Source organism: Leptodactylus fuscus, chromosome 10 (genome assembly GCF_031893055.1).
Source record: "Leptodactylus fuscus isolate aLepFus1 chromosome 10, aLepFus1.hap2, whole genome shotgun sequence".
Taxonomy (NCBI): domain Eukaryota; kingdom Metazoa; phylum Chordata; class Amphibia; order Anura; family Leptodactylidae; genus Leptodactylus; species Leptodactylus fuscus.
In genome coordinates this window covers 17,267,019-17,397,744 of record NC_134274.1, presented here as the reverse complement: position 1 = coordinate 17,397,744, position 130,726 = coordinate 17,267,019, and the positions used below count along the sequence as shown (strand labels likewise).

The following is a 130,726-nucleotide window of genomic DNA, read 5'->3' as shown; positions in this document are numbered from 1 at the left end:
TCCGTACTCTGGCCAATCAGCACTGGCCAATGCATTTCTATGGGGAAAAGTTAGCTTGCGAAAATCGCAAACTGACAGGGATTTCCATGAAATAAAGTGACTTTTATGCCCCCAGACATGCTTCCCCTGCTGTCCCAGTGTCATTCCAGGGTGTTGGTATCATTTCCTGGGGTGTCATAGTGGACTTGGTGACCCTCCAGACACGAATTTGGGTTTCCCCCTTAACGAGTTTATGTTCCCCATAGACTATAATGGGGTTCGAAACCCATTCGAACACTCGAACAGTGAGCGGCTGTTCGAATCGAATTTCGAACCTCGAACATTTTAGTGTTCGCTCATCTCTAGTTATGAAGACTTCCAGGATTGCCATAGGAATATTACTATTGAGACTGGTCACTTTGTAGTGAAAGTTTCCAATCCTCTATCACCCATATGTGCTATTTTCTCTCCTTCTTTCCCCATTCTTCTTTATTGCTACCAACATAGATCACAAGAAGACAAATCTTTAGTGTCCTTTATTATCTAGAAAGTGACCTTGTGCAAAGTATTCAGCTCTTGTATGGACTTCTGACCATTGTGATGTCTATTTGGATGTTAAAACTTTCCAATAAACTGGTAAAAACTGTGATTTAGGATCAACACATGGGTTATTAAGGGTTAATGTCTAATAATTAAATAAAATAAACAAATAAAAGATAAGCTTACAGTGTGCAGATGTGACACAAGTAACGTGCTAATATGTACCTGACATTACGAGAAGCTTACTATAGATCAATAGTACAGTATGTGTTTGTGAGAATTATGGCTAGTCTGGCTGGTGGGTGAGAATAAAGGTTTTTATATTTAATGTGGGCACAGAATGTATTATAACAGGGCTATTTGAGACACTAAACGCTGGTCCATAAGGACTTGTGGTTGGTTTAGTGGCCCAAATCATCCTGACAAGTTCCCTTTAAAAAATCTAAACTAATAAATTGGACTTGTGATAGCACATTCACTTCAGCCTGCAATAGCTTAGCTCTTAAGGGTTAATATGGATTCATTAAACATTGTGTTTATGTATAATTACATCCTGAATCTTGGCACAAAATGTGTATTGGGAAATCCAAGGAAAACTTGATCTGACTGGTTTGTGTTTGACAAACATTTGTGTCCACATTGAGTTGCTGTGCAATCTTCATATAGTTCGTACAGGAACATCTAAGATACAATACTCGTAGCTGTCTTGTTCACCTACACAGTCATGTCCTGGATCGGAACCTTTTGTGTGGGGTTGATCTTACTGCAGATCTTGGGGGCATCAGAAGCAAAACTGTAAGTAAAGTAGTTTCATGTGTTTTCTGTAAGAGTGATCTAGAAGACGATCCATCAGTTGTCATCTATAAGACCAACAAACGCCATCACAGTTGCAGGTCTGTTCTTGTATTTTTATGCCTCGATCACAGCTGTCAATAGACATTTTCGGGCTTCCTATCTGTTGTACTACTGCACTCTATCAGTGCATCATAATAGAATAGTAGAAGTCCTAGGATGACCCAACGCTGGCCATAATGTTTTGCTTTATCTTCATGAAATTTGTCCAGAGCCTTCAGCCAATCGGTCATGCTTAACAAATAGTTATAACGCCAGATTGACATGCTATGTCCATGTGAGGCTACGAATACAAAACAGTCCAGGAACATAAAATATTGCAAAGCCCAGACATAGAAGTCACTGTCCTGTCTACTAGCACAATGGGGCACTGGAGGGTCTGTGCGGGGCTGCTTATAGTGCAGATTTTGGGGGCTTTAGAAGCAAAACTGTAAGTACAATAGTTTACATTTTACTTTTATTCTATTTTATAGAATTTTATTTTTCTTCTATAATTTTATTATATTATAAATTGTTCATGCGGCTGCTGATACTGTAATACGTTTATTAATAGAGATCTTTTAATGAATTTTTCCAGTTTGACTAACAAGACTCCATAACCCAACAAAAAATTATTAGATTTTCATTGTTTTTTTTCTTTCTGTGCAATTGTAGTTGATGCACCTTAGTACTAAGAGATGAGAGAGATTATGGAATCAAAGACTTTTAAAGGGGTGCCCCAACTTTAGTATATTTGTAAGTGGTAATACTGCTGCTGAGTTGGACAAAAACATACAAAAATCTTCGCCCTAAGTCGAGACATTTGTACTTTAGCTGCCATTAGGACCTGGAACTGTTTAAAGTGGTCGCCTGGCACAAACGGGAAATCAACGCAGACGTAAGCCTGGGTCATGTAAGGAGAGCGGACCTGCAGCCGGATCCCGTTGGCTCGGCATTAGGCCAGTAGCCTTGGGCTAGGCAGGCTCCGAGAAGCTTTTTGCAGTTCTATAAACTAAGCAATTGTTTATCCTGGCAGAGCGTTTATGAGGCATGCTTTTATTCAGGGAGATACGTTACTAGTGTGCGCAGGAGCATTAAATTGCTGCCATATATGTGGATGTAAAAGCATACACACCCTAATCCTTGAGTTGTCTTGATACATTAGAATTTTGATCTGGTATATACTTGATTTATTCATTAAGATATCAGTCCATTGTTATGAGAGTTACGAGTTTGATACCAAGTGACGAATAGCAGTGATTCAGTTTTTATATTCACACAATTTTTCTTCATTATTTTAAAATTACTTAATAAAAGTGAAGTTTTATATATCTTTTTCTCTTCTAGAAAGTTTGTCCGTGAATCTTATAATAAAATTACATTTATGGGCAACTATATAATAATAATAATAATAATAAATTTTATTTATATAGCGCCAACATTTTCCGCAGCGCTGTACAATTTGTAGGGTTCAAATACAGACAGAAAGATACATTACAAAGAAAGTCGTTTCACACAATGGGACTGAGGGCCCTGCTCGCAAGAGCTTACAATCTATGAGGTAGAGGGGGTGACACAAGAGGTAGCAGGGGCGGTATTGCTTATACAGAGGTCAGACACTTTTGTAATAGAGGCGACTGTCATTACACAAACATAAAACTTTATGAGCCGTCGACAGTCGTGTCCTTTAACATGTGGATGGAGCTTGGACCTATAAAATTAGCCTGAAATGGCATCATATCATGTGGGGAAATGTGGGAGCGGGGACAGAGGAAGGTTAAAGGTTTACGTTAGACATTGTGATAGGCTTGTCTGAAAAGATGCATCTTTAGTTTGCGTTTGAAGCTGTAAAAATTGCGAGTTAATCTGATTGTCCGGGGTAGAGCATTCCAGAGAAGTGGTGCAGCTCGGGAGAAGTCTTGTATACGAGCGTGGGAGGTTCTGATAATAGAGGATGTAAGTGTTAGGTCATTGAGTGAACGGAGAACACGGGTTGGGCGGTAGACAGAGATGAGGGAGGAAATGTAGGGAGGGGCGGCATTATGGAGAGCCTTGTGGATGAGGGTGATAACTTTATATTTTATTCTATAATGAATAGGCAGCCAATGTAGCGACTGGCACAGACCAGAGGCATTGCTGTAGCGTCTAGCCTGATAGATGAGCCTGGCCGCTGCATTCAGAATAGATTGTAGAGGGGAGAGTTTAGTGAGAGGAAGACCGATTAGTAAGGAGTTACAGTAGTCAAGGCGAGAATGAATCAGAGAGACAATAAGTGTCTTTAGTGTATCTCTGGTAAGGAAAGGGCATATTCAGGAGATGTTTTTGAGGTGGCGGTTACATGAATGTGCGAGTGATTCAACATGAGGGGTGAAGGAAAGGTCTGCGTCAAACATAACCCCAAGGCAGTGGGCCTACTGCCTAGGAGTTATAGTAAGGCCTGAGACTGCAATGGATATATCAGGGACAGATCTTTTAGATGGTGGAAACAGTAGTAGTTCAGTCTTAGAGAGATTTAGTTTCAGATACAGTGAGGACATGATATTTGAGACAGCAGAGAGACAGTCACTGGTGTTCTGTATGAGTGCATGGGTGATGACACGGGCAGATGTGTATAATTGGGTGTCATCAGCATAAAGTTGGTACCTGAAGCCAAATCTGGCAATGGTTTGTCCAATGGGGGCTGTGTAGAGAGAAAAGAGCAGGGGGCCTAGGACCGAGCCCTGAGCAACCCCAACAGCAAGGGAATGAGGGGAGGAAACAGAGCCAGCAAATGATACACTGAAAGTGCGGTCTGAGAGATAAGAGGAGAACCAGGAGAGCGCAGTGTCATTGAGGCCAACTGAGCGGAGCATAGTGAGGAGGAGTTGATGGTCAACAGTGTGAAAAGCTGCAGAGAGGTCCAGAAGAATAAGAAGAGAGAAGTCACTATTGGATTTAGCCATTAGGAGATCATTGGAGACTTTTGTGAGAGCCGTTTCAGTAGAGTGCAGATCGCGGAAGCCAGATTGTAAGGGGTCAAGCAAAGAGATAGCGGATTAAACGAGAATAGACCAGGCGTTCCAAGAGTTTAGAAATGAAGGGGAGGTTAGAGACAGGTAGATAGTTAGCAGCACAGGATGGGTCCAGGGAGGGTTTTTTCAATAGCGGGGTTATAACAGCATGCTTGAAGGAGGATGGGAAGATTCCAGAAGAGAGAGAGGTTAAATATTTTAGTAAGGTAAGCAGTGACAGCAGGGGACAGAGATTGGAGTAGATGTGAGGGGAAGGGGTCACTACTGCAGGTTGTAGGGCGAGATGAAGAAAATAGTTGGGAGACTGCCTCTTCTGTAACAGGTTCAAAAGATGAGAATAGACAGTCTGAAGTGCGGTTGGTGAGGGGATCATTACTATGGTAGGTGATGGGATCAATGCCACCTGGGGCTTGGGCAGTAATTTCCTGAAGGATCTTATCAATTTTATCATGGAAATAAGTGGCCAGGTCATCAGCACTAAGGTCTGTGAATGGCATCTGCACCTTGAGTGTGAGTAAGGAGTGAAAAGTTTCAAAAAGCCTTTTAGGGTTGCTGGAGAGAGAAGAGATGAGGGCGGTGAAATAGTCTTGTTTGGCGTGGTAAAGGCCAGAACTATATGTTTTAAGCATAAATTTGAAGTGGAGGAAATCTGCAGGTGACGCTAGGTCTGCATGCCAGAAGACGGAAAGCACAGACCGGGTCCGGCCGTGAGCGGCGGTGAGCGTTTTATGCTCTCCGCCGCGAAACCGGATTTTTTTTTATCCGGACACAGAGTACTGCATGTCCGACTCTGTGTCCGGATTATAAAACCCGGTTTCGCGGCGGAGAGCATAAAACGCTCACCGCCGCTCACGGCCGGACATCTCTCTCATCCATTCAAATGAATGGGTGAGAGAGACTCCTGCAGGTTTCCGTCTCCTGCCTCTGTTTTAGGCAGGAAACGGAAACCTGCAGAACGGAGTTCACAACGCTGATGTGAACAAGCCCTGAACATGATTTTCTCCATAGACGTTCAGCACACCTAGAGCACCGCTGAAGAAATCGTGTCTGTGGCGTGTGCCAGGGTTGCTGCCTCCTATGTGGGACTTTACAAGTGGAGGGGGAGCCACCTCATCCAATGCATTTTTAAGGGTTTCATTATAGTGACTGGTGGCCAGGTTGGGACAGGAGATTGAGGAGATGGGGGACAGAGAGGACTGTAGAGTATCTGAGAGGTGCTGGGTGTCGATAGCACGCAAATTCCTATATGTGTGATGGGTAGGGGTATCTTGTGAAGGGGAGAAGGCACTGATGGTGAGAGACAGAAGATTATGATCAGAGAGTGGCAGAGAAGAGTTAGTAAATTTAGAAACTGTGAGGAGTCGATGGAAGACAAGATCAATCGTGTTTCCACCTACATGTGTGGCAGAAGAAGAACACTGTGAAAGACCAAGAGAAGAGGTTAATGAGAGAAACTGTGAGGCAGCTGGGGACAACTATATTTTTAATATCCCAACTTTTAATATCTTTAATAAAAAATAATCAGCCATGACAGAAAGGAATACTATAGGAATTACATTGTGTTCTGCCATATCTGCCTCATTGCCTTGAAGATGTCCAGTAATTTTCTTGCCATAAGTCTCCTCATACTCCTTTATAGTGATATACTCTCTTTGATGTCATTCTTGCCAGGCACTATGCCGCCATCTTCCCATCAGAGTTACGCGCCGATCATCCTGAAAACTTATGTGTACAAGTGGAGGGAGCTCAAGGAGAAACCAGTGTGAAAGTGACTCTAAAACTGGACACCAAGGACACCTCACTTATAGATGAAAAATTCCATAAAGACTCCATATTCACCTGCCGCAGTGTCCAGGTAAGTGGCCTTAGGTTACTATAGGAAACAAGGACAAGTCTTCTCGAGGGAAATTCTATTATGTTAGAAAGACACACTGCTGTATAAAACATATTTACTTTTGTGTCCTTTCTTACCGTTTCCTCCTGGATAGACATTCAGATATCCTATATGTGTATCGTATATGCTGCTAAATTCAGGTGCTATCACCCCCCCCCCCCCCTTAAAAAGTCTGTACAGTTGTCTATTAGGCCATTAGCTATTGGATTTTTTCCAAAAATAACAATGGACTCCATCCTCATGCAACATCATCTGCATCCTTAGGAATTTTTTTTTTTTTTGTCTGTTGATAAACATTATTTGGTGCCCCAAGCAATTTCTAAACATTAAAGTAAAATTTAGTTATTGTTTTTTTTTTTTTCCCATATTCATTTTATTTCCGTAGGTTCCCATTCCTGAAGAAAATGAGGCAGTTGGCACAATAACTCTGTCCATTGAAAATTCAGGGGAATCGGTAACTAACACCAGTAAAGTTCTTGTAAAGAAGCCAAAATCTAAAATTCTAGTCCAGACGGACAAAGCCGTGTACAATCCAGGACAAACCGGTAAGAAAACATAGAGACTCCATAGTCCAAAACAGACAAAATACTTACAATTTTTTTTTTTTTTATACACATACTCCTGTCCTCACTTACCAGTTGACATCCAATTTACATTTTTGCAAAAAAAAAAAAATTATAGAAATGTTTAACTACGTGATGCTTAAAAGAATCTTTCATTGATTTTTTTTATTTTTTTTTTTCACAGTAAAATTCAGAATTCTGTTCCTTAATGAAGATTTCAAACCAGAAAATACATTGGTAAGTCTAAAATAAAACAATGAGCGGTGGAAAAGTGAAAAATTGTGATTTGATGGCAGTTGACCTTAGACACACTGCTGTCAAAAATCTTAGAATTTTCTATTTCAATTTTGTATTTTCTATTTTAACATAAACAAACATTTTTATTATTTCTGAATAACTTTGGAAAATTAAAAGAAAAAAAATGTTTCCCTTTGTTTAGATTCCAGTGGTGGAATTACAGGTAAGAAAAATAATAATTAATAATAATAATAATAATAATACTATTATATTGGATGTGTAGTTCATATATTTTAAAAAAAAAAATTGTGATTGCAAAAATTTAGTTAATAATGTTATTATTTATTTATTTATTTATTTATTTATTTTTAACCTTTTAAGAAATTGCAAGTTTTCATTGTGAAGTTGTTACTTTTAGGACCCAGATAACAACAGGATAAGTCAATGGTCAAATGTGAAGCTCGACCAGGGCATTGCTGAGATGTCCTTTGATCTTCTCCCTGAGCCTACATTTGGAGAGTATTCCATCAAACTGAAGGACACATCCCATACCTTTACTGTGGAGGAATCTGGTGAGGAGTCCCGTTATGCCCAATATATAATATGTTTGCTTAATCCTTTCTAACTTTTGTCTACTATGTCTTTTAAGAACTTCCAAAATTTGAGGTCGACATCCATTTTCCTAAATACATTCTTACCAACAACCGTCAGTTTCCACTTAAAGTTTGTGGCAAGTGAGTTCCAAAATTTGTTAGACTTTTCTTATAATTTTACTTGATTTATTTTTGATACAAGTATCTGGTTCCTGGTTGATCCATAGTGGACATTATTAATGTATAAAAATAAAAACATTTCCATTTTTGTTGACTAAGATTTTGGTATTTGCTCCACCAAGAACAACAATATGAAAGCAAATTGGTTATATTTGTCATCAAAAAAGAAATATTGAAATCAATGAGAACATTAATGGAACAATTTCGTTATGAGCCAGAGTTCTCGTGAACCCAATAAGTCCATGTGTTACCAGATCATCCATTCATTTACATTACCCACTTATAATACCTACTGAGGCCCTGTCACCCAAGGGCCAACAGAAACCTGGAACCAGCCCTGTCAACATCAGAAACTGTGGAAATATAGCACAAATCTATGATCAATTAATTTTTTTCCCATTTATAATGCAACATTATCATTTTTTTCTCTCTTAGATACACATATGGGAAACCAGTGCAAGGGGATGTTGAAGTGTCTATTTGTCAAGAACCGTACCAGAAATATAGTAATGGGACACTTTGGGCCACCCTTTGTGTCAATTCGGAAGGAGAGGTGAGATCTTATTTGTCATATTTATTTATTGTGCTAAGGTTTTAAGTTAGAGGGATTTTACATCTTACCCAGTATTCACTATGCAGGCTTAAGTCAAACAAGTTGGTTGTCCCATTTGACAGGCTTGGTCCATGAACATTGGTCATATGGATATCTTAGACATTGGAGATCTCCCACTAGAGAAATCTGCGTGATCATGTATCATCATATCATTCCATATTTCTTTAAATGGTACCATAAATAGGAAAAATTAATGTAGAAAAAAATCCTGCAATGTTTGGATACTTTTGGGTCAACAAAGGCAAAAGTATTGTATGTATGATACCTCTTTTGGCTAAACAGAAGTATCCAGAGCACTTTAGTTTCCTTCTTTAGGCAATTACAAATGAATGACTGAGAACCTAGCACAACACTTGGAAGATGCTACACAAAGACCATAATTCATGAGGTTATACATTACTAAGATAAGGCAATAAAACTAAGCCCTGACAGTGATCTACACTATGTATTATAGGTAGGTTCCTGGGAGTCCTGACAGTGTCATACACTATGTTTTATAGATAGGTTCCTAGGAGCCCTGACAGTGTCATACACTATGTTTTATAGATAGGTTCCTAGGAGCCCTGACAGTGTCATACACTATGTTTTATAGATAGGTTCCTAGTAGCCCTGACAGTGTTCTACACTATGTATTATAGATAGGTTCCTAGTAGCCCTGACAGTGTTCTACACTATGTATTATAGATAGGTTCCTAGTAGCCCTGACAGTGTTCTACACTATGTATTATAGATAGGTTCCTAGGAGCTCTGACAGTATTCTACACTATGTTTTATAGATAGGTTCCTAGGAGCTCTGACAGTGTTCTACACTATGTATTATAGATAGGTTCCTAGTAGCCCTGACAGTGTTATACACTATGTTTTATAGATAGCTTCCTAGGAACCCTGACCGTGTCATACCCTATATTTTATAGATCGGTTCCTAGGAGCCCTGACAGTGTCATACACTATGTTTTATAGATAAGTTCCTAGGAGTCCTGACAGTGTTCTACACTATGTATTATAGATAGGTTCCTAGGAGTCCTGACAGTGTTCTACACTATGTATTATAGATAGGTTCCTAGGAGCTCTGACAGTATTCTACACTATGTTTTATAGATAGGTTCCTAGGAGTCCTGACAGTGTTATACACTATGTTTTATAGATAGGTTCCTAGGAGCTCTGACAGTGTTCTACACTATGTATTATAGATAGGTTCCTAGGAGCCCTGACAGTGTTATACACTATGTATTATAGATAGGTTCCTAGGAACCCTGACAGTGTTATACACTATGTATTATAGATAAGTTCCTAGGAGTCCTGACAGTGTTCTACACTATGTATTATAGATAGGTTCCTAGGAGCTCTGACAGTATTCTACACTATGTTTTATAGATAGGTTCCTAGGAGTCCTGACAGTGTTATACACTATGTTTTATAGATAGGTTCCTAGGAGCTCTGACAGTGTTCTACACTATGTATTATAGATAGCTTTCTAATCGCCCTGACAGTGTCATACACTATGTATTATAGATAGGTTCCTAGGAGCTCTGACAGTGTCATACCCTATATTTTATAGATCGGTTCCTAGGAACCCTGACCGTGTCATACCCTATATTTTATAGATCGGTTCCTAGGAGCCCTGACAGTGTCATACACTATGTTTTATAGATAAGTTCCTAGGAGACCTAAGAGTATTCTAACTATTCAAATTAAGCCAATTCGAGGTGTGGTTGATACTGAATTTGTTTGACGTAGAATAAATCTGGACACAAGCCACCAAATCTCTAAAACAATATGAATCATGAGAGGTTCAGCCATCTTTAGTGATAATTTAAGACCTTATTAAATAGGGCATTGTAACAGCTGATTGTCATTAACAAAAGCTCAGTGTTTACGCGTAACAACTAGCCTTATAAGACTGACAATCAGCCCATGAATGTGTTTTCTGATGGCTGATTTTAGTAGGATGTCGCCTTATCAAATATGGACTCTGTACGTCTAACTGGAATTGGTTGAGGTGGTGAAAGGTCCTCCTTAAATATGGATACATCTGTAATAAAATAAATAAATAAATCACCCTTAGATCCCTGTACATTGCAGTTGACTAGTCTTTCCTTCTGTTAATTGTGATATTGCGTACAGATATTGTTATCTAATGGTTCTTGAATATATGTTGATTCTTTCACACAGTTGGACAGATCTGGGTGTTATTCCAAAAACGCCTACTTTGCGTTCCTTTCCCTAGATGATACTAAAATGAGAAGAGAACTGATAATTAAAGCTTCTGTTACAGAGGAAGGGACTGGTAAGTCTGATCTATTCTAGACTGCCTTACAACAATACAAATAGATTATACTTGTATGTTGCAATAATGGCACCCAAATGGAAATGTGATCTTCTATAATCGGCGTCTGCACATTAAGCTGCATGATAGCCATTGTAGTAGCTGTTACAGATTTGCAGATGTTGCATTTGCACTTGGTCCTTGTGTCCAATAGAGCCCACATGCCTTTCTATCACATAAGAGAACACTTGTATAATGAATGGCACATTTGACCACTGATGGCCCAATCACAAGCCTCCGTGGTGACTCCGGGTGCATGACATCACATAAGTGGGTGAGATGCCACAAAGAGGCCCAAAAGAGGTTACAGAAGGTGAATATGAATGTGTTTTTTTTATTATTTTTGTCCTCTGGGCTTCCACCTAATTATACTCTAGAGTATGAAGAGGCACCAGAGTATAAGTTGGTGGCCATTTTTGTTCATCTGAAGCAAATAACCATTTGTTCAATTTGTTAAAAACCAAGCAGTTTGGAATATTCGGCTCATGATTAATTCTAAGATTTTTTTCTGATTATTCAGGGTCAGAGGTAACATCAACTACTCAATCCAGTATAACCACGGTCATCAATAAATTGTCTTTCAATGATGCTGCTGATAACTACAAGGCTGGAATCCCATACAGTGGTGGGGTGAGTCCCCTTTGATAAAGTAGATTATCATGTAGCTGATCATCTAACGATACTTATACCCTTAGTCCATGAATGGCAATACATAGTTTCTTTGTAAGCTTAAAATGTGCTATATGTGGCATTCTTTATGTTTAATGGATGCATGCATCATATGTTATGCAATTCTGATTGGAAGTGATGCCACAGTAGGCACCATTCTCATTGGACGAAACTAAGTTTGCATTGTAAGGCCTAATACTATAATATTAGTGGGACTATTAAAGGATTATCTTGTCTTATCTTAAACAATTTACTATAGGAGTCACTCATGATAGTCTTAATTGTGTTTTCTTGTCCCGTGAACTGTTTTTTATTTCCTTTTGTCCCACCGTAAAGGAACTTACGAATTGAAAGCTCACAGGCAATAAGATAAAATCCCTGGTTGGGATCGTGATAAAATTTTACCATTACACTTTCCTTATATATCAAGTTCTTTATGTCATATTCAGTTTCATATATTTTAATTACTTATTCCAGATTAGAGTGGAGGATGCTGGAGGTGTTCCTAAACCAAACATTACAGTTTATATGAAATGTACCGATGACTCGGTGTACCAGACCTTACTGACCGATGAGAGTGGCCAGGCATCATTTACTCTGAATACAACGGACTGGAAAGGCTCCAAGACATTGTCGGTATGAGTATGTTTATCTGAATGTTAAAATACAAAGCACAAGATAAAGAAAAGCCTGCTGTCTGTAGATAGGAACCTCTTCCTTCTGGAGGAGATATACTGACTTGGCTTTTATTTCTTTTAAAGCCAGGCATTGATCTATAGGGAGCTACCTTCCAATAGGTGGCGCTAGGGGCAAATGACCTATTTGTAACTTCCTTACCCAGAATTCTTAGCAGGAGATGCATGATCTAAAAATTCCCTGTACCAATCTCTCCCTAATGAGAAACATTACTTCTTCTAACAGAAACAAAACATATGGAGAAGTCTTACCAAGTCTTAAGAACATACAGTATACAGTAGCATTCAGTAACATAAACAATAGAGATGAGCGAACACTAAAATGTTCGAGGTTCGAAATTCGATTCGAACAGCCGCTCACTGTTCGAGTGTTCGAATGGGTTTCGAACCCCATTATAGTCTATGGGGAACATAAACTCGTTAAGGGGGAAACCCAAATTCGTGTCTGGAGGGTCACCAAGTCCACTATGACACCCCAGGAAATGATACCAACACCCTGGAATGACACTGGGACAGCAGGGGAAGCATGTCTGGGGGCATAAAAGTCACTTTATTTCATGGAAATCCCTGTCAGTTTGCGATTTTCGCAAGCTAACTTTTCCCCATAGAAATGCATTGGCCAGTGCTGATTGGCCAGAGTACGGAACTCGACCAATCAGCGCTGGCTCTGCTGGAGGAGGCGGAGTCTAAGATAGCTCCACACCAGTCTCCATTCAGGTCCGACCTTAGACTCCGCCTCCTCCGGCAGAGCCAGCGCTGATTGGCCGAAGGCTGGCCAATGCATTCCTATGCGAATGCAGACTTAGCAGTGCTGAGTCAGTTTTGCTCAACTACACATCTGATGCACACTCGGCACTGCTACATCAGATGTAGCAATCTGATGTAGCAGAGCCGAGGGTGCACTAGAACCCCTGTGCAAACTCAGTTCACGCTAATAGAATGCATTGGCCAGCGCTGATTGGCCAATGCATTCTATTAGCCCGATGAAGTAGAGCTGAATGTGTGTGCTAAGCACACACATTCAGCACTGCTTCATCAAGCCAATACAATGCATTAGCCAGTGCTGATTGGCCAGAGTACGGAATTCGGCCAATCAGCGCTGGCCAATGCATTCTATTAGCCCGATGAAGTAGAGCTGAATGTGTGTGCTAAGCACACACATTCAGCACTGCTTCATCAAGCCAATACAATGCATTAGCCAGTGCTGATTGGCCAGAGTACGGAATTCGGCCAATCAGCGCTGGCTCTGCTGGAGGAGGCGGAGTCTAAGGTCGCTCCACACCAGTCTCCATTCAGGTCCGACCTTAGACTCCGCCTCCTCCGGCAGAGCCAGCGCTGATTGGCCGAAGGCTGGCCAATGCATTCCTATGCGAATGCAGACTTAGCAGTGCTGAGTCAGTTTTGCTCAACTACACATCTGATGCACACTCGGCACTGCTACATCAGATGTAGCAATCTGATGTAGCAGAGCCGAGGGTGCACTAGAACCCCTGTGCAAACTCAGTTCACGCTAATAGAATGCATTGGCCAGCGCTGATTGGCCAATGCATTCTATTAGCCCGATGAAGTAGAGCTGAATGTGTGTGCTAAGCACACACATTCAGCACTGCTTCATCAAGCCAATACAATGCATTAGCCAGTGCTGATTGGCCAGAGTACGGAATTCGGCCAATCAGCGCTGGCTCTGCTGGAGGAGGCGGAGTCTAAGGTCGCTCCACACCAGTCTCCATTCAGGTCCGACCTTAGACTCCGCCTCCTCCGGCAGAGCCAGCGCTGATTGGCCGAAGGCTGGCCAATGCATTCCTATGCGAATGCAGACTTAGCAGTGCTGAGTCAGTTTTGCTCAACTACACATCTGATGCACACTCGGCACTGCTACATCAGATGTAGCAATCTGATGTAGCAGAGCCGAGGGTGCACTAGAACCCCTGTGCAAACTCAGTTCACGCTAATAGAATGCATTGGCCAGCGCTGATTGGCCAATGCATTCTATTAGCCCGATGAAGTAGAGCTGAATGTGTGTGCTAAGCACACACATTCAGCACTGCTTCATCAAGCCAATACAATGCATTAGCCAGTGCTGATTGGCCAGAGTATGGAATTCGGCCAATCAGCGCTGGCTCTGCTGGAGGAGGCGGAGTCTAAGGTCGGACCTGAATGGAGACTGGTGTGGAGCGATCTTAGACTCCGCCTCCTCCAGCAGAGCCAGCGCTGATTGGTCGAGTTCCGTACTCTGGCCAATCAGCGCTGGCCAATGCATTCTATTAGCCCGATGAAGTAGAGCTGAATGTGTGTGCTTAGCACACACATTCAGCTCTACTTCATCAGGCTAATAGAATACATTGGCCAATCAGCGCTGGCCAATGCATTCTATTAGCTTGATGAAGCAGAGTGTGCACAAGGGTTCAAGCGCACCCTCGGCTCTGATGTAGCAGAGCTGAGGGTGCACAAGGGTTCAAGTGCACCCTCGGCTCTCCTACATCAGAGCCGAGGGTGCGCTTGAACCCTTGTGCAGCCTCGGCTCTGCTACATCAGAGCCGAGGGTGCGCTTGAACCCTTGTGCACACTCTGCTTCATCAAGCTAATAGAATGCATTGGCCAGCACTGATTGGCCAGAGTACGGAATTCGGCCAATCAGCGCTGGCCAATGCATCCCTATGGGAAAAAGTTTATCTCACAAAAATCACAATTACACACCCGATAGAGCCCCAAAAAGTTATTTTTAATAACATTCCCCCCTAAATAAAGGTTATCCCTAGCTATCCCTGCCTGTACAGCTATCCCTGTCTCATAGTCACAAAGTTCACATTCTCATATGACCCGGATTTGAAATCCACTATTCGTCTAAAATGGAGGTCACCTGATTTCGGCAGCCAATGACTTTTTCCAATTTTTTTCAATGCCCCCAGTGTCGTAGTTCCTGTCCCACCTCCCCTGCGCTGTTATTGGTGCAAAAAAGGCGCCAGGGAAGGTGGGAGGGGAATCGAATTTTGGCGCACTTTACCACGTGGTGTTCGATTCGATTCGAACATGGCGAACACCCTGATATCCGATCGAACATGTGTTCGATAGAACACTGTTCGCTCATCTCTAATAAACAAGCCTCTTCCCTTTTATAACATTACTTGACTGTATCCCTAACCTCTCTACATTTATCATGAATGGAAGGAATATATGAAATGTGAACAGAACTTTTTCTGCATTCGGTTTCCGTTTGGGGATTCTGTTTCCCATTCTGTGCAAGCAGGACTTTTTTCCCCTGCATTCTTCGGGTGGAAAACCAGCAAACTTCATTAGAGTCTACCAATTTTTAAGCGGACTAGGTTTCTTTTTTTTCAGGTCCTGAAGAATGGAAACCTGAACTCAGGTGTGAGCCTAGCAATAGAGGAAATAGTTACAACACTTTGCAAAATTAATTACTTGAATTTGTAAAAATGCTTAACTAAAAATTGTCTAGAAATTTAAATATGGATATGTTCATGGGAATATCCCTTTAACATTTTTTATTCAGCTGTAGAGAGTGTTGAGGGCAAGGATGCTGATATAGCCAGATGTCTTATAGGAGGTGACAGGACTGTGAAGAGGAGGAGATTGTGAAGGATCGGGGATATGTTTGAATTTAGTGTTCCTAAAGAAGGATCAGTTGATGTTTGACATTAAATATTGAACTGAATAGTATATAACACATTGAAGCCTTCTTCTAGACCTTGAAATATATGTCTGCATTTACTTTTTTAAAGGCACAAATAAATCTAAGTCCTGAACCGTATGTTAAGGGTAAACTTCCGCTTGATTATGGCCAAGCCACGCAACATGTCGTCCCCTTCCACTCTCCGAGCAAAAGTTTCTTGAAGCTGAATTCTCTGGATAAAGTTCTCTCGTGTGAGGGCCATCAAGAGGTCCATGTAAACTATGTCATTAGTCGCACTCAGCTGAAAGAGGCCAAGACATTATCCTTGCATTATCTGGTAAGACATGATAAATATATGGATTATATTATTCCTTTAGTTATGTGATTTTTCTTAAACAACAAGAAAGAGGCAAAAACATGTTGGCACCATTGTGAATCCGAAATATGCGGACTACCACAGATAAGCATGGAGAATGGATGAAGCTGACAAACACTGGGGTCATAAATTGGGAGCGCTGCCATAACAGTATCATCCATTAAACCCATATATGGAGAAAAAAGACATAAAAGATAAAGCAAACTCCTTTATTTCACAAAAAAATGTAAGCGGTACAAGGGGAGCGGGATGCCAACATGTGTAGCCAATGGATTGTTACACACTAAGTTATACTTCTTCTGGCCTTCCAATGCAAGTGAAATAAGGACCCAGACTTATTCTTCCTTACCCCATTAGCATATTTTTACTATTTTTTTTATAAATCTATCACCATTGTCCTATGACTATTTCATTTTTTTCACAGTCGGTTTCCAAAGGTTCTATCAAAGAATCAGGAACCGTGGAAATTACACCTGGAAATACTAATGAAGGTAAGACATGGACTTATGAAGAAATCTGTTATTCTTAAGAAATTAAAGTCTACAGAGATGGGCAATAGGATGGTGTGACTGCTCTTTTCCATTATGTAAGTGTTTTTCACCATCTAATGTTCTATTATTTTGCAGAAATCCATGGAGAAGTTACTATGAACCTCCCTTTAAGTCTGGGCACTTCTAAGATCCTTCATGTCCTTGTTTACAGCATCTTACCTAATGGAGGAGTAATAGCAGATTCCAAAAAATACAATGTACAGAAATGTTTCAAGAATAAAGTAAGTTGTATTTACTTTCTAAATTGTAGCAGAATAGAACATTCTATCATTGACCACAATATGTTACCGACTTCATGACAAGTAAAGTGACCATTCTAAGTCTGTGTTACAATGATGATGAAATGGGATTTTACGTGATGGCTAGTAAAACGAGTCTGTTACTAGAACCCTGGTTGGCAGTGGGTAGACAGATGGGACTAGAGGATAGCAAATTTCAGAATTGGAGCTGAGACAGATAAGCAATACACTGTTATATTGTATTCAGCTGCATCTTACACTAAATGACACAGTTAGCAATAGGAAAAGAGGTGTCAGATGTGAAACTTGCCAAGAGGGTTTATGACATCCAAATCCACGAGGTGCCATTTTTTTCTATAAGATTGCACTGGTGGTCAAAAGTTGCTGGCGCAACTTTTCCCATGGGCCATAAGTAGACAGTGTACCCCAACATGTCCCTCTTGAATGTTCTAGCACCTACTCTGAGAAATCTTCTTATGAAGTATAACGCATAAACTGACTAAATCACTTATGAGAGTGACCATTCCACTCAATAATATCAAACAATGTAACTTTTTCCAGGTATCAGCTGAGTTTTCCACAAATGAGGTTCCTGCAGGATCAGACGTATCTCTCCAGGTTGGGGCTGCCCCTGGGTCTCTCTGTGGTCTTCGGGTGGTGGATAAGAGCGTAGTACTGATGAAACCGGAGGAAGAGATGAGGGCTGACAAAGTAAGTGATAATGTCATGTATATATTCATCATATTCTGGAAGATGAATAACAAAAGTGCTAACAGATTACTGATAAGAGCTCCTCGAGTCTTCAGACATTGTTGAAAATGGGCTTTGGGAGAAGAACATAACTCCTAAATATAGTGATCTCATAAATATTGTTCCTCTGTATTTTTCTTCTTGTCTATTAACCAAATTGTCCAACCCTTTTTGTTGTTTGGGTTTGTAACGTGGGTGGATCTGCTTTAGTGTCTCCTGTACACATGTGCATTATGGATCACTTTTCTAATGCCAAAGTGCCTGAAGAAACCTATATAAAGTAGACCATATCTATACAGACATATGACCAATGGTCACTAACAAATCAAACTTTCTTGACTCAGAACAAATCTTTGGACCAAACTACCCAGATCTGAAATCTTCAGAAGTTCACCCACCTTTAGTTGTATATGGGATTGTAATATAAGCCCACACAAGTGGATGGGTTTATGGGTAAATTAAACTATACCCTCCACTACTATGTTTCGTGCTCATCTAGGATTAATTTACAATAGATAGAGAGTAATGTAGGGACTGGTAGACAGACATACACGGATATTGTTAAAATTACTTTCAGTATTCAGACTTCTTAAGTTTTCCTATATTTTTACAAGGTGTTTGATCTCTTCCCCTCCAATGAGTTTGGATGGTATGATCATCGTATCCAGGATGATGGCGATACATGTGGATTTAGACCTTTTCCGCTACCTCCTTTTTCTCCTGGTGCCTTCATTGGACGACCACTACGGCCATGGTTCCCTAGAGATGAGAGTATGGATGTATACAGCTTGTTTAAGGTAAACCACCCATTATAGATTTCACATTTTGGAGCCCAGGAGCTTCAAGTTACATCTCTGGTTGTGATCAGTGCAATAAAGACCATAATTTTTAGTTGGTGGACTAAAGCCATATGGTTTTGAAATTGTCTCAAGGATTGTGTAGGCTAAAACAAAATGCCCTACTTTCTTATATGGCAAAAATCAGCATCATTATAGAATCATGATCTTTTTTATGGAGTCTTCTATCTCCTACATATAAACGCTCTAAATACATATCCTATATTGCACTTCCTCATAGGGCCTGGGCTTAAAGATAGTAACAAGTGCACTTGTTAAGAAGTCATGTCCTAAATTTTCACTGGATGACATTTCTATTGTGCATCTTGCGGGTAAGTTAGTTATAGTATTCATTTTATATAAAATTTATATAGTGAGATGGAAGGACCAATGACTAATTAATTTTATGTTACTATTTACTGCACTGGGACAAGGGTATAGAAGTAAGTCCCCCTTGAGGAAAAACTTTCTCTAGCACCACCTTTTGGAAAGTAGCTCCCTGTAAATCAATGCCTGGTTTTCTTGAAACCTAGTGGCATAATCTGAGAATAAAGTCAAGCCAGAATAATTGAAAATAATTGACCTAGCTGCTTTCACATGTACAATTTATAGAACTATATGGACATGGGGTCCAACAGGGGTATGCCTGAGTTATGAGGGGGCATGTGTCTTGTCATATAAAGGCATTGAAATGGCCAGTCTTGATAGCTCTGTCCTATTGAAAATTAACATTTTAGTTGCAGTGGCAGTGAAATTAGACACGCAGTCAAGAGTTTAGGAGCGTTGGTCACAACTTTCCTATAGGAAGAAGGTGTGGGCGGCAATTCAGGGGGTCTGGGAGATAAGTTCCTTTATTTGTAGAACCATCTTCCCATTATAGTGGCACTTCTACTTAATTTAATTTATAGAAGACTAGTCAAGACCTTAAAGTAGCTTTCCCGCAAGCCTTATTATTCTTTGGCCAATTAAAAAGGTATATAATGTAAATTGTTAAGGTAATCTTAGTTGTGAGTTTTCCACTTTGCTCTGGTCCTTAGCTCTGTCATGTGAGCAACCATCAGACTTTTAAGACTAAAGTTTTGTCTTGTGGTCTTGATAATCCCTACCACATTGGAGGATAATGCATAGGTTTTAGGCAAGGTATACGGTCATCCAATTTACAGATAGTATAAATTACAATCATACTGACCAACTCTCCAAGAATGTCCCAGAGGCTCCAAAAAACTGGAGAAACGTCTACAAAGAGTGGGCAAATCTCTTGGGCCAGCAGAGTTCTCCTATATCCACTGGGCTATCTCTTGTTTCACGTGTGACATGGACACTTTATGTGATAGTCACATTACTTGCCCATGTCACAAAAAGGGATGTGACGGTACAAAAATGGGGCATGTCACATCCCAAAAGAGGAGACTTGACAATAGGAGTAAGACTTCAAAATTTCATGTATCTTTCAGCTCTTTATCTATATATTGTTCCATAAACTCTAATAAATGGTTGTTTTTATTTTATTCTAACTCTTTGTACTTATGTCAAATGGCCAGCCCTTCCTGGACCACCCATGGCCTTACCTGGAGAAGTAGAGAAAACATCAGGCGCAGGAGAAGAATCAAAGCCACGGTTGAAAGAAAGTGAAAAACCAAGAACCTATTTCCCCAAGACCTGGATTTGGGAACTTACTGCTCTTGGGTAAGTTGTATACTGAAGACCTGATGGAAATCTACTTTAGTAACATAACCAGATTGATACAAAATAATGACATCACAGAGATGTTCATTGTTTTGCACCTTTCTTATTAATTTCGTTATTGCTATTAGAGATGAGCGAACACTAAAATGTTCGAGGTTCGAAATTCGATTCGAACAGCCGCTCACTGTTCGAGTGTTCGAATGGGTTTCGAACCCCATTATAGTCTATGGGGAACATAAACTCGTTAAGGGGGAAACCCAAATTCGTGTCTGGAGGGTCACCAAGTCCACTATGACACCCCAGGAAATGATACCAACACCCTGGAATGACACTGGGACAGCAGGGGAAGCATGTCTGGGGGCATAAAAGTCACTTTATTTCATGGAAATCCCTGTCAGTTTGCGATTTTCGCAAGCTAACTTTTCCCCATAGAAATGCATTGGCCAGTGCTGATTGGCCAGAGTACGGAACTCGACCAATCAGCGCTGGCTCTGCTGGAGGAGGCGGAGTCTAAGATAGCTCCACACCAGTCTCCATTCAGGTCCGACCTTAGACTCCGCCTCCTCCGGCAGAGCCAGCGCTGATTGGCCGAAGGCTGGCCAATGCATTCCTATGCGAATGCAGACTTAGCAGTGCTGAGTCAGTTTTGCTCAACTACACATCTGATGCACACTCGGCACTGCTACATCAGATGTAGCAATCTGATGTAGCAGAGCCGAGGGTGCACTAGAACCCCTGTGCAAACTCAGTTCACGCTAATAGAATGCATTGGCCAGCGCTGATTGGCCAATGCATTCTATTAGCCCGATGAAGTAGAGCTGAATGTGTGTGCTAAGCACACACATTCAGCACTGCTTCATCAAGCCAATACAATGCATTAGCCAGTGCTGATTGGCCAGAGTACGGAATTCGGCCAATCAGCGCTGGCTCTGCTGGAGGAGGCGGAGTCTAAGATCGCTCCACACCAGTCTCCATTCAGGTCCGACCTTAGACTCCGCCTCCTCCGGCAGAGCCAGCGCTGATTGGCCGAATTCCGTACTCTGGCCAATCAGCACTGGCTAATGCATTGTATTGGCGTGATGAAGCAGTGCTGAATGTGTGTGCTTAGCACACACATTCAGCTCTACTTCATCGGGCTAATAGAATGCATTGGCCAATCAGCGCTGGCCAATGCATTCTATTAGCGTGAACTGAGTTTGCACAGGGGTTCTAGTGCACCCTCGGCTCTGCTACATCAGATTGCTACATCTGATGTAGCAGTGCCGAGTGTGCATCAGATGTGTAGTTGAGCAAAACTGACTCAGCACTGCTAAGTCTCTGCATTCGCATAGGAATGCATTGGCCAGCCTTCGGCCAATCAGCGCTGGCTCTGCCGGAGGAGGCGGAGTCTAAGGTCGGACCTGAATGGAGACTGGTGTGGAGCGATCTTAGACTCCGCCTCCTCCAGCAGAGCCAGCGCTGATTGGTCGAGTTCCGTACTCTGGCCAATGCATTCTATTAGCCCGATGAAGTAGAGCTGAATGTGTGTGCTTAGCACACACATTCAGCTCTACTTCATCAGGCTAATAGAATACATTGGCCAATCAGCGCTGGCCAATGCATTCTATTAGCTTGATGAAGCAGAGTGTGCACAAGGGTTCAAGCGCACCCTCGGCTCTGATGTAGCAGAGCTGAGGGTGCACAAGGGTTCAAGTGCACCCTCGGCTCTCCTACATCAGAGCCGAGGGTGCGCTTGAACCCTTGTGCAGCCTCGGCTCTGCTACATCAGAGCCGAGGGTGCGCTTGAACCCTTGTGCACACTCTGCTTCATCAAGCTAATAGAATGCATTGGCCAGCACTGATTGGCCAGAGTACGGAATTCGGCCAATCAGCGCTGGCCAATGCATCCCTATGGGAAAAAGTTTATCTCACAAAAATCACAATTACACACCCGATAGAGCCCCAAAAAGTTATTTTTAATAACATTCCCCCCTAAATAAAGGTTATCCCTAGCTATCCCTGCCTGTACAGCTATCCCTGTCTCATAGTCACAAAGTTCACATTCTCATATGACCCGGATTTGAAATCCACTATTCGTCTAAAATGGAGGTCACCTGATTTCGGCAGCCAATGACTTTTTCCAATTTTTTTCAATGCCCCCAGTGTCGTAGTTCCTGTCCCACCTCCCCTGCGCTGTTATTGGTGCAAAAAAGGCGCCAGGGAAGGTGGGAGGGGAATCGAATTTTGGCGCACTTTACCACGTGGTGTTCGATTCGATTCGAACATGGCGAACACCCTGATATCCGATCGAACATGTGTTCGATAGAACACTGTTCGCTCATCTCTAATTGCTATCATTGCCAGGATTGTGTAGGGCTGGAGATGTTTTGCTGTTTTCTTTCAGAAGGATCACCATGCCTAACCAAAGGTTGAATATGATATGTAATCTCAGTTGCCTTCCCCTTGACCACTGTATGTCAGTGTCTTCTCTTGTCTATGACCCCTTCCCTGCCAGTACTGAGCCTAATTAGCACATTAGGTGCCAAAGTTACCCGCACTGATTGTTTCGGAATGGTGAAGATTAGAGAAAAAAATTACAACTGCTCCGGAATCGGTGGATTGTTGTCTATTAAAGGATGCAAAGAGCTCGATCTCATAGACATGGTGAAAGGTTGCTAAATTATTGCTCAAAACTAATTTTAAGTAATATTTTCCTATTTTCCTTTTTCTCTAGAGAATCTGGCAGAGCTGAAATCCATTCTAAGGCTCCGGACACCATCACTGACTGGAATGCAGGGGCCATATGTATGGGACCCAGTGGATTTGGTATGTCTCCTACATCATCCCTACGGGTTTTCCAGCCATTCTTCGTAGACCTTACCCTCCCATATTCTGTTCTCAGAGGAGAAACATTTACCTCCAAAGCTTCAGTCTTCAACAACCTGAAACACTGTATAAAGGTAAACAGCACGACAATGTATAAAGTACAGAGATGAGAAAATTCCCCAAAATATGTTTCTAGTCGGTTTTGCTTAAATTGTCATATTCAATTCAGTCTAATACTTTTGGTCCACATTGAAAGTGTTCCAATTGACCTGAAAAGTTGTAAGTTGGACTTTAATGATCATGTGTCCAAAACTGTCCAATAGTAACTCATGGTTATTGACCTAGGTTCACTGGCCAAGACCACATATCTAAAATAGCCAATGACCAATAGTAATGACCTTAAAGCTGTCTTTTGACTGGCTTAGATTATGTGGTCATGGAGGGTATCCTGGTCACTGACACTAGGTCATTGAGGTTTCAGTGAATTTGGTGAATTATCATGCTGCAATGTTTTATGCTTAAACCTTTATTTGCCAGGTACAAACCACCATGAAGACCACCGATGAGTTAGAAGAGACAAAGTGCGATGACTGTCAATATAGCAGTTGTATCTGTCCAGATGAGAGCAAAACCTTCCACTGGAACCTGAAAGCCAAGAAACTGGGTATGATGGGACCAGGGAAAGAATGCATGATAAGTTGTAATACAGTTGTATTTTAGTATCTGTCTTGTGACCACAACACCTAGAGCCCGAGTGACTGCTATATCAATATAGGGTTACAATTTGGCCAGCTGCATTACATGCAGGTGGGCATTTATTTTACCATTGAGTAGACACCTGAAAGCCCTCTCCATTATACAGCATTTTTTCATAGTTGTGAGGACAGTGCAAAACATTAACTTTATTTGCATAAGAATTTTCAACTTTTTCTTGGCTTGTACAAATTCTTGACCTTAGTTTGTGTTTTGTTTGCATACAGATGTATCTGACCATAACTTAGCTCAGATTTGTTTAAGGATGTCAATAAATAATGAAACTATTTCAATACAATATTGTACCACCATAGCAAAATTCTTTATGGGCCACAATTCACAAACCAACCACTGGACGGCCACACATAGATACATATAGCTTATCACTTTGTGACATAATATTACAAAATCAGGATATCATAAAGTTAGTTATCTCATAGCACATATATCTGAACTTGATGAACCAAGGGAAAAGGAAAGGATGGACACATCTGTGAATCTTATTTTTACTATGATATAACTTACCATCTGGATCCCTTTTCAGGAGAAGTAAATATTACCGTAACGACTGAAGCTGTAGATACCAAAGAATTTTGTGGAAATGAGATTCCTGTAGTTCCTAACCAAGGCAAAACCAACACCATTGTAAAGAAAGTGCTAGTTCAGGTGAGTGTACAATGATACCCCAAAAATGCTTCACAAGTAATTCTATGTCCATTGTGCATCAAACCTTCTATAGGTTTTCCTCCACCTGTCTGAAGTCACCATCCTTGTATCTATGTAACTGAGCCAGAGTAGAGAGACTTGTTAGCATCCCCTGATACCCAACACCCAGGGCTCAGGCCCTGCAGCCCCCTCTAGCTTTATACTATTAATATGCAAAATTTTATAAAATATCCAGTACTCAAACGTCATTTTTTATCTGTATTCTCAGCCTGGAGGTGTCCTGGTGGAGAAGTCACACAGCTCTATGATCTGCGGCAACAAGGGTGGTAAGAGGACATTACATTACCTAGGAAGAATATGCAAATCTGTCTCCCAAGATGTAAACAGGGAGACAGTGCCTCTGTTATGCTGCCCTCTATAGCAAGCACCCTGAACAACATGCCCGACTTCCCAGAAGCCTTTACTGCATGATGCGAGGTTATAACCAAATCAATTTCTCAGCTATGGATGGCACCGTTTCTGTCTCTTTGGACGTCATCAGCGCAGCCTAGAGAGAATTGATTTGGTTTAAGTGAGAGGCTGAGAGACCAGATTGTGGGGATAACGTCTATCCTTAGGGAGAGACCACCTTCTCAGGTGTGTGGAGACTTATACAGCCATAGTTGCTCCATTACATTACCTAGTTATACAAGTGTGATACAAAGGTAAGATTAAGATTAACTGAAGAGAAGTCATCAGGATTCTGGAGGAATTTTGCCAAAAAAGGAGAAAAAAAGTATACATTTTTTTACTCTTCCCTTTTGAAAGTGATACACCTCTGGGAGCACATGCTGTCGGTTCCAAATTAAAAACATAATGGTTGCCCGTATGGGGAGAACACAAAGCCACGCATACTCAGATGTATATGTAAATGTTCTGACATTTATTACATGTTACTTAGCTTTTATAGAGGAATAATGGCTGTATGCTAATCTAGGCATAACAATCTACATCACATAGAAATATGAATTTTCATTGGTAAGAGTACAAAATGAACTTTTACAAATGATAAATACGTGCATAAGCAATACATGAGTTAACACATGGTTGTCCGTGTCATCCATTTTAGTTCTAATCATGCTAGCGATTAGAATAGAATAGTCTAGTTTAGACTATTCTCATATCTAATGGACATTCTGTGTCTTGTTACAGAACATGAGAATTAGTACGGAACTAAGTAATAGTTATGAGAAACTCAGAAACATTCCAACCTTTTCCTAAATATGATAAGAAATCACAATTTCATAGTAGCTGCGTGAGAGAGACAAGAAGCTAGTAAAAGCAATATGGAATATACGCAGACAAGATGGCGGAATGCTAATATCTTTACACAGATATTTGTCCCCTTGCACTAGTTCCTTGGCAACACTATACCGTATGGTATAGTGTTATGGTATTGCAGCTATATACTTGTCCATAAGTGCTATAAGGGTAACTTTATACTTCTTGAAATGAAGAGGAAATTTAGGAGGACATTAGCTTCCCAACAGCTTCCCCCTTTCCCAACAGAGTTTCAGCGTTCTACTGTGGCCTTCCCCTGCTCATGAGGTCCAGACTAATGGGCGTACTCAGCGCGTCATCTAGTGGCACAGTCCTGAATCCATCTCAGAAGCCATGGCACGATAGACACTTATTTTTTTTCTATATCCTGCTCTGATCTCTACCTACCACGGAGAAAATGGGAGGCAGATTCGGCCATGGGAGTGGGCCCTAATAGTATATTATGATGATGGTGCATGCACTGAAGTTAACCCCAGGCATCACTAGAGGGTGTGAGCTGTCATGGCAGCCATAGGCTAATAAAGGACTCAGGTCTGCCATCATAGTGTTCCTATTAGGGTCTGCCGGAGTTGACGCTACAGAAATGATGTGCCTGTCATGTTATTACGACGTCGTCTTCATATGGAACACATATTAAGATTTGTAAATGTAATGTTTAGTTAATACTATAATACTCCCTTTGGTTATTATATTTTAGAAGATCCTAAAGTGGAAGAGATATCTCTAAAGATCCCTGATAATATTCTGGAGAATTCAGCAAGAGCTCATATAACAGTGTTGGGTAAGATCTACAATGAATGGATTTTCTCTAGGCCATCTAAGGACTCCATAATCCACAGCATGGCCACAATTGTAATACACAACTGGGTTCCTGCTGTGACTGCCAAATCAGAGATGTCTCTGGCCCCAATAGTTTAGCTCTGTAGATGTCAAACCCAATAGCAATTGTGAAATCTTAACTGTATGGCAGAGGGAGGGAGGGGAATCCCTGTGTCTGATCATTGGCATCCTTCTTAGTATATACAATTCACAGTCACACAACAAAGGTACAGTATATTCCCTATCCTATTAATATCACCATATTAGCATTTCTGAACCTATTTTCTGATGATATTACAAATTCCCTTTAATTCCATTTTTATTATGAATTTATAGTCACATTGAAATCCTGTTATTCCCCTGCAGGAGATATCATGGGCACAGCCCTGGAGAACCCTGATCGCCTCCTGGCCATGCCATATGGATGTGGAGAACATAACATGGCTCTCTTTGCTCCCAATATCTTCATCTTGAAGTATCTGGAGAAGACTCATCAACTGACCGATGAAATCCTGAACAAAGCCAAGAAGTTCCTGGAGAGCGGCGAGAAATTCTACACTGAATATTATAGTATCTTATTTAGCCAGTGATGGGTCCTGGTACTCAAGGACTGAATTGGTTTAGGTATAAATCCTAATCCTAAATCTTGCATATCATTTTTCAAACTTCTCACAGGGTATCAGCGTCAGCTTCAATATAAACATGATGATGGATCGTACAGCACTTTTGGAAAGAGAGACAGAAAAGGAAATACATGGTTGGTGGACTGCCTATATTTGTATTATATTGTAAGATATTATTAATATAGTTGCACTTTTTCTTTTAGAATTTCAGTTCACGCACCAATAATCTTGGCATAAGTGGTAGAGTGAGGTTATTTAGATCATGTATTTCCTTATTGGTTCATGTTTTATGATATCGATCTATTTCCAGTAAAAAAATTATTAAGATTAAGAGAAAATTCCTTCTATGATTTATAAATATTAAATTAGAACAATATACTACTTTCTTTTACTTCCATGTCTATAGGTTGTATATAATAAGTCATATCCAGTGTTTGAGTTGTGTCTATCGGTGGTCTTTATGAAAAAAAAATTGACTTATTTCGCTATTGGTGAGAAATTTCCCATTTCAACATCTCTGTTGTGTTTCTACAGGTTGACTGGATTTGTAGTGAAGTCCTTTAGCAACGCCCGACCTTATATCTTGATGGATGAAAGTCACCTAAACCGTTCCTTGTCCTGGTTGAAGAGCAATCAGGAAGATAGTGGAAGTTTCCGCAGTGTCGGGAGACTTTTCAATAATGCCATGCAGGTAGAATGTGATAGAGGTGATGTCATGGTCCAATGTGTATCCTAAAGACCAGCGCCGGACCTCCCATGAGGCGACCTGAAGCGACCGCTTCAGGCGGCACTATGCCAGGGCCCCAGGGAGGGCGGCATTTTTGCTTACCTAAGCCAGTCCAGGACAGGCTGTCCTGGACTGGCTTAGCACCGAGCGGTGGATTGGGGAGGCTGCTGGAGCAGCGCTGCTCCAGTGGCCTCTCCTCACGATCAGGCAGAGAGCAGGTCCTTTCCGTGCCTGCTCTCTGCCTGCGAACACCGCTAAGCCCCGTCTTACCATTTTACTTGCCAGGGTCAGGGGATAATTGTACACATCAGGGAGAGTGTTTGCCTACATAGGCAGTACGGAGACTTACAAGTCATTCCTGCTCCGCTAGGGATTTTGGGTAAAAAATATGCAAATCTATTCTCCAGGATGTAATTAGGAGAACAGTGCACTCTGTACGCCGCCCTCTAGAGGGTAGCATCCTTAACATCATGCATGACTCAGTTAAAAAGTCTACTATCATGATGTGGATTTAATTGCCAAATTAGTACTTCTGTTCCAAAAGGAACAGATTCCCAGCTATGGACAGCGGGTGCACTGTTCTCCTAATTACATCCTGGAGAATAGATTTGCATATTTGTTACCCAAAATCCCTAGCGGAACAGGAATGACTTGTAAGTCTCTGTACTGCCTATGTAGGCAAACACTCTCCCTGATATGTACGATTATCCCCTGACCCTGGTCTATAGTCTCTCACTCTGCCAAATCAGTATCCCTACACTGTGCTGAGGATGACCCAATAGGCCGAAACAGCGCTGTCCATAGCTGGGAATCTGTTCCTTTTGGGATAGAAATACTAATTTGGCAATTAAATCCACATCATGATTAAATAGACTTTTTAACTGAGTCATGCATGATGTTAAGGATGCTGCCCTCTAGAGGACTGCGTACAGAATGCACTGTTCTCCTATTTACATCCTGGAGAATAGATTTGAACCATTTTACTTGCCAACATTCAGTCCAGACCAATATAAAGACTTCTCTTGACAACTGCACAATTTGGTCTTAGGCCAGATCTAGATCCCCTAAAATATTACAGATCTTTTATCAGACCCCCTTAGTAAATACAAACCCCAAATCAGACCCTTTTATTATAGATTTCAAACCAAGCCCCTAAATATATTCACATCCATGACTCCCTAAATATAGACCAAAACTTATAAAGTCAGACCTCATACACTTATACAACACTCTCTTCGTCTACAGAGCCTTTTTGTTCTTTTACCTACTGGTTTCTTGACCTGCATAGATATGGTGAATATAAAAATCTAGTATAATAACATTTTAAAAAATTGGAAAAAAATATTCTGGTGAAGATTTATTATCTTACTACCACTATCTACTGTCTGTGAATTTTGTAGATTCTATTGGGGCAACATTTTTACGCCATTGGTGTTTTTATGCCAGTCTCACCATAAATTAAGTGCATCCTCCAGCATGGGATATGTAGACTACAGTAGTATCTGACAGTCTTCATAAATTTCCCCCATGTTTCAGTATTTTTCTAATTAGTAATCAATAGAGATGAGCGAGTAGTACTCGATCGAGTAAGTTTTCGATCAAATACTATGGTATTCGAAATACTCGTACTCGATCGAGTACCACTCGCTATTCGAATGGAAAAGTTCGATGCAGAACCAGCATTGATTGGCCGAATGCTATACAGTCGGCCAATCAACGCTGGTTCTTCTCCTACCTTTAGAAGTCTTCTCCGTGCAGCGTCCCCGTGGCGTCTTCCGGCTCTGAATTCACTCTGCAAGGCATCAGGCCTGGGCAGAGCCGACTGCGCATGTCCACTTGTAGTGCGGACATGCGCAGTCGGCTCTGCCCAGGCCCGATGCCTGGCAGAGTGAATTCAGAGCCGGAAGACGCCACGGGGACGCTGCACGGAGAAGACTTCTCAGAGGATCCAGCCCGACCCTCACTCGTGGACTTGGTAAGTATAATTTGATCGAATGTTGCCTACCCCTGAAACGAGCATTTTCCCCCCATAGACTATAATAGGGTTCGATATTCGATTCGAGTAGTCGAATATTGAGGGGCTACTCAAAACAAATATCGAATCTCGAACATTTTACTGTTCGCTCATCTCTAGTAATCAATTAATCAATAAGGGAATAAAACGTGAAACGGGTTATTTTGTGTTTCAGAGAGAAGAAGATGAAAGTTCTCTCTCTCTGCCTATGCAACTATTGCTCTTTTGGAGGCCGGGGTATCTCTAGAGGGAAGTTATTATACAAAGCAATTGATTTTTCTATGAGTCAAATCTAATCTTTAGACTAGTAAATTTGCTCTTGATAACAATCTTAGCTGTTTAATTGTCCTAATGTGGTCCATGGAGTTGGGTGAGGGGAAAGAGATGGTGGCCTCTGGCCAGATCCAGATCCCCTAAAATAATACAGGTCCCCAATCAGACCCCCTTTAATAAATACAAACCCGAAATCAGACTCTTTCATTATAGATTCCCAAACCAAGCGCCTAAATATATTCATATAGAACATAGACCAGAACTTATCAAGTCAGACCTCATACACTTACACAACACTCTCTTTGACTGTGACTTTATAGATGCCATTGGACCAACAAGTTTACGCCATTGGTGATTTTACGCCAGTCTCGCCATAGACTAAGTGCGTCCTCCAGCAGGGGATGTGTAGACTATATTAGTAGCTCCCGGTGTTCATACATTTCTATGTTTCAGTATTTTTCTAATTAGTAGTAAATGAATTAATAAGGAGGTAAATGTTATTTTGTGTTTCAGGGTGAAATAAATGATAGAATTTCGCTCTCTGCTTCTATAGTCATTGGCCTTTTGGAGGCCGGGGTATCTCAGCAGGTAAGTTAATGTATAGAGTTTTGGCAAAACAATGAAATTATATGATATTATTATATAATATTATCTTTAGACTAGTAAATTTGCTCTTAATAAAAATCTTAGCTGATTCATTGTCCTAATGTGGTCCAAGGAGTTTGGGTGAGGGGAAAGAGAAGGCGAAGTGGAGGTTGTTCACAGTGGTGCATGTACTGTACTTTGGAGACAACCTTTTAGCCATCCTATATAGTAGCTCTTTGTCAACATGACATATATTGTTGGCTTTGCTGGGAGCTGGTTGACTCTCTTTGCAGTAGTCCGATCTCTCGATTGACAATTTCATGCAGACACTATTACTTGGTAAAGAAATTCAGAGCAACGTTTCCGACTCAACTACCAAAAGCAACCATTTCATACATAGTAGTGACTTATATTATAACTACTAGACCTCCAGACATCATAAACTTTGAACCATGACCACCATGGATAATACATTTTGACTCAAACATCACCATAGGTCACCAGAAATGGTATTAACCATTAACTTACTGTAGACTGTCAGTATAAAACACATTGTATAAGTGAGATGTACATGGAAATCCCCTTAAATGGAGTGTGTCAGTATATCACCCCAGCCCTGCAGGTAGATAGGTTAGTGTCACCAGAACCAGCATATCCAGCATATCACCCCAGCCCTGTAAATAGATAGATAGATAGATAGATAGGTGTCACCAAACCCCAGAAAATCAACCCAGCCCTGCAGATAGATAGGTTAGTGTCACCAAACCCCAGCATATCACCCCAGCCCTGCAGATAGATAGGTTAGTGTCACCAAACCCCAGCATATCGACCCAGCCTGCAGATAGATAGGTTACTGTCACCAGAACCAGCATATCACCCCAGCCCTGTAGATAGATAGATAGATAGATAGATAGATAGATAGATAGATAGGTGTCACCAAACCCCAGCATATCACCCCAGCCCTGCAGATAGATGGGTTAGTGTCACAAAACCCCAGCATATCACCCCAGCCCTGCAGATAGATAGGTTAGTGTCACAAAACCCCAGCATATCACCCCAGCCCTGCAGATAGGTTATGGTTACCCCTGTTGCCAAGATATCACCTTTTTTGGCAGTATGGAAATAAGCCCTTTAATAAGACATTCTTTATTCTTATTTCCTCACAGGAGCCCTTCCTTAGCAAAGCTATATCCTACCTGAAGAAATCCTCTGCGGGTGTCAGAAATATATACACTCAGGCTATGATGGCCTACACCTTCTCACTGTGTGGAGAGAATGAACTCAGGGAAACTTTGTTGAACAAATTGGAGCGAAAAGCAGTGCGGGGAAGTAAGAAAATAAGAATTTAGCATTTTCAAAAAGCCCTTATATTTACAAGATTGTGGTGGATTATTCCTTACTATTTGCCTCACAGATGCACAAGTTTGAAGAGTAAGGGGGGTGGGGATCTGGTTCGCAGCATCTAAGATAAATACACATACAGTCTAGTGAAGGAGATGTTCTACTCATTACCTAAGATTCATAAGGTTTTTTTTTCCCCATTGGAGGGTTGAATAACATTTCTGATTATCAGATGAAACAGGGTACACTGAGGGGGTTTTAAAGAAAACATATCATGCTCTATGGGTGGCGAGAAGTCAGCTTCTCAATCCATATATCATATATCGGTGGAATTTGGTTAGTCATTTCCACCTTTGATAAGAATCATGAGAAGGCCTGGGAAATCCATTGTCAATAATGGGGTGTATATAAGGCTGGTCTGGATATTGATCCTTTAGTAGGGGAAGACCCGACAATTACTCAAAACAGGGGACCAAACTGAGAGGCAAGTTAGTCCATAGTCATTCGTTGACCTGTAGGAATCCTGTTAGGGTTACATTAGATGTAATGTTAGACAAAAACTATTCATAGACATGTCAATGAGAAATTTCCATTTTTTCACCAATTTATGGACTGGGATTCTGAAGCAACTTGCAGTATATGATTCCATTATATATCATATCAAGTCATTGTTTAAAGAATTTCTACATATTGTTTAATTAAATGACAGATGGACAACTGCATTGGAAGAAGGACTCCACTCCTCAACCTAAGGTCTCCTACTGGCACAGAGCTCCATCGGCAGAGGTGGAGATAGCCTCCTACATGCTTCTGGCTCTTCTGTCTGGTCCATCTCCAGATATAGGCAAAGCTTCAATGATTATGAACTGGATGACCAAGCAGCAGAACCCACATGGAGGATTCTCTTCTGCACAGGTAAAGAAAGGAGTTTACACACAACACACAAAACACACCAAAAAAAGTACAAAACTAACAGTGACCAACTATAAAGTGGGATAGTGTGCCTGACTCGAAAAGGTGGATGGAGATAGTAGGGGAGGGTAGAAGCTTTTCACATGGTGGTGTGGATGCAGAAGAATTCTTTGAGTTTGTAACCTTTCTTGAAGATATGAGTCTTCATGGTCCTCTTGAACTTGTGAAAATCGGAGTTCTCGGTGGAGAGATGGATTTAGAGAGTGATATGATTAAGAGTTGACTGCACAGGAGCAACAGCAGTTGCTGAGAAGGGCGTTGCAGTAGTCTAAGCAGGACATGATGAGGGTGTGGACTAGCACGTTTGTAGTTTCAGAACTGAGGACTAAGTGGAAGTGATGAATATATTTAATTTTGAGGTGTCAGGAGGTATTGAGGGCTTGGACGTGAGATAAGAAAGATAAGGCATGATCAAAGGTTACCCCAAGGCAACAATTACATTTTCTGACAATTCATATAGAGTATATTAAATGTTATCCACTCTTAAAATATCTTGTATCTGTTGTAAATTTTCTACTTTTTCCTATTGAAGGCCACAGTGTTGGCTCTTCAGGCTCTGGCCAAGTATGCAGAGGCGACATATTCTGATAAAGGAGATGTTACTATGACAGTCCGTTCCAAATCAGGATTCCTTGAGCAGTTCCATGTGGATAAACCTAACCGACTCCTAGTTCAAAGGACAGCACTACCTAAAATCCCCGAAGACTATACTGTGACAACAAAAGGGGCTGGTTGTGTTTTTGTTCAGGTGAGGAGAAAGTCTTATTCTAAAACTTTCTATATTGTGTGAAGATTATTTAAAATTTTTAGATAAGAAAACACCTTCTAAATACATTGTATAACAATATACAAATAGGTTTTTTTAAATATTTTTATACATTTTTTTGCTGTTAACTTTTTGAATAGCACTTTGACTCATAAGTGTGACACGATGTAAACTCATTTTTAGGTCTCTCCCAGAGTTCTGATGAAGCCACAGGCCAATCAGTGGCTTCAGCAGGCCTCAGGAAGAGGACCTGTGATGTCACAGGTAGTGACATTGTAGCTCCTTCGCTGATTGGCCAATCAGTGGCTTCAGCAGGCCTCAGGAAGAGGACCCGTGATGTCACAGGTAGTGACATTGTAGCTCCTTCGCTGATTGGCCAATCAGCAATCTCAGCAGGCCTCAGGAAGAGGACCCGTGATGTCACAGGTAGTGACATTGTAGCTCCTTCGCTGATTGGCCAATCAGTGGCTTCAGCAGGCCTCAGGAAGCGGACCCGTGATGTCACAGGTAGTGACATTGTAGCTCCTTCGCTGATTGGCCAATCAGTGGCTTCAGCAGGCCTCAGGAAGCGGACCCGTGATGTCACAGGTAGTGACATTGTAGCTCCTTCTCTGATTGGCCAATCAGCAATCTCAGCAGGCCTCAGGAAGCGGACCCGTGATGTGACAGGTAGTGACATTGTAGGTCCTTCTCTGATTGGCCAATCAGCAATCTCAGCAGGCCTCAGGAAGCGGACCCGTGATGTGACAGGTAGTGACATTGTAGGTCCTTCGCTAATTGGCTTCAGCAGAACTCCGGAAGAGACTCAGGAGAAACTACCGGGGCAGAAGAACTGGGACCACAAGAGAATGTGGAGCATTGGGGACGGATGACTATTAGTGTTGAGCGAGTAGTATTCGATCGAATACCTCAGCGGCATAGGAATGCGTGTAATCGGCCAAACACCAAGGGGTTAAACGCATTGAATATCCGAAGCATTTAACCCCTTGGTGTTCGACAGATTACACGCACTCCTATGCCGGCGAGGTATTCGATCGAATACTACTCGCTCATCACTAATGACCATGCATTTTTAATTTTTTTTCTCAATGCCCCTGGTTGAATTTAAAGTTAAAAGGGTTGTCCATTTTTTCCTTGACATCCCCTTTAAGTACCATGACATGTTTTTATATGATTTGTACCATACACCTATTCCCTTTTTCATGGTTATTGACTTCTTTAATTCACAGGCGGTGATGAGATACAATGCCCCCCCTCCCAAAGAGAAGGCCACTTTTTCACTGAGCGTAAAGTCTGCAAAAAAAGACTGTGTGAAGGGTTCTGCGACAAAGTTTGAAATTCTTACAAGTGCCGCGTAAGTATTTTTTAAAATTTCCTCCTGAACTATTTCAAGATCATTTCTAATCGTGACTGAAGTCCTTGTAATGTGGAATATGTGTTATAGCTGTAAGAGTGAGTATGGATGGGGAGCGGCACAAGAGTAAATGGGGAGCACCAAATGTAAACTTTAGTCGACCTTGTTGTCAAACTCAACTCATAAGATCATCTGAGCTCAGTGGTCCGACATTACTGCATACACCAGAAAGCCTTGTAAGCCAAATACCAGAATTAGATATCCAGAGACATGGTGCATGGAGGCAGGACAGGAGACCCCCCATATATATGGCCGCCCATATACAACCCCAACAAGGGAAAACCACAATGCAATGGCACAGTGACAGTAACATATAAATAAATTAACGTCCACACCCCGAGCAATATAATGTTTAACTGAAAAACAGCCAACATCCCATGATTTGACCCCTGGGTATTCCATCATAGTACAAGTAATATGTGATCTATTATCAATATGTCACTTTTATTTTTCCAGTTACACCGGTTCTCGAGGGGATTCTAACATGGTCATTATAGAACTCAAGATGTTGTCTGGCTATATCCCAATAAAGAGCACGGTAAAGAAGGTAAGTTCTGGAAATGAAGGACCTTGTATTGTAAATGTTACATAGTCGCTGAGGGGCCCATTTACAGATTTGGTATTGGGTTCCTGAGCTTCCAATGACACCTCTGGTAAGAGCTTTCAATCTACAAAACAAAAGGTTAATGTGTCCATGGGCTGTATCTGGTATAGCCACATGACGTGGTGGCGTCTGGTTATGAGACTTGGTCCACTTGCCATATTTGAGGCAGGGAAGGATTTTCTTTTTAAAATTCTTATGGGGGAGGGGGGTTGTCTTCCATTAGATAAACTTGGTAGGTTTATGGGTTTATCCAACCTTATCTACTATGTTAAAACAATATGTCCTCTTACAATAAAAAATCCTTGCTAAACATCTGCACTTCTAGTAGGACAAGCACCTCTCGTGTACTAATAATATTTTATCTGAAGCCTAAATGTATTATTTCTATTGAAATATCGGTTCTAACCCCAATTTTTCTTCACAGTTGGAGTCTTTCGGGTTAATACAGCGAAGTGAGATCCAGCCTGACATGGTGACTTTGTACCGAAACGATGTGTGTATTAGTCTTATTGTAACTTTGCTATTGTTGTCATTTCATGGTTCCTTCTAAGTTAGAGCCCCTGAGATTTCTTTGTGTAAACCATCCACATCTACTGATCTTTAGCTAATATTAGGTAGTTTATGTTCAAGCAAATTGGATATCTGCGTCTCTGAAAAGTTCTCTGATAGCTTTCATAACTATTGAGGTTTTACTCATGATGATCTCCTCTCACCATAGATTGGTAGCTCTCCAGTGAAGCTCTCCTTCATGGTGGAACAGCAGAGTGTGGTGAAGGACCTAAAACCGGCCACAGCAAAAATATATGATTACTATGTGACAGGTAAATCTATTTTTCCTAGATGTTAAATTGCTGGGCCATTCCCTTTTTTAGCCCTGTTTTTCTATAAAGCTCAGTATTACAGTATAGGGATTAAGGCGGCCATTTTTGTCTTCCAGATGATCATACCTCTGTAGAATACAAGCACCCTTGCAGTGATGGTAAGTGAATTCTCAATTGCTTATATATATATATATATATATATATATATATATATATATATATATATATATATATAGTCCTACTGGGGACACTACAAATGTTTATGACTGTATCTTCCTGTATACAAAGCATTGATATCACTGTATGTTTATAACAAATTTCTGTGTCTGCAACGGAGCGAACCATTGGAGTTGGAGAATGAGCCCTTGGTACATCCCTAACCTATTAAGACTGAGTAGGACAGGAGAAAAGACAGCCGGTCTCTTCCTCCATGTTCTAGGACAGGGGTAGGGAACCTTTGGCTCTCCAGCTGCTGTGAAACTACAACTCCCATCATGCTCCATTCACTTCCATGGGAGTTCCAAGAACAGTAGAGCAAGCATGCATGCTGGGAGTTGTAGTTTTGCAACAGCTGGAGAGCCGTACGTTCCCTACCCCTGTTCTAGGAGGAGAAATTGGTTAACTCTTCTCATCAAGGAGAGCGTGGAGGAGAGAAGTATGGAGACCGAGTCAGAGTCCCTGGCTAGATTGGTCTACAAGACAGCTCAAGGGGGAGCTCTAGTTCCACAGTGATGTGATGGGGATTATTTTTGGATATTCCTCTCAGTCCGAACATTGCAGACTCAGTTGTAGAGGAAGTCTGCCCTAGCAAGGGAGACACAGACTACCATATGGAAAGTGCTATCTAAAAGGTCAGTTCCAGTCTGGGGGAAAGCTCCTAAAGACCTGTACCTCCAGTATCTGGAAGCTGTTTGGATATACCTTGATGTCCTTGATGTCAGATGACCAGGGCCTACGACCTTATGTGTTGTGACGCAGACCCATAGACGTCCCGTACGTTGTTGAAGATGGCCGACATCAGCGAGGAGTGCAGCGGAGCCAGGGAGAGGTAAGTAACAGTGTCTTTTATGTTTGTATTCCCCATGAGTCTTCAATTATTATACTCAGAGGTCTGAAAAGACACCAGAATATAATAATTGTTCATGGGTGTCTACAATGGGGCATAATACTGTGTGCAGGGGCCACTATGGGGCATAATACTGTGTGCAGGGGAAACTATGAGGCATCATACTGTGTGTGTAGGGGCCACTATGGGACATCATACTGTGTGTGCAGGGGCCACTATGGGACATCAAACTGTGTGTGTAGGGGCCACTATGGGACATCATACTGTGTGTGCAGGGGCCACTATGGGGCATCATACTGTGTTCAGGGGCCACTATGGAGCATAATGCTATGTGTGCACGGGCCACTAAGGGGCATAATATCATGGGCAGGGGCCACTATGGGGCATCATAATGTGTGCATGGGCCACTATGGGGCACAATACTGTGTAGAGGGGCCACTATGTGGCATAATACTGTGTGCAGGAGCCACTTCGGGGCATAACGGTGCATGCAGGAATACGGTGGGTTGGGGTTAGTTGGTCAGGGTCTTCAGTGTCAGCCACGGGGCCCTGCTATTCCATTGCCTGTTCAGTAAAAATCTGATTACTTTGTTGCCAACCTGTCTCCTGAGTCTCATCTCTGCACCTACCGTCACAGGCCCTCCATCCAGGAGCCTTATCATCAGGACATGCGTCAGATTGAGACATCAATAGAAAACTTACAGTCAGCCATGTGATAGTAACTCAGAGCCCAATATAATGTAATGTTCAGTCTTAGTGTGTTACTATTCTCTATATAACCCGACTCCTGTTATTTGTTTTACTGCAGATTAGTCTAGAAGTTCCTGCTCAGACCTGGCTGTTGTGTATACCGCACAAGTCCCTGCAACTCAACACCGGGGACTACGTCTGACATCTGTAACAGCAACAAAAAGAGCAAATAAAATATCAAACCTGTGTCTGACACTTAGTAGTAATGTGGTTATTTCCCAAAGAGAAGGAAACTGTTTCTGTCCAAAAATACACTCTGACCTATGTGAGAAATTGTTTCTAAAGATTGGCTAAAAATTAAACTTGTATTTAATTTGAAGTTATGAGTATCAGTACAAACCAAGAAATATATTTTATGCAAAATGTAGGAGTTTTCTTTAAATGTAACCTTAGTACCGACCCAGACTACAGGGTTTGGCTGTCCAGTGAAAGCCGTAAAAACAAAGCCCATAAGAAATTCGCGCAACTGCAATTTTTCCCTCCAATTTCCACCATCTTGAATTTTTTTCCCAGCTTTCCAATACATCATACGGAATATTATATGGTGACAGAAGAAAGTACAATTGAACGTGAAAAACTCTACAAAGTCACTGCATGTTCAAAACTGGTAAAAACTGTGATTTAGGATCAACGCACTTGTTCTTAAGGGTTAATGAACTAATGTCTAATAATTAACCCCGTAACAAATAAGCGACAAGCCTTATAGTGTGCGGATGTGACATAAATAGCATGCGCTAATATTTACCGAACATTACCAGAAGTTTGGCATAAATCCTTAGTAGACTATGTGTCTGTGTCTTGGCCATTAAATGACCCAAATTCTATATTTGTTGCTGTCTCCCCTCTGTGGGCAGAGACTGGCTACTATGATGTCTCCTAACCATTGTAGACGATATAGAAGGGTCTCCTTGTCTACCGTTCTTTCTTAGGAAGAAGCATCAACTGGATCATGTAGAGCATCACAAAGCCACCTCAATAAAGTAAGAAATGGTGCTCATGATGGCTCAGTCACTTCAGCCAGCAATATCTCAGTCCTTAAGGGGTTAACATGGACCTTGAGCTGCCCGGTTAGTTTTGGGCAAATATTTGTTGTACTGACTTACTTTGTAATCTTCCTATTTGTTCATGCAATTGTGAAAACCAATCACGAGTTTACAGACAATACATGTAAATATTGAGGCAGACACATTTAAGAAGATACACATGTAAGATAACATATAAGAAGTTACACATGTAAGATAACATATAAGAGGATACACATGTAAGATAACATATAAGAAGATACACAAATAAGATAGAAATATAATATACATATAAGAAGTGTGAGAAGGTGACAGGCAGAGTGCTGGAGCTCAGGTATATCAGCCCCAGGGTTCTGACATTTGTCTGGTCCAGGGCGGATCTGGAGTAGGCCTCAGCCTAGGTGTAGATCCTGGGCTCATTACCGGACCAGAAAAAGGTTGCAGATCTGTTAAATATCTTGTATTTGCCGGTGCGACTTGTATCCACTGTTAAATATCCGTACCTGGCCTTGAAATTGTGGGATAGACTTGTGTCACGTGTTGTAGGCCTTATCCACGATAGGAAGAAGTCAGCTTGTTATAAAACAGTGTAGAGGTTTATTAATATCTTGAAGGAAAACACAGGAACAGGGAAAATGTCCAAATAACACAAATATCAGTCAATTGTCAATAGCTTACATCTTCAGAGAAGTTAAATCATCTGGATATCTTGTAGTTACAGCTTGGTTCATGCTTGTCATCTGGTTGGTGGACTTGGGCTGGTTACGACGTCCATGGATGTCCATCTGCCTGGACCACCCACCCTGGTGTTCCCAAAGACAGACCCAGACATGTGTATTTCTTACTCATTTATATTCATGAGAGTGGGTGTTACCTTCCATCTTGTAGCTATGTAAGGAGATTTCTAAAATGGTCTACTCTAACCGCACCCATGTCCCCAGAATATAAGACTATGATGTCAGTAGAGTGTTAACCCCATGTCTGCTAGAGAATATTGTAAATATATAATATTTAACATTTCCCCCTTTTGAGAGTGAAATATCTGTTTGAACTCTCAAGATATACCATACGACAATATTCATACAATTAGATTATATCTTCTTTCTTCTTTGCTGAATACTGGAACTTAATTTTCATTGATTGTCCATGTAACAATAATTTCATCAATTTGCAATAAATTTTGTCATTAATAAATGTTATGGTATGTTATGGTAAACTGTGATCAAAGATGGAAACAATTTGATCCACTATCTACCCTACACCTGATGAAGGCTCTTCTTTCATCGTCTGGTCTTCTGGTCATCTCTTCTTCCGTCATAATAGAAGGCTTATTACCACAAATGTAGTTCTTGACTTAAAGTCCTTTAGATTTCCTCCGTGTTGTGCAGAAATTATAACATTGTCCATTAAAGTTCATATTATGAAGATATTGATATAACAACAAAGTCCATATGTTATGTTTCACTTCACCAAGACATAGACTGTAGAGGAGTTTCCTTTGGTAATTCCCTTGACCACCTGTCACTGTAAAATCATGTGACACTTCTGGAGCAATACTGCAAAAGCAAGGCAAGTGTGAATTCTGACATCATCCCTGCTGCTTGTCAGTAAGGTTCAGTCCTGGAATCTCAGTCTCTTGGATACACAATATCTGTATTCGGGTTTTATCATTCACAACCCTTTTGCTCACCAAACAACTTGAAGTCTTGAAATAGAAAGGATTCCACCAAACATTGATGAGGACGTCTTTATATCTGTCCAATCATCAGCTGATCAAAGGTTCCAACCTCCAGTAATAATTTTTAAACACAGTCCTTGGCATAAGCTTAAGCATATAGCATCATACCTTCAGGTTATCTTTTCCCGCACATCTTCTTCTTGTAACTGTCAAAGTCTTTTTATTAACATTTGATATCAAACTTTATCATAATCTTGGACTTGATTGAAGATAAGTTTTCTTTCCCTAATAACTAAGCCAAACTAGGCAATTAACTAAACTATAATATCACAGTGTACCATACCACTCATTTATATATCATACTTCTCTTTATATTGTATCAATATTTATATTTGACTTATAAAATATTGATATTCAATACATTTATCAAACTATCTGATAATAGTACTTTGGATACAATAATCTATATAAACATCATATATCAACATATATCTTTATATCTATATGTATGAATATATATGTGTACTTTACTTGTGATGACAAATTGCAACATGACTTTGAAATATGTGATTTCATTATTAATTACCATTAATTGTCTATAGACAATCACAATATTTATTCTTTAGTTAGAACTTTTCACCAATTATACTAAACATATGTTCCTATATAAATGTGTTATCATACTTATCATACATTTTCTAAAGTTTAATCACTTTATTATCCTTTTTAATAAGAATTAATTTTATTTTGAACATTCCTTTATTAAATATCATTGTGTTCTTTATCTGAGACACAATATTAACCCTTTATTCATAAAAACTTATGTGACTAAAGTTTCCTCTTAACACCTCGTCTCTTCACAGACTCCTGTGACCTTTTTCACCTTTCAGATACCTCCAATACCAAGAATAGAGACAAGACTTAAGACACTTGACTCTGTCTTACACTTAACTGTATATATTCTTGTGTACTGGCTGTATGTGAATACCATATATATGAAATAAGTATATAAAACATAAACATTTCAAAATATGTCACATCCTATAATCAGAAGTTTAAAGAATAAACCAGAGACTATCTCTCTTGATATCCCATATCCTTTGATGATATTATACTTCTCCTTTCATGAAGATGATTAGCTTATCTCATTTGCATATAAGACACTTATGTTTTCCCAATGTTTGTTTTCCCAATGTTTGTAGATGTTGATGTGTGTAAGTGTATGCAAGTGTGTGTGTACATGTAAGAATACATAATCAATAATAATACAATAAAACAATAATACAATACTGGCTATAGCTAACTAGATTTTCCCACCATAACTAATATATTTATTATCCCATGATCCAATTACCACAATAAACCTTTATTCTTTGTTAGGTTTGAACAAATATATTGAAGAGCTATCTGTATCTTAGTTAAAAGCTTCTTCTTTTGCTACAAAATATTCACAAACTAAAATAACCTTCACCCTACTGCATCTGTCACCTTTCCTCAGCTCATGTGACTTAAACACTTGGTTTTCCTGTAGGTATAAACATATGAGGTTCCTTTTGATGGATTTCAAATATATTTGCTGATTTCCCAATTTAATATAGAGGATCACATAAGATAAAAAATAGAAAATAGAAATAGACGTCTTTGCTGGATAGATGTCTCTTTTTCCTTGTTGGATGCATCCTGATTTTCTTAGGCCTATTTGTGATGTCACAGATCTGTTGTATACACCAGTCGACACATAACACTTAGCACTTATACTGACCAGCCCATCAGGGTCACAGGTCACAATGTGTTGCTGTCAATCAACTGACCACATGAACGGACACTTAATTCACAATAAGTAAGAGCTCCATGCCTAGTTGCATGCCTTCATACACAATGGATTATAACTTGAAAATCCTAAAAACATGGACTTTACATGAAACTATTGAAAAACATGCTTAAGGTAAGTTATAACTTCAATCACTTTACCATGCATTGTTATTAGTCACACCATGTTAATTTGTTTACTCATTAATCGTTAGACACTCCATGCATTCTTTTAGCTAGAAGAAAGAATGATGAATGGACATCACTGATTGAACTGCTGCATTTTTCCATATATCTATATCTGAAGAGAAAAATGGATAAACTTTAGCAAAAACCAAATTAATACAATAATGATTTTAACCAATGGACAGTTTAATAACTTTATGGATTCCTAGTACTATTTGATCATATTCATATATTGTACATAACATGTTCCTCCTCTCCCTGCTTCCAGAGAGTGGGCTATGACAAAAAGTCTTCACCACACATCAGGCTCTCCTCCTGTGTGTAAATATATATTATGATTATGATCCAAAGTATTATTCACAATAGCATAATTAGGATTATTTATAAACATCATCACATAATCATGTGGATTATACCTGATCATTGGACTTCTCCTCATATAAAAGGGATTTCTCTTTATATAGCCAAATAGTACGTAAGTAAAACTCAGTAGACAGTCATTCCTTCAGAGATACTTTTAAATTCGACCCCTGACCTCCTTTCAGATATATATTTTTAAGTTAAACCCATGAACTTCCAGTCAACACGTCCATCCATAATAGCCTCGCCAGGTCATGAGAGAATGCCAAGCTTGCCCTTTTCCTAAGAATATAAGACAGGTCAGATGCCATTGGGTTACTGAAAAGATCTGACATTTTGGAGACAACTGGTACATTCCCAGATACAATCTTTTGACTATCAATAGATTTGGTTGGCTGCAATTCTTTAATTTCAGTTAATACTGGAATTTCAATTTGTGGATTTTCCTGCATGGCATATGGTTTATATGCAACATGTAATTTCCTACGTTTCTCATAGATTTTGTCACTTTCCCTCCTATAGATAGGGGACACTACAACCTGATTTGACAGATGTCTCTTAATAGGCTTTGCTTTTTGCTTTGGACATACTCGGTTTACATTTGACATATGTTTCTGATGTCTTCTGGCCATGTCCAATAAACTAGCAGATTCAAATAGTCTTCTTATCTGAGGCACTGGCAAGGGTGACTGCATCCAAAAAATTGAACTTTTTAACAAAACTTTTCACCATAGATGAAGAGTTCACTTTTTCAATGACAGTTTTGTATGTCCTCTCAAATTTAGACATGAACGCAAAAGTACATTCTTTTTTGCCAATCTTTATCTCATTCAGTATGTCAGATGTTGGCATGCTGTCACCTCTAGTGCACCAGATTAGTTTCTTTAATCTCTCCACATCACTGTCTTTTAACCATTCATTTGACTCATTATCATAAGACATTTTTGCAGACAAACGTTCTGTAAAATCAATAGGAAGCCATAATTTAAACAGTTTATATCTCTGTTCAATATTTAGATCAAATTTCTCTGCATGGCTTTCAAAAATTTCTGAGTTCCTACACACATCGATCTTTACATCATATGTGGGAATGGCTTTACTCAGACTGATCAAATATTCCTGAGATTTTAATTTCAATTTAGTTTCTTGTATCTGTAATTGCTTTTCATTTGCTGACATATCTATGTCTGTGCCGTTAGTAAGGTCACCTTGACTATTGGGACTGATGGAGATGACCTCTGCTACAGACTCTATCTGTTCCTCACCATCTATGGCCATTAATGCCACATGGTGCTCTTTGTCAACATATTGAGATTTCTCATTATCTGTCTGAACAGATTTATGCATACTATTACTTAATTTCTTCTCTGTTACCACGTCATTAAAAATCTTTACCAAAGAAGCTATATTCCTAAATACCTGCTTCTCTTTTGTAGAACAAATTCTATTTTCAATCTTAGAATTTGCCTGCTCACATTGTGTATACAAATCTTGCCATATACTCACTAAATTGTCACTAGCCACAACTTTAAACTCAACGTTACATTTCTTAGACAATGACTCTAATTTTTCCATACTTTAAAAGTAAAATCTTTACTCACCACTGTAGAAAGCTTCACCTTTAGCTTGTCCTTGGAACAGCTGGTCCCTGTCATCAGAACGTCTCAGTACGTCTGGTACTTGTGGTCCTTCTGTATTTCCTCACAGGCTTTCCTCACACAGGCTTCCGTATCATATAACACGTGCAACAATCAACTGTATCTCACCAATATAGGTTCTTTTTCGAAGTCTTCCTGAATCTTGCAATTCAAACAACTTGCAAAATACTCCTCTCTTCCCCCTTAATTGCAAGTGAACAGAACGAGAAAAACAGGAAAAAACGACCGTGCTGGCTCGCCACTGTTAAATATCTTGTATTTGCCGGTGAGACTTGTATCCACTGTTAAATATCCGTACCTAGCCTTGAAATTGTGGGATAGACTTGTGTCACGTGTTGTAGGCCTTATCCACGATAGGAAGAAGTCAGCTTGTTATAAAACAGTGTAGAGGTTTATTAATATCTTGAAGGAAAACACAGGAACAGGGAAAATGTCCAAATAACACAAATATCAGTCAATTGTCAATAGCTTACATCTTCAGAGAAGTTAAATCATCTGGATATCTTGTAGTTACAGCTTGGTTCATGCTTGTCATCTGGTTGGTGGACTTGGGCTGGTTACGACGTCCATGGATGTCCATCTGCCTGGACCACCCACCCTGGTGTTCCCAAAGACAGACCTCCTGGTCTTCCCCTGGTCTTCCCAAAGACAGACCCAGACATGTGTATTTCTTACTCATTTATATTCATGAGAGTGGGTGTTACCTTCCATCTTGTAGCTATGTAAGGAGATTTCTAAAATGGTCTACTCTAACCGCACCCATGTCCCCAGAATATAAGACTATGATGTCAGTAGAGTGTTAACCCCATGTCTGCTAGAGAATATTGTAAATATATAATATTTAACAAGATCCCTTATTCCAGTGCAGTTCCATGAGGTGAGAGGAGGTGGATGGTTCTGTCCTGCAACCCAGAGTCCGGTGAGACAATATTGCACTTGTCTTGTTTATGTGGCTGGCAGTAAGCCACATGTATAGTTAGGTTAATGTTAGTTGCTCAGACGAGCAGGTTTTTATTTAGTTTTTTTGCCCGAAGTTAAGGCTGTATTTTGTTTTGCTCATTTTGTGTCTGGAGTTAAGGTTTATTTATTTTCCAGTTTTTTTTTCTAACTAAACCTGTTTGCTGCATATTTTGTGTCCCTGTTATGAGTGTTTGGGTCCACACCACTGCTTCTACCAAGCTACATTCCCCACATATGGTGCTTCAGATGTGGGTAACCCAAGTTAAACAGTCTTAAACAGATATACACAATTTCTTTTTCTCTCCTATGCCCTGGGTGAACACTGCAGGAGAGATTAAAAATGAGACCGCCAGCATGGAGGACTTTGTAGAACAGTTTGGGAAGGTCATCCTAAAGCAGCAGAAGGCTCAGGCACAATAGCAAAAAGCCTTGTTGGAAGCTGAGAGGTGACAGAAGCAAGCACAAGCCCAGCAGCAGGAGGTGACTGTGTAGCTTATTGAGATGCTGACACAACTCAGCAAGTCTCTAGTCGACCAGGAGATGGCTGGAGAGTGTGCTGGTGCAAGAGAGACCCAGGGGCTACAGACCACTGCCCAAACTGCCGTGCAGAGTTCCCTGCAAAAGATGACATCCACAGATGACATGGAGGCATATCTTCGGTTTTTTGAGCAAGTGGCTGAGCAGGAGAAGTTGCCAAGGGATCAGTGGTCTGATGTAGTGGCACCCTTCCTCACCGGGGAACCTCAAAAGGTCTACCTTTACCTATGTGAAGAGGAGGCTAAGGACTACTCTAAATTGAGAGGTGAGTTCTTGGCACATCTTGGTGTGAACATGCACATATATTCTGGGAGAGTGCATCACTGGACTTTCTCTGAGAGACTTCCACTCCGATCCCCAATGAATGACCTAGTGTATCTGGTCAACCACCTTGGCACAGATGGTGGAGAGCGTGGTACTGGATAAGTATACCAGATCGCTTCTGCCTAAAGTTCAGGGCTGGGTTGAACAAGCGAGACCTATAATGACTGACCAGCTTGTGTGTTTTGTGTACCGAGCTACCGAGGAGCTTCTGCAGACATCTCCCAGACTAGTTACCCCTAAGACTGGTAAGATTGCACCAACTACTGTAGGGGGAAGGAAGGTTGTGGTGGGAGAACGCTCAGAGGGAGAACAAGCAAAGGGGACTGTGAACTTTAAACTCAGGTCTCAGAATGGAGACCCATACCATCTCAGATGTTGGTGGTTCCATGAACTGGGTCATGTTACTGCATACTGTCCCCTGATGACTGCGCCAATGGACTGCAGCAGTTCTAGGTGGGTTTCCCTGTTTGCTCAACCCGCTTGTCCAGCAGAAACTGCCTCTGAACCACAAATGTGTACTGTGACTATAGCAGGGGGTGCGGTACTCGATTTCCTTGACTCTGGGAGCCTAGTAATTATGGTGCACCATGATCTAGTCAACCCCGCACTGTACAGTGGACAAACTATTGGGGTCTTGTGCATACATGGTGAAACTAGAGAATATGCTATTACAGAGGTCTTCATAACAACTACCTCTGGCACCGCCTCTCACAAGGTGGGCGTGGTTAAGTCTCTGTTCCATAGTGTGATTATAGGGAGGGATTTTCCTCTGTTCTGGGATATGTGGAAAAAAACAGAAGCTACCATGTCCTGAAAATGCTAATGTTGATGATGTCTTACCTAGGGTTAACCCTGATCTTTTTGATCCTAAAAGAGAAATATCAGCTGTAGGGGTGACCCAAGATGGAAAATAATGACTCTATCATTTTAGACAAAACAAAAAAATGTGGAAAAGACTGAGAACCGCCAAAAGGGCCTAAGTTACAAATATTGTTATTCTTCTAATCTCATTTAAATATTCCCGGTAGCCATATGAACTAGTGTGATCTGCTGAAAAGACTTTGACAGAATGTCATATGTATAATACTCCTAAGATAGGAATTAGGAGTAAACAGAGTGGGTGTCTTTAATGGGAAATGGTCATTAGTTGTTCAGACCACATAACCAACTTGCCCTCCCTCTCTAAACATGACAATCTGAAAGATCATCAGGCGGATTAAAGATCTCATTTGCCCCTAACTGCAACTAATATCCCTGCAGTACTATATCCCCTGAGTTATCAGCAGCTATGAGACTGCCTCGATACATCTTCTCAAGGTCTCACTAAAGCATAACTTGTAAAAGTCTCATATGGTAAGACAATGCCGATGTACATACTATAGGAGGCCAGAATAAACTGTCAGCTAACGCGTTTCTAAGCCGCTATTAACGCGGCTATTCATCACAGGTATAGTTTCAGATATTTAGATCAAGAGCTATATAGTCCCACTCCCCATCCCGGCATTAGTTTGCAGCCTTCCTCTTCTGTAACAGGTTCAAAAGATGAGAATGGACAGTCTGAAGTGCGGTTGGTGGTGGGATCAGTACTATGGTAGGTGAGGGGATCAGTGCCACCTGGGGATTGGGCAGTGATTTCCTGACAAATCTTAATAATTTTGTCATGGAAATAAGTGGCCAGGTCATCAGAAGTAAGGTCTGTGAATGGCGTCTGCACCTTGGCTCTGAGTAAGGAGTGAAAAGTTTCAAAAAGCCTTTTAGGGATACAAGAGAGAGAAGAGATGAGGGCGGTGAAATAGTCGTTTGGCGAGTAAAGGGCAGAACTAGATATTTTAAGCATAAATTTGAAGTGGAGGAAATCTGCAGGTGAATGTGATTTTCTCCAGAGACGTTCGGCACACCTAGAGCATCGCTGAAGAAATCCACCTCATCCAATGCACTTTTAAGGGTTTCATTATAGTGACTGGTGACCAGATTGGGACAGGAGATTGAGGAGATGGGGGACAAAGAGGACTGTAAAGTATCTGAGAGGTGCTGGGTGTCGATAGCACGCAAATTCCTATATGTGTGATGGGTAGGGGTATCTTGTGAAGGGGAGAGAGCACTGATGGTGAGACATATAAGGTTATGATCAGAGAGTGGCAGAGAAGAGTTAGTAAATTTGGAAACTGTAAGGAGTCGTTGGAAGACAGATCTTGTCATCTACATGTGTGGCAGAATAAGAACATTGTGAAAGACCAAGAGAAGTGGTTATTGAGAGAAACTGTGAGGCAGCTGGGGAGTGAGGGGTGTCAATAGGGATTTTAAAGTCACCCATGATGAGGGTAGGAATTTCGCTGTATAAAAAGAGGGGAAGCCAAGAAGCGAAATGATCCAGGAATTGGTAGGGTGAGCCAAGTGGATGGTAAATCACGGCTACACATAAGGAGATGGGTGGAAAAGTCTGATAGCATGGACTTCAAATGAGGGGAATGTGAGTGAAGGTACCAGTGGAATGGACTGAAAAATGCACTGTGGTGACAGAAGTAAACCTACCCCCCACCCTGCCTATTATCAGACACAGTAGCAGGGAAGGCCGTATCTGACTGCTGGATCCAAATTTCAGTAAGAGCGAGCATGTTGGGAGATTTTGTAAGGAATAAGTCATTAATATATTCTAGTTTGTTGCACACTGAGCGGGCGTTCCAGAGAGAGCAGTTAAAAGAGACAGGGGAGAGATGAGGATAAGGAACATGGTAAATATTGATGAGGTTTGTAGGCCTTCTATGTGTGCAGGAAGAAGAGTTAGTGAAGGAAGGAGGGCCGGGGTTAGGAGAGATGTCCCCAGCAGCTAGGAGGAGTCAAATGGACAGAGACCGAAGGTGGTTCAGTGATTTATGTGGGTGCTTATGTTTGGTTTCACTGCTAAAAGAAGTAAAGGGGTGATTAAAGAGACTGAAAAGTGTGTGAGAGTTCTACATTGGAGAAGGAAGAAGAGAGGGACTGATGTGTGCACTAGTGGTAAAGATGGAGGGAACGTCTGCAGGAAGACAATTGCTAAGATAGTAAGCGACAGTGCAGCTCCATGATACCATGTGTTAAAGCTTGTTGTTTTAGGTTTACACTTGCCTGGTGTTCTTCCATTGTTTGCCTGTTTCATGCCCTGTGCCATGTGTAAGTGCACTTTGGTTAAAGGGATTCAATCATTAAAATGGATTTTTTTTCTCCCTAACATGTAGGAATAGCCTTAAGAAAAGCTATTCTTCTCCTACATTTAGAAGTCTTCTCAGTGCCGCCATTCCATAGATATCCTGCAGTCCCCAATGCTCAAACAGCACTGGGGGCATCCTCAGTGCTGCGAGAAAACTCTCCAGTGACGGCCTCTGTCTTCTTCTGGCACAACCTCTCTGTGACATGTTCTTCTGATGGCTTCTGGCTTTATATGGCATGCATGCGCAATCGGCTCTGTCATCGGGCAGAACCGACTACGCATGCCTGCGGCCATTTTCTTGTGACCGCTTACACAGTACGCTTGTGTAAGCGACCACAAGAAAATGGCCGCAGGCATGCACAGTTGGCTCTACTGTTTGAGCGCTGGGACCGCCCCCCCAGTGCTGCGAGAAAACTTATTAGCATAATGAAGAAATCGGGGATATCTACAGAACGGCAGAGAAGACTTCTAAAGGTAGGAGAAGAATGGGCCTTTTTAAAGGCTATTCCTACGTGTAAGGGTCCATTCACATGGAGTAACGTGCCGCGTGACCTGGCATGTATATGGCATGTGAGATTTTGAGCGCCATAAAAGCTCCCATTGATTTCAATGGGAGCCTGGATTGTATACGCCGCGTTATTTTGCAGCCGTGATTTTGCGGCTGCAAAATAACGCGGCGTATACGATCCAGGCTCCCATTAAAATCAATGGGAGCTTTTATAACGCTCAAAATCTCACACGCCGTATACGTGCCAGGTCAAGCAGCACGTTACTCCGTGTGAATGGACCCTATCAGTGCATCCTAATAGGATAGCAGAGGTCCTAGGATATTTCCGATGCGTTCACAATCCCTAACAACTCAACGCTGGCCAAAATGTTTTATCTGTATGAAATTTGTCCAAAGCCTTTAACCAACCGTTCATGCTTAACAAATATTTTTAATGCCAGACTGATGTACAATGTCCATAGTGAGGCTACGAATGCCAGACAGTCCGGGGTGGGGGGATGGTAAAGACCATATAAAATATTGCAAGGACCACACATAGAAGTCACTGTCCTGTCTACTTCCACGATGGGGCACTGGAGGGTCTGTGCGGGGCTGCTTATAGTGCAGATCTTGGGGGCTTTAGATGCAAAGCTGTAAGTACAATACTTGTGTTACTTTTATTGTATTTTATTATTCTTTATTATAGCATGCTGTATTTTCTTTAGTTACTATAACTGTTAAAGGAAAACAGTTCATGCTACTTGGAAATTGTATTTGATGTGTATTAACATTACGTTCTATACAAACACAGTTGACTTCGTGGAATTGGTAGAACTCTGTAATATAATATATGTCCTTAAGTTACTCAGTTTAATTACTATTTGTTTAATCTTTTATGTGTTTGCTCTACAGTTGAAGACGATGAACCTCAGGGAAACTGTGCAAACTTTACCTTTAATTACACATACATAGTGTGCATACACAAGAATGTTATAGTTACTTACCGTAGGTTAATATAAGTAATGAAAGATTTTTTAATGAAAGTTTTAAAGATTTTCTCTAAATATCTTGTGGTCACAAGTTGTTGTCTTGATCGGTTGGATACGACCATGAATGCAGGAACTTTCTAAAGTCAGAACATCCGTCCTGATTTCCTTATTGTGTCCAGGCTATTTCCTGATACATGTATTGTCCCTGCTGATATCCCAGCTACAATAAGGAAATCATGTCCGGGTTCCTGACGAGTCCTAAACCATAGAAAGTTTCTGCATTTGTGGTTGTCTCCATTGGCCACCGATCAAGACAACAGACTATCACCACTAAGAAAGTTAGAGGAAATCTTTAAAACTTTGCAGAATTTTTAACTACTTATGTTTGCAAAAATTCGTAACTTTTAATTATCTACAAATATAGATATGATAATATTCATGGGAATAGCCCTTTAAGCCATCTAGACCTCAACGCGTTTCCACCTTCATGTTCTGTAAGAGGATACATGAAGATTCATTAGGAGGAACTAAAATGTGAAAGAGTCCATAAATAGGTGAATTTCAGATAAAACTGCATTTCTCGTCTCCTTGATGGTGGATGGCGGTATTACAGTATTGGCTTCCATCATACGGGGGTGTATTTGGACTAGATGTGTATGATATAAATTAGATTTTTCAAGAAGACATTTAATAAAATGAGTTCACAGAATCGGCTTCACTATTTTTATTTGCACAAGTTTTAATATATTTAATTAAAATTTCCAATGTTTCCAATTAGATCTAACTCAATAACGTATAGATGTCCAGTAGTTTTCTTGTTGCCATATGTTTCCTCATACTCCTTTATAGTGATATACTCTCTTTGATGTCATTCTTGCCAGTCACTATGCCGCCATCTTCCCATCAGAGTTACGCGCCGATCATCCCGAAAACTTTTGTGTGCAAGTGGAAGGATGTAAAGGAGAAACCCATGTGAAAGTTTCTGTAAACCTGGACACCAAGGACACCTCACTTATAGATGAAAAATTCCATGAAAGCTCCAAATTCACCTGCCGCAGTGTCCAGGTAAGTGGACTGAAGTTATTTTCTTGGAAAATTCTGTATAAGAATGTTTCACCTTATACGGTTGTGACATTTCTTGATTTTTCTCCTGGGTAGACACAGCCAGATGGCGGTCTCATGAGATGATTAGGTTTTCAAGAACATATTGTTTTGTGTTATTGTGATACAAAGTAGTATCTTAGGTATATCCTCCATCCAGCTAATTGCAGGTGCAAATTTAGTGGTGGTGGTGGTGGTGGTGGTGGGGGGAGTCATCAGTCTCGCACCCCTAGACAACTGCACAGACTTTTATAATGGGATGTTAGCTATTGAATTTCTTCAACAACCGACTCCATGCTCAAGCCTCAAGTAGAGTGTGGTACAATGGTGGAGCAGAGAGCAGCCAGTTCACTACTGCGCCATTCACCCGAGATATGATGATGTGATCATGTCTGCCATTCCAAACCATAGACTCCACAGCCAGAACGAGAATCGATCCATGTAAATGGACTTAGTTAAGTATTATGTTTCCTTTTTTGTTGTTTTTGTTACATTTATTAGCTTGGCTTAAGTGTGGAGACACATTGGAGATCGTTATAATTTAGGGAGAAATATACTGGGTCATTAGGGGGCACTCTACTGCATCCAGACTCTTTAACCACTTCACTTCAGCCAATTTGTGGTCCAGGTCCAGACACATTTTAGGTTTATTATGTATGTGCGGTTTTGAGGTCTGTAAAATTTTTCTCGTATGTCTTAGTCAACTAATTTTTGCGTCTTTTTTCGGGGACACATAGGCCTTTATTTTTATGTCATTTTTATTTTCAAATGTGTTTTAATTTTTTTTTATATCCAGGAAAATATAAACAAAATAGGAGGGAAATTGTGTCTGGTTTTCAATTTATAATTTTTTTTAAAATTAATAACACAAAGTGTCACTGAAAAACTTTACAAAATAGTTTTTCCTCTCCATTACGGTAATTTGTATTTTGTATGGTGTCATCGGGGATGGGGCTATAACCTTTAATAACGGCGTTTTATTAGCGTATTATTTATTTATTTTTTATTATTATTTTATTTACATTTTTTTTTAAACTTTTTTATTATATTTTTATTTTATTTTTTTTCCAGATTGTGTCCCCATAAGGTGATAAGAGACCTTTGGGGACATCTGATCACTTTTTTTTTTTTGCACTTGAGGCTGATTTCTCCTATAACTGAGGCTGGTACATTTAACCTCAGTTACAGGAGGAATACAGACTCCTGCACACTGTATACACAGTATACAGAGCTGATCTGGGGTCCTGTAGGACCCAGCAGCTCTGGCAGGACACTGAGCCCGGGCAGATCACGTGTCTGCTGGGTCAGAGGGCAGCTGATTTATGGCTGGGTCCATAACCGTGTATACAGCGCTCATTGAGCGCTGTATACACAGTGATCGAGGAGGCAGGGGAGGTAATAAATCTGCCCTGTCTTCTCTCTGGGAGCTCCGGCTGAAGTTACAGCCGGCTCCTATTGAAAGCAGCTGCACGATCTCTGTGCAGCTGCTGTGTTCTGATGGACGTACAGGTACGTCCTGGCAGAACTAGTCAACCACTTCCCGGACGTATATAGTCTATGGGCGGTCCGGAAGTGGTTAAGAAGCATTATACTATGTGAGGGGTATTTATACTGTGAGGGGGGCACTAAGGGGTTAATATACTTTTGGGGCCACTTAGGGGCATCATACTTTTTGGAGAAACTGACGAGGCATTACCATTATGTGTTACACAAAGAGGAGCCCTAATACTTTGTGGCAGTGGGTGATGCTGTGAAGTATTAGGGACATGTTTTTTTGTGAAATTTTTTTTAATCAGTTTTTCTATTTTTGAAGTAACGTAAAAATAAACATAGACCACACAATATCGAGATCTTCAAAAGTTTCCATGCAAGGTGCTCAATGATAGCAACAGGATCCATAGTTTGTTGACCTGTAAAGAGGTCACAGAACAAGGACACAGAAAGCTAAATTTTCCATCACCTCCAATAGAATGAAAATCTTGGATCTACCACTGGCTAGGTTAAAGGGGCTCTATCATTAGAATAATGTGATTTGTGATATTCAAATGCCTGAATATCCTTTAAAAAGGCTATCCGAGTGTTGCTACTTGTTTTTTTAAACACACCTCACCGTTTTTATTACTTACATTACAAAGCCTATATGTAAATGAGCCTCTCCATGCACCCTGGGCGTTCCCCCAAGCCTCCGTGTACCTGCGTCATACCTTGAAACCTCCCCCTCTTTCGCTTGTGCTCCAAAAATTCCTCCTCCCCTGTCTGTGTAACTGCCTCCATCATCTATAATCTTGCTCCTGCTCATTGAAATCTTGTGCATGAGCAGCATCGCTCCCTTCTGAGCGCTACTGTACATGTCCGAGCGCCATTTTCTTGTGGACAATGGAAGAAAGCGCACAAGAAAATAGCACTCAGGCATGTGCAGTAGCGCTCAGAAAGGGAGCATTGCTGCGCATGCCCGATATTTCAAAGCGCAGGATTACATTGACGCCTGCGCTGTGTATTAGCCCAGAATCTTCATACTTGTTAGAGCAGCGCTTTCTGCATTCCACGGACGCTTCTGTGTCTAGCCGCCGGCTGCCTACAATACATGCGCAGCTATTTAGACATTGAAGCACGGCTTTCACATCCCTAGCCGCTTGCTTCTTGCCTACTGCGCATGCGCAGCTGCTAGGTTCCTGGCACACATGGCTAATTTTGAGCCATTAATCTAAGCAACTATTAATTTTCTTTGTGTAGGTTCCTATTCCTGAGGAAAAAGAGGCGGTCGGCACAATAACTCTATCAATTGAAAATTCAGAGGAATCAGTAAACAAAACTACTAAAGTTCTTGTAAAGAAGCCAGTAACTAAAATTGTAGTCTAAACCGACAAACCTATGTACAAACCGGGAAAAACGGGTAAGAACCTCTGAGAGGGGTTTACAGGTTCTGTAACTCTGAACAGGTAAAGTAATTCCAGTGGAATAGAATTATAGCTTTTACAGTTATCAGTAGTTATTCAATATTTTTAAAAAAAAAGTTGCAAAAAATTACATTGGAATTTTTAACTTTGCAGTCCTCAATGTCTACACATTTACATGTGATAGTTTATAATTTATTCTATGATCTACTTACTTATTTCCCTTCTTTGCATAAATTCTACATTTTAAAATCTTCCATTGCTTTTGTTTTTTTATTTTTTTGTCACAGTAAAATTCAGAATTCTGTCTCTTAATGAAGATTTCAAACCGGAAAATACATTGGTAAGTTTGAAATAAAAAATTTAATATGACCTTATGTACACTGCTGTAAAAAAAAATAAAAAATCACCGCATTCTAAACCAAATTACATTCGTATATACTCAAGTATAAGCTGAATTTTTCAGCACAGTTTTTTGTGCTGAAAAAGCCTCCCTCGGCTTATACTCGAGTCAAGCAAAAAAAAAAAAAAAAAGATTTTTTTTTTTTTTTTTTTTTTTTTTTTTTTTTTGGGGGGGGGAATCTATGACCAGCCGCAATAGTAATGTATACAAAAAAAAAATGATAATAAGAAAATAAAGTAAATAAAAGTTCTAAATCCCTCCTTTCCCTAGAATACATATAAAAGTAGAGAATGACTGTGACACACATACACATTAGGTATCCCTGTGTCTGACAGTGCCCGGCCTACTGAATATAGGGGATCTGCAGTGCTCCTGTTCTGTCAGGAAGGGGTTAATAGGAGCACTGCAGATCCCCTATATTCAGCCAGGCTGAGTTCCAAGTGGGGGAAAAAAAACCCAGTCCTCAAGCTCAGGGAAGGGGCAGACAGACAACCAAAACACCCCCTCCCCTTCCCCAGCACCTCCTGCACCCAAGAACTCCGATCATTTTCATTTTTGAAATTTTCCAGTAGCTGCTGTATTTCCCCCCCTCGGCTTATACTCGAGTCAATAAGTTTTCCCAGTTTTTTGTGGTAAAATTAGGGGCCTCGGCTTATATTTGGGTCGGCGTAAACTCGAATATACAGTCCTATGAAAAAGTTTGGGCACCCCTATTAATCTTAATCATTTTTAGTTCTAAATATTTTGGTGTTTATAACAGCCATTTCAGTTTGATATATCTAATAACTGATGGACACAGTAATATTTCAGGATTGAAATGAGGTTTATTGTACTAACAGAAAATGTGTAATATGCATTAAACCAAAATTTGACCAGTGCAAAAGTATGGGCACCTCAACAGAAAAGTGACATTAATATTTAGTAGATCCTCCTTTTGCAAAGATAACAGCCTCTAGTCGCTTCCTGTAGCTTTTAATCAGTTCCTGGATGAAGGGATTTTGGACAAACAATTCAAGTTCAGTTAAGTTAGATGGTCGCCGAGCATGGACAGCCCGCTTCAAATCATCCCACAGATGTTCAATGATATTCAGGTCTGGGGACTGGGATGGCCATTCCAGAACATTGTAATTGTTCCTCTGCATGAATGCCTGAGGATTTGGAGCGGTGTTTTGGATCATTGTCTTGCTGAAATATCCATCCCCGGCGTAACTTCAACTTCGTCACTGATTCTTGAACATTATTCTCAAGAATCTGCTGATACTGAGTGGAATCCATGCGACCCTCAACTTTAACAAGATTCCCGATGCCGGCATTGACCACACAGCCCCAAAGCATGATGGAACCTCCACCAAATTTTACAGTGGGTAGCATGTGTTTTTCTTGGAATGCTGTTTCTTTTTGGACGCCATGCATAACGCCTTTTTTTATAACCAAACAACTCAATTTTTGTTTCCAAAATGAAGCTGCCTTGTCCAAATGTGCTTTTTCATACCTCAGGCAACTCTATTTGTGGCGTACGTGCAGAAACGGCTTCTTTCTCATCACTCTCCCATACAGCTTCTATTTGTGCAAAGTGCGCTGTATAGTTGACCGATGCACAGTGACACCATCTGCAGCAAGATGATGCTGCAGCTCTTTGGAGGTGGTCTGTGGATTGTCCTTGACTGTTCTCACCATTCTTCTTCTCTGCCTTTCTGATATTTTTCTTGGCCTGCCACTTCTGGGCTTAACAAGAACTGTCCCTGTGGTCTTCCATTTCCTTACTATGTTCCTCACAGTGGAAACTGACAGGTTAAATCTCTGAGACAGCTTTTTGTATCCTTCCGCTGAACAACTATGTTGAACAATCTTTGTTTTCAGATCATTTGAGAGTTGTTTTGAGTAGCCCATGATGCCACTCTTCAGAGGAGATTCAAATAGTAGAACAACTTGCAATTGGCCACCTTAAATACCTTTTCTCATGATTGGATACACCTGGCTATGAAGTTCAAAGCTCACTGAGGTTACAAAACCAATTTTGTGCTTCAGTAAGTCAGTAAAAAGTAGTTAGGGGAATTCAAATCAATAAAATTATAAGGGTGCCCATACTTTTGCACCGGTCAAATTTTGGTTTAATGCATATTGCGCATTTTCTGTTAGTACAATAAACCTCATTTCAATCCTGAAATATTACTGTGTCCATCAGTTATTAGATATATCAAACTGAAATGGCTGCTGCAAACACCAAAATATTTAGAACTAAAAATGATTAAGATTAATAGGGGTGCCCAAACTTTTTCATAGGACTGTATATGGTATTGTCCCCGAAAACTGTAAATGACTGTGTATTTGTGTTACCAGATCAAAGACCCAAATTCAGCAGAGTTCCTATTTAAACATAAGCAAAAAAAAAAAAAACTTACTTTTTTAAGAACTTGGGGAAATTATTGAAAATAAAATGTGTGTTTTTCCCCTTAGATTCCAATGGTGGAAGTGCGGGTAAGAAATATGCAATATATAATAATAATAATAATAATAATAATAATGTAATTTATTATAATTTATAAGGTATTAGATATTTAAATATGAAAACATTAAAGGGATCCTATAATTGAGAATTATTTTTTTTGTCCCTAACACGTTGGAATAGCCTTAAGAAAGGCTATTCGTCTCCTACCTTTAGATGTCTTCTCCTCACCACCATTCCGTAGAAATACCAGTTTTCGGCAGTATGCAAATGAATTCTCTTACAGCACTGGGGGTGGACCCCAGCGCTCAAACAGCACTGGGGTGTCTCCAATTCTGCCAGAGTACTCTCCAGCACCGCCACCATCTTCTTCAGGAACGTCATCTTCCTGTGTCTTCTTCCGGAACAGGCTTTGAAACTTGTAGGCCTCAGGCCGAGCCTACTGCGCATGCCCGCGGTCACAAGGAAAATGGTCGCTTACACAGTAAGTAAGTGGCCATTTTCTTGTGGCCTGTGGGCATGCGCAGTTGATTCTGCCCGAGGCCTAGAAGTTTGAACCCAGCTCCTGAAGAAGACGCGCAGAGAGGCTGTTCCTGAAGAAGATGGAGGTGGTGCTGGAGAGTTCTCTCACAGCATTGGGGACACCCCCAGTGCTGTGAGAGAACTCATTTGCATACTGATGAAAAATGGTATTTCTTCAGAACGGCGGCGCAGAGAAGCCATCTAAAGGTAGGAGATGAATAGCCTTTCTTAAGGCTATTCCTACGTGTTAGGGACAAAAAATTACCTCTCAATGATAGGATCCCTTTAATACTTTTCAGTTTGTAATAATTAAATTTTTTTATATTGTAAGAAATTCTAACGAACAATTGTTACGTTTAGGACCCAGATCTAAAAAGGATAAGACAATGGTTAAATGTGAAGCCCGACCAGGGCATTGCTGAGCTGTCCTTTCCTCTTGACCCTGAGCCTACATTAGGAGAGTATTCCATCAAACTGAAGGACACATCCCATACCTTTACTGTGGAGAAATATGGTGAGGAGTCCCGTTATGCCCAATAGCTAATATTTGTTTGCTTTATCATTTCCAACATGTGTCTATTATGTCTTTTCAGTACTTCCAAAATTCGAGGTCACCATGCATTTTCCTAAGCATATTCCAATTGACATTCATCAGTTTCCAGCTAAAGTTTGTGCAAAGTGAGTCTCAAGAAATAGAACTTTTTTATTATAATTTTACTAGTTTTATGTTTGACTTAAGGCGCATTCACATTGGGCTGAGATTCAGCCATGAGACTTGGTTCATGTGTTGGCCGGATTTACCAGTCTCTACCTAATGCCGTGATCGGGTCTTCTAGTAGTATAGTTATCTATTTTACTAGGCGTCCGTGACTCTCAGTGACATACTGTCCTGTGCCGATTACAGTACTGGGCAGTATAGTATATTGCCATGAGGCAGGGACTCCTAGCGTTATGGATAACTAAGGTGCAGGCCGGTAAATCTGGTCAACACACAAAGGATGCAAAATATATATAGAGAGGTGCTTAAAGGGATTTTGTGTGATTTATATATTGATAATATATTCATGGGATCGGTCATCAATAGATGATTCATGGTGGTCTGACATCCGGAACCCCTGCTGAACAGAGATTTGAAAAGAAAATGGCCCTCATAAGTATTGTGGCCTCTTCCATCTATTGATGATGTCATCTTGATTGGTCACATGCTACAGCAGAAGCTCCATCCCCTCCAACTTAAAGAGGACCTTTCATCAGATTGGGCACAGGCAGTTCTATATACTGCTGGAAAGCCGACATTGCGCTGAATTCAGCGCACTGTCAGCTTTCCTGATCTGTGCCCCAGGTAAAGCGCTATCGGTCCCGGTATTGTATCGCTTTACAGTCAGAAGGGCGTTTCTGACACTTAGCCAGGGATGCCCTTCTGCCCAGCAGCACCTATCGCGCTGTAGAGTGTGAGTGGGGAGCAACGTCCCCTCCCCTCCTGATAATACTCGTCTATGGACGAGCTGTGTGAGCAGAGGGAGGGGGTGTTCCTCCCCGCTCACACAGCAAAGCGCGATAGGCGCTGCTGGGCAGAAGGGCATCCCTGGCTAAGTGTCAGAAATGCCCTTCTGACTGTAAAGCGATACAATACCGGGACCGATAGCGCTTTACCCGGGGCACAGATCAGGAAAGCCGACAGTGCGCTGAATTCAGCGCAATGTCGGTTTTCCAGCAGTATATAGAACTTCCTGTGCCCAATCTGATGAAAGGTCCTCTTTAATCGGGCTTAGCTGTAATACCAAGCACTGCCCCAACAGGTAGAATGCTGTGCTTAGTATTTCACTGCAGCCTCTTCAACCAGCTGATATGTGAGGATCCTTGGTTTCAGAATCATTGATATATTGATGAACTACCTTAAGGATTCGATGTATAAGTCATGGAAAAACATTTGAAGAATATTTTTTTTGGCAATTGTTATGGTATGTTCACATGGCGGAAAATGGATTCCGTGTGTGAAGATACCACGTGGCTAGCTGTGACGGAATGCCAATGTAGTGCACCAGAATGCCGATGTAGTGCACCGGCATCCCGACGCAGCATTCCGCTCCAGATTAGGCCATAATGAATAGGCCTAACAGGGAGGGAGTCTTCCGCAGGGAGGAGGGACATGTCGCTTCTTTTTTCCGCTAATAGCTAGTGGAACAAAGAAGCGAGCAGCTCCCAATGAAGGCAATGAGAGCTGTTTTTGGCAATGGATTTTGAGACTTATTCATCATCAAAAAACTAGCCCTTAGAGTGAAGAACTGAGCAGCACATATTCAAAGTGTATCTGTCCGTAAGTAGTAGTGTTCTTGGGAATTGGCCCAACCTAACCAAGCTTACCCTGAAATTTAAAGGTATGCCATCTGTGATAGTTAAGACGTACCTGGTCTGCTGTACTGAATGGAGGAATCTGAGTGTAGTTGTAGACTATGTCCCATTCTGTGTTGGTCAAAGTGGCATACCAGCCAAGTAGTAACCTAGGCTTGTTAGGTAGTGGCGTACACCCAGGGCGGGCATCGGCACATGACCAATCACTTGAGTGTCATTAACACTCATTGCCATGATGGGTGCATATTAACGGGGCCATTTTACTGTATGGATGAATAAGGGGACCATTGCAGAAAAAATAATCCAATATTGGATGGGTTGCGCCGCAAACTGGTCTACTGAGTCTCTGTCACCCAAGGTCCCACGGAAACCTGGATCCAACCCCGCCTACACCAGTAGCTTTATAGCACAAATCCATAACAGTTGATAATATCTTTCCATTTTTTTTTTACAATATATCCTTATCATTTTCTTCTAAACTCTTAGATACACCTATGGGAAACCAGTGCACGGGGATGTTGAAGTCATTATTTGTCGTCAGAGGTATTACAGATATGTAAATCCGGATTATGATGCCAACTTTTGCAGAATATTGAAAGGAAAGGTGAGATATTATTTACCATTCCTTCTTATTGGGATAATGTTTCCTCTTATCTTCTGTTACCTATGCAGACTTCAGTCAACGTATTTGGTTGTCCATACTTGACAGGTCTCTGCTGTAGATGGGCAGTGACAGTGTAGCTTTTGCCTTAGCAGTTGTTACTTCTACATGTCCTCTACGTCGGCCCATGTAAGAATGCCGGGGTAGAACGAGCTCTGGTCCGCACATTTTGTAGCCAATCGGTGCTTGTTAGTAAAGATATAATACCAACTCTAAGAGACAGGGATAAGGAGTCAGTCTGAGGTGGTGTGTGTGTGTGTGTGTGTGTGTGTGTGTGTGTGTGTGGGGGGGGGGTTGTATGTCCATGTAAGAACCTATCAATTTAAGTGTTAGATTGAGTCCTATTGTCAGTGACTGGAGATTTATATTCAGATTGAATTCCAACATTTTCCTCTCTTCATCATTCTGGAAAGATCAAACTATTGTCTGGTCCAGAGCAGTGTTTTCCCATGAGGGTATCCAGTTGCCTTCATAGTCCTGTTGTGTGTGATATGAGTGTTTGATGATAAGATGTGCCCACAGGTCTTGTATTTTTTTGGTGTTGCAAGGAAATGTGCCGGTCTCTGATGGTGATGACTGAGCCCTTCTGACCTGGAGATTCCTTATGTTTAGTGACTCTGTATATACAAGGAGAGGCAAATCTAGGAATGCATTTTAGTAGATTGTCCCATTCTAATGTCACATTAAAGGACCTAGATAATATTTTGTCATAAAGCTATGATCTTGTGGTGAAATGGTTTCATGAGAAACTGGAGTCCTTAGAGCAGTGGTTCTTAACCTTGTTTGAGGTACCGAACCCACCAGTTTCATATTCACATTCACCGAACCCTCCTTTGGGGATACATCAAATATGATTTTTTTCCAAATTCAAGACATAGGTATATGATTTTTAATGGTACACAAAATGAACCGTGCATATGGCCTAGGGTTCGATCGACCCTGGTTAAGAACCACTGCCTTAGAGATATTAGAGATCAGTTAAAGGGGTTGTGCCCCCATAGTAAGATATGACCAGTCCATAGAGTAGGTTATATAACTTGCTGATAGTTGGGGGTCTGATTGCTGAGATAATAGGGATTTCTACTCCCCATGAGAATGGAATGGCAATGTGGGCACAGGAGCTTCCAATCCATTCAATGGAACTGCCAGAGTATTGTATTCAACAATCTTCCATCATCCAATAGAGAATGTATGATGTGGAAGCCTGCATGTGTAACTTGCCACTAAATTTACATGGGAAAATAGGACTATATTTTGGGTATCAGTGGGGGGTCCCAATGGTAAGACCCCATCAATCTGCAAGTAGTCACCTATCCTGAGGATAGGTCAGAACTTCATGTATTTGTTCAATGCCATTGCCACCAGAACAGACACATCAACCCAGCCCCACAGATAGATACAACAAGATCACTGGAATCAAAGGATGTTTTCCCCTTGTGCATTGTTGCTGAGTTGTCACCATTGCTCCGATCTCTCTGTTGTTAAGATATCGATATTTCTATAAACATGTAAATGAGATCTTTGGAACAATGAGGACGTTGTCATCACTCCAAAGGAGTAAGTGGCGCTAAACATATGGATAAAAACATTGATCGTAACCCATCTATCTGCGGACTGGGGTCATGTGATGGATTCTGGTGAAAGACCCCATTTGAGTGTGGACACATCTGTAACAAAAAAAAAAAAGGCCTTAGCTCGCTATACATTGCAGTTCTCTGGTCTTTCTTTCTGTTCATTCTGGTAATTCATATAGGTACAATGTAACAATTTAATGGCTCTTGAATCCAAGTTGTTTCTTTCACACAGTTGGACAGATCTGGGTGTTATACCGATATCGTCCACTTTAGCTTCTTTCATCCATATGATCCTAAGAGGAGAAAGGAAATGACTTTTAAAGCTTCTGTTACAGAGGAAGGGACTGGTAAGTCTCATCTATTATAGACTCTTGGTAGTAGGTCAAAAGGAAAAATGATCTTCCATAATCAGCAACAACAAATGAAGCACTAGTATTATAAATGGCACCTGGTAGGTAGGTGGCCCTGTTACAGATTTTGCATGGGGCCCAGGAGATTCATGTTATACCTCTTTCTGTAGCTAGTGATAATATATGTAACACCTTCCTGATTCCATCACATTTTCTGTCTATAACAATGTTTAGAGGTTATTTTTCTCTTTATTTCCTCTTCATTCAGGGGTGGAGATAAAATCATCCGATAAAGCTGTCGTAACAAATGTCATCAATAAATTGTCTTTTGTTAATGCTGATGATAATTACAAGGCTGGCATCCCTTACAGTGGTGTGGTGAGTCACTTTTGATAAAGCAATTAATCATGTAGATGATCATTTAAGGGTTAAAACAGTAGGCAATAAGCATTGTCTAATATGTTCCAGATGTCCTCCTTCTTTCCCGTTTCTTAAAATGTGCTACATGTGGCATTCTATATAGTTAATGGATTCACACATCATATCGTATGCAATTGTGATTGGAAGTGATGCCACAATAGGCACTATTCCCATTGGATTAAATTGCAACACCTGATGCTATAAATAAACGGTTACCTGCGTGGTGTAGTAAAAATCTACAGTAGCTTCTTTCTACATGATGACTTGGCCTAACAACCCATCTAGGTGCACCTATCTCTGTGAATCTTGAGTGCGACACCATTAATTATCTTTTTACCCTCTGACAAAGATCCCAGACATTCTACAAGTCCTTTGTGTTTTCTTGCTTGGTCAGCTTGTATTTATTTCACTTTGTTCCCCCATAAGGGAACTTAAGAATTGAAAACTCACAGAAATATGGTGAGATCCCTACCACAGCATATTCTCCTTATATACCACTTTCTTAAGGTCAAACTCCGTTTTTATATATTATAATCTCTTATTCCAGATTAAAGTGGAGGATGTTGAAGGTGTTCCTAAGCCAAACACTACAGTTTATATGAAATGTAAGGATTACACGGAGTACCAGACCTTAGTGACCGATGAGAGTGGCCAAGCATCGTTTACCCTGAATACAACTGACTGGAAAGGTGCCATGACATTGTCGGTATGAATATGCCAAAAATGCTTTTGTCATCAAGACCTAAACGGGGTCAAACAAAAAGGGTTAAGGGAGATTCAGTTGAAGTTGACAAACTAGAAATTTAACTGAAACATATACTGTATAAAGTATCAAAAGTCAAGTTAAAAATGGGATGTGCGTTCTTCTAACCTTGAAATATATGTATGCGTTTTCTTAAAGGCACAAATAAACTTAACTTCTGAACCAAGCGTTAAGGGTAAGGTTCAGCCTGATTATGGCCAAGCCACACAACATGCCGTCCCCTTCCTCTCCCAAAGCAAGAGTTTCTTAAAACTGAATTCTCTGAATAAAGTTCTCCCGTGTGAGGGCCATCAAGAGGTCCGTGCAGAATACATCATTAGTCACACCGAGCTGAAAGAGGCCAAGGCATTATCCCTGCATTACATGGTAAGACATGATAAATATATGGATTTTATTATTACTTTAGTCAATACAATGTGTTTTTTCTCATACGATAAGAAAGGCAAAAAGATATTGCTAAGGCTGGGGTAACTCCAGTGTTCGAAGTCCTTTTGGGGTTTCCATCCCAGAATCCGCTTGAAAAACAAAAAATTTTAAATCTGCTTGAAAAAATTTTCTACATATTTTTGGGCAGAAACCTGTAGAAACTGGGCGGACCCCATTAAAATTCATGAGGACTGAGGGATTCCGCAGGTAACCGCCTTTTAGGCCAGGGCCTCACTGAACAGAAATGCTGCGGGAAAATCATGGCATTTTACAGTACAGGCAAAGTGGATGGCGCCCACTTTGCAGTAAAAACTGGCGCAGTTTTGGAAATGGCAGCACATCAATTATACCTACAGAAACGACAGTGGTTTCGCTATAGGTATAATTGTAAAAGAAAGTACGCGGAAGTAAACTCTGCAAATTTTCTGTTTAAAGTGCTGTGGGAAGAACTGTGATGTGTTGCCATCGCGGTTTTTCCCGCAGCACTTTATTGCTGCGGGACATCCCCTGGAACCTTAGGCTTCCATTATTAGGGTCCCCAAAGAGACCTGCAGAATGGAAACCAAATGCTAGTGTGAACTTAACATAAAGCTGTCTTCTCAAATGTATAACTTTTTATACATACAATAAATAGACACAACATATGTGATATTATTTTTAACAGTAGAAAATACCATTAATACTTAAATACTTAAAATATATTAATTATAAAATACTTAGTATTAAGAATTCAAATATTATTCATGCCTTCTTCTTTGTATATTTCCTATATGTATAAATGAGTTTCTGTCTGTCTGTTATTTATGCATGACCAAGCGACTGGACCAATCTTCACCAAAATTGGCACACAGATACATCAGGTGTCCATGACGGTTTTAGAATTGGTCTGAAACGCATCAGAAGATTAGATACATGGCTCAGCACACAGTATCACATGGCAGAGGATTAAATATACGGCTCAGCACACAGTATCACACGTCGAATGATTACTGAAAGTAGAATGGGATCCAATAGCATAATGCCCAAAGATGATGCCCAATGGCGCACACACTGTCTCCAGATGATACTCAAGTAGATATAAATGGTAGTATTTTATTGATTACGCGTTTCAATCAATAAAATACTACCATTTATATCTACTTGAGTGTCGTCTGGAGACAGTGTGTGCACCATTGGGCATCATCTTTGGGCACTATCCTTTTGGATCCCATTGTACCTTCAGTATCTTAAAACACCCATCCCTGTTAAAGGAAGCTGTATATCCCGACTGTGGCGAACCGCTATCCAGACTTAAGACACCCCTTCCTTCTACCCTCATTCCATAGGACTAAGTGTCCAGGCAAGCGACCGGGAATTTGAGGACAAGTCACTGAACGCATCCCAACACAAATATAACATTCAAAAAGGAAGCGCAAAGTATCCTTCTCTCTTTCTGTTCCTCCAAACCAGCATGGTGGAGGATTAGATACACAGCTCAGAGCTTTACTCCAGGTTTCCATAGCAATCCAGACATTTTCCTTCACTGTTGTAGGTCAGCTTTAAAGGGGCAGGGTGCTGTGGACGAAACTATTACACAAGGTCACATACACACAGCTTTACTCCAGGTATTCCTAACAACTGATCGCAGGTTTTTCACTGATATCCAAACTGAGATACACATGGTCACATGACACTTATGGAAACACACACAAACGACATACAAAATAGACCAGTGCAAAACTGGGCAATTCTTATGGGGCCACTATACAAACATGAAATACACCCGTGCAAAGCTGGGTCCTCCTGCTAGTTTCATAATAAAAATGAAAATTTGTATTTAGTTCTGGGCACCGTTAGAGATACGTCTGTTCAGTTGTTTCCAACACAAAACTTTTGGTAGTTCTCTTGAAGAGTCCACATATAGTATTAATAAAATATTTATCCTATTATATTTTTTTAGTATTCTAATATTTTACCATTGTCATTTTTTTCACAGTTGGTTTCCAAAATTTCTATTAAAAAAACAGGGACCGTGGAAATTACGCCTGAAAATACGAATGAAGGTAAGACATGGACATAATAAGAAGTCTGTTATTTTTAAGAAATTAAATTCTACAGATTTTCGCATCTCTAATTTTTATTTTTATTTTAGCAAAAAATACAGAAATAAAAACCATGTAGCTCTAGGTAGAAGTACTATTATTCTAAGACAAAAAATATTGCAAAATCTCAAATAGCATGTAGCATCAAACTGCTTTTAAAACCTAAATCCATGAACTGTTATTCTAATTTTTCTAAATACATCTGTATATTATGAGCATATCTCTTATATATATATATATATATATATATATATATATATATATATATATATATATATATATATATATATATATATAAAAATTAGGGTCTGTCTGTCTGTTCTTTATGCACGACCAAACGATTGGACTGATCCTCACCAAATTTGGCACGCAGGTACATAAGGAGTTTGGGAAGGTTTTAGATCGGGTCTCAGCTCTCTAGGAAGGACTGTTCCTGAGATACAGTATTCCCCCAAAAAATTACCTGCATTAGGCAGTACAAGCCTGCAAGTCTTGCACTCATCCTCAAACTGCCATGCACACAGTTACATGTCCTTATCAACCAATAGAAGCTCGTAGGTGCTTAGCCTCCACATGCACACAGTTTTACTCCAGGTATCCATTACGACACAGCCATTTTTCTTCACTGCTGTAGGGCAGCTTTAAAGGGGCAGGGCACGGTAGATGACACTGTTACACAAGGTCACATACACACAGCTTTACTCCATGTTTCCATAACAACCGATCGCAGGTTTTTTCACTGATATCCAAACTGAGATACACATGATTACATGATGCTTATGGACACAAACACACAAACAACATACAATTCTTATGGGGCCACTACACAAACAAAACATAAAATATACCTATGCGAAGGGGCTCCTTCTGCTATTGATATATCATACCCGGCATCACTTCCACATTCTAGTTACTTGGTCTGTCACCAGACCTCAGCATATCAAAACAGCCCCATAGATACATTAAAATTACCTGAATTGGTGACTGTGACTCTGAGTGCCTTTTTTTGTCAATATGTAAATGAGCTCTTTGGAGAAACAAGGGTGTGGTTGTTTACCCATTGACCTATATTCGGAGAGCTACTGTATAGTTCTCTATGAGGCACTGTCCTCTGATGATAAGCAGCTTTTTTTTTATAGCAGAATACAATCTTCACAAGAATTGTAATTCCACATTTTTTTTTCATAGAATATGCTATTGGTTATTTGTTATGTATCTATAGAACAGAAACATAAGATGGTTTTATATGGAAGAGGTAAAATTATTTCATTATGGAAAGTGTTTTGCACCAAATAATGTTCTTTTCTATTGTAGATATCCATGGAGAAGTTACCTTGAACATCCCTTTAGGTGAAGCCACTTCTAAGTTCTTTCATGTCCTTGTATACATCTTCTTACCTAGTGGGGAATTATTAGCAGATACCGCAAAATACGACGCACAGAAATGTTTCAAGAATAAAGTAAGTTGTATTTGTTTTCTAAATTGTAACAACATAGAACATTCTATCTTTGACCCCAATATGTTACTGACTTTACAAGTAAAGTGACTGTTCTAAGTCTATGTGTTACAATGATGATAAAATGCAGTTTCATGATGGCTACTAAAGGGAGTCTGTCCTCTGAACCGAGTATAGCAATCCAGCCCTGCAGATAGATAGGTTAGGGTCATCTGAATCAGCTAAATGTTTTCCCTTGTGTATTGGTACTTCTATTGCCAAGATATAGTCTTTTAAAAAAAAAAAAAAAAGAAAAAGAAATGATTTTGTAAATTAGCTCTTTGGAGCAAGATAGTAGAATCCAGAAAAAGGCAGAGGTTGTCAAAGGATAGACAGACAGTATTAGAGAGTAGCAAATAAGAGAACAATTCAGGTCCTAACAATAAAAAGAACAAAGGACAATCCGAAGGGCAAGTCAGAGAGTAGTCCAAGACCAGCAACTGAGGTCATCAGGATAGAGAGGCCACAAAGAGAGTCAATAAAATGATACAGCACCTATGTTTATGCAGTGGTCTGGGGCAGAACCTGGGTTTAAATAGGCCACCCACTGGGATCACCTACAAGCATTGGGCGCCGTGAGAATCATAACTATAGAAGGTGCTGAAGTAGCAGTCACTACCAGGCCCTGGAGTCTGAGGGACCCTAAAATTCCCTCTGTCACATAAAATATACCACTATTCTAACTGGTACAAGATATGGGACCGATTACAAATTTTGCACTGGGTTCAGAGAGCTTCAAGAACCACCTCTGTGGACCATGGAAAATCAACAGCACCTTGAAAGAGGACTGAGCTTCTGAACCAGACAGGAACCTAGAATAGTTGGTTGTCTAGCAAGTGCGTGCTTATAGTAACAGGATCAAAAGCAAGAGCAAGAGAAGTATTGGGTCTGAGAAGGGTGGGTAATACACTGTCATATTATGTTGAGCATCTTATGCCAAAATGAGGTGGAGACCGTAACAAAGCAGTACTGGAGCTTAGACAGATGAGCAACACACTGTCATATTGTATTCAGCTGTATCTTTCTCTGAAATACTCTGATTTTTTTCCCATGGACCATAGGTAGAAAGAGTAGCCCAAAATGCCCCCATTGAAAATGCTAGCACCTTCTCTTAGAAATCCTTCTATATTGACTAAATCACTCACTATATTGAGTCGCTCGTGGTTCTACTATATATTTATTTCCATATCCTTGTTAAGATGTAACTTTTTTTCCAGGTATCAACTGAGTTTTCTCCACATGAGGTCCTTCCAGGATCAGATGTGTTTTTCCAGGTTGAGGCTGAACCCAGGTCTCTCTGTGGTCTGCAGGTGGTGGATCAGAGCGTGGTACTGTTGAAACCAGAGAGGGAGCTTACGGCTGACAAAGTAAGTGATAATGTAGTGCACTCCAGTTTTTTCCCAATAAATCTATTGACCTGTGAGCGCGGTCCTTTTGGTTTTTTACATTTCTTTCACACCTGGTCCTTTCCTATTGGTGTTCCTGTGACGTGCTGCTCCCTCCACCTAGTCATCAATCTTCTAAACGTAACTGTGAACGGGATCACAGTCACATTAGGTGAGAGGCCAATCAGGTCTATTTGTCACTTGTGGGTTTTTCAAATTGCCACAGAATATTTATGATTATCTGCACTATGAGTGTGCTCGGTGTCTACTTTTTGTTAAAGTAAGTGATAATGTCATGTATATATTCATCATATTCTGCATTATTCTTATTAAATTCTTCTTACTATTCTGCATATTTACATCTCCATTAGGGATAGCTTTCCTAAACAAGACAGGCCCAGTTCACATCTGCATTTGGACCATTCCGTTCCCCTATCCGCGTGAAATATACAGAGAGAAAAGTCCTGCAAACTCAACTTTTCTCTCCGCATTTTTCGTGCAGAAACCGAGTGGAAACCACAAGAACCCTATTATAGTCTATGGGGTCTGCAGGTTTCCTTAGGTGACCTCTGTTTTATGTGGATTAGGTTTCCATTTGGGGGGGTCTGCCTGGGGAAACCCGAACAGAGATGTGAAGCGGGCCTCAAAGTGTCTGAAGAAAGCTATATATAAAGTAGATCATATAAATAGAGATATATGACAATGGACACCGATGAGCCTGTGAGCTTCTATCCATATAGTTGTAGTTAAAAATGTGTCCTGGTCAGTCATAGTGTAGTTTCCTACTCTGATTGTAAATACGGTACCTTACTCTTCACTCTATTTTCCAAAATATCCAATGTACAATATTGCCTATTCCAGGCAAAAACCATTTCATATATAGCACATGCTAGTGAACCCTCAGAAGATTTGACCATACATTTCCAAAAGTTTCAAGTTTCCATACCTCCCCTGGGCCGTCACCTATTATACTTCTAGATCTGCAAAGACCCCAGAGTATATTAATGGCACTTCCGTTTCACGATGAACTTATTTGCCACAAGACTAACATGGACCAAACCACATGAAACAGACCAAATCTTTAGAGGTTCCCTCATCTGTATTTGTGTATAGCACTGCAGTTTAGCCCTACACAAGTGAAAGGGTCTATGGGTGTGTATATGTATAATATATATATATATATATATATATATATATATATATATATATATATATATATATATATAGTATATGTAGTTTATGCTCAACCTGGACTAAGTTACAATAGATACAGTAGTAGAGCACAATGTAAGGATCGGTACACATGGTAAGGAACTGTTAATATTACTTTTAGTGTTCGGACTTCTTACATTTTTCTTATATTTTTTGCAAGGTGCATGATCTCTTTCCCCCTGCTGAGTTTAGATGGTATGATTCTCGTGTCGAGGAGGATGACGATAGCTGTGGAATTAAACATCATCCCCCAATTCCTAGTTCCTCTGGGCTAGTTATTATAAGACCATCATGGCCTTGGTTCCCTATAGATGGAACTGTGGATGTACACAACCTGTTTAAGGTAAACCCAACCATTCTAACCATCTAAAAGGAAAAACTAAAAAGCTAAACGCCTGGGGAAGTTGTAAGAAAATATTGCCTTTAAGATATCAAATCAAATCAAACAAGCTGTATTGGCACGTCCGAATAGATATTTGGCATTGCCAAAGCTAGTAAAGTGGGGGGGAGGGGTTGGATTTGGGTGGGTGAGTGGCGGTATGGGGGAGGGGGAGTGGTTTGGGGTATAACAGTCCGTGGAGTCTCATCTTCCTCTTAGTTGGTAACCGCTATATGGGGAGGTGGGGTGGGTGTTTTGGGGTATAACAGTCCGTGGAGTCTCATCTTCCTCTTGTTTGGTGACAGCTGAACACATATTGGTACAATAATGTAGATAAATCTTATTTGACTTTAGTTTTAGCAAGCAGGGGCTATTGAGACCAACGTGGAAACCATTATTCTACCATCAGTCAGGATAATATTAGAGGCATAAAACAAGAGGTAGACATTTGTGTCCAATGCTACCGATATAGTGTCTTTCATCATCGTCAACCAAGATAAAGTTGTATATCTGTGCATAGAGCACATGTCCAACTTACTAGGTTGTACATACCATAGAGGAAGCCCAAACGGCTTTAATGGCCTCCTTGAGAAGAGATGCCCCAGCCCTATTTTATAAGGTTGTGAAAACTTGTGCAGGACTCCCTTCTCCAGAGCGGGTGTTATTGTCTAATGTCAGAAACAAATGTCAGATGTTTCGTTGGGTGGCATAACTGAGCATTGCAACAGGGGTCTGATATGATCTTTATTATGGGGTCTTCTATCTCCTATATATAAATACTCTATATTCATATCTTACATTACATTTCCTCATAGAAACTGCGCTTAAAGATAATAACATGCGCAGATATTAAGATGCCATGTCCTAAATTCCATCCGATGGCAGTGATGGAAGAAAAAGATGAGGATGATGATTATGATGAAGGTAAGTTAGTTATTGTACTCATTTTATATAAAATCTATATAATAAGATTGAAGGAACAATGAAACGTTGATTTTCTCTTACTATTTACTGTTCTGGAAAAAGGATATGCAAATAAGATCTCTTTGGTGGAAAAGTGGGACTTGCTCTAGCACCACCTTTTGGAAAGTGACTCCTTATAGATCAATGCCTGGTTTCCTTGAAACCAAATGGCATAATCCAAAAATAAAGCCAAGCCAGAATAATTCTTTCAAAAGGGCAGTCAACTGTTTGAAAGTTATTGCCTCTCTGCAGTGCGAAGCAAGGTACTGGATAACTGGGTGAGAGGTCCCAGATGGGGCTCAGGTGATACTGTGTCTCCTTAAGAAATTGCCTCAACAGATTCCACTTTGCAACATACAGGGACTTATTAGACCATGTGTACCCTGCTAAGAATTCTGGGAAAGAATCCTTGGCAGAAAATTGGTACTTGCTTGAACTCTCCCTAAAGATCTCAAAACCAAGAAGCAAAATCTGGCAATAAAGTCAAATCAGAAAAACTCTTCCAAAGGAAAGGGAGTCTTGTTCAAGTATGATGTGAGTACAATATAATATTATATATATATATATGGATTATATTTGCTTTTTATGCCATGCCTATCCTGCTGAGTATTCTGGGAAAAGAGTATGCAGATAACTCCTACTTATCCTGCTTAACCATGAAACAGTTATCTGTGGATGGGACTCTCTTTGGTAGAATTTATCTGTCATGACTTTATTCCTGGATTATGCTACTAGGTTTCAAGAAATTCAGGCTGATCTATACCAGTGATGGTGAACCTTTTAGAGACCGAGTGCCCAAACTGAAACCCAAAACCCACTAAATTATTGCAAAGTTCCAACATGACAATTTAACCTTAATACTGTGTGGATCCACAATTGTAGACAGTTATGGACCCACAATATACAGTCGTGTAAATGGGGCTTTACAGAGCTTTCAATAATAGAAACAACTTTGTACTGAAAGGTAAAGGTCTCTGCATTTGGTACTTTTGAACAATTAACGTTCACTATTTACATCGCATAGGATCTGTTTTATAGTGACCGTGAAATGTTATTACAGCCTGCACTAATATCACATGTGTGCTATAAAACATATACTGTGTGATATAAATAGTGAAGAGTCCCCAGACAGTACAATCTGCCCCACAATGCCCCTCAGACAGTACAATCTGCCCCACAGTGGCCCCCACAAAGTATAATGTGCTCCACAGTAGTCCCCAGACACTATTATATGCTTCACAGTGGCCTCCACACAGTATTATATGCTCAATGGCTCCCACACGGTATTATACGCTCCACAGACTCCCCCCACACAGTAGTATATGCTCCAAAGTAGGCCCAACCACACCATATTCCCCCTTCCTACTGTTCATTACTACATCATTCTATACAGAAAATGGTAATACAGGGTGTGAAGTTTAGTTTTTTTACTCTTTGTATGTATTTATGTCTAAGATGCACGCCATCCCGCAATACCTATGGTAATATCAGATACAGTTGCATTGCCAGGAGTAGCAAGTGTTCCAAAGCCAAAACCAAAAGAAACTGCAAAACCAAGAACATATTTCCCTGAGACCTGGATTTGGGAATTCACTGCTCTTGGGTACGTTGTATGCTGAAGAGTTTGTAGAAATTTGCTTTTAGTTATACGCCCAGCTTGTAAAATAAGGAATTTGCATGGACGCCCATTTCTTTGCATCTTCTTTCAGAAACAACACAACACCTGACCGCAGGTTGTACATGGTATTTCTGGTCAAAGGCCTTCACTTTAGCCAATGTCAAATTTATATGATGCATTAATATAACACCGGCAAGAAATAAACTAGGTAAACTTTCTTGTTGCAGATTTTGTTGCATTTTTTTGTGCCAAAGCCAGGAGTGGATGGAGTAGAAGGTAGAAATATAAGAACTTCCTATACACTGTCTACCAATAAGTATTTGGACACCCAGTAAAATTCGGCGGAGGTGGAGTTAAGGTCTGGGGGTGTTTCTCCTGGTATGGACCCTTGGTCCCAGTGCATGGTAGACTCAACACCAACGACTATTGCACTATTTTAGATAACAAGGTGCTTTCTACATTATGGCGGTTCTATGGGTTGGACCAATGTTACTTCCAGGATGACATTGCCAGCTGTCATGTAGCAAGGTCTACCATGGCTTGGTACAGTGAAAATCAGGTTAACAGACTGGACCGGCCTGCCCAGAGCCCAGACTTGAACCCTATCGAGCACCTCTGGGATGAGTTAGATCGCCTAACTAAGGGGTGCAGCAGCCGACCAAAATCGGTGAAAGAACTTACCTGTCTTCTCCAAGCCAAATGGAATAAAATACCACTAGCCATCATACAAAGACTTGCGGAAAGCATGCCCCGCAGAGCTTAGACTGTAATTTACGCTCATGCTGCTCGGTCCACAGGTGTCCAAATACTTATTGGTAGACAGTATATATTTCCCACTGTTGGCTTTGGCTCAAAAAATGCAACAAAATTTGCAACAAAAAAAAGGTGCATTTGTGATCATGAGCTCAGCGAATGCTTCTGATTTGAGTACTGGATCACAACCCATTGTCTGCTGTATCCCAAGAACCCCAAGCGGACAGCAGAGAGCCTAATTAGCATAACAGGTGCTGAAGCTACCTGCATTGATTGCTTTTGAATGGAGAGGGCTAGAGGAAAAATTCCAACTTCTCCAGAATCAGTGTAGTTTTCCTGTTAAAGGATGCAAAGAGCTGGAGCTTGTAGACATGGTGAAAGGTCCACTTTAAAATGAATTGCTAAAATGTTACTCTAAATTAAGTCTATTTTCCTGTTTATGTAGAGAATCTGGACGAGCTGAAATCCACCGTAAGGCTCCAGATACCATCACTGACTGGAATGCAGGGGCCATATGTATGGGACCAAGTGGATTTGGTATCTCTCCATCATCATCCTTAAGAGTTTTCCAGCCTTTCTTCGTAAAGATTACCCTCCCATATTCTGTTATCAGAGAAGAAATATTTGCCCTCAGAGCTTCAGTCTTTAACTACATGAAACACTGTATGATGGTAAACAGCACTTGTATAAAGTATAGAGATGAGCAAAGTCCATGGAAAGTTGGGGGGCTTTTTTTGGACATATGGTACAATACCAAATGTCCAATAGTAACTCTGTCATTGACCCAGTGACTAAGATCAACCCAGAACACATATCTAATATAACCAATGGCAATAGTAATGAACATAAAGCTGCAAGTGACTGGTTTAGATTATGTGGTTGTGGAGGGTACCCTTGGTCACTGATACTAGGTCATTGAGGTTTCCTTGGGTTTTGATGTGACTTATCATGTGTAGTGTGTTATGTTTAAACCTTTCTTTGCCAGGTACAAACCACCATGAAGACCACCGATGAGTTAGAAGAGATAAAGTTCAATGACTGTTCATATAGCAGTTGTATCTGTCCAGATGAGAGCAAAACCTTCCATTGGAACCTGAAAGCCAAGAAACTGGGTATGATGGGACCTGGGAGAGAATGGTTCATACGTTGTCTCCTAAATTAAATACAGTTGGGTATCAGCATCTGTCTTGTGGTGACAACACTTAGAACTCTAGTGATCATTTACACCAGGAAACTGATGGAAATTACCAGAAATCTGGTGAGGCTGGTAACCCCATCCATGACATGACCTTGCCAGGTCCATTTCCATCAAAGTGGTGAGGACAGTGCCTAACATAAAAATCACAATTTTTTTTGCTAAAAACAGATTTGCATAAATATGTGCAACTTTTCTATGACTAGAACGCCTGAAACCTTGCAAACAAGGCATGACGATTCTCCCTTGTTGTTGTCCATTGATGACCTTAGTCTGTCTTTTCTTTGCCTACAGATGTGTCTAACCATTACTTATCTAAGATTTGTTTAAGGATCCCAATAATATATTGAAACTATCTTGATACAATATTGCAAAATACTAGTGAAATGCTTTACAGACACAACCACTCAACCCTACATATAGATACATATAGCTTATCACTTTGTGACACAATATTACAAAATCAGGATATCATAAAGTTATCTCATGCCACACGTATTTGAACTTAGTGAACCAAGAGAAATGGAGAGGACGGACACATCTGTAAATGTTGTTTTTACTATTATATAACTTACCACCTGGATCCCTTTTCAGGAGAAGTAAATATTACTGTAACGACTGAAGCTGTAGATAGCGAAGAGTTTTGTGGAAATGAGATCCCTGTTGTTCCTAACCAAGGCAAAACCGACACCATTGTAAAGAAAGTGCTAGTGCAGGTAAGTGTGCAATGATACCCCAAAAATGGTTCACAAGTAATTCTGCATCTATGGTGCATCAAACCTTCTATAGGTTTTCCTTCACCTGTCTGAAGTCACTGTCCTTGTATCTATGTAACTGAGCCAAAGCCAAGAAAGTTGTTGGCGTTCCCTGGTATTCAGCCTCCAAGGCTCCGGGTCCGCTAGTCTCCTTTTAACATACTTTTTATATAAATATATGAACTCAAAAACGCGTTATGTTTTTTCTGTATTCTCAGCCTGGAGGTGTCCTGGCGGAGAAATCTCACAACTCTCTGATCTGCTTAAAAGAGGGAGGTAGGAGGACATTACATGACCTAGCGAAGTGTGATACTAAAGTAAAACAGTGAAGATTTACTGAGGAGCAGGAATCAGAAATCTGTGGGAATTGTATAAAAACGATGGGGTACGGTTTTTTTTTTAAATTGCATATCCCTTTTGAAGTGTATTAGACCCCTAGTATTCATGGGGTGCTGATGGATATTTATGGCAGCCAGGGTTTACTACAGCGCTTGCTTACCATCTTAGTACTCCTATTAGGCTCTGCCAGTGATGGTGATGTGGAAATGTGTTTGTCAAGGTGAATTACCGTAATGTTAAGATTTGTATATGTAATATTTAATTTATACTAGAAGAAAACCTTTGGCTATTATATTATAGACGATCCTAAAGTGGAGGAAATATCTCTAAAGATCCCTGCTGATGTTTTGAAGGATTCCGCAAGAGCTTATATGACAGTGTCAGGTAAGATCTACAATGTATGGGTTTTCTTATTAATCCAACAAAAATTAGTAAATAGCCAATGTCCCTAAACGTCCTACTATGTTCTTCAACCTTAGTCTAGTACAATGTTGCATATGTTCAGTAGGTACATAGTAAGGGCATTTAGCGGAAGCGGCAAATCACTCAGCAGGAGGCACCCGTCACCTTGCCCGGGATCTCGACACCGGTCCATCCTGGCACTGCATCCCTTTGAGTGCCGTTGTGTGAGGACTTGTGCCAGAACTGGTCTATTCAGTACTCTGAAAACCTCCATGAGTAACATGCATGGTCAAAACTGTAATACACAGCTGGGTTCCTGCTGTAACTGCAGAATTAGAGATGTCTTTGATCTCAATAGTCCGAGACACAAATCTTGCAGCAAAGCGATTTATTTAAGATAAACAGCAAAATAAATAAACCTTTACATCAGGCACAAAAATGAGCAAAATAAAATACAGCTTTAACTTCAGGCAAAATAACATCAAACAAAATCCTGCTCGTCTGAGCACTAACTAAACACAAACCACTAACTGTGTATGTGGTTTACTACCAGCTCTCAGTGTCAGGACAGACCCAGGCACGTCCTCTCCCCCAGGAACTGCCCTGAAGTGCAGACTCTGCAGCTTTTTATGGGCCAGTAATGAACCTTTGACGCACACTTAGGCTGCAGCTTATTAAAGTTCCACCCAGGACCATACATAAGTCAGGAATCTATAGTAGGACTCCAGCACTCTGCCTGTCACCTTCTCGCAACCCCATATGAAAGATTGCCTTTATTTCCCTGTTTATTAGGAATTTATAGTAACATAGAAATCCTTTTATTACCCTGCAGGAGATCTCATGGGCAAACCTATGCAGAACCTCGATCGTCTCCTGGCCATGCCATTTGGATGTGGCGAACAGAACATGGCTCTCTTTGCTCCCAATATCTTCATCCTGAATTATGTAAAGAAGACTTATCAAATGACTGATGAAATCCTGAACAGAGCCAAGAAGTTCATGGAGATTGGTGAGAAATTCTCAGTCCTGAACACTTATACTCAATTAACTATGTAGAGCTGTAGCATTCGCCAAGAGGAGGGGTCACTTAAAATGGCTGTATATCCAGTTTTATACCCCTAGAAATATAGTTCTGGTATCACATGAATGCTGAGAGGTTTGCAGTATTAGTTATAAAATTACTGGAATTATAACTAGATAAAAACACAGTCAAAAATTTGATTTTATAGGCAGCTAATATGTTTTCTATTAAAATTAAGTTAGATAGGTTAATTAAATATAATGCCAAAACATTTACCAAATAATCCCCCTAGACAGTAGTAAAATAGATCAATAAAATGGGAGTTAAATTTTAAGGCTAAGGCGCTATGTACGCTGCATTTTGGGGCCCATTTCTTAAGTCAAACCTACACTGTCTACAAATAAGTATTTGGACACCCATGCAAATGAAGTTATCTGCGGTCTTGATGTACGTCACGCCTTGGTTCCAATGCATGGTGAACTCAACGCCTACGATGATTGCACTATTTTAGATAACAGTGTGCTTCCTACATTGTGGCGGTTCTATGGGTCGGACCAACCAGGATGACAACGCCAGCTGTCATGTAGCGAGGTCTACCATGGCGTGGTACAGTGACAATCAGGTTAATGGACTGGCCTGCCCAGAGCCCAGACTTGAACCTTATCGAGCACCTCTGGGACGAGTTGACTCGCTGACCTAAGGGCTGCAGCAGCCGACCAAAATCGGTGAAAGAACTTACCTGTCTTCTCCAAACCAAATGGAATAAAATACCAGTAGCCATCATACAAGGACTTGTGGAAAGCATGCCCCGGAGGGTTGAGGCTGTAATTGCCGCTCGTGGAGGCTCTACCAACTATTGAATATGAATAAATGTTGTTCTTCTATTCTACCACAGGTGTCCAAATACTTATTGGTAGACAGTGTAGTAGTGACCACAGAAGGAATGGGTTCAAAGAACTGAAGAAAACTCTTAACCTTAGCCTAACACTTCTATTTCTTAGGTCAGTTCACACAGACTTTTTTGCAGGTGGATTTTGACTCGGAATCTGCCTCAAAATCCGCCTAAAAAAAACGCCTGCCATTCATTTCAATAGGAGTCACTAGCAGATTTTTTTTTCCACTGGCGATTTCTTTCAGCTAGCAGAAATAAAAGCAACATGACCAATCTTCAGGTGGATTCCGCCACAGAGTCAGCCGTGGCTTCCATGGCTCAAGACTCCCTTCTGTTAGGCCCATTCATCCGAGCCTAATCAGGAGCGGTATGCTGCATCGGCATCTCGTCATGGTTAGCCAGAGGCGGAAAGTGAGTAGGAATTTCCTCTTCACTTTCCACTGTGTGAACTGACCCTAACTTTTCAACTATATGTATGTATATCATGTTTAAAAACTTTTTACAGGGTATCAGCGTCAGCTGGTTTATGAACATCATGATGGATCTTACAGCGCTTTTGGAAACAGCGACCCAGAGGGAAACACGTGGTTGGTGGATCTGACTATGTTTGTCTTATAGTGCATGACATTACTAGCTATTATAAATAAGATAAAACTTCTAGACTAAAATTTCAGTTCACGTGCCAATCTTGGCATGGGTGGTAGAATGGGATTATTTATGCCAACGTATTTTCTTATTGGTTATTATCTACTGATTTATACTAGTAATAAGATTATTAAGGTTAAAAGAAAATCTCATTTTTTTGAGAAAAAGTTAATTATTTTGTCATATTCCCTGTTGGGGAGAAATTGTCCATTTCTATATCTCTGTTGTGTTTCTACAGGTTGACTGGATTTGTATATAAGTCCTTCAGCAAAGCCCGACCTTATATCTTCATAGATGAAAGTCACCTAAACCGTTCCTTCTCCTGGCTGAAGAACAATCAGGAAGATGATGGAAGTTTCCGCAGTTTCGGGAAGCTTTTTCATAATGCCATGAAGGTAGGATGTGATAGAGGGGACATCATGGTCCAAGGTGTGTCATAAACACAATACAACATAAAACATTATTGGAAAAAAAGATTATGGGGAGATTTATTCATGACTACCTCCTGCAGTTTGTGACTTTATAGATGCCATTGGGGCAAAAATTTTACAAGAGTGATGTTTTTTGATAAAAATGTGAAACATGTTATTTTGTGTTACAGGGAGGAGTAGAAGACGGAATATCGCTCACGGCTTACATAACTTCGTGCCTTTTGGAGGCCGGGATGTCTCCGGAGGTAAGTTATTGTATAGAGTTTTGACAAAGCGATGAATTTTACTACAAGCCAAATATTATAACATTAGTAAATTTGTTCTTAACAATCATAGCTGTTTAATTGTCCTAATGTGACCCAAGGAGTTGGGCGAGGGGAAAGAGAAGGTGAAGTGGAGGCTGGTCACAAGGATTCATGTACTATATGCTAGAGACAGCTCTATTGGACCCAATTGGAAAAGGGGCACAGTTCATGTTGGATGGAGGAAGCTTGAACGTTCTTCAACATTAGCGACCAAACAAGAAAATGGGAAATCTTCAACTAATGGTTTCCAACACAAATGACAAGAGTCTGTTGAAAAAACAAGCACTAGCCATACTTACATACATACTAGCCCAAAATGAATTTTTTTCTTACATAACTCTATGATTATATTGTACTACAAACCACCCTAGATCTCCCGAGCTCAGAAACCTTGAACAATAACCAACCATGGATAATAAATATTGATATTAACTCAAGCATCTCCATAGGTCACCAGAGAAGGAAGGTATTAACCAATAGCCTACAGTAGACCACTATTATAAAGCACTATATATAAGGAAGGGAAATTTTCCATATTAATGCACTTGAAAACCTCCATAAATGGTTTTTGTGATGATTGGCAGAAAGAACCATGACATCACATTGAATAACATTATGCTATTATCACCCAATTTTGGTTTCGATCGTGAAATTACAGTGAAATTATGCTCCCTTATAGGTGTCACTTCTGAATCGATTTGTCATAAATTTTGCTTTATTTCCTCCCAGGAGCCCGTACTTAGTAAAGCTATATCCTATCTGAAGAAATCCTGTGCAGATGTCAGCAAGGAATACACCCAGGCTCTGCTGGCCTACACCTTCTCATTGTGTGGGGAGAATGAACTCAGGGAATCTTTGTTGGACAAATTGGAGAAGAAAGCCGTGCGGGGAGGTGAGAAAATATTAATCTGCAAACAAAGTGCATGCTCTAAGGGGTCATTCTCTCCGTATTGTAAATTTACAATAGTAGGTTGCACTTTGAAGAGTAAAAACAGGGCTATTTTATTATATTGGTTGGCCCAGTTCAAACTCAAAGTGAGTAGGATAACAGCTTAAAGGGGCTCTATCATTGGGAAAACTAATTTGTAATATATTTGCATATCCTCGAGAAAGGCTATTCCAGAAATACCTTTCATTTGTTAATCTTCTCAGCCGCTTTTGACTTAGCCCGTTTTTATTGATATGCTAATTAGACATCTCGGAGTACCGGAGGTTCACTGAGCACTGTCTGCTGTGTGTACACAGGGGGAGGTGAGAGCTTAGCTAAAAATTAGTTTTCCCAATGATAGAATCCCTTTAATAAGTGATGGAGACAGATCTCTTTAATACGATCTATTGTTGTCTATACATCCAGGTACACGTTAACCAATTCATGGGTTGGGCTTCTTAAGTAACCATGCTGTATATAATCCCATTATATACTATATCAAAGTGTTTATTAAAGGACTTCCATTACAGATAGAGAGCTGCACTGGAAGATGGACTCTAGTCCTCCGAATGCTCAGGACTTCTACTGGCATAGAGCTCCATCGGCAGAGGTGGAGTTGACCTCCTATGTGCTTCTGGCTTTTCTATTTTGTCCATCTCCAGATATTGACAAAGCTTCACAGATTGTGAACTGGCTGATGAAGCAGCAGAACCCATATGGAGGCTACTCTTCTACACAGGTAAAGAAAGGAATCTAAGCAGTATAGTATAATACCATCATGGTTATCTGGCCAGCCATTCCAGATAAGACTGTGCCCATATTCAGTGGACAGTATTCCAAGGCTCACTTTAATCTACTTTTTGGCAAGCAAAATTTTTGTAAGTTATCTTACCATAAGTTATCTCAAAATTCAAACATCTCAAGGATAAGCAACACAAGTAGGTTTGTTGTGCTTGGAGAAGGAGTTTCTGTTGCTCTCAAGACTTGATTTAGCTATATAATAAGTATTGTACATGGCTCTGTGTGAGTATCAGGCTCACAAGGTTTATTCATTTCCCAGAGGGTCTTGGAAGATAATGCCGCTAACCCACATTTACTTTTTCAGTAAATTTTGTCTATTTCCTCCGAGGTCTTACTTAAGGATTGCACTTTCTGAAAAGTCTCTTTTACAAATCGAACTTACCTAAATGTTATCCACCTCTAATATAACTTGTCCCTATTGTTCCTATTGTAAATTTATATCTGGTTCCTTTTGAAGGACACAGTGGTGGCTCTTCATGCTATGGCCAAGTATGGAGAGGTGATATTTTCTGATCAACGAGATGTTACAGTGGAAGTCAGCCCCATGTCAGAATTGCATGAGAAGGCAGGATTCCATGTCGACAAGAATAATCGGCTCCTTGTTCAAAGGGTAACACTGCCTAAAATCCCTGAGGACTATACAGTGACAACAAAAGGGGCTGGTTGTGTTTTTGTTCAGGTGAGCAGAAAGATTGATAACCTTTTGATATGAAACATGCTCAATGAGTTGAGGACCAATACCCTGTCCATCAGTGGTGGCTATTCATTTGGTCAAGGTGTGGTGACCTTATGGTCGATCTAGAGTATTTAGAGTATTTGTACGTGGTTATTGTGATTCAAATTTAATTTTTCTTTTGCAATTTTGTAAAAATTGTAATGAAAACTTTGTAGTTTTCATTACAATTTTGTAAAAATTGCAAAAGAAAAATTAAATTTGAATTGATTTTTGTAATTTTGTAAAAAAATTTTTTTTTAATTTTGTAAAAATTGCAAAAGAAAAATTAAATTGAATTGATCACTGTACTTCTTCAGTACACGTTAATACTTTTTTCTGTCAAGATTGGGGTTCCCTCTATGAGCTCAATATGGCCTATGGCATCAGTAAATGAATCCTACAACTGTGTATGAAACTTCATGACCCAGTGAGGAATGAAGACGCCGTGTTCTGTAGGTTCCTTAGTCCAGGGTTATATAAAGTAGATCTGAGAACCATCTCCTAACAATATCTGTTCATAAGTTCCGGGACATATTTTTATGTGATATGTGACTTAGACCTTTATAATGGTAATTGGCTTCTTCAACTTACAGGCGGTATTGCGGTACAATGTTCCTCCTCCCGGAGCTAAGGACGCTTTCTCCTTAAGTGTAAAATCGTCTTCAAATAATGACTGTCTAAAGGATCCAGTGACAAAGTTTGAAGTTCATACCAATGCCGCGTGAGTTTTCTTTTTATTTACTCTTTTTACCTTTCTCACCATGTAAGAATATTTCCAAATTTTTTACAGATTTTTCACTAGCCGGCTTAGTGGTGACAGTCTTCTGTTTCGATAGGTTGGCAATGAATACGACCATGAGAGCAGGAACTTTCAGTGGTCTGGGACTTTTACTGCACAATTTTGGCGCATGCAAAACTTGTCCTCCCCTCTTCTGAAAAATCACCACCCTATGTCTAGCAAGTCGGAGAGTCCAGATTCTAGTCGTAACTACAATGCGAAATCTGGGCCAGTTTCTTATAAATTAACTTTTGATGTAATTGGTTAGCTTTAATGGTCATCACCTCTCTTATGACTCCCTCCTCCCCTCTCCTAGCATGTGAGGATCTTGTTCTTCTTCACTTGGGTTCCAGCGCACATCCACTCACAATTGAAAAACTTTTGCTTTAATTTGGTAAATTCTCGCGACCTTGTACTGTTTGGGCTGTCAAACTCTATCTGTCAGAACATCAGAACTGTATATTCCCATTTCGGTCATTGCTGCTCTTCGACCCGGAAGCTAATGTGAAAAACAAGTTAGTTAGATATCCTGACGTGACCAAGAGTCCCAGCCGGAACAACTGGTAAATGCATTGTCCACATCATGACTAATATAATGGTCATGGTCTTGCAAACCAGACTGAAAACCAGTCAATTTGACCCCTGGGGAGTCCATAATATTACAATCTCATCTACCAAAATCTAAGAAAAATTTTGAATATTCTCAAAAATTATTCCTATACAATATATTCATCTATAGAGTGACCAAAGCAGAATAACTTCTTTTACTGTTACAGCTATACCGGTACCCGGGAGAAATCTAACATGGCCATTATTGAAGTCAAGATGTTGTCTGGCTACGTTCCAGTGAAGAGCACAATAGAGAAAGTAAGATCCGGAAATGAAGCCTCTCATATTATAAATGTAATGGGCGAGGGGCCCTTTTATAGATTTTGTTTTGGGGGTGCAAGAGCTTTTAATGACACCTCTGGTAGGAAGTCTGATGCAGTGTAATATGTGAGTAAGTCCTTCTATAATGATTTGGGGTTCCTAATACACAATGAAAGGCCATCATAAAAGAGATTCCAGAAATAGCGCCACTTGTGCCCGTAGGCTGTCTTTGGTATTGCACTTCAAGTCCATTTATCTGAACAATAAGTTCTCTTACAATAACTTTTTGCTAAACATGAGCATTTCTTGGAGGACAACTGCCTGATATGTAGAAAATATTTTATTTGAAGTCTAAAATTTTTCTTATTATTGTAATATCAGCCATAACACCGTTTTTTCTTCACAGCTGGAGGAGGACAAGTTAGTCCAGCGATGTGAGATAGCGCCTGACCTGGTGACTTTTTACCTGAACGAGGTTGGTATCTGTCTTATTATAACTATAATGTTGGAACTGCTTTATGGTTACTTCTAAGAACACTTAAGATTCTTCTGTGAAAACTATCCACATCTACTAATCTTTAGCTAAATGTTAAGCGGTATATTTTCAAGAAAATTGGATATCTGCGTCTCTGGAAAGTTCTCTGATAGCTTTCAGAACCATTAGGGTTTTACTCACGATGATATTATCTCGCTTAGATTGGTCCTGATCCAATAAACTTCTCCTTCATCGTGGAACAGGACATTGTGGTGAAGGACCTAAAACCGGCCTCAAAAACATTGTATGATTACTATCACACGGGTAAATCTCCTCTTTTTGTCTAGATGTTAAATTGTAGCAATTGTTAGAGAATTCCTAAGCTAGTGATGTGTTTGGATGGTATTTTGCCTTCTTCTGGGTCCACACTGTATTGGTACAGGTTGAGTTTGATGGGCCATATCCTTATGTAACCCTATTAGATAACAATATTCTTATAATGCTCAGTATTACAGCATAGGGATTAAGACGGCTATTTTTGTCTTCCAGATGATCATACCTCTGTAGAATACAAGCACCCTTGTAGTGAAGGTAACTGAATTCTCATTTGCTTATAAATATGGTGTCCTACTGTATTTGCCTGTGTACACAACATTGATATTCTTGCATGTATATAATAAATATCTTTATCTTTACTGGAGCGAATATTGGAGTTGGAGAATGAGCACTTGTAACTTAGTAAGTCTGAGTCGGGCAGGAGAAGAGACAGTCGGTCTCTTCCTCCATGGGCTAGGAAGGGGAAATTAGTTAATAGAGATGAGCAGTAAAATGTTCGAGGTTCGATATTCGTTTCGAGTAGCCCCTCAATATTCGACTACTCGAATTGAATATCAAACCCTATTATAGCCTATGGGGGGAAAATGCTCGTTTCAGGGGTAGGCAACGTTCGATCAAATTATACTTACCAAGTCCATGAGTGAGGGTCGGGCTGGATCCTCCGAGAAGTCTTCTCCTTGCAGCGTCCCCGCGGCGTCTTCCGGCTTTTCATTCACTCTGCCAGGCATCGGGCCTGGGCAGAGCCGACTGCGCATGCCCGCACTACAAGCGGACATGCGCAGTCGGCTCTGTCCAGGCCTGATGCCTGGCAGAGTGAATGAAGAGCCGGAAGACGCCGCGGGGAAGCTGCACAGAGAAGACTTCTAAAGGTAGGAGAAGAACCAGCATTGATTGGCTGACTGTATAGCATTCGGCCAATCAATGCTGGTTCTGCATCGAACTTTTCCTTTCGAATAGCGAGTGGTACTCGATCGAGCACGAGTATTTCGAATACAGTAGTATTCGATCGAATACCTACTCGATCGAGTACTACTCGCTCATCTCTATTAGTTAACTCTTCTCAGCAAGGAGAGTGTGGAGGAGAGAAGTGTGGGGACAGAGTCAGAGTCCCTGGCTAGACTGGTCAACAAGACTGCTCAAGGGCAGCTATAGTTGCACAGTTATGAGATGGGGGATTATTTTTGGATCTGCCTCCCCCAGTCCAGTCCGAACATTGCAGACTCAGTTGGAGAGGAAGTCTTCCCCAGCAAGGGAGACACAGACTACCATATGGGAAGCACTAACTAAAAGGTCAGTTCCAGTCCTGGACAAAGCTCCTAAAGACCTATGACCTCCAGTATCTTGTCAGCCAACCTGTCTCCTGAGTCTCATCTCTGCACCTACCATCACAGGCCCTCCAACCAGGAGCCTTATCGTCAGGACATGAGTCAGATTGAGACATCAATAGAAAACTTAGTCAGCCATGTGATAGTAACTCAGAGCCCAATATAATGTAATGTTCAGTCTTAGTGTGTTTCTATTCTCTATATAACCCGACTCCTGTTATTTGTTTTACTGCAGATTAGTCTAGAAGTTCCTGCTCAGACCTGGCTGTTGTGTATACCGCACAAGTCCCTGCAACTCAACACCGGGGACTACGTCTGACATCTGTAACAGCAACAAAAAGAGCAAATAAAATATCAAACCTGTGTCTGACACTTAGTAGTAATGTGGTTATTTCCCAAAGAGAAGGAAACTGTTTCTGTCCAAAAATACACGATGACCTATGTGAGAAATTTTTTCTAAAGATTAGCTAAAAATTAAACTTGTATTTAATTTAACGCATTAAAAAATTCATGCTTCCTGGAACCTACACATGCTTTTAAAAAAACAAAAAACACAACATAAATGTTTTCAAAACTTATGTAGTTTTTCCTGCATGATGCTATTCATAAAGCATTCACGTCTTTGCACAAACCTAGGCCAATAAGGTTCAAAAGTTTTTAACTTATTAACCCAAAGATGATCCAAGGAATGTAAATCCTTTTTTTTTCTCCAATTCCCCCCCCATTCTGAATTTTTTTCTAGCTTTCCAATACGTTGTCCAAAATATTAAGTGGCGCCAGTAGAAAGTACAATTTGTCCCGCAAACACTAAGAAGTCACTGCAAGTGATAAAAACTGTGATTTAGGATCAACAGGCTGATTGTTAAGGGTTAATGAACTAATATCCGCTCCATGTCCACATCAATAAAGTAAGACATTGTGCTCATGATAGCAAATTCACTTCAGCCAGCAATATCTCAGTCCTGAAGGGGTTAACATGGATAAATTAAACATTACATTCATGTAAAAATACTTCCTGAATATTGGCTCAAAACGTATTATTGGATCCTTGCGAAATCCTTCTAGAACCTTGAGCTTTCCGGTTAGTTTTGGGTAAATATTTGTTGTACTGAGTTACTTTGTAATCGTCATATTGTTCATGCAATTGTGAAAACCAATCGAGAGTTTACAGACAATACATGTAAATATTGAGGCAGACACGTGTAAGAGGATACACATGTAATATATATGTATAGGAAGATACACATACATAATACACATATAATATAGACATATACAATACACGTATAAAGATACACATAAGATATACACATGTAAGAAGATACACGTATAAGAAGATACACATGTAATATACATGTATAGGAAGATACTTATATATGATATACATATAAGATGCACATACAATATACACATAAGAAGATGCACATACAAAATACACTTATAGGAAGATACCACTTATAATATACATGTATAGGAAGATACCCATATAAGATACACAAATAAGAAGATACACATATAACAAGATGCACATATAAGATACACATATACGATACATATATAAGATACACATATAAGAAGATACACGTATTACAATACACATATAGGATACACGTAAAAGATAAACGTAAGATACAAAAATAAGATACACATATACAATACACATATAAGATACATACATATAAGAAGATACACATATAAAATACACATATAAAATATACATACAATACATATATAGGATACACATATAAGACGATACACATATAACATACACATATAAGAACATACACATAAGAAGAAAGACGTACAATACATTGGTATGATACACATATAGGATACACATACACAATACCCATATAAGATAAATTATTATCCTGTCCACCTGCACAATCATGTCCTGAAGCGGGACCTTTTGTCTGGGGTTGATCTTACTGCAGATCTTGGGGGCATCAGAAGCAAAACTGTAAGTAAAGTAGCTTTATTTGTTCTCATTAAAAATGACATAAAAGATGATCCATCAGTTGTCCTATATATACACATTACAGCTAAAGGTCTGTAGTACTGTTTTTAGGTTAAAGAAGATCCCACTGAGGCTAGGTGGTCTAATTCAAGGGGGGTTTTAGGTTTTGACCTTCTGGTTATGTTCAAGGGAAAACCATTTAACCAAATTTAAGTGAAGGCAAAAGAGGACCCATCTGTACAAGGGGTGAGACAGCAGAGACCTTATTATGGCCGCCATCTTTTACTATATACAGTCCTATGAAAAAGTTTGTGCCCCCCTATTAATCTTAATCATTTTTAGTTCTAAATATTTTGGTGTTTGCAGCAGCCATTTCAGTCTGATCTATCTAATAACTGATGGACACAGTAATATTTCAGGATTGAAATGAGGTTTATTGTACTAACAGAAAATGTGCAATATCCATTAAACCAAAATTTGACCGATGCAAAAGTCTGGGCACCTCAACAGAAAAGTGACATTAATATTTAGTAGATCCTCCTTTTGCCTCTAGTCACTTCCTGTAGCTTTTAATCAGTTCCTGGATCCTGGATGAAGGGATTTTGGACCATTTCTCTTTACAAAACAATACAAGTTCAGTTCAGTTTGATGGTCACTGAGCATGGACAGCCCGCTCTCAAAGATTGTTCAACATAGTTGTTCAGGGGAAGGATACAAAAAGTTGTCTCAGAGATTTAACCTGTCAGTTTCCACTGTGAGGAACATAGTAAGGAAATGGAAGATCACAGGGACAGTTCTTGTTAAGCCTAGAAGTGGCAGGCCAAGAAAAATATCAGAAAGGCAGAGAAGAAGAATGGTCAGAAGAGTCAAGGACAATCCACAGACCACCTCCAAAGAGCTGCAGCATCATCTTGCTGCAGATGGTGTCACTGTGCATCGGTCAACAATACAGCGCACTTTGCACAAGGAGAAGCTGTATGGGAGAGTGATGAGAAAGAAGCCGTTTCTGCAAGGACGCCACAAACAGGGTCACCTGAGGTATGCAAAAGCACATTTGGACAAGCCAGCTTCATTTTGGAAGAAGGTCCTGTGGACTGATGAAACAAAGATTGAGTTGTTTGGTCATACAAAAAGGCGTTATGCATGGCGTCCAAAAAAACAGCTTTGCAAGAAAAACACATGCTACCCACTGTAAAATTTGGTGGAGGTTCCATCATGCTTTGGGGCTGTGTGGCCAATGCCGGCATCGGGAATCTTGTTAAAGTTGAGGGTCGCATGGATTCCACTCAGTATCAGCAGATTCTTCAGAATAATGTTCAAGAATCAGTGACGAAGTTGAAGTTACGCCAGGGATGGATATTTCAGCAAGACAATGATCCAAAACACCGCTCCAAATCGACTCAGGCATTCATGCAGAGGAACAATTACAATGTTCTGGACTGGCCATCCCAGTCCCCAGACCTGAATATCATTGAGCATCTGTGGGATGATTTGAAGCGGGCTGTCCATGCTCGGCGACCATCTAACTTAACTGAACTTGAATTGTTTTGTAAAGAGGAATGGTCCAAAATCCCTTCATCCAGGATCCAGGAACTGATTAAAAGCTACAAGGAGCAACTACAGGCAAAAGGAGGATCTACTAAATATTAATGTCACTTTTCTGTTGAGGTGCCCAGACTTTTGCACCGGTCAAATTTTGGTTTAATGGATATTGCACATTTTCTGTTAGTACAATAAACCTCATTTCAATCCTGAAATATTACTGTGTCCATCAGTTATTAGATATAGCAAACTGAAATGGCTACTGCAAACACCAAAATATTTAGAACTAAAAATGATTAAGATTAATAGGGGGGCCCAAACTTTTTCATAGGACTGTAGTACTACTATACTCTATATCCATGCATCCTAATAGAATAGCAGGGGTTCTAGGATATTTCCGGTGCGCTCACAAACTCAACACTGGCCAAAATGTTTTATCTGTATGAAATCTGTCCAAAGCCTTTAACCAACCGGTCATGCTTTACAAATATTTGTAACGCCAGACTGATGTACAATGTCCATAGTGAGGCCACGAATGAAAGACAAGTCCTGGGGGAGTAAAAACCATATAAAATATTGCAAAGACCACACATAGAAGTCACTGTCCTGTCCACTTCCACGATGGTGCACTGGAGGGTCTGTGCGGGGCTGCTTATAGTGCAGATCTTGGGGGCTTTAGATGCAAAGCTGTAAGTACAATACTTGTGTTAAATTTGTCATATTTTATAGATTTTTTTTTTATTATATCATGCTGTATTTTCTTTAGTTCCTATAATTCTGGAACGAAAAACATTGATGCTACATGGGGATTGTATTTACTGTGCATCATCCCTACATTCTATACAAACACAATTGACTTCATGTAACTGGTTGGTTGGTTACTTAGTTTAATTAATATCTTTTTTACATTTTTTTATGACTTTTATCTGCAATTTTAAATGATGAATCTTAGTACTAAAAGATGAGGGACATTATAGAAACTTAAACATGTAATGGATACACATACACAGTCTACAGACGTTAATATAGGAGCTCCTTATACCATCTACTAATACTCCATATGCATATATATGTTTCTATACAACAGACAATGCCATAGGAATTACATAGTGCTCTGTTACATGTAACGCAATGCTATATAGATGTCCAGTAGTTATCTTGTTGCCATAAGTCACCTCATACTCCTTATAGTGATATACTCTCTTTGATGTCATTCTTGCCAGGCACTATGCCGCCATCTTCTCATCAGAGTTGCGCGCCGATCATGCTGAAAACTTTTGTGTACAAGTGGAAGGATGTAAAGGAGAAACCCATGTGAAAGTCTCTCTAAACCTGGACACCAAGGACACCTCACTTATAGATGAAAAATTCCAGCAAGACTCCATATTCACTTGCCACAGTGTCCAGGTAAGAGGCCTTAAAGGAGCTCTATTAGCAAAATTATGCCGTATGAGCCCCGCATATGCATGCATAGCCTTTAAAAAGGCTATTCAGGCACCACTAAAGTTATTTTACCCCCCCCCACCACCACCACCACCGTTTTAAAATAAAACTCTAAAAACACATAGGTAAATTATACTTATCGTGCACGGTGGGCAGTGATGCACGATCCAACGTCATCTTCTGGCACGCCTTCCTCTTCTTTCTTCTTTCAGTGATGCCCTCCGGTCCTGGCTCTTCCCCGGCTTCATCGTCCTCTTCTTCCGGCAGTTCAAATCCGGACCAATCAGATTTGAACCGCAGGAGGAAGATGACGATGAAGCCGGACTCAGGAAGGCCTACAACCTCCAATAACACTACTGTCACCACACCACCATCTGAACAGCCTGACCCCTCTCCTTCTGTCTCTATCCCTCTTCCCTCATAGATTATAAGCCCTTGCAGGCAGGGCCCTCTGTCCCATTGTGCCTGTTGGTCATTGTTAGTATTATATTTGTTTGTATATTTTGTGTACCACACACTGGAGGATTAGATATGCGCCACTGCACACAATACCACATGCTGGAGGATTAGATACACGCATCTGCACAAAATACCACACAATGGAGGATTAGATACACACATCTGCACACAATACCATACAGGGAGGGTTACATACACGCGTCTGCACACAGTACCACATGCCAGAGGATTGGATACATATGTCAGCACACAGTACCACACGTGGCAGGATTAGATATGCGTGTCTGTACACAGTACCACACACTGGAGGATTAGATACACGTCAGCACACAGTAACACATGCCGGAAGATTACATACATGCGTCTGCACACAGTTCCACATTCTAGAGGATTAGATACACACGTCTACACACAGCATCACATCCTGGAGGATTAGATGCACAAGTCAGCACACAGTACCATATGCCAGAGTATTAGATACACGCGTCTTTACACAGTACCACGCGTCGGACGGAGGATTAGATATGTAAGTCTGCACACAGTACCACACCTGGAGGATTAGATACGCACATCTGCACACAGTTACACATGCCACAGGATTAGATACACGCATCTACACACAATTCTACATGCAGGAGGATTAGATACATGTGTCTTCACACAGTTTTACACACCAGAGGATTAGATATGTGTATCTATACACGGTTACACATGCCACAGGATTGGATATGCACATCTTTACACAATACCACGTGCTGCAGGATTAGATACGCATGTCTTTACACAATTCCACACAATGTAGGATTAGATACGTGCCCCTGCAAACAATACCACACGTCAGATGATTAGATACACGTGTCTGCACACAGTACCACATGCCAGATGATTAGATACGCATGTCAGCACACAGTACCACACACTGGAGGATTAGATACGTGCGTCTATACACACTTCCACACACCGGAGGATTAGATACGTACGTCTTTACACAATACCACATGATGGAGGATTAGATACGTGCCACTGCACACAATACTACATGCCGAAGGATTAGATATACACTACTGCGCACAATATCACACGGGGAGGGTTAGATGCACGCGTCTGCACACAGTACTACATGTCAAAGGATTAGATACGCCTGTCTGCACACAGTACCACACACTGGAGGATTAGATACGTGCCTCTGCACACAGTACCACATGCTGGAGGATTAGATACACAAGTGAGCACACAGTATCACACACTAGGGAATTGGATATGCACATCTGCACACAGTACCACATGCTGCATGATTAGATACACAAGTCAGCACACAGTACCACACGCGGGAGGATTAAATACGCATGTCTGCACACAGTACCAAGCGCCAGAGGATTAGATACACGCGTCTTCACACAATACCACACGATGGAGGATTAGATACACGGCTCTGCACAGAGTGCCACATATTAGAAATTTACTCCATGTTTCCATAGCAACCCAGCCATTTTTCTTCACTGCCTTATGTCAGCTTTAAACACAGGGTGCTGTGGATGACACGGTTACACAAGGTCACATACACACAGCTTTACTCCAGGTCTCCATAACAATCGATCGCAGGTTTTTCACTGATATGCGAATTGAGATGCTTATGGAAACACACAAACGATATACAAAATACACCAGTGCAAAACTGGATGATTCTTAAGGGGCCACTACATAAACAAAAAATGAAATATACCTGTGCGAAGCCGGGTCCTCCTGCTAATATATATATATATATATATATATATATATATATATATATATATATATATATATATATATATATATATATAAAATCAAGAACGTACTCAATGATAGCAACAGGATCCATAGTTTGTTCGGCTGGTATGACCAGTGGCTAGTGAAAAGACGTCACAAAACATGGCCACACACACAAAGCAAAATTTTCAATCCCCTCCAATAGATTTAAATCTTGGATCTACCACGGGCTGGTTAAATGTTTGTTTTTTCCAGGACTAAGAAAATGAGACTAAAGGCAGGAAATGCTTGTTATATGAAGAAACATAGCTGAGTGCCTTTATGTGTTTTTGTACCATTTTGACCATTCGACATATTTTAAGGATTTGGACATATTTGATGGTGTCTAGTTTCTGGTTGTGGGAGTGTCAGTGCTTTTCGTGGCAGTTCCTCCCAGCATCCCACTACACCTCCTATATATACAAACACACACACACAGAGATATATATATATATATATATATATATATTGTCAGGGTCTGGGGTTGCTAGGTGGGGTGGCATAGACACACAAGTCCAGTTTCTTTAGTCCAAAACAAAGATAGAGTTTTATTTTCACTCAAAAATATAGTGTAGTAACAAAAGGAAACAATACAAAAATAAATCCCTGCCCGGCTAGGTGCTAACTAAACATAGAATAAGTTACCTCATCTAGAATAACAGAAATCCAAAAACCAGAGGAATCATTCAGGACACAGCTCCACAAATATGACCTCTCTGTTTGCTCTCCAGCCAAGCTCTGCCAAAGTGTTGCTGCTGGAGCTGGCTTCTTAAGCCTCCTTGATGAGGAGACTCTCTGCAGCTGAGTCGCTGCCAGAACATCCCCAAAGTGTGGACTGGAGGGGGGTGGAATGACAGGTCCCACTACCAACCTACCTGCCATTCCTAAAAATCCAGCCTAATACTGAGCATTTACCAAAATGCTCAGCAGACTAAAGTTGTCTGCTGAGAACAAACATTCCTGGAGTTTTCTCATCTCACCTACCTGAGTAGTCTGGGCGAGATGTACACCCCCTCCATTGCCTGACCAGCCATCAGCTTACTATATATATATATATATATATATATATATATATATATATATATATATATATATATATATATATATATATATATACACACACACACACACACAACATATAGAATTAGCCTTTGTTAGACTATGATGAAGCTTAGTAGAGTGAAAAGTGCAGATATATTGTTAATGTAATAAAACGTCAAGCAGTTGTTAATCTAAGCAACTATATTAACTTTCTATCTGTAGGTTCCTATTACTGAAGAAAATGAGGCGGTCGGCACAGTAACTCTAACAATTGAAAATTCAGAGGACTCAGTAAACAAAACTACTAAAGTTCTTGTAAAGAAGTTATTATCAAAAATTCTAGTCCAGACTGACAAACCTATGTACAAACCGGGACAAGAGGGTAAGAACCTTCGAGATGGGGGGGGGGGGGGGGTTACAGGTTCTACAACACTAAACAGGTAAAGTAATTTCAGGGGGATGAGATTCTATATTTTACAGTTATCATTAGCTATTCAATATTTTTTTTTTTTGCAAAAAATTACATTGGAATTTTTAACTATGTAATCCTCCGTGTTTACACATTTATAGCTGTCACGTGTGATAGTTTATTAATCTATTATCTACTTGCGTATTCTCCTTCTTGACATAAATTCTTTCACACAGAGTTTACGCTCCGTGTATTCTGTCTACACTCCGCATTTTGTTCATTTTACACATGTAAGGACCCCTTCACATGCTCGGTGTATTCTGTACGTTTTACATGTGTACAATGCAGTTAGCCATTGAGTTCAATGGCATGTTCGTGTAACGCGCGTCTTTTTGCACGCGTCTTTTTGCAAAAAGACATGCGTTATACGAACATGCCATTAAACTCAATGGCTAACTACATTTTACACGTGTATTTTGCACATGTAAAATGAACAAAATAAGCGGAGCGTAGACAGAATACACGGAGCGTAAACTCCGTGTGAAAGAATTTATGTCAAGAAGGAGAATACGCAAGTAGATAATAGATTAATAAACTATCACACGTGACAGCTGTAAATGTGTAAACACTGAGGATTGCATAGTTAAAAAATCCAATGTAATTTTTTGCAAAAAAAAAAAGCGTAACCTCGGTGTGAAGGGGCCCTAAAAAAGAATCTTCCATTGACTTAGTTTTGGCTTTTTTTGTCACAGTGAAATTCAGAATTCTGAGCCTTAATGAAGATTTCAAACCTGAAAATACATTGGTAAGATTAAAGGAAAAAATGACAGCGGAAAAGTAAGAAAAAAAAAAAGGCATTTGGCCTTATGTACATTGCTATAAAAAATAAAATAAAATCACGGAATGTTCCACCACAAACATTTTGTTCCCTAAAACTGAGAATTGCTGTACATCAAAAAATAAATTTATCAGCATTCCTAGTTAAACATTAGCAAAAATTCTCTTTTTTTTTTTTTTTTTTTTTTTAAAGAACTTAAAAAAATTATTTTTTTTAAAAACTGTTTTTTTTCCCCTTAGATTCCAGTGGTGGAAGTGCAGGTAAGAAATACACAAAATATATAATATAATATAATATAATATAATATAATATAATATAATAATGATGTAAGAAATACACAAAATATATAATAATAATAATAATAATAATAATAATAATAATAATAATAATAATAATAATAATAATTAATGTATTAGATATTTAAATATGAAACATTAATGCTTTTCAGTTTGCAACAATTAATAATGTTTTTGTTTTGTTTTTTTCTTTTTACATTTTATAAAATAATGGACATTTTCATTGTGAAATTGTTACGTTTAGGACCCAGATAAAAACAGGATAAAACAATGGTTAAATGTGAAGCTCGAGCAGGGTATTGCTGAGATGTCCTTTACTCTTATCCCTGAGCCTAAATTAGGAGAATATTCCATCAAACTGAAGGACACATCCCATACCTTTACTGTGGAGGAATATGGTGAGGAGTCCCGTTATGCCCAATATCTAATATTTATATTATTAATATTTCTAACATGTGTCTATTGTGTCTTTTTAGTACTTCCAAAATTCGAGGTCACCATGCATTTTCCTAAGTCTATTCCAATTAACATTCATGAGTTTCCAGTTAAAGTTTGTGCAAAGTGAGTCCCAAAAAATAGGACTTTTTTAATATATATATATATATATATATATATATATATATATATATATATATAAAATTTTACTAGATTTATGTTTGACTTGAGGCGCATTCACTTAGGAACGAGATTCAGCCATGAGACTTGGTTCATGTGTTGGCCGGATTTACCAGTCTCTACCTTATGCCGGGAGTGGGACTCCTAGTAGTATAGTTATCTATTTTACTAGGCATCCGTGACTCTCAGTGACATACTGTCCTGTGCCGATTACATTAGAGGACAGTATTGCATATTGCTGTGAGGCTGGTACTGGGGTTGAGCCAATCTTGAGATTTTTGGATTGTTTTTAAAATCCGATTTTCGATTATTTTCCAGCCGATCACGATCATGAAATTTGCTTGATCGCCGATCGGGATCTGATCTTTTCCGATCCCGATCGCTCAACCCTAATGTTAGCTTTTCCCACAATGATTGGCCAGTAGGCAAGCATTGTGGGAAATAACCTCCGACCTCAATCCTGCCGGAAAAGATTGGGATCGGAATTCCGATTGCGATCCTGAAATTTACTCGATCACCGATCGGAATCCGATCTTTTCCAATCCCGATCGCTCAACCCTAGTAGGGACTCTTCACATCATAAATAACTAATAAATAACTATAGTGCTAAGGTGCAGGCTGGTAAATCCGGTCAACACAAGGAGGATACAAAATATATTTAGAGGTGCTTAAAGAGGTTTTTTTTATTATTTATATATTGATAATATAGCCATGGGATCGGTCATCAATATGAGAATGATTGTGGTCTGGCACCCGCAAACCCCTGCTGAACAGCTGTTTGAAAGGACCACAGCACTCAAGTATTGTGGCCTCTTTCATGTATTGATGATGTCACCTTGATTGGTCACATGCCACCAAGCACAGCCCCAACAGGTTTTCTGCTGCAGCAAATTTAAGAGCAGCATACTGCCATTGCATGGGTCGCTCCGCAAACTGGTCTACTGAGTCTCTGTCACCCAAGGCCCCACAGAAACCTGGATCCAACCCCGCCTACACCAGAAATTTATAGCACAAATCTATAACAGTTGATAACAATATCTTTCCATTTTTTTTCTTACAATATATCCTTATCATTTTACTCTAATCTATTAGATACACATATGGGAAACCAGTGCATGGGAATGTTGAAGTCCGTATTAGTCGTGAACCGTATTTCACAATTTTAAAGGGGGAACCTCAACTTTCCATTTCCTTAACATTGATAGGAGAGGTGAGATATTATTTGCCATACTTCTTTATTGTGGTAATGTTTCTTTTTATCTGATATTACCTATGCAGACTTCAGTCAACCCATTTGGTTGTCCATACTTGACAGGTTAATAAGGGCTCTGCTGTAGATGGGCAGTAACAGCATGGCTTTTGCCTTCCACATGTCCTCTACGTCGGCCCGTGTAAGAATGCCGGGGTAGAACGAGCTCTGGTCAGCACATTTTGTAGCCAATCGGTGCTTGTTAGTAAAGATCTAATACCAACTCTAGGAGTCAGGGATAAGGAGTCAGTCTGAGGGGGGTTTGTATGTCCTTGTAAGAACCTATAAATTTAAGTGTTAGATTGAGTCCTATTATCAGTGACTGGAGATTTATATTCAGATTGAATATCAAAAATTTTCTTCTCTCCATCATTCTGGAAAGACCCTTTAAGTATCAGGATTGTTAAGTCTCCCAAACTATCATCTGGTCCAGAGCAGTGTTTTCCCACCGAGGGCATCGAGCTGCATTCATAGTCCTGTTGTGTGTGATATGAGTGTTTGATGATACAAGTCTCGTATTTTTTGATGTTGTGTGGAAATGTGCCGGTCTCTGATGGGGATGACTGAGCCCTTCTGAGATTCCTTATGTTTAGTGACTGTGTATATACAAGAGGAGACAAATCCAGGAACGCATTTTAGTAGATTAACCCATTTTAATGTCACGTTAAAGGACCTAGATCATATTTTCCTATAAAGTCATGATATTGTGCTGAGATGATTTCATGATTAACTGGAGTCCTTAGACATATTAGAGATCAGTTAAAGGGGTTGTGCCCCCATAGTAAGATATGACCAGTCCATAGAGTAGGTTATATAACTTGCTGATAGTTGGGGGTCTGATTGCTGAGTTCATAGGGATTCCTACTCCCCATGAGAATGGAATGGCAATGTGGTCACAGGGGCAGCCAATCCATTCAATGGAACTGCCAGAGTATTGTATTCAACAATCTTCCGTCATCCAATAGAGAATGTATGATGTGGAAGCCTGCATGTGCAACTTGCCACTCAATTTACATGGATAGGACTATATTTTGGGTATCAGTGGGGGTCCCAATGGTAAGACCCCATCAATCTGCAAGTATTCACCTATCCTGAGGATAGGTCAGAACTTCATGTATTTGTTCAATGCCATTGCCACCAGAACAGACACATCAACCCAGCCCCACAGATAGATACAATAAGATCACTGGAATCAAAGGATGTTTTCCCCTTGTGAATTGTTGCTGAGTTATCACCATTGCTCCAATCTCTCTGTTGCTGAGATATCGACATTTCTGTAAACATGTAAATGAGATCTTTGGAACAATGAGGACGTTGTCATCACTCCAAAGGAGTAAGTGGCTCTAAACATATGGATAAAAACATTGATCATAACTTATCTATCTGCGGACTGGGGTCATCTGATGGATTCTGTTGAAAGACCCCATTTGAGTGTGGACACATCTGTAACAAAAAAAAAGTTTGTTCTGGTAATACATATAGCTACAATGTAACAACTGAATGGCTCTTGCATCCAAATAGTTTTTTTTTCACACAGTTGGACAAATCTGGGTGTTATGCCGTCAACGTCCACTTTAGCTTCTTTGATCCATATGATCCTAAGAGGAGAAGGGAAATGTCTATTGAAGCTTCTGTTACAGAGGAAGGGACTGGTAAGTCTCATCTATTATAGACTCTTGGTAGGAGGTCAAAATGAAAAATGATCTTCCATAATCAGCAACAAAAGAAGCACTAGTATTATAAATGGCACCTGGTAGGTAGGTGGCCCTGTTACAGATTTTGCACGGGGCCCAGGAGATTCATGTTATACCTCTTTCTGTAGCTAGTAATAATACAGTCCTATGAAAAAGTTTGGGCACCCCTATTAATCTTAATCATTTTTAGTTCTAAATATTTTGGTGTTTGCAGCAGCCATTTCAGTTTGATATATCTAATAACTGATGGACACAGTAATATTTCAGGATTGAAATGAGGTTTATTGTACTAACAGAAAATGCGCAATATGCATTAAACCAAAATTTGACCGGTGCAAAAATATGGGCACCTCAACAGAAAAGTGACATTAATATTTAGTACATCCTCCTTTTGCAAAGATAACAGCCTCTAGTCACTTCCTGTAGCTTTTAATCAGTTCCTGGATCCTGAATAAAGGTATTTTGGACCATTTCTTTCTACAAAACAATTCAAGTTCAGTTAAGTTTGATGGTCGTTGAACATGGACAGCCCGCTCTCAAATGATCTGAAAACAAAGATTGTTCAACATAGTTGTTCAGGGGAAGGATACAAAACGTTGTCTCAGAGATTTAACCTGTCAGTTTCCACTGTGAGGAACATAGTAAGGAAATGGAAGACCACAGGGACAGTTCTTGTTAAGCCCAGAAGTGGCAGGCCAGGAAAAATATCAGAAAGGCAGAGAAGAAGAATGGTGAGAACAGTCAAGGACAATCCACAGACCACCTCCAAAGAGCTGCAGCATCATCTTGCTGCAGATGGTGTCACTGTGCATCGGTAACAATACAGCGCACTTTGCACAAGGAGAAGCTGTCAGGGAGAGTGATGAGAAAGAAGCCGTTTCTGCACGTACGCCACAAATAGAGTTGCCTGAGGTATGCAAAAGCACATTTGGAGAAGCCAACTTCATTTTGGAAACAAAGATTGAGTTGTTTGGTTATAAAAAAAGGCGTTATGCATGGCGTCCAAAAAGAAACAGCATTCCAAGAAAAACACTTGCTACCCACTGTAAAATTTGGTGGAGGTTCCATCATGCTTTGGGGCTGTGTAGCCAATGCCGGCATCGGGAATCTTGTTAAAGTTGAGAGTCGCATGGATTCCACTCAGTATCAGCAGATTCTTGAGAATAATGTTCAAGAATCAGTGACGAAGTTGAAGTTACGCCGGGGATGGATATTTCAGCAAGACAATGATCCAAAACACTGCTCCAAATCCTCAGGCATTCATGCAGAGGAACAATTACAATGTTCTGGAATGGCCATCCCAGTCCCCAGACCTGAATATCATTGAACATCTGTGGGATGATTTGAAGCGGGCTGTCCATGCTCGGCGACCATCTAACTTAACTGAACTTGAATTGTTTGTCCAAAATACCTTTATCCAGGATCCAGGAACGGATTAAAAGCTACAGGAAGCGACTAGAGGCTGTTATCTCTGCAAAAGGAGGATCTACTAAATATTAATGTCACTTTTCTGTTGAGGTGCCCATACTTTTGCACCGGTCAAATTTTGGTTTAATGCATATTGCACATTTTCTGTTAGTACAATAAACCTCATTTCAATCCTGAAATATTACTGTGTCCATCAGTTATTAGATATATCAAACTGAAATGGCTGTTGCAAATACCAAAATATTTAGAACTAAAAATGATTAAGATTAATAGGGGTGCCCAAACTTTTTCATAGGACTGTATATGTAACACCTGCCTGATTCCATCACATTTTCTGTCTATAACAATGTTTAGAGATTATTTTTCTCATTATTCCTTTTTCATTCAGGGGTGGAGATAAAATCATCCGGTCAAGCTCATGTTACAAATGCCATCAATAAATTGTCTTTTGTTAATGCTGATGATAATTACAAGGCTGGCCTCCCTTACAGTGGTGTGGTGAGTCACTTTTGACAAAGTAGTTAATCATGTAGATGATCATTTAAGGGTTAAAACATTAGGCAATAAGCACTGTCTAATATGTTCCAGATGTCCTCCTTCTTTCCCTTTGCTTAAAATGTGCTACATGTGGCATTCTATATGGTTAATGGATTCACACATCATATCGTATGCAATTGTGATTGGAAGTGATGCCACAATAGGCACTATTCCCATTGGATTAAATTGCAACACCTGATGCTATAAATAAACGGTTACCTGCGTGGTGTAGTAAAAATCTACAGTAGCTTCTTTCTACATGATGACTTGGCCTAACAACCCATCTAGGTGCACCTATCTCTGTGAATCTTGAGTACAACACCATTGTTTATCTTTTTACCCTCTGACAAAGATCCCAGACATTCTACAAGTCCTTTGTGTTTTCTTGTTTGGTCAGCTTGTATTTATTTCACTTTGTTCCCCCATAAGGGAACTTAAGAATTGAAAGCTCACAGAAATATGGTGAGATCCCTGTTTGGGATCATAAAAAAAATTCTACCGCAGCATATTCTCCTTATATACCACTTTCTTAAGGTCAAACTCCATTTTCATATATTATAATCTTTTATTCCAGATTACAGTGGAGGATGCTGGAGGTGTTCCTAAGCCAAACATCACAGTTTATCTGAAATGTAACTATAACACGGTGTGCCAGACCTTAGTGACCGATGAGAGTGGCCAAGCATCATTCACCCTGAATACAACGGACTGGAAAGGCGCAATGACATTGTCGGTATGAATATGTTCATCTGAAGTGGATTCAATGAAAACCTAAAATATACAGTAGCATTCATTTTATAAAGGTTTAAAATACAAAATACAAGATTAAAAAAAATCTATAGCACAAAATAAACAAAAAGATCAGCTCACCCATGTCATCAGCTGCCCACTTTATGGGTGCACAGCAACTTCAGCAAATCCAAAAAAAACTCCAGCATTCCAAGAGTATTAAAAAGTCAACAGCTTCATTTCATATCAATTAAAATCCGTTTTAGCACAGTAGATGCGTTTCAGATTAAGAATCCTTATTTATCACCCGTAGGAAAGTAGGTGTTTTATAGGCATATTTATACCACCCCTATCTAGGGAAACAACCCTACACAAACTCTCCACCCCCAAAAAATCAATCTCAGGAAATAAGGATGTCGTTTGTGTGTGTGTGTCCATAAGCGTCATGTAATCATGTGAATCATAGTTTGGATATCAGTGAAAAACCTGCGATCGGTTGTTATGGATAACTGGAGTAAAGCTGTGTGTATGTGACCTCGTGTAACAGTGTCCTCCCCAGAGCCCTGCCCCTTTAAAGTTGACCTACAGCAGTGAAAAGGGCTTGGTATGTGGGAACAGAAAAATGCCAAAAAATACTTTGTTCATCAAGACCTAAAACAGGTCAAAGAAAAGGGTTAAGGGAGATTCAGTTGAAGTTTGGCAAACTAGAAATTTAACTGAATCGTATATTGTATAAAGTATCAAAAGTCAAGTTAAAAATGTGATGTGCATTCTTCTAACCTTGAAATATACTTATGCATTTTTTTAAGGCACAAATAAAGTTAACTCCTGAACCATATGTTGAGGGTAAGGTTCCGCTTGAATATGGTGAAGCTGCACAACATGTCCTCCCCTTGTACTCCCGGAGCAAGAGTTTCTTAAAACTGAATTCTCTGGATAAAGTTCTCCCATGTGAGGGCCATCAAGAGGTCCACGCAGAATACATCATTAGTCACACCGAGCTGAAAGAGGCCAAGACATTATCCCTGCATTACCTGGTAAGACATTAACTGGCAAAAAAATAAATTGGCACAATCATGAATCCAAAATATGCCGACTATCACAGATAAGCATGGAGAACATGTTGTAGAGAAGTAACAGAGCTGTGTGTATATTTTACAGTAGAAAATGCCATTAATACTTAAATAATAAAATATTAAGAATTCCAATACTATTAATGCCTTCTACATTATATATTAGTGTAAGTATGTATATTGTAAGCTGATGGCTGGTCAGGTAATGGAGGTACATCTCACCCAGACTACTAAGGTGGGAGAGATGAGAAAACTCCAGAAAGAACATTCCTCAGCAGATAAATATTGTCTGCTGAGGGTTATTTCAGAGTTCCAGTTACTGGGCTGGATTTTTAGGAATGACAGGTAGATTGGTAGTGGGACCTGTCATTCCACCCCCCTCCAGTCCACACTTTGGGGATGTTCCAGCAGCGACTCAGCTGCAGAGAGTCTCCTCATCAAGGAGGCTTAGGCTAAGTTCACACAGAGTTTTTTGGACCTGAACCTGAGGTGGCCTCCGCCTCAGGTTCCGATCCATAAAGCGTGTCATGGAACTCAAAGCCAGTGCACGGCATCGGCATCCAGCCGCTCACCTTCCTCCGGATTAGGCTCAATGAATGGGCCTAGTCCAAAAGAGGGTGTGTCTTCAGGCCGAATCGCTAGGCTACTCGGCCTGAAGAATGAACACCTCGCTTCTTTTTTCCGGGAGCCAAAAGAAACGGCTCCCAGAAAACGCTCCTGCACGGCTTTTTGGTTAGGATTTTGAGGCAGATACGGCCTCAAAACCCTGACCAAAAAACTCAGTGTGAACTTAGCCTTAACAAGTCAGCTCCAGCTTGAGTCTTTGGCACAGCTTGGCTGGAGTGCAAAACAGAGAGGTCGTTTTTTGGAGCTGTGTCCTGAATTATCCAACTGGTTTTGGATTTATGTTATTCTAGGTGAGGTAACCTATTCTATGTTTAGTTAGAGCCTAACCGGGCAGGTATTTATTTTTGTATTGTTTCCTTTTGTTGCTGCACCATTTTGTTTTGAGTGAAGATAAACTCTACCTTTGTTTGGACTAAAGAAACTGGACTTTTGTGTCTATGCCACCCCACCGAGCAACCCCAGACCCTGACATTAGTTAAAGGCACCGTGAGAGATACATTTATTCAGTTGTTTCCAACACAAATCTTTTGATCTTGTGTGCTCTTGAAGAGTCCACATATAGTATTAATAAAATACTTACCCTAATATATTTTTTTAGTATTCTAATATTTATTACCATTGTCATTTTTTTCACAGTTGGTTTCCAAAGTTTCTATTAAAAAAACAGGGACCGTGGAAATTAAACCTGAAAATACTAATGAAGGTAAGACATGGACGGAATAAGAAATCAGTTTAAAAAAAATAAAAAATAAATAAAAACATTAAATGCTACAGATTTTCGCATCTTTTTTTTTTTTTTTAGCAAAAATACAGAAATAAAAATCATGTAGCTCTAGGCATAAATACCATTATTCTAAGACAAAAAATATCACAAGATATCAGAAAGCATGTAGCATCAAACTGTATTTAAAACCTAAATCCATTAATTGTTATCCTAATTTTTCTAATTACATCTGTATAATATATGAGCATAACTCTTAGAAATATAGATATAAAAATGAGTTTCTGTCTTTCTGTTCTTCATGCGTGACCAAATGACTGGACCGATCTTCACCAAATTTGGCACACAAATACATTAGGTGTCCAGGAAGGTTTTAGGGTGGGCCTCAATTGTCTCAGATGTACTGTTCCTGAGATACAGTATTCCCTAAACAATGACCTGAATTAGCCAATACAAACCTGTAAGTCTTTCACTCATATTCCAACTGCCATACACACAGTCACTCCACATGCATACTGCATTACTCCAGGTTTCCATAACTGATAGCCAAACTGAGATACATGCATCAGAGGATTAGATACACAGCTCAGCACAAACTATCACACATCAGCAGATTAGATATACAACTCAGCACAAACCAACACACATCAGAGGATTAGATACACAGTTCAGCACACACCAACACACACAAAACCTTCAATTTTTGGATGCCACGCTGTGTAGTGAACAGGATAGTTTTTAAAAAATGATTTTCAATCATTAAAAAATCCCATTGACTTGCATTAGGATCGGAATTGGGATCGGGTTCGGATGGAAAATGATCGGAAATCGGATTTTAAAAATGATCCTGAAATCTCAAGATTAGCTCAAACCTAACCAACACATATTAGAGGATTAGATACACAGTACAGCACACACCAACACACATCAGAGCTTTACTCCAGGTTTCCCCAGCAACCCAGCCATTTTTCTTCACTGCTGTATGTCAGCTTTAAAGGGGCAAGGCGATGTCGCTGACATTGTTGCACAAGGTCACATACACACAGCTTTACTCCAGGTTTCAAAAACAACGGATCGCAGGTTTTTCATAGATATCCGAACTGAGATACACATGATCACATGATGCTTATGGAAACACATACAAACGACATACACAATACCCCAGTGCAGAACTGGGCAATTCTTATAGGGCCACCACAAAAACAATAAATCAAATATACCCATGTAAAGCTGGGTCCTCTTGCTAGTCTCATATATATATATATATATATATATATATATATATATATATATATATAAATTTGTTTGTCTGTCTGTACATCTGTCTGTTTTTTATGCATGACCAAATGACTGGACTGATCCTCACCGAATTTGCACACAGGTACATAAGGAGTCTGGGAAGGTTTTAGACTGGGTCTCCGCACTCTAAGAAGGACTGTTCCTGAGATACAGTATTCCCAAAAAATGACCTGCATTAGCCAGTACAATCCTGCAAGTCTTTCACTCATACTCAAACTGTCATACACACAGTCACATGTCCCTTATCAGCCAATAGAAGCTCACAGGCACTTAGTCTCCCTACGCACACAGTTTTACTCCAGGTTTCTATAATAACCCAGCCATTTTTTTTCACTGCTGTAGGCCAGCTTTAAAGGGGAAGGGCACCATGCATGATACTGTTAAACAAGGTCACATACATACAACTTTACTCCAGGCTTAATAAGAATTGCAATGCCACAATATTTTCATAAAAAAACAAAATTTGCACCTTTACGATCATCCAGGTTGTTTTTTTCACAATATTTTCATGGAATATGCTATTGTTTATGGGTTATGGATACATAGTACAGAAACATAAGATGGTTTTATATGGAAGAGGTAAAATTATTTCATTATGGAAAGTGTTTTGCACCAAATAATGTTCTTATCTATTGCAGATATCCATGGAAAAGTCACCTTAAACCTCCCTTTAAGTGAAGGCACTTCTAAGATCCTTCATGTCCTTGTGTACATCATCTTGCCTAGTGCAGAAATATTAGCAGATACCGCAAAATACAATGTACAGAAATGTTTCAAGAATAAAGTAAGTTGTATTTGTTTTCTAAATTGTAGCAGAATAGAACATTCTATCATTGACTACAATATGTTGCTGACTTCATGACAAACAAAGTGACTGTTCTAAGCCTATGTGTTACAATGATGATAAAATGCAGTTACATGATGGCTACTAAAGGGAGTCTGTCCTCCGAACCAAGAATAGCAATCCAGCCCTGCAGATAGATAAGTTAAAGCCATCTGTATGTCTTCCCTTGTGAATCAGTACTTCCATTGCTGAGGTATAGTCTTTTAAATATATATATATATATATATATATATATATATATATATATATATATATATATATATATTGTGTATTAGTTCTTTAGAGCAAGACAGTAGAATCAAAAATGTACCACAGACACAGGCAGAGGTTGTCAATGGATAGACAGACAGGATTAGAGAGCAGCAAATAAAAGAATAATTTAGGTCCTAGCAATAAAAAGAACAAAGGACACTCCAAGGGGCAAGTCAGAGAGTAGTCCAAGACCAGCAACTGAGGTCATCAGGATAGAGAGGCCACAGATAGAGTCAATAAAATGATACAGCACCTATGTTTATGCAGTGGTCTGGGGCAGAACCTGAATTTAAATAGGCCACCCAGTGGGATCACCTACAAGCATTGGGCGCTGTGAGGAGCGTAACTATAGAAGGTGCTGAGGTAGCAGTCACTACCAAGCCCTGGAGTCTGAGGGACCCTAAAATTTCCTCTGCCACATAGAATATACCACTATTCTAACTGGTACAAGATATGGGACCGATTACAAATTTTGCACTGGAGTCAGAGAGCTTCAAGAACCACCTCTGTGGACCATGGAAAATCAACAGCACCTTGAAAGAGGACTGAGCTTCTGGACCAGACAGGAACCTAGAATAGTAGGTTGTCTAGCAAGTGTGTGCTTATAGTAACAGGATCAAAAGCAAGAGCAAGAGAAGTATTGGGTCTGAGAAGGGTGGGTAATACACTGTCATATTATGTTGATCATCTTATGCCAAAATGTGGTGGGGGCTGGAACCTATATAGGCTAAATCACTCACTATATTGAGTCGCTTGTGGTTCTACTATATATATATTTCCATATCCTTGTTAAGATGTAACTTTTTTCCAGGTATCAACTGAGTTTTCTCCACATGAGGTTCTTCCAAGATCAGATGTGGCTCTCCAGGTTGAGGCTTCTCCTGGATCTCTCTGTGGTCTGCGAGTGGTGGATCAGAGCGTGGTACTGATGAAACCAGAGAAGGAGCTGACAGCTGACAAAGTAAGTGATAATTTCATGTATATAGTCATCATATTCTGCATTATTATTATTCATATATACATTAGGGATAACTTTCCTAAAGTAGTCAAAGTGCCTGAAGGAATCCATGTAAAGTAGACAATATAAATAAAGACATATGTCCAATGGACACCGATGAACCCGTGAGCCTCCATCTGTATATTTGTAGTTAAAAATGTATCCTGGTCAGTCATAGGGCTAGTTCACACTGAGTCTCCCATTGACTTCAAAGGGAGGTGCTTGCATCTTTTTTTCTGCAAGCTAGTAGTGGAGAAATGTAGAGACCAGTAGATATGGTAAGGAACTATTAGTATTACTTTCAATGTTCAGTCTTCTTACATTTTTCTTATATTTTTCTCAAGGTGCTTGACCTCTTCCCCTCTGCTGAATTTGGATGGTATGATTTTCGTATCCAAGATGATGGCGATACATGTGGATTTAGACCTTTTCCCCGACCTCCGATTTTACCTGGCCGCTCCTTAATAAGACCAATATGGCCACGGTTCCCTAGAGATGAGAGTGTGGATGTATATAGCTTTTTTAAGGTAAACCAAATCATTATACTCATCTAAAAGGAAGATCTAAATAGCTAAAAGCCTTGGGGAGTTGTAACAAGGGGTCTGATATGAAATTTGTTATAGGGTCTTCTATCTCCTACTTATATATACTCTCTATTTATATATTACATTGTGTTTCTTCATAGAACCTGCAGTTAAAGATAATAACAAGCGCAGATATTAAGAAGCCATGTCCTAAATTTCCACTGAGAGAATTTGACAATTTTATGGTGCCTGCTGGAGGTAAGTTAGTTATAGTACTCATTTTTTATAAAATCTATATCATGAGATCGAAGGAAAAGTCGATTTTCTGTGGTGGAAAAGTGGGACTTGCTCTAGCACCACCTTTTGGAAAGTCCCTCCTTATAGATCAATGCCTGGTTTTCTTGAAACTAAGTGGCATAATCCGAGAATAGAGCCAAGACAGAATAATTCTTCCAAAAGGACAGTGAACTGTTTCAAAGTTATTGCCTCTCTTCAGTGCGAAGCAAGGTACTGGATAACTGGGTGAGAGGTCCTATATGGGGCTCAGGGGATACTCTGTCCCCTTAAGAAGACATTGCCACTACAGGGGCCACTTTGCTGCATACAAGGACTTATTAGACTATGTGCACCGTGTTAAGAATTCTAGGAAAGAATCCTTGGCAGAAAATTGGCACTTGCTCGAACTCTCCCTATAGATCTCGAAACCAAGAAGCATAATCTGTCACTAAAGTCAAATCAGAAAAACTCTTCCAAAGGAAAGGGAGTCTTGTTCATGTATGATGTATGATGTGAGCAGAGTATTGGCCGGCTGGGTGGTTTAGAGATCCTAGATGTGAGTCATTAAGTACAGGAGCTTTTTATGTCATGCATGTCCTGCTAAGAATTCTGGGAAAAATATAAGCAGATAAGGTCTCCTGATCCTGCTTAAAAGTTAAAACAGCTATCTGCAGATGGGACTCTCTTCTTTTTGGTAAATTCATTACTTTATTCCCAGATGATGCTACTAGAGTTCAAAAAACAGGCATTGATCTATAGGGAGATGCTTTGCAAAAGGTGGAGCTAGAGCAAGTTCTCCTTTTACACCAAGCAGGACTTATTTACATATTCTTTTTCCAGAATTCTTGGCAGGGAACACAGGGTCTAATGTATGCTGCAACACAACAACTCCTTGCTACAGGTTCTTGCCTCTTGACCTCATATTGTGTAAGGTCTACTGTAATAGAATGTGCACATAGCCTCATTATATAGGTACCAAACATAAGTGTTAGACAGTATGGCACTAACATAACATGTCCATGTAGTTACTTAACTATCTGTGGTGTCTTCCTCAGGAGAAATGTCCAATGTGACCATAAAGGTGGGACCTCTAAGGTCAGAACTCTGGTCAGCCATATACAATTATGACCCATCAGCATCTCTACAGATGGATTGGCCACTACATGTGCGGCAGGGGTTCAGGGAAATACGCATTCAACCCAATGTCCTTAAAATAGCAATCCCATAAAAGATGTTTTCCTACTGTTCTTTTTCTATTCAGTAAGTGGTAATAAAGGGTGCGAAGTTTAGGTTATAAACTCTTTGTATGTATTTATGTCTAAGGAGCAGCCTTTCCCTCAACACCTATGCTAACATCTGTAGTAGAAAAAGAATCGGCAATAGAAGAAGTAGATGTAGAAGCTTCAAAGCCACAACCAAAAGAAACTGCAAAACCAAGAACATATTTCCCTGAGACCTGGATTTGGCAACTCGCTGCTCTTGGGTACGTTGTATGCTGAAGAGTTTGTAGAAATTTGCTTTTAGTTATACGCCCAGCTTGTAAAATAAGGAATTTGCAAGGACGCCCATTTCTTTGCATCTTCTTTAGAAACAACAAAACACCTGACCGCAGGTTGTATTTGGTATTTCTGGTCAAAGGCCTTCACTTTAGCCAATGTCAATTTATATGATGCATTATTTACTTAGTGATAGGTATAACTACTTTTTGTCCTGACTATGTCCATACTATGAAGCAAATTCCTTTAAAGGGAATCAGTTACTACAACCCATCATATGAACCTAGCCCTGCAGCTAGATAGGTTAAGGTCACCTTACTCAAAGGGTGTTTTCCCCTTACGAATTGGTACCTCTGTTCCCAATTTTTTGCTGTTTTTTTTGTATTATGCAAATAAGCTCTTTGGTTCCAACACAGCTCCAAAGAGCTCATTTATACATTACATAAAGAGTGACATCTCAGCAATAGGAGCAGCGCTTCACCGGGGGAAATCACTGTTTGATTCAGGTGACCCTAACCTATTTATCTACGGGCTGGGCTCATATCTGGGCTTTCCCGATCTGTGCCCTGGGTAAAGAGCTATTGATCCCGGTACCATAGCTCTTTACATTCAGAAGGGCGTTCCTGATACTCTGTCAGGAACGTCCTTCTGCCCAGCAGCGCCTATCACGCTGCACAGTGTGAGTGGAAAGGAACGTATTATCAGGAGGGGAGGGGGCGTTCCTCCCTGCTCACACTGCACAGTGCGATAGGCGCTGCTGGGCAGAAGGACGTCCCTGACAGAGTGTCAGGAATGCCCTTCTGACTGTAAAGCGCTACGGTACCGGGACTGATAGCGCTTTACCCGGGGCACAGATCGGGAAAGCTGACAGTGTGCTGAATTCAGCGCACTGTCAGCTTTCCAGCAGTATTTAAAACTGCCTGTGCCCGATCTGATGAAAGGTCCTCTTTAAATAGAACCTTTCATCACCTCCACCAACTCCACTCTTTTGAATTCCTAGATTCCTAGATTCTGATTCCAGTATAAGTATAGATTTTTTCTCTAACCCCCATCTTTCCCAAGCAATCAGTGCAATTAGGTTTGGTGCTATGCTAATTAGACACTCTACTGTCAAGTGGGTGGTTTCTGGCAAGGGAGTGTACGCGATCATGAACTGCCCTCTGGGCTGCCCCTGATTGGAGCACTGGATCACAACCCATTGGCTGTTTTATCCCAAGAACCCCCTAGTGGACAGCAAAGAGCCTAATTAGCATAATAGGTGCTAAACCTACCTGTACTGATTGCTCTTGAATGGAGGGGGCTAGAGGAAAAATTCCAACTTCTGTAGAATTGGTGTAGTGTTGCCTGTCAATAGATGCAAAATCAATTGTTAAAATATTACTCAAACCAAATTTTCCTGTTTATATAGAGAATCTGGCCGAGCTGAAATCCATCATAAGGCTCCAGATACCATCACTGACTGGAATGCAGGGGCCATATGTATGGGGCCCAGTGGATTTGGTATTTCTCCATCATCATCCTTAAGAGTTTTCCAGCCATTCTTTGTAGATGTGACCCTCCCATATTCTGTTAACAGAGGAGAAACATTTGCCCTCAAGGCTTTAGTCTTCAACTACCTGAAAAAATGTATAAAGGTAAACAGCAGAAAAATGTATAAAATACAGAGATGAGAAAATTTTCTTAACTTTTTTTTTTTTAGACAAGTGGTGCAATACCAAATGTCCAACAATGTCCAATAGTATCTCTCTGTCATCAACCAAAAACAACCCAGACCACATATCTAAACCAACCAATAGTAATGAACATAAATTTGTCATTGACTGGTTTAGATCATGTAGTCGTGGAGGGTACTCATGGTCATTGTTACTTGATCATTGAGGTTTCAATGGCTTTTGGTGTGAGTTATCATGCATGTGGTTAAACCTTTCTTTGCCAGGTACAAACCACCCTGAAGACCACCGATGAGTTAGAAGAGATAAAGTGCGATGACTGTTCATATAGCAGTTGTATCTGTCCAGATGAGAGCGAAACCTTCAAATGGAACCTGAAAGCCAAGAAACTGGGTATGATGGAACCTGGGAGAGAATGTTTGATACATTGTCTCCTAACTTTAATACAGTTGGATTTCAACATCTGTCTTGTGGTCACAACACTTAGAGCCCTAGTCACAGCTTTCTGGGAGCATTTACACCAAATATCTGACAGAAATTACCATAAATCTGGTGAGGCTGGTAACCCCATCCATGCCAAGATCTTGCCAGGTCCATTTCCAGAAAAGCGATGAGGACAGTGCCTAACATAAAAATCACAGTTTTTTGCTAAAAACCTGATTTTCATTAATATGTGCAACTTTTTCATGACTTGAACACCTGAAATCTGACGAAAAAGACTTGATAATTTTCCTTTGTTGTTGTTTGTTGTGACAAATTGATGACCTTGGTCTGTCTTTTCTTTGCTTTCAGATGTGTCTAATCATAACTTATCTAAGATTTGTTTACGGATCCCAAAAATATATTGAAATGATTTTGATACAATATTGCAAAATACTAGTGAAATGTTTTACAGGCACAACCACTCGACTCTACATATAGATACATATAGCTTATCACTTTGTGACACAATATTAGGGTGCCATCACATGGAGTTTACGCTCCGTGTATTCTGTCCATTTTACACGTGTAAAATGTAGTTAGCCATTGAGTTCAATGGCTTGTTCTTATAATGCGCGTTAGACGCGTGCGCAAACAAACGTGCGTTATACGAACAAGCCATTGAACTCAATGGCTAATTACATTTTACACGTGTATTTTTACACATGTAAAATGAACAGAATACACGGAGCGTAAACTCCATGTGAAGGCACCCTTACAATATCAGGATATCATAAAGTTCGTTATCTCATGACACATACAGAGCCTTGAGAAAGTATTCGGCCATCTTGAACTTTTCAACCTTTTGCCACATTTCAGGTTTCAAACATAAAGATATAAAATTTTAATTTTTGGGGGAAGAATCAACAACAAGTGGGACACAATTGTGAAGTGGACTGAAATTTATTGGATATTTTAAACTTTTTTAACAAATAAGAAAACTGAAAAATTGAGTGTGCAAAATTATTGGCCCCCCTTGCGTTAATACTTTGTAGCGCCACCTTTTGCTGCGATTACAGTTGCAAGTTGCTTGGGGTTTGTCTCTATCCGTTTTGCACATCGAGAGACTGAAATTCTTGCCCATTCTTCCTTGCAAAGCAGCTGGAGCTCAGTGAGGTTGGATGGAGACGTTTGTGAACAGCAGTTTTCAGCTCTCTCCATAGATTCTCCATTGGGTTCAGGTCTGGACTGTGACTTGGCCATTCTAACACCTGGATATGATTATTTGTGAACCATTCCATTGTAGATTTTGCTTTATGTTTTGGATCATTGTTTGTTGGAAGATAAATCTGCGTCCCAGTCTCAGGTCTTTTGCAGACTCCAGGTTTTCTTCCAGAATGGTCCTGTATTTGGCTCCATCCATCTCCCCATCAATTTTAACCATCTTCTCTCTCTCTGCTGAAGCAAAGCAGGCACAAACCATGATGCTGCCACCACCATGTTTGACATTGAGGATTAGGGTGTGTTCAGGGTGATGAGCTGTGTTGCTTTTACGTTAAACATATCATTTTGCATTGCATTGGGGCCAAAAAGTTGGACTTTGGTTTCATCTGACCAGAGCATCTTCTTCCACATGTTTGCGAGCCAAGGGAAATGGAAAGGATGGAAACATCTGTGAATCTTATTTTTACTATGATATAACTTACCATCTGGATCTCTTTTCAGGAGAAGTAAATATTATCGTAACGACTGAGATTGTATATACGAAAGAATTTTGTGAAAGTCCGATCTTTGTTGTTCCTAACCAAGGCAAAGCTGACACCATTGTAAAGACAGTGCTAGTGCAGGTGAGTGTGCAATGATACCCCAAAAATGGTTTACAAGGAATTCTATGTTCATTGTGCATCAATCCTTCTATAGGTTTTCCTCCACTTGTCTGAAGTTACTATCCTTGTATCTATGTAACTGAGCCAAAGCCAAGAAAGTTATTAGCGTCCCCTGTTACCCAGCACCCAGGGTTCAGGCCCTGCAGCCCCCTCTAACTTTGTACTTTCAATATATTTTTTTAAAAAATATCTGAACTCAAAAATGCGTCATGTTTTTTCTGTATTCTCAGCCTGGGGGTATCCTGGTGGAGAAATCTCACAGCTCTCTGATCTGCTTAAAAGAGGGAGGTAAGAGGACATTACATGACCTAGCGAAGTGTGATACTAAAGTAAAACACTGAAGATTTACTGAGGAAAATGCATCAGGAATCTGTGGGAATTGTATAAAAAACAATGGGGTACGTTTTTTTTTTCCAAATTGCACATCCCTTTTGGAAGTGTATTTAACCCCTAGTATTCATGGGGTGCTGTATGGCAGCCAGGGTCTACTAAAGGGTTTATGTAATCCATCTTAGTACTCCTATTAGGCTCTGCCAGTGATGGTGATGTGGAAAAAGAACACTGTAATGTGTTGGTCAGTGTGAATGTCGTGGTGATTTATCATAATACTAAAAGCACATCAGGGTCAGGACCCCATGGGAGGGTTTGGACAACAAGTGCACTTGTAAATGCAATACATCAAACTCTGTGTGATTGAGAACAGATACAATCTTTATTCAGAAATTGATCACTACGCATTTCGGGAAATATCCCTTTTTCAAGTGCATAGACCTGCCATGGTCATGCTTCTAGGTCCATGAGCTTTCTCCTTTTATCGTTATGTTAAGATTTGGAAATGTAATGTTTAGTTAACACTATAACAAAACCTTTGGCTATTATATTTTAGGCGACCCTAAAGTGAAGGAAATATCTCTAAAGATCCCTGATAATATTCTGAAGGATTCGGCAAGAGCTCATATAACAATGTTGGGTAAGAGCTACAATGTATGGATTTTCTCATCAATCTCACCATCCAACAAAAATTAGCAAATAGTCAATGTCCCTAAACTTCCTACCATGTTCTACAACTTTAGTCTAGTACCATGTTGCGTATGTTCAGTAGGCACTTAAAGAGGGCAGCTGACTCCATGACAACTCTTGCCTTCATAGTATGGCACAGGTTGTGTGATGACTCCTGCCAATACTGGTCTAGTCAGTACTCCAATACTGCACCTCCATGGTCAGCAACATGGTCACCACTCTAATACACTGCTGGGTTCCTTCTGTACCTGCAGAATCAGAGATGTCTTTGATCTCGGTAGATGTTAACATCAATACAACAACACTGGCATCCTCCCAATATTCTTCTCAGTATATAGGCAGCACTTCCACACAACAATTCTACAGTATATTCCCTATTCTACTAAAGACCCCTATATCACCATATGAGCACTTACGGACCTATTTTCCGCTGATATGAAATATTCCATTTATTTCTCTATTCATTATGAATGTATAGTAACATTGAAATCCTGTTATTCCCCTGCAGGAGATCTCATGGGCACAGCCATGCAGAACCTTGATCGTCTCCTGGCCATGCCGTATGGATGTGGAGAACAGAACATGGTTCTCTTTGCTCCCAATATCTTCATCCTGAATTATGTAGAGAGGACTCATCAACTGACCGATGAAATCCTGAACAAAGCCAAGACATTCATGGAGAGTGGTGAGAAATTCTACACTGAGTATTATTGTATTTTATTTATCCGGTAGTGGGTCCTGGTACTTGGGGACTGCATTGATTTAGGCGATAAATACTAATCCTACAGAATAGATTATGGTCTGGATTTCATGGTACACCTGTTAGAAGATAGACAGATACAGTATCAAGTCCATTCTGATTTCTCCTCAGAAAACCCATCCCTCATAAACCCTTGTTTATTGCTGCCTTTCCAGAAACAACCTCTGTCTTCATCATCGCCTCTGCCTTTTCTCTTGCGCTCCTCTTCCCTTGGTCCAAAGGCGCCAACTGCGCATGTGTGTCGGTCATTTTTTCTGTGGCTGAATGGAAGAGTCAACAGGATATGACCTACTGCGCCAATTGCGGAGAGGCAAAGGTGGTGAAGAAGACGGAGGCCATTGCTGGAGAGTTTTCAAGCAGACCTGGGTACGCCCCCCGTGCTGTGAGAAAACTCATTTGTATAAGGAAGAAAGAACTTATATATTTACATATCTTTTTTTTCAAATTTTTCCCAGGGTATCAGCGTCAAATTACATACAAACATGATGATGGATCATACAGCGCTTTTGGAAAGAGTGACAAAGAGGGAAACACATGGTTGGTGGATCTGACTATGTTTGTCTTATAGTGCATAACATTACCAGTAGAGATGAGCGAGTAGTGTTCGATCGAGTAGGTGTTCAATCGAATACTACGGTATTCGAAATACCTGTACTCGATCGAACACTACTAGCTGTTCGAAGTTTAAGGTTCGATGCAGAACCAGCGTTGATTGGCAGAATGCTATACATTCTGCCAATCAACGCTGGTTCTTCTCTTACCTTTCCAAAGTCTTCTCCGCGCTGCGTCTCCGCGTCTTCTTCCGGGTGGAATTCACTCTGCCTAGGCATCTGGCCTAGGCAGAGCCGACTGCGCATGCGCGGGCATGCACGCGCATACACGCGAATGTTCAGTCGGCTCTGCCTAGGCCGGATGCCTAGGCAGAGTGAATTCCACCCGGAAGAGGACGCGGGGACTCTGCGCCGGGAGAAGACTTCAAGCAGAATCCAGCCCGACCGTCACTCGTGGACTTGGTAAGTATGATTTTATCGAATGTTGCCTACCCCTGAAACGAGCATTTCCCCCCATAGACTATAATGGGGTCCGAAATCCGTTCGAACAGTCAAACAGTGTGCGGCTGTTCGAATCGGATTTCGAACCTCGGACACTTTAGTGTTCGCTCATCTCTAATTACCAGCTATTATAAATATGATAAAACCTCTAGACTAAAATTTCAGTTTACATGCCAATCTTGGCATGGGTGGTAGAATGGGATTATTTATGCCAACGTATTTTCTTATTGGTTATTGTCTACTGATTTATACTAGTAATAAGATTATTAAGATTAAGAGAAAATCTCATTTTTTTGAGAAAAAGTTAATTATTTTGTCATATTCCCTGTTGGAGAGAAATTGTCCATTTCTATATCTCTGTCATGTTTCTACAGGTTGACTGGATTTGTAGTGAAGTCCTTCAGCAAAGCCCGACCTTATATCTTCATAGATGAAAGTCACCTAAACCATTCCTTGTCCTGGCTGAAGAACATTCAGGAAGAAAATGGAAGTTTCCGCAGTGTCGGGAAGCTTTTCAATAATGCCATGAAGGTAGGATGTGATAGAGGGGACATCATGGTCCAAGGTGTGTCATAAAGACAATACAACATAAAACATTATTGGACAAAAGATTTTGGGGAGATTTATTCACGACCACCTCCTGCAGTCTGTGACTTTTTAGATGCCATTGGGGCAACACTTTTACGAGAGTGATGTTTTTAAAAAACAAATGTGAAACAGGTTATTTGGTGTTACAGGGAGGATTAGAAGATGGAATATCGCTCACGGCTTACATAACTTTGTGCCTTTTGGAGGCCGGGATGTCTCCGGAGGTAAGTTATTGTATAGAGTTTTGACAAAGCAATTAATTTTACTACAAGCCAAATATTATAACATTTAGACTAGTAAATTTGTTCTTAACAATCATAGCTGTTTAATTGTCCTAATGTGACCCAAGGAGTTGGGCGAGGGGAAAGAGAAGGTGAAGTGGAGGTTGGTCACAAGGATTCATGTACTATACCTTAGAGACAGCCCATGTGCCTGGTATTGCCCAAATGGAAAAGGGACACAGCTCAGGTTAACCAATGGGTGGAGGAAGCTTGAACTTTCTTCAACATTAGCAACCAGACAAGGAAATGGGAAGTCTTTGACTAACAGTTCCCCTACAAAAGACAAGAGTCTGTTGAATAAACAAGCACTAGCCATACTTGCTCCAAATGAAGGCCATGTGATATCAAGATCCATAAATGGGTCACCATTGCATATTTGGACACAGGATCCTTTCTTCATTATGTGTGCCCCTGCTCGGTGGATGTTTCCTTTGAGCCTTCTTATACTGTACATAAAATAGATTAAAAAAAATATTGTTGGCATGGTATATATCATTGACTTCATTGGGAATTTTATGACTCTCTTTGCAGTAGTGACAGGTTCAAGCAGACAGATATTTTTTTTCTTACATAACTCTATGATTGTATAAAGAAATTCAGGGCAACCATTCTGGCCCAACCACCTACGACATCTGCTTCATATCCTAAAAGACATAGTAGTGAATTATATTATTACTACTACAAACCACCCTAGACCTCCTGAGATCAGAAACCTTGAACCATAACCAACCTAGACCACCATGGATAATAAATATTGATATTAACTCACCAGAGGCCACCAGAGATGGAAGGTATTAACCACTAACCTACTGTAGACCACACCAATGAAGCCCTATATACAGTATAAGGCAGGGAAATTTCCCAAAAACCTCCATAAACTTTTTTTTTTGTGATGTTCGGCAGAAAGAACCATGACACCACATTGAATACCATTTGGCTTTTATCACCCAATTTTAGCTTTAAACGTACTTACAGTGAAATTGTACTCCTTTATAGGTGTCACTTCTGAATTGATTTGTCATAAATTTTGCTTTTTTTCCTCCCAGGAGCCCGTACTTAGCAAAGCTATATCCTATCTGAAGAAATCCTGTGCGGATGTCAGCAATGTATACACCCAGGCTCTGCTGGCCTACACCTTCTCATTGTGTGAGGAGAATGAACTCAGGGAATCTTTGTTGGACAAATTGGAGAAAAAAGCCGTGCGGGGAGGTATATATTATATCCTATATATATATAAATACAGAGAAGGATATAATGTAAACAAGCAGTCAGATTGAAGATAAGAAGCAGGAGAACAGTTTAATAAGTGAAGTAGACGCATCTATTTAATAAGATATGCTACACACTTTCCTATATTTAATTTCCCTATTCATTTATGAAAAGTTGTCTGTATTTCCAGGTACATTTTAACTAATTTATGGGTTGGGCTTCTTAAGTAACCATGATGTATATAATCCCATTATATACTATGTGGGGAAGGTAGCTCAGTAGAAGCAGTGGTGCGGACCCAAACAGTCAAGACAGGGATACATAATATGCAGCAAACCAGTTTATTTAGAAAAAAAACTGGAAAATAAATAAACCTTGACTTCAGGCACAAAATGAGTAAAACAAAATACAGCCTTAACTTCAGGCAAAAAATAATAAAACAAAACCTGCTTGTCTGAGCGCTAACTAAACAAAGTTACTCTAACTGTACGTGTGGCTTACTACTAATCACACGGTCATAATGAAACAAAACAGAGGCTATGATCCACACTGGTGATAACAGGGTGTTGGGACAGAACCCGGCTCCTCCACTCTCCCCCAGGAACTGCCCTGAAGTGCAGGCTCTGCGGCCTTTTATGGCCCATTAACAAGCCTATGACCTACAACTGGGCTGTATATTCAAGATCCACCCTGGACCACACATATGTCAGGAATCTGGGGAGATATATTCCATGAATCTAGTACTCTGCCTGTCACCTTCTCACAACTATATCAAACTGTTTATTAAAGGATTTCCATTACAGATGGACAGCTGCACTTGAAGAGGGACTCTACTCCTCCTCCTGAGGACTCCTACTGGTACAGAGCTCCATCAGCAGAGGTGGAGATGACCTCCTATATGCTTCTGGCTCTTCTGACTTGTCCATCTCCAGACATAGGCAAAGCTTCCTTAATTGTGAACTGGTTGAGCAAGCAGCAGAATTCAAATGGCGGCTACTCTTCTACACAGGTAAAGAAAGGAATCTAAGGAGTATAATACTTATTGGTCCTAATGATAACAGAGTATGCCATCATAGCTATCTGGCCAGCCAATCCAGATAAGACTGTGCCCATCACATTCACAAAGTACTGTGTTTTTTGGCATATTCAGTGGAAAGTATTCCAAGGCTCACTTTGACCTACTTTATGACCAGATACATTTTTGTAAATTATTTTACCATAAGTTATCTTGAAATTGAAACATCTCAAGGATAAGTGACAGTAGTAGGTTTGTCGTCCTTGAGGAGGAGTTCCTGCTGTTCTCAAAACTGACTTGATTTAACCATATAACAAGTATTATACATGGAACCAGTTTGATTTATTTGCCGGGTCTGATGAAGATGATACCGTTAACCCACTTTTACTTTTTAGTACATTTGGTCTGTTTCCTCCGGGGTCTTACTAATGTTAGCCACCTCTAATATACCTTGTTACTATTGTCCCTATAAAAAATTCCCATCTTCTTTCTTTTGAAGGACACAGTGGTGGCTCTTCAGGCTTTGGCCAAGTATGCAGAGGAGACATTTTCTGATAAAGGAGATGTTACTGTGGAAGTCAGTTCCAAGTCAGGATTCCATGAGCAGTTCCATGTGGACCAGAATAATCGGCTCCTAGTTCAACGGGCAACACTACCTAAAATCCCTGAAGACTACACTGTGACATCAAAAGGGGCTGGTTGTGTTTTTGTTCAGGTGAGCAGAAAGATTGATAACATTTTTATATTATATTTTTACATTCTTATATTATTCTATATTATAAAAAAACATGTCCAATGAGTTGTGGACCAGTAGACTGTCCATTAGTGGTGGCTATTCATGTGGTCAAGGTGTGGTGCCCTTATGATCCATTTGGGGATCCCCGAATCAGCTTGAAAAATGCAAGCAGGACTTTTCTCTTTGCATTTTCCAGATGGAAACCAGGTGGACCAGATTTTAGAACTTTCTAAGCGGATTGGGTTTCCATTTATTTTAGGTCTCCAAGTGGTCGTGGTCATTGTGATTCATATTTCATTTTTCTCTCACAATCTTTACAAAATTGCAATAAAACTTTTTGAGTAGACAGTTAATGATTTGTCTATCAAGTTTGGTGTTCCCTCTATGAGCTCAATATGGCCTATGGCATCAGTAAATAAATCCTACAATTGTGTATGAAACTTCATGACCCAGTGAGGAATGAAGACGCCGTGTTCTGTAGGTTCCTTAGTCCAGGGTTATATAAAGTAGATCTGAGAAATATCTCCTAACAATATCTGTTCATAAGTTCCGGGACATATCTTTATGTGATATTTGGACATAGACCTTCATAATGGTAATTGGCTTCTTCAACTCACAGGCGGTATTGCGGTACAATGTCCCTCCTCCCGGAGCTAAGGACACCTTCTCCTTAAGTGTCAAAACGTCTTCAAAGAAAGACTGTCTGAAGGATTCAGTGACAAAGTTTGAAGTTCTTATCAATGCCGCGTGAGTTTTCTTCTTATTTACTCTTGTTCTCTTTCACACCCTATAAGAATATTTCCAAATTTTTAAAGATTTTTCTCCAGCCGGCTTAGTGGTGACAGTCTTCTGTTTCGATAGGTTGGCAATGAATATGACCATGAAAGCAGGAACCTTCAATGGTCTGGGACTTTTTACTTCACAATTTTGGCAAATTCAAAACATGTGCCCTTCTTCTGAGAAGCCACAACCCTATGTTTAGCAAGTCGGAATTTTTTTGCTTAATGTTCCAAGATGCTACTAAAATGCACCAAAGACACATTTCATTTACTCCAGAGTAGCCGTAACTACAATGCTAAATCTGGGCCGGTCTCTTCTACGTTAACTTTGATATAACTGGTTAGGTTTAATGGTGATGATCTCCCTTATGGCTCCCTCCTCCCCTCTCTTAGCACGTGGGGATCTTCCTCTTCATCTTCGTCACTCGGGTTCCTGTGCACATTCACTTACAATTGAAAAACGTTCGCTTTCATTCTGTAAATTCTCCTGCCCTTGTTGTTAGGGCTGTCAAACTCCACCAAAATCTATGAAAAATTGGGAATATTCTCAAAATTGCCGATCTTCCTATACAGTATATTGTATACAGTACATTCCTTTATAGAGTGACCAAAGCAGAGTAATCTCTCTTCTCTTTACAGCTATACCGGTACCCGAGAGAAATCTAACATGGCCATTATTGAAGTCAAGATGTTGTCTGGCTACATTCCAGTAAAGAGCACAATAAAGAAAGTAAGTTCCGGAAATGAAGCCTCTCATATTATAAATGTAATGGGTGAGGGGCCCTTTTATAGATTTTGTTTTGGGGGTGCAAGAGCTTTTAATGACACCTCTGGTAGGAAGTCTGAATCTATGCAGTGTAATATGTGAGTAAGTCCTTCTATAGTAATACAGGATTCCTAATACACAATGAAAGGCCATCATAAAAGAGATTCCAGAAATAGCGCCACTCGTGTCCATAGGCTGTCTTTAGTATTGCTTCTGACTTTAAAAGCATAAAACAATAAGTTCTCTTACAATAAACCTTTGATACACATGAGCATTTCTAGGAGGACAAGTGCCTGATACGTAGAAATAATATTATTATTGTAATATCAGCCATAACACCGGTTTTTCTTCACAGCTAGAGAAGGACAAGTTAATCCAGAGAAGTGAGATAGCGCCTGACCTGGTGACTTTGTACCTGAACGAGGTTTGTATCCGTCTTATTATAACTATAATCTTGTAATTGTTTTATGGTTACTTGTAAGAACACTTGAGATTCGTCTGTGAAAACTATCCACATCGACTAATCTTTAGCTAAGGCCCTATTCACGTCTGTGTTGGGGTTTCTGTTCGGGGCGTCCATTTGCGACCCTCCGAACTGAAACCTATACACGTTATGAAATGGTTAACTGGGAAACCTGTGGACCCCATAGACTACTGCTGCTTGCAGGACTTTTCTATCCACATGTTTCGTGCAGGAACCAAGTGGAAACCACACGGACCCCATTATAGTCTATGAGATCCGTGTAGTTTCTTCGATAACCACTTTTTAATGCCTATAGGTTTCCGTTCGGGTAGGGGGTCCCAAGCGGACGCCTGAACAGAATACCGAACACAGATGTGAACAGGGTCTTAGTTATAGGGAGTTTATTTTCAATAAAATTGGATATCTGTCTCTGGAAAGTTCTCTGATAACTTTCAGCACCATTGAGGTTTTACTCATGATGATATTATCTCGCTTAGATTGGTCCTGATACAGTAACCCTCCCCTTCATGGTGGAACAGGACATTGTGGTGAAGGACCTAAAACCGGCTTCAGCAAGAATGTATGATTACTACGAGACGGGTAAATCTCCTCTTTTTGTCTAGAAATTAAATTGTAGCAATTGTTAGAGAATTCCTAAGCTAGTGATGTGTTTGGATGGTATTTTGCCTTCTTCTGGGTCCACGCTGTATTGGTATAGGTTGAGTTTGATGGGTCATATCCTTATGTAACCCTATTAGATAAGAATATTCTTATAATGCTCAGTATTACAGCATGGGGATTAAGGCGGCTATTTATGTCTTCCAGATGATCATACCTCTGTAGAATACAAGCACCCTTGTAGTGAAGGTAAGAGAATTCTCATTTGCTTATAAATATATTGTCCTACTGGGGACACTACACATGTTTATGACTGTATTTGCCTGTGTATTGCTTATTGCTTGTGCATTGATATTCTTGCATGTACGGTATATAACAAATATCTGTATCTTTACCGGAGCGAACATTGGAGTCGGGGGAATGAGCACTTGTAACTTAGTAAGTCTGAGTAGGGCAGGAGAAGAGACAGTCCGACAGTCCATGTGCCAGGAAGAAGAAATTAGTTAACTTTTCTCAGCAAGGAAGAGGAGAGAAGTGTGGGGACAGAGTCAGAGTCCCTGGCTAGACTGGTCAACGAGACTGCTCAAGGGCAGCTATAGTTCCACAATTATGACTATAGGGCATAATAGAGGTTGCAGGGTCCACAGTTGCCTACCCAACCTCTATTATGCCACATAGTGGCCCACCCATGAACTATTATTATACTCTGGGGTCTTTTCAGATCCATGAGTATAATAAACGGAGCCCCAGGGGAGGTGAACAAACATAATAAACACTGTTACTAACTCACCTCTGCTTGATCCGGTGTTACTCCTAGCACAGGACATTATCATACAGGCTCAAAGACTTCCAGGAGTAACATCGGATCCAGGAGAGGTGAGTAACAGTGTTTTTTATGTTCCTTCACCTCCTCTGGGGCTCCTGAAATACCGGTAGTTGTTTAGGTTCGCGGCCTGGGCCTGTTCACGGCCACCACCCGTGCCCTGTAGTAGAATAGGAAGCGGGGAGCAGCCATTAACAGGCACGAGGAGGTAGGTAAATAGGCTGCTACCTGCTGGGGATACTATAGCTGGTAGTGGCCTATTTTTAGGCTGGTCTTACACGTAGTGGTTTTTGCGGTCCACAATTTGCAGATCCGCAACACAAATTTCACTCTAAAAACTCATTCTGCAAACGTCTGTGTCCAACCGCAAGGTGCATCCGCAACGTTCCATGTGTATCAGTATTATGCGGATCCGAAAAAACAAAACCCACATGTTGACATCCGCAATTGCGGATATACACTGATGTATGTTCAGTGTATATCCGCATAACTGCATGCACCCACAGACTTGTATGGGACAGTCCGTGCCGTAAAAACACGGCCATTACGGAAATGCAGTATACTGTCCGGACCACAGTTACGGCACGCCACACCACAGACAAAATCTACGGTGGTGTAAGAGGCCGCATAGAAAAAGTGGATCCGCAAATGGTCCGCAATTTAAAACCCGCAATTGTGGACCATTGGGGGTATTAAACTACGGTTGTGTAAGAACAGCCTTAAATAAAACAAACAAAAAAATATTCTTACTTACTACCTTGCAATCCCTTACCAGAGTCACCGCTGGTGCTGCCTCTTTCTTCACCAAGCAATAAGATGGGGGGGAAAAAAATTAAATAAATACATAAATAAATAGATTAATGATCGATTTTGACACCCCACCGAAAGTGCTCACCTCGCCTCATTAGCGGTGCAGCCCTGAGTCTGCCCCAGCAAGAAGACGCAGACTACCACATGGGAAGCGCCATCTAAAAGGTCAGTTCTAGTCCCAGGCAAAGCTCCTAAAGACCTATGACCTCCAGTATCTGGAAGCTGTTTGGATATACAGTGTTGTTCAGTAAAAATCTGAATTACCTTGTTAGCCAACCTGTCTCCTAAGTCTCATCTCTGCACCTACCGTCACAGGCCCTCCAACCAGGAGCCTTATCATCAGGACATGCGTCAGATTGAGACATCAATAGAAAACTTACAGTCAGCCATGTGATAGTAACTCAGAGCCTAATATAATGTAATGTTCAGTCTTAGTGTGTTTCTATTCTCTATATAACCCGACTCTTGTAATTTGTTTTACTGCAGATTAGTCTAGAAGTTCCTGCTCAGTCCTGGCTGTTGTGTATACCGCACAAGTCCCTGCAACTCAACACCGGGAACTAAGTCTGACATCTGTAACAGCGACAAAAAGAACAAATAAAATATCAAACCTGTGTCTGACACCTCGTAGTAATGTGGTTATTTGCTAAGGGAAATGAAACACTATGACCTATGTGAGAATGAAAAATTAAACTTGTATTTAATATGACTATCTACTAACTGTTTTTGTGTTTGGACCATTTCTACCATTTCTCATATTTTCAGGCTCAGCCAATACTTCCTGGTATATATATATAATATTTACTAGTGCTGAGCGAATAGTATTCAAAACTATTCGTCGAATACCTCGCTCCCATAGGAATGCATGTAAGCAGCCGAACAGCAAGGGGTTAAGCGCTGTGAATCTTTGCCGGTCGCTAACACACAATCCTATGGGAGTGAGGTATTCGTATCTACTATTCGCTCAACACTAATATTTACCCATAGATATGATATGTGTGTATAGTATATAAGAATATACATTTGTATCTGTAATGAGTGAGAATATCTGTAAAGCACAGTCACATAATCTGGTCACAAGTATAACACTTTCTCATAAGGCTGTGGTTTTGCTGAAAAAAAATATGTAATTTTAGCAGAAAACAAATTGCGTTTTCAAAAAAATGCTTCCTGGAACCTTCACATGATTTTTTTTTTTTTTAAATAATAAGAGAGTTGTGTGGGCCACTGTGGAGCATAATAGAGGTTGCAGGGGCCGCTGTGGTGCATAATAGAGGCTGCTGTGGAGCATAATAGAGGTTGCAGGGGGCGGCTGTGGGGCATAATAGAGGTTGCAGGGACCGCTGTGGGGCATGAGAGAGGTTGCAAGGGCCGCTGTGGGGCATGATAGAGGTTGCAGGAGCCGCTGTGGGGCATGATAGAGGTTGCAGGGGCCGCTGTGGGGCATGATAGAGGTTGCAGGGGCTGCTGTGGGGCATAATTCCTCATGCAAGGGACATTTATAAAAGCGTTCATACATGGAAAAGTGAGAAGTCAAACACGTCTGTGTTGCAAACTTTACAGAGACAAGTCACAGGAGACCATGGCAGTAAAGTGAAGAGAAGGGAAATGTAAGCAATGAATAAGAGACGTTTCCTATAAGTAACAAAAAAAAAAATTAACTGTAATGTTGCCAAAATTACAGGTCTTTACCACCTCTTTGGCTTTCCTTTCCTTTCGGAAAGCCGAAGAGGTGGTAATGACCTATAATATACACACTTGAAAAAGGGACTGTTTTACCCGAAACATGTTGTGCTCTTTCTGTACCCAATACCAATAAAAATTGACCTATTTTTATCTGCCGATTGGTTTTCATCTTCCTGGCTTGACCATTTGAGCGCGGATCCTTGGTTTCTCCTTTCCTACATTTATTTGAATGGGCTTGAAAAGTCTCTGGCTGTGTGTTTTTTTAAACCGGACACAGAGTTGGACCAGTTTAAAAAAAACAGTTTCGCCGCGGAGAGCATAAAACACTCACCGGTGCTCACGACCGGACTTGGCATGACAGGTTTCCGTCTTCTGCATGCAGAAGACGGAAACCTGAAAACGGAGTTCAGGCGCTGGTGTGAACCCAGCGTAACATACAGAGGTATTTGGGCGCTGTATACAGTTATATCCATATACATCTGTGGTTGTCATGGGCAATGTGATTTAAAGGGGTGCATGCTAATGTTTCTTTAGCTTAAAGTTTGTCTTTCAGTCCATACTAATGTAGAGGAAAGAAGGTTTCCAGGTATTTTTCCACTTTCCATAGAGGTTGTATTGAGTTTGGAGTGTCTAGTTGATAGGCTGTGATATTGGGGTAATACTGGGACATTGGCGTGTTAGATGCCCCCAGGCATGCTTCCTCTGCTGTCCCAGTTGCATTCCAGAGGTGTTGGCATCATTTCCTGAGGTGTCATTGTGGACTTGGTGACTCCAATTGGTCGAATTTTGATTTCCCTGAAACAAAGCATTTTTTTCTCTATATGGGGATTCGATATTCAATTGAATAGTCAAATATCGAATATTGAATATTTTACTACTCGCTCATCTCTAATATCAATACCTTAATCTATCTATATATCTATATCTATCTTTATCTAGATTGTGGGGATAACGTCTATCCTTAGGGAGAGACCACCTTCTCAGGTGTGTGGAGACTTATAGCCATAGTTGCTCCACTGCAAAGGAACATGGGAAGAATATGCTTGGGAGACAGATTTGCATATTCTTCCCATGTTCCTTTGCAGTGGAGCAACTATGGCTATAAGTCTCCACACACCTGAGAAGGTGGTCTCTCCCTAAGGATAGACGTTATCCCCACAATCTGGTCTTTCAGCCTCTCACTTAAACCAAATCAGTTCTCCCTAGGCTGCGCTGATGAAGTCCAAAGAGACAGAAACGGTGCCGTCCGTAGCTGAGAAACTGATTTGGTTATAACCTCGCGTCATGCAGCAAAGGCTTCTGGGAAGTCGGGCATGTTGTTCAGGGTGCTTGCTATAGAGGGCAGCATAATAGAGGCACTGTCTCCCTGTTTATATTTATCTAACTCTTTATCTACAGTATCTATCTAATACACAGTAAAAGTGGTTAAGACTGCACATCCCATTTGGTCTTAACCATTTTTGTTGTGTATGACATAGGTGAGGGGTGGTTACCTCCACGGTTTGACTGGCACTCCCATCTAATTGCACGTGTTTATCTAATTGATATAGTATATATATATTCTCCACTTCTGCCTTAGGCTAGTTTGAAGTAGAGTGTGCTCTGTGCCCTACTCACCCTTGTCTGTTTAGTGTAGGTTCCCATCTAAATGAGGTCGCCTTGTCGTGGCAGGTACAGGGCTTCCATACTATTTGATCAAATTTGTATAACCTCTATATTATATTATATAGCATGTTAGGTGTTTCTACTCTAGTATTGCCCTTTAGGGTTTTCACATGCCCTTGTGCTGTGTGCGGAGTGCCCTGCAATTTTTGGTATTTTTATCTATCTATCTATCTATCTATCTATCTATCTATTTATCTATGTATTTCTATATCATTATATATCTATCTATATTAGAGATGAGTGAATAGTATTTGAAACTATAGTTTCAAAGACCTCGCTCCCATAGGAATGCATGGAAGCAGCCAAACACCAAGGGGTTAAGCGCCGGCAGGAATGAATGGGAGCAGCCAGCATGCAGGGGGTTAAGCGACCGGACGCCAGCGTCAGCTGCGTGATGGCTGCGTCCATTCATTCCTATGGGAGCGTGCTATTTGAAACCATTTTGAATCGTATTCGCTCATCTCTACCTATGGAGCAAGGTATTCGCATCTAGTATTCAAATCAGCTCTAGTCACTATATATCTAAATCTATATCTATCTATCTATCTATCTATCTAATCTATCATCTATCTATCTTTATGTATATCTATCTCTATCTCTATCTATCTCTATATATCTCT

At 40.3% G+C, this 130,726-nt stretch overlaps 3 protein-coding genes across 3 annotated transcripts; all 3 read left to right on the top strand.

The window, feature by feature from the left end:
- The first annotated feature begins 1,733 nt into the window (after positions 1–1,733).
- On the top strand, positions 1,734–46,612 carry LOC142219119 (alpha-2-macroglobulin-like protein 1). Its single transcript, XM_075288085.1, has 36 exons — positions 1,734–1,801; positions 6,033–6,216; positions 6,641–6,800; positions 7,003–7,055; positions 7,258–7,278; positions 7,474–7,627; positions 7,705–7,789; positions 8,264–8,381; positions 10,614–10,728; positions 11,288–11,397; positions 11,914–12,072; positions 15,872–16,099; positions 16,563–16,629; positions 16,765–16,917; positions 17,497–17,639; positions 18,293–18,475; positions 18,756–18,846; positions 20,056–20,200; positions 22,914–23,139; positions 23,543–23,669; positions 24,303–24,424; positions 24,693–24,750; positions 26,442–26,525; positions 26,930–27,106; positions 27,239–27,320; positions 27,721–27,877; positions 30,714–30,788; positions 31,952–32,114; positions 32,836–33,041; positions 33,631–33,846; positions 35,094–35,218; positions 35,735–35,825; positions 36,307–36,375; positions 36,601–36,703; positions 36,820–36,861; positions 46,521–46,612. The coding sequence occupies exons 1-36, from the start codon at positions 1,734–1,736 to the stop codon at positions 46,610–46,612; spliced, it is 4,452 nt and encodes a 1,483-aa protein (XP_075144186.1).
- Positions 46,613–51,312: 4,700 nt separating this feature from the next.
- On the top strand, positions 51,313–86,666 carry LOC142219118 (alpha-2-macroglobulin-like). Its single transcript, XM_075288084.1, is given in 35 exon segments — positions 51,313–51,380; positions 52,598–52,781; positions 55,551–55,710; positions 56,002–56,054; positions 58,572–58,592; positions 59,443–59,596; positions 59,676–59,760; positions 61,921–62,038; positions 63,902–64,016; positions 64,288–64,397; positions 64,987–65,145; positions 65,341–65,568; positions 67,604–67,670; positions 69,024–69,169; positions 70,423–70,572; positions 71,963–72,145; positions 72,997–73,105; positions 74,600–74,747; positions 75,961–76,186; positions 76,501–76,627; positions 77,305–77,426; positions 77,684–77,741; positions 78,105–78,188; positions 79,039–79,215; positions 80,625–80,706; positions 81,003–81,159; positions 81,366–81,440; positions 82,230–82,392; positions 82,959–83,167; positions 83,687–83,908; positions 84,538–84,665; positions 85,499–85,589; positions 85,999–86,067; positions 86,289–86,391; positions 86,617–86,666. Coding segments are annotated over 35 exon segments (4,401 nt in total).
- Positions 86,667–91,848: 5,182 nt separating this feature from the next.
- On the top strand, positions 91,849–127,360 carry LOC142183466 (alpha-2-macroglobulin-like). Its single transcript, XM_075258566.1, has 36 exons — positions 91,849–91,916; positions 92,451–92,634; positions 96,178–96,337; positions 97,117–97,169; positions 97,442–97,462; positions 97,743–97,896; positions 97,975–98,059; positions 99,206–99,323; positions 100,900–101,014; positions 102,873–102,982; positions 103,596–103,754; positions 104,560–104,787; positions 106,087–106,153; positions 108,109–108,254; positions 109,378–109,527; positions 109,908–110,090; positions 110,249–110,345; positions 111,690–111,846; positions 113,268–113,493; positions 113,796–113,922; positions 115,675–115,796; positions 116,066–116,123; positions 116,722–116,805; positions 117,364–117,540; positions 118,071–118,152; positions 119,042–119,198; positions 119,405–119,479; positions 120,583–120,745; positions 121,549–121,754; positions 122,260–122,475; positions 123,116–123,243; positions 123,915–124,005; positions 124,397–124,465; positions 125,002–125,104; positions 125,330–125,371; positions 127,242–127,360. The coding sequence occupies exons 1-36, from the start codon at positions 91,849–91,851 to the stop codon at positions 127,244–127,246; spliced, it is 4,386 nt and encodes a 1,461-aa protein (XP_075114667.1). The 3' UTR covers positions 127,247–127,360.
- Positions 127,361–130,726: the final 3,366 nt, after the last annotated feature.

What these genes read in the sequence shown, in the direction of transcription:
- LOC142219119 (XM_075288085.1), top strand. Translation starts at nt 1,734, where the DNA reads ATGGGGCACTGGAGGGTCTGTGCGGGGCTGCTTATAGTGCAGATTTTG. An exon ending in ACCTGAAACACTGTATAAAG is followed by an intron (nt 23,140 to 23,542) that starts GTAAACAGCACG and finishes TTTATTTGCCAG; the next exon opens with GTACAAACCACCATGAAGAC. An exon ending in AGCTCATATAACAGTGTTGG is followed by an intron (nt 26,526 to 26,929) that starts GTAAGATCTACA and finishes ATTCCCCTGCAG; the next exon opens with GAGATATCATGGGCACAGCC.
- LOC142183466 (XM_075258566.1), top strand. Translation starts at nt 91,849, where the DNA reads ATGGTGCACTGGAGGGTCTGTGCGGGGCTGCTTATAGTGCAGATCTTG. An exon ending in CCTGAAAGCCAAGAAACTGG is followed by an intron (nt 113,923 to 115,674) that starts GTATGATGGAAC and finishes ATCTCTTTTCAG; the next exon opens with GAGAAGTAAATATTATCGTA. An exon ending in GAAAAAAGCCGTGCGGGGAG is followed by an intron (nt 120,746 to 121,548) that starts GTATATATTATA and finishes TTTCCATTACAG; the next exon opens with ATGGACAGCTGCACTTGAAG.